Raw genomic sequence first — 144,179 nt, 5'->3', positions numbered from 1 at the left:
CAAAGTATAAAGTGGGACATAAAAATGATCTTCCTATATCCTCTCATGTCGCACCCCTTTCGGTGAAAACTAGACTCATAAAACCTTTTGTTTGAGTCCTGGACTGAGTTTAGGTCAATTCTTCTTTTTAACTGAATCCATTCCATTTTCTCTAATCATCCTCAAAAGATGGTCCCTTCACTGCTTTTCACATTCTTTCATGAAATGTTTGTCCTAAATCTCTTTTATTTTGAGTGACACTTATAAACTACAGTCTAGCATGGAGCAGATGTACTCATTTAATAGTTCGCTTTGATGGCTCCTTTAAGAGGCTTTATAATCTTTATATTTTACCTTTGGGTTTGGAATTTTATGCTCCTTTAACAGGTGTATTACCGTCATCAGATGTTTTCATTTTAAGCTGTTGACTTATAAACACATAGCCTGTGGGGATTGGTGTGCAGAAAATTTATTCACCTACAGAATTATTCTCCTATTCATTTTTGTATTTAGTGCCGGGATATGCAGAGAAGCTTAAATTGATTGATAATGACGGTTCATTGGTAAAAATGACTCTTTTGATGACCAAATTAATTGTTTCTTCCAGTTGACAATGGGTTGGTGAAAGATCACTCCTGTTGAGAGGATTTTTAGAAAGTTAATTAAAAACAAAATGCTTTCAGGCCCATATTTAGTTCTCTGGGTTTTCATTTTAGGAGAAAATTGTGCTTACACATCTCTTCTGAGGACACTTGAAGGCTTGTCTTTTAAGCTATTTAATTGTTCAAGTAGTTCACACTTTTCGAAACATAATGTGTTTTGCTCGACACTGATGTGTTCTGATCTTCTCACCATGAGCCTATCAGGTTTCTATAAAAGAGAGGAAAGGGGGAGAACACTGTCCTTCTTTTGTTTGGTGTGTGAAAGAGATGGAGCAGGAGAGTCTTAAATGAAAACAGCGTGTGTCACCAAAGGGTTAATTAGTTCAGGCGGCCACATCCCTCGTGCCCTTTGGTGATGTGAGTGAAGATGGAATTCAGTGAGCATCTATGGTGAGGAAGTTGGTGCTGCCTGGGCTTGGTGCTTCATGGAAGTTTGTGCCTGCAAAGGCTAAACTGTCCCACAGCCTTGTGATTGGAGTCCTGTCTGAGAAAACAAATGGAATAAAAACTCTTCCTTTACTTTTTGCCTTAGAAATTTGGACATGTCTACTGTGGACATTAATTGAGCAACGCTTCCTCTAGGTAGCACGGATGGCCCCTGAAAATGGGGTAGGGAGTCTCCAAGGAGAGGTAGGGCACTTGTTTACACAGAGAGGGAGGCTAAGAAGTTTAGGACTGGCCCATTCGGTGTCCAACCTATTTTTCAGTATTACAAAATGGAGTTGATGGTCAAGTCGATCTTCTATGCCTAAGCGTCTTCAGCATAAAACCACTGTAAGTGATTCAGCATAGTTTGGTATCACTTCTACCTGTGCCCAGGAGAGTCCAGGACAGAGCCAGCCCTGAAATTGATTTACCCTTGCTTCCCAGACGCAGAAACGGCATCTGTCCTTAGTAAAGAAGGAGAGTGTAGGCCAATCCTGGAAGGAGATTTCATGATTTCTTCTTGAGTTCTGGGTTGTGTCCTCTTGAAGAAAACTATGTGGCTTCAACAAGAGCAAAAAGAATGAAAATATGAAGAAAGTGTTCAGGGTGGGTGTAGAATTAAGGAAAAGGAGGTGGAGAAATTATTTCAAAAGGAACTTTTTTTGGAAATATTTTATCTCAGGGGAAAGGTAGAGGGTGGATTTGATTCCTCTCTCTCTTTTCCATCTCAGGAAGTCAAGTTAAAATTTTGCTTCGGGTATAACTGGAGCATTTTTGGAAACTATTTCTAAATCTATGTTGATCAGGTTATACTCCTTTCTCCCCTTTATATTCTGACAGCTCTTTGATGTACTTCTTTTCTAGTAGTCACTTCTTTTTTTTTCGCCTCAAGAGTATTTGTTGATGATGCATTTTCCCTATGGGACTGTGGATTCCTTGAGAGGAACATCCATATCTTATTCAGTTTTTTGTTTCCATCACTAGCATTTAGTCATTACACAGTAATCTTTCTCATATTAAGATCACTAAGTTCATTTGTTAAGTGAGTAAATAAATGAGTAAATAAATGAGTGATCGAGCAAGTGAAGAAGTTATAAAAGTAACAGATACTGGAATACAGTTGTTTTCAAGGGGGTGAGTCAAGCAAACGGCCACGTTCCTCAGTTGCCTCTTTTGACCTGTATATAATTTCAGGCTCTTGACTTAATTCCATACCTCAGTCTGCCCATTTATCCAGCGTCTTCAGAAATACTTCCCTAATGCTCGAAACCATGGTGAGACTCAGTTGTTAGAAGTAAGGAGCCTCCACATCTTTTTACCAAAAAACCCTGCTGTACTGGAGGTGCTTTTATTTTCAGAAAAAACAACCTGCGGTAGTACGGCACTGGAAGAGTTAACGGCAGCCACCAAAATGAAAACCAGGAGCTCGTGGGGAAAAGTCAAGAACTAGCAAACGCAACAGTTAGCTGATAAAATGTCTGCTTCAGTTTTGGCCACCTTCCTTGAACCTTGCCCCATCGCAGTGGCCCCCAGTTGAAGTGGCGAAGAGGCGTCAGCGATAAATCATCCTGCCAGGAAACAGCACAAACTTTAGTAAGTTACATGTGGAAGCCAAAGCGGGTACAATCATGGTGGAGCATGGACGAGCCAGCAGGCTTCCAGTGGGGTTGAATAGCCACGGGATGCCTTCGATTCATTCATAGATCGAACATGAGTCGGGTGCTTCTCATTGAAGCATTCCACTGTATCTGTCAGGAGTAAACCAGACAAACACATGGCGAGCTAAAATGCTGGCGGACTCCTTCACCTCAGACCCAGAGAGTTAGTGCCTTGCTGGGGATGACTGAAGTCAACTCCTGCTTTTATTCTCGGTTTGTTTTTAACATTAAAGAAAAAAATCAAAGGAAAGGGAACTAACTGCGCTAATAAAGCTAATCCTCTTAAAACATGACAGAGTTAAAAAAAAAATGAAGCCTAGCCATTGTGTGAACACGTCTACTCCCTGCTGTTACTGGGGGCAAGAAGGGAGGGCAAACCCCTGGATGGCTATAGAAATTCAGACCACACATGGGTGTGTACCTGCATATCTTGGCAAGAAAGTGAAGTCGTCTTAGAGATGCTCCTTTCTTTCTTTTTTTTTTTTTTTTGGCTGTACACAGGCCTCTCACTGTTGTGCCTGCAGAGCACAGGCTCTGGACACACAGGCTCAGCGGCCATGGCTCACGGGCCCAGCCGCTCCGCGGCATGTGGGATGTTCGCGGACCGGGGCACGAACCCGTGACCCCTGCATCGGCAGGTGGACTCTCAACCACTGCGCCACCAGGGAAGCCCCAACAGATGCTCCTTTCCTGATGCGATGGGATGTTGAGGGCTCCTCCCTGTCTTGCATTGCAAACCAAAGCTAAGAAATATACTCTGCCCCAGCTAGAATCAATTTCTCTTTAAGTGCCAAACACCCAGTCCATCAGGGGCCAATTTCTCTCATGCCTGATATTTCTTCCTTGCACCGAAGGATCTTTAGCGTTTGTGTATTGTTTCTCCTATCAGACTGCAAATTCCATAAGGTCAAAATCCAGATCTGATTATCTGGGTATCCTTCCGTGCTCTGCCTACCTTCTAGTATGATAAGAATATTTCACAAACATTGTGGATAGTCAATAAATATTTGTGGAATGAATGAATGATATTATTCCCTGTCGATGGGTCATAAGCAAGGCTCACACACTTAGAAAGTGCTCTCTAACATTTCTAGCATCACATTATAATTTGGGGGCTGGCAGAGGCCTTCTGTTTAGGCGAAGGCCGTATTTTCCTTGAAACCACGGAATTATTATGATTGCTTTCAGGATTTGCAGCAACATGGGTGGACCTAGAGATGGTCATACTGAGTGAAGTAAGTCAGACACAGAAAGACAAATATCATAGAATATTGCTTATGTGTGACATCTTTAAAAAAATTTAAAAAAGGGTGCAAATGAACTTATTTACAAAACAGAAATAGAGTCACGGATGTAGAAAACAAATTTATGGCTACCAGGATTGAACTTCCTTTTGAAAGCTGAGTCCAAATAGCGTTTCACCCCAACGAATACGTGAAATGTGCCCCTGTAAAACTGTGCTTGTATTCAGTTGGCTCCACGTTCCTTTGAGAATAAATTCCAGAGAAGCCCCACGCAGAGTGTGCTTATCTTGTTAAACCCTCCCCTCCCACCTGCCGGCCTGATGGGATCTGAGCACTTTCAGACGGTTCCGTGGTCGCCAGTGAAATGTCAAACAAACTGGTGTTCAGGGTGCCCCGGGGGACTTTTCATGAGGTGCTGTCTGGCACCCCGGAGTCGGCCCAGCAGTGTGGTGTTTGTGTTTAATGCAAGGACAGCCAAGTCGGATCCCACGGCCGACCTGGCTCAGGCTGAGAACTGGAGATGCCGGGAGAAACATAGTTTTAAGTTACAAGGTGTTTCACTCTCATGCACTTCTCTGTGTGGAGACCTTCTCAGGAGTCGAAGAATCCCTTCTCATTCATTCAGTGCAAATCCTTACACACTCCACTCCTGTCTCCCCAACACACACACACACACACACACACACACACACACACACACACAGTTGGTTATCTGAGGACAAGCCTTGGGTTGTTTACCGGTTTCCCAGAATACAAAGTCTTGAAGAGTTGAATTGTGAATGTAATCTGATGAATCAAAGTCAGCCCCATTCCTCGGAAGAATGTGATGAGTGGGAGACAGGAATTGTTCCTTTGCCCGAAGCTCAAAGTGGAGTACCCCACTCCCTCCCCTCTGAGACGCAGGGTAGGAGGGGTGTGGGTGGGTGGCGTTCTTTTTATAGATGAACCCCTAGTTCTCCGGGCTGTGCCTTCCTGGTTGTTTACTTGGTGGGCAAGCCCGGGCTGGGTGGTGGAGCTGATGAATCCTCAGCAGAGCGTGAGTTCTGCCTGGGACAGGCTCCCCATTGCTGGGACTGGTTTGAACAACGGGGAGGAACCTCTTTATTGTTTCCAAACAGGAACCTGAGTCTGGTCTGGCTCTGGTCATTTCAATCGCAGGGCAAGCAGGAAGGAGGATTTTCGAGGCCAAGTTGTAGGATACAGAGACTACATAAAAGAATTCCAGCCAAACTTGCCCCAACGTACCCATTTCTGAAGTTGAGGGAAGGTTGCTACTGAGGAGATGGGAAGAGGAGAGTTGGGGTGTAAGAGGAAAAGATTAGAAGAATGATTGCAGCGTCCTTCATTGACAAGTTTAGGGTTTGGGGGAAAATGAAGATTTGGTTTGTCCAAGCGCTACTTAAAACGAAAGGATTATGGTATTTATGCCTGAATCAAATTCCCCGGGGGCAGGGGGCACTGCTTGCTCTCTCATGGCTTCCATTTCCTTAGTGCACTGCCAAGCTGCTGGCTGAGTAGTGTTTTCTGCATTTTGTAGTTTAGTGTTGAGGGATGGCAAATTAAAGTCTTGACCTCAGTATAAACAAATTACCATTATGACGATTAACATCAATATTAACCTTGGTTCCATTTTCATCTTCTAAAATTTAGATAGATCAAGTCATAGTAGCCAGAGGTGCCTTTCTAGGTAAAAGACCTGAGAGATTACTGAGTTAGTTCATCACCTGCCACAGGAGAATACAGTCCCACCGGCAGAAGCTTCTCTGCCCTTGATCTTAACCCATTCCATTACACTTACAAAGCTGCTTTGAACATTTTATGTTTTATCTTTTAAAATCAATAGTTTTTGACAGATTGCGATGGGATTTCTTTATGCATCCCACTCTTCTGGCTGAGTTAAAAATTATGGTCTCGAAATGATTTCATTTACATTTGATCCTATGTGGACCTCAAGGGTCAAAGAGAACAAGTCGGACTCCTGGATCTTCGCTCTTAACCTCTCACCCACCACTGGTGATGCTCGCTTTCCTGTTTCCATTGTCTTGTTGAATACGTTGGCTTCTGTTACGTCCTCTTCTCAGGGTCTCTTATTAGCAAGCACTTTACAGTGCTGACTTGATTCTTCCAATCTGACTCAAATCTCAGGTACTTTTTCTTTGTCCTGCATTTACTCTCTATTCCCTCTGCTAAGCCACTTTATCAGTGCATGAAAAAAGAGAACGTTCTGTCAATAACAATATTTTATCTAAGCTCCTGACCAATTAGTATAAAAGCCATCACTCAAAGCCTATTTTCTATTAGTAAGAGGGTGGACTTTTCTTAAGGGCTGAAGCAAGAGGAGAAAATCACCATTCATTTATTAGGAAGTTAGAATAGAGAGCGAGCGAAGGCTGAGCTGCCTGTCAAGAGGATTCACAATTCACTTCTTTTTCAAAGAAAAAACAATATCTTCCTTTCTTAGAAGAAAAGAGATATTTCAAACAGCAAAAGTTTTCCTTCAAGCCAAATATCCTCTAAGATACGTAGAATCATTGAATGCTAGGGTGATTTGGGAAGTTAGAGATTTTCTCTTGCCACCGCTCTATTTTAGGGATGGAAAAACTGAGGCTTACGATAGTTATATAAATTTATACAAAGTCTTGTATATGGTAAGGGGAGAATTAGGATAGGAAGCCAGGTTTTTAGGGCTCTGAGATTGGTCCTTTCCCCATGCAAGCATACAAAAAAATAATTGTGTACTTTTGACATAGCCAGCAGGGTGCTTAGTGCTGTAGGGCAACAGAGAATGAAGGTAAAAGGTTGCTGCTCTCAGGGAGCTTTATGATTTTAGATAAAAATTAGATATATTCAAATGAAGAAACTGGAGAAGGGTGAAGCTCGGCATAGAAGCAAGTGCTAGATGGTGCAGTGTGGATGGGGGCAGCACTCAATATTAACCATGTTGGGTCATGGTTTATGGAATAGATGAGTCCTCAAATAACTCACAAAGAACCAATAGAATAGTTATCCAGAGAGAACAGCCCAGAACAGAGGAGCAGGGTCAGCATGATATATATGGAATAGGAATGGCAAGTACTTGACACACAGGCCGCTTGTCCCACTCTTTATTCATGGCAGACATTACTCATTGATCGTAGAAATTTTCCCAATGCTTAGACATGGTTGAATTTTTTTAAGCAGTGAATTTCTGGTAGCCGTTATGAAATAGGCAGGAGACAATGAAATCTATTTGTTAATTTCCACGTTAGGATAGAAATATCTTCCTGGTTAGAGTGATGAGCTCCTATTTTAATATTAGGAAATAAAAACACACAATCTCTGTCTTTGACAGTCATGAATAATACTTGTCATGATGACCCATTCATTGTTAAGGGATATGGAATGTTTATGTATAATCTATTTGAATTTAAATCATTTTTTGGTCATGTTGGACCTTTCCAAATCTAGTGCTTACTGCAGTGCCTGGTGTATATTGGGCATGCAGTAAATATTTGTTGAATGAATGAAACTCACAGTGAAGTTAGTTGTAGCCTTGAAGAGGTGAAAGGCCAGAGTTTTATGAGCTGAATCCATCCAACTCTTGCTGGGACCTGAGCTAGGACGTAGAATATTCACAATATATCGCAATGCACAGCCACTTTCTTCTGTAAAATTGGTATAAACACGGCCCTCTGTTTCCTGCCATGCACATTTGCTCTAAGTCACAACATTAATTAGTGGAGAAAATTTATTGTAAAAAAAGAGTAGCAATTCTAAATTACTTGTTTTCGTGCACTTGGATGCCCTATCCAACTCCACTCTACCAGAAATAATTTGGCAGGTTTTATTTTCAGGGAATACATTGGCACTTTTATTTTCATTTCAGTTATTAATCAATGAGATTGTAAAATACATGAGATCAAGGACTTCAGACATTATTTCAACTGCTCACCCACAAGTGAGCAACATTTATTAAGCATCTACTCTTATGAGGCGTTCTTTCAGGCAAAGGTGAGGCTACATAGAAGGACAGGACATAGTTTCTAATCTCAAGGAACTCAGAATATAGGAGGGGCGATGATGTAAATTAACATAGCTACAAAATCTGCCATTTACAACATGGATACTATAAGTTGTAGCTACGCAGTAAATGCTGGTAGATATCACTTTATATCCTCAACTTGGAGTGAACAAATATATTTCATCTCTCTTGTCTGTTCCAATTGTTTCATAATGTTTACTTGGAATTCATTATCAAAAAAGATTCTGAAGCCATGGGAAGATTCTGAAAAGGGTGGCAATCAGTGAGCAGTGTCAGTCTATGAGCAAAGGAGAGTGAGGTGGCAGGTGCCAGGAAAGGACACAGGCTTTGTACTGAGAAGCGGCTCTTTGGGACGTTCATTCCCTAACGTCTCCCCCTACTTCTGATTTAGTAGTTGTTGATTTTCCTGTTCAGACATAGGATCCCTAAATGCCATGCTTTTTTGAATGATGGTGTGAATACAATTTGATCAAAGCATCATTTCCAGGGGGTTAAAGAAATAGTGAAAAAAAAAGACCTTTCAAAAGTTTAATGGTGATGTCTAGGGCTTCCCTGGTGGCACACTGGTTGAGAGTCTGCCCCGGTCCAGGAAGATCCCACATGCCGTGGAGGAGCTGGGCCCGTGAGCCATGGCCGCTGAGCCTGCGCGTCCGGAGCCTCTGCACCGAAACGGGAGAGGTCACAACAGTGAGAGGCCCGCGCAAAAAAAAAAAAAAGTTTAATGGTGATGTCTAGATATTTATTTTAAAAATAATGATAATGATAGCTAACATTTGTATATTACTCTGTAGTTTACCAAGCACTTTCACAAAGTGGAAACAACCTGTCTGTGAATGGAGTGTTGGCTAAAAAAATCAAGGCACTTTCATACAATGGAATACTAGGCAGCTGTTATACAGAATGATGTAGATCTTTATCTGCTGATATGATATAACACCCATGATAAGTTTTAGAAAAGCAGGTCTATTGTGCGTGTCTAATGCTCTTTAAAAATTATATTTGCACAGACATCTATATTTGTATGTAGATGCAGCATTGAAAGCAATCTGGAAATTTATACAAGAAAATGCTAATAGTGGTTGTCACTGTTTACTGGGATATAGAAGACTTTTGCTTTCTCCTTTCCATCTTTGTGCATTTTCTGAAAAACTTACGATGAACATGTGCTACACTCATGAAAATAAACAATAAGTCCTCCATTAAAAAACAAGCACATTACCATATATTAAGGTCACTTGATCCTTACGACCACTCCAAGGATAGTTATTATCCATGCTTTACAAATGAGGGGCACAAGTTCAAATTAACTGCCAGTACTTAGTTTTACTGTGTCAGGCAATATTCTGATTGATTTACACATATAAACTCATTTAATTATCACAGAAATCTTTTGAGGTAGGTCCTATAATTATCTGTATTTTACAGATGAAGAAATTGAGGCACAGAGAGGTTAAGTACATTGTCAAAGGTCACACAGCTTATAAGCTTATAGAGCCAGGATTTCAAACGAGTTTGCTTGACTCCAGAGTCCACGTGTTTCACAGTGATGCTGTGCTGCCTGATAGAAGGTGCAGGGTGGGAGGAGGTAGCCTTGGTAGCTGAAATGAGCTCTTCTGGCTCCAAATTCTGTTCCCTTGTCACTACACGTTTGCATGTGCCTCATTTTATGCTTGCCGTGGACTGTCAGCCCATTATCTCCCCATCCCAACGTGGCCTCATAGCCTGGTATAATTTATTTAGGGGACCTCATGATAAATTTCTGCTGGAATTCAGTATTGAGAAAAAAATCACTCTTGGCTACATGACAACACTTATCCATATATAACCTACTATGTGCCAGGCACTGTTCTGGGAACTGAGATAAAATAGTGAACAAAAAACTCCTGTCCTCATGAACCTTACATTCTAGTGGAAGGGGACAGAAAATAAGCAAAAGATACAAGTTTAGAAAATTGGTAAATGCTATGAAGAAAAATATGGAAGGAATAGGGATAGTAATGGCTGGGCAATGGGAGTAGGGGTGAGGTTACAATTGTACTGGAGAGGTCAGGGAAGTCCTGTTTCCTTTTGTTGAATAATGAATGTTTATCTAACCCAAACACTTTTTGATTTTTGTCCAAATGGCCAGGAAACTCAGAAGTAAATTCAGAACTCAGTTACAAAAAAAGTAGTGCATTCCAAGTATATACCTAATGTTTAACTCCTGACTCCTCTTAACCTGACTTGATGTGGTTTTGATTTTTATAGTCTTGTTTTATGTGTCTAACTTCATATGTAATCCTGAATCCCATTTTTAGAAATAGATAGGATATACATTTTAAATATCAAAGAAATGAATAGAGTCAATGAAAAGTACAAGAGAAACCAAACAACCAATTTTCCTTGAGTTCAAAGGAATCTCCCCTTCTTTTTTCTCATACTGACTGTTGAATAATCTCATTTCTGACTTGATTGGGGACTCTTCGTTTATTACTTTTATTGCTTTCTCCCCAATGCCCATGACCCTCTCTCTCTCTCTCTCTCTCTCTCTCTTTCTCTCTGACTCTGTCTCTATCTCTGTCTCTCTCTCTCTTTCCAAGAAGGTTTAGACTTGTGTTTCTTGGCTAGAATTGGTCTTTTTCTTTTGAGATACAAAAATCTTTCCTCTTTTATTACTATAACCTTTTTAAGTGACTGTGAAACTTCCTAGGACCATGGTGATACTTGGCAGGAGTTGTGGATGCTGGTGGATATTGTAGTTTCCTAGAGTAATTAAAACTACATTTATTTACAAGGCTTCATTTAGGAGCTGTTGCAATCTATAGTTGGTGTTAATTGATGACAAATTCAAGCTATTTATCAATAATGTAAGATATTTATGTCAACATCTTCTGTTGTTATGCTCACACCTTTAACTTTGCGATCTTGAGAAACAAGACTTTATGTTAACATTAGTGCCTGGAAGGTGACTGAAAACACTGGTGTTGACTGACATCCCAGGCGTCTATGTTTGGTTCAGGCAATGTTGACCTGCAGTTAACGTGGTAACTAGTCCTTAGTCACGAAAAAGAGAGAGTTTTGTTTTTAAATATAATTTTGAAGATCTGTCTATCATGCATGTTAACAATATTTTTCTTTGGTTATTTTTCTGGCTTAAGGATAGGATAAAACAACAAAGTGTTTGGGATTAACTGATACACACTACTTAAAGTAGATAAATAGCAAGGACCTACTGTATAGCACAGGGAACTATATTCAATATCTTGTAATAACCTATAATGAAAAAGCATATGACAAAAAATAGATAATGTATAATTGAATCACTTTGCTGTATACCTGAAAATACCACAACATTGTAAACCAACTATACTTCAATTAAAAAAAAGCAAAAACACCCCACTCTCAACACATTTCTGTTGGTTGTGTTCATAATCATATTCCCAAGTTTTTGTGAAGTTTTGGAGGTGGCATCTTTATGCTTATGACAAGGCCTTTGCAAGACTGTGGGTGTCACATAGCCTGATATTGTAGTTGTTTGTGGATACGTCAGTGTCTTCCACTAAATTTAAGGCAGAGATTAGGTGTTAATCACATAAATTGGTGCTTAACAGAGTGCCTTCTAGATGGTCGGTGATCAACAACTCTTTGAAGAGTAAATATGAGAATTTATGCCCATGTGATTGTCTTATAGGAAAGATATGGAAAACACATACCTGATTCCCTACTGGTATAAGGAGAATCTGTAAATAAAGTAAAAGGCTTAGAACATGCCTGAAATACAGTAAGTGATCAATATAATTTACCCATTATTAGTATTATTTATTATACTATCTGAGTATTCCCAGGGCATAGCAGAATGTATAGCACAGAGTTCACCTTAATAAAGATTCATTTAAGAAAGAACACATGAATGAATGAATGAATGAATGAATTCCAGAAGAGGTTTGGTATCCATTCTGTGAGCTTGCCCAGCACCTCCTGCATGGCTTAACTCCAATATATTTTACTAACATATTACACTTGTTTATTCATCGGCTCACTTACCAGCCTGTGGTGCTCCAAAGGGAAGATATCTTCTTTATCTCACAGTCTGAAGGCCAGCACAGCCTGTGGCATGTGGCAGGTTCTCAGTGCCTGCTTTATGAACGGATGCGTGTGAGGATGGGTGCTTGAATACATACCTCCTCCATGATGTTCTGTTAGCTCAGAAGAAAAAGAGTTTGGGTGGATACCAATAGGAAAAAATATCCTACCTTGCTGTACATAGCTATAGAATTCTAGCATTCATTCCTTTCCAACACATGTTTTTTAAGTTGTTTAGTTACCGTTTTAGACCTATGGACATAATGTGAACAATTGTCTTCATGGAGAGTGTGTTCTAAATATCTCTGTGCTTCGGTCCTAATTTACTTTTGAAATTACATTAAAAATTATATTCCTGAGCTTTTAGACATTTCTCCGGTTGGTCTCCTACTGTTGAAGGGCCTACATTCTATATGCTCATTTATTACATGGCAGAGGGGAGAGAGAGGTTGAGAGAGATAGAGACAGAGATAGGGGGTGGGGGGAAAGGGAAGTCATTGACTATTAGTCATTGACTAATTATAGTTTAACATGTGTTTCTTGATTAAATTAGGAGGGGAGGGGGACGGAAAGAGAAAGGCATTTGAAGAAATTGCTACACACGATCGGGAAGGTTGTCAGCCTAAAATCTACAGATCTGTTGGGCAGGCTAGCAGGATGGAAACTGAGGCAGGAGTTTTTAGGTTACAGCCTTGAGGCAGAATTCCTTCTTCGTAGGGCAACCTCAGTTTTTGGTCTTATAGCTTTCAATTTATTGGATGAGGCCCACCCACATTATGGAGGGTCATCTGCTTTATTTAAAGTCAACTGATTGTAGACATTAGTTACGTCTACAAAAGAACTTCACAGCGACACCTAGATTAGTGTTTGAGCAACTAGGCACCATAGTCCAGCCGAGTTGACACACAGACAATCAGAATATTATCTTTTATGATCCTTATAGAATCCTCCTCAAGAGCCTAGGCACAGTGAGCCCTGTTTTACAGAAGGCACAGAGAGCCTTCAGACCTTTCCTCAGGCCATGTGGCTCTGAGCCAAGGTCAGTGTCAGAGTGGAGGGTGTGAGGTTCTGTCTGTACCATGTTGCCTCTCAGCCTGGCCTAGCAACCGAGAACCCACTTTTGAAAATGCCATCTCTTCACCTGGAATTCCCTCTCCCTCTCTTTGTTTAAATCTTTTCTAAGACATTTTTCTACTTTAAAAAGTAGTTCTGGGGCTTCCCTGGTGGTGCAGTGGTTGAGAGTCCGCCTGCCGATGCAGGGGACGCGGGTTCGTGCCCCGGTCCGGGAAGATCGCACATGCCGCGGAGCGGCTGGGCCCGTGAGCCGTGGCCGCTGAGCCTGCGCGTCCGGAGCCTGTGCTCCGCAACGGGAGAGGCCACAACAGTGAGAGGCCCGCGTACGGCAAAAAAAAAAAAAAAGTAGTTCTGCATACTGGGTATCTTTTCAAATGAATCCTGATGTTCTCTTTGTGGTTTAGTCTTTCCATTTTGTGATTATGCAGTTTGTGATTGTGTACATTTGGGGACAGGCAGTTCCTGAACAGCCCCTAGGATTGCACATCTTTAAAAATACATGCTTTCCAGAATCCATTCCTATGCATTTTAGTATATATTTCTTTCTTTTTTTTTTTTTTAATTTTATTTATTTATTTTATTTAGTTATTTTTGGCTGTGTTGGGTCTTTGTTTCCATGTGTGGGCTTTCTCTAGTTGTGGCGAGCGGGGACCACTCCTCATTGCGGTGCGCGGGCCTCTCACTGTCGCGGCCTCTCCCGTTGCGGAGCACAAGCTCCAGACACGCAGGCTCAATAATTGTGGCTCATGGGCCTAGCTGCTCCGCGGCATATGGGATCCCCCCAGACCAGGGCTCGAGCACGTCCCCTGCATTGGCAGGCAGACTCTCAACCACTGAGCCACCAAGGAAGCCAAGTATATATTTCTTGATGAAATAATTTGTATTCATGTATCATAATTTTTCTAGTCCACGGTGGACATTGTCAATCTTTTGTCCAATTGGAAAATCATTGATTAATTATAGTTTAACATGTGTTTATTGGTTAAATACATGATCATTTATCCCAGTTTATCAACAGTTAACAGCAGATTTTGTCAGACTGATGGCCCGTTAGGAAGATCATCAGGTAACTATCAGAACTTGTTGGTGTCATTATTTATATCAGGACTCTAATTGTATATCATGTCTGTCATTTCAAGATTTCACCACAAAACATGTGAACCCATATTAGAATTATTTAAGTTCACATCTCTATCCCCACAAGATCATAAACTCCTTGTGAGAGTATAGATTGTATTTTATTCATAATTGTGAGTAAGATCAGTAGAAAATATTATCTTGATAATCAGAAGAGGACAAAGGCGATGATTTCCACTGGGTGTGCCCCACACTGCGCTAGGCACACAGAGAATGATTTCACAGAAGGGAAGATGGGAGAAAGGCTCCTGATGACGCCTGCTTCTCCTTCCCCACTCTCTTCCAGGCAGCCTGGCTTGCCCTGTTCTTTGTCCAACAGATTCCTCTTGTACAGCTGCTCCAGACTCAGAGATTCCATCATCCCTATTAAACTGTGGGCTCTGTGAGGCCAGCAGCCAGATCTAATTCAACTATGTAGCTGTAGCGCATCACACAGCTTTAGTTAGCAAAGATTAAAAACTTTGTCAGGCAGCAGAGGGAGGCAATTTAGTGTAGAGGTTAACAGGCTGCCCAGGTTCAAGTTCCAACCTTACCATTTGTTAGATGTGTAGATGTATTAACTTTTTGTGTCTCTTTCTCCATCTGAAAAAAAAAGGATAAGAATAGTTCCTATTTCATAAGATAATATGTATAAAGCACTTAGAATGGTAGTGGGTACGTGATGGACCTTATACATTCAATTGTATTTTTTTAAGAAAACCACTTATTTCCGTTTTAAACTACTTTTGATTTTCTATCTCTGGTCTAGTTACTTCCTAGAATGTTGTGGGTTAAAGACTGATTTCCAATAATATCACATAAGCAGCTGTGTCCTACCACCTGCTTGAGAGCCAGATCTTGGCTCTCACCGCCTTTCGTATTTCTTTGTATTTCCCTTAGCAGTTAACACTGGACTTTGTATGATTTATCATTTGTCACCAGGACTTTTTATTTTCTAGTCCCCTTAGTTTTGGGGAAAACTAAAATTTAACCAAATATCTACAGATGCCACTCCAGGTATCTGATCCTTACATTCTCCATGAGGGCATTGGTGTCATCCTTATTTTATAGAGACCCAGGGAGATTAAATATCAATATCTTGACTCATTTCAAAGAGTCTGGAAGTATCAGAGCCTGGTTCTGTCCTCAGGTCGGCCTTCATTTAAATCTCTCCTTCATTATCCTTCCTCCTTCTGCCTTTCACCCTTCTGGGGTCTCAGCAGGTACCCCCACCATCCCAGAGCTAGAGGAATCCACATGCTCTTTTCCGGTCACGTATGCCTCTTGCAATCATTTATTCGGGATCCCAGAACTTTTATTGGAGGGCCCACGAATGGACGGGCAAGGTCCTGGCAAACCACATCTCTGTTTTCCTTTATTTGCATGTTGGCAAGCATACAGGATTACCCAATACTACACTAAGCTAGTGAGTAGGGCACTCAGCAAAGCAGGGCACACATGCAAGGGCATCAAAATGTCTCCTTTGAAAGATGATTACGTTTGTTTAAAAGAATGAAATAGTGCCATTTGCATCCAACATGGATGGGCCTAGAGATGATCATATTAAGTGAAATAAGTCAGACAGAGAAAGACAAATATTGTATGATATCACTTATATGCGGCATCTAAAGAAATGATATAAATGAACTTATTTACAAAATAGAAATACACTCACAGACACAGAAGACAAACTTATGGTTACCAAAGGGGATAGTGGAGGTTGGAGGTGGAAAGGGGGAGGTAAATTAGGAGTTTGGGATTAACAGATACACACTACTATATGTAAAACAGACAAACAACAAAGACCTACTGTACAGCACAGGGAACTATATTTGATATCTTGTAATAACCTATAATGGAAAAGAATCTGAAATCACTTTGCTGTACACCTGAAACTAACACAACATTGTAAATTAACTATACTTCAATTTTAAAAAATGGTTAAAAAAGTGATCATTGGAAACAGCTATTGTGACAAAGGTTAGAACCCTACTAGGCTTCTCTATACATATGTAATTTAGTAATTAGTCTACTTTTTATTTTGAATTACATGTGGGGCAGGAGCCTCTAAGGTCTTCACAGTCTGGATGTTTATAAAGTGAAATAGATCTGTTTTCAAGTCCCTAACTGATCACTATCTCTTCTCCCTCAACACACTTTCTATTGTTCTGTTCACATGTGAGTGTATTAATTGATTGTGAGTCTGACCTTCCACTCACTCTTGGACTATAAGAAGTTTCAGGGCAGAGAGTTATACAGTCTTATACAAGTTAAGTACCTGGCATGTTGCTGGACCATCTTTTGGATAGTAGTGGATACTTACTGATTTGTTGACTTGTAACACCTGGCTGTTTCCCCTTTAATCTTGCATTCTACATGTTTACAGATATGTATTTTCCCAGACAGGTGGCTAGGTGTAGAGAGATTGGTGATGTGTGTCTTCCTCTTTGCCTCGGCATCATGACACTGACATTGTCCTTTGACCCCAAGTCTTTGAGCAAGGATTTTAAGTTTTTTAATTTTTTTGCGATACGCGGGCCTCTCACTGTTGTGGCCTCTCCCATTGCGGAGCACAGGCTCCGGACGCGCAGGCTCAGCGGCCATGGCTCGCGGGCCCAGCCGCTCCGCGGCATGTGCGATCTTCCCGGACCGGGGCACGAACCCGCGTCCCCTGCATCAGCAGGCGGACTCGCAACCACTGCGACACCAGGGAAGCCCAGGACTTTCAGTTTTAACTGTAGCCTTTAGGATCGACTTTATCTACCTTTACAAGGTGGGAAGATTGTGAACAGTTAGTATTTAGTAGGCAGAATTCCTGTGGAGGAGAAGGAAGTCCATCTCACACCCTTTGACAAGTCTTAAGTTACTGTCTGAGACTATAAATAACGACTATGGACATGAATCGCAGAGACGAATCCTTTGTGGATAATTTTCCAAGCAGTAAGGTGTTTTCTTTCCACTTCCCTCTTCCCCTTTCAAGTGGTGATGGTTACTGATAATATTTAGAAAAACAATATATAGATTCTGAGAATACATTTCTTCTCTGCTATATCACCAGTTTAATTTATTTTACTTATTTTAACCTCTGGGCATTTCTACGGTAACTTTATGATGCAGATATTCAGAGAGGGCTTTGGTGCATATGAGTAATCCAACTTTCACGTTTTCCTTGTTTTTGTTTGTTTGTTTGTTAGTTTTTATTTTCCGCACTTCACCTATTTCTGCATTTTCAAAATTTTGATTTTTCATATTTAGTCCTTAATAATTTTGCCTATAAATAACAAAAGAGATGCTTGGAGTTGGAAGATGTAGACATTGTCTGCCACTCGTTCTTTTATTGCAAGTGACATTTGGTAGCAATTTGTACTATCTCTTTCCTCATACATTTACCCAAACTGGCAATGACTAAAGCATCGGCGATAAATCCAAATATCAAATTTTTTTCCATTTAAAAGTTTTCAAGATTTTTCTTTCACAGGAATCTTTGATCTTTAAAAATGCCTCTCTTTTATACATTGAGTTGGGACTTACTTTATCCTGCAAGCAGAGTTGTCATTTCTTCTCTCCCTTCAGTAAGTGGGCAAGGCACCCCAGAGAAGGAAGCATGAGTCCTGGTTCTTATACACCTTTGTGTATTCATAAATCTCAATCTCTACTCCATGGACTAAAAGGTACAAAAACTTTATTGCATATAATTTACTTTAAAATGCTTTAGGAAAGGAGGGAGAAGGAGTGAGAGGACAGAGAAATAGCTGAATCTGAGAAATCTGAAAAGTGAGGCAAGTGGGCATTTGTGTAGCTCCCCCTGTAGGTGAGGCATTCATTTTGTATGCCCCTTACTTACACCCCTTCAGCTTTTCCTGTTGAATCCCTGTGATAAGCCTGGGAGGTAGGCATTATGTCCATTTTCTAGATGGGAAAATGAAGGCACAGCGAAAATAAGTAGTTCGGCTCTTGGGATTGAGATGAAATGTTCTGAAGTGGCTTCGTACTCATGTCTGTGTCTGGTGCGCCTTGCTGAGGGCACAGCCTTCACAGCCAATGTATTCTGCGTCCATCGGAATTAGATTTTGCTTCCAAGTGTTTGTTCTTAGCAGCATAACTTGCATGCCTAGAAAGGGATCACGAATGTGAACTTGGCTTAATGCTCTTTTAGAAAGTGAGTTTCTCCTTTTTAAATCATCGCATTCAGACCAGACCTCAAAATATTACAAAACCAAAACATGCAACTTTCATTCCTACTCAGTTATAATCAGTGTGGTTTTGATATTTTTTTAGGCGTGGTGGTGACGGTAGCCATGGGGATTTCAGAATTAATAACACATGCCTACCTCCCCAAGTGGCCATAGGCCATCCCTGTTTGCCTCTGTTCTTCTAGGCTCCAAGAGGTGTGAGCGTATCAAAGGATACAGTCTCATTCTGGCTTTGAATTCTGGGCTATTTACTTGGGAACCTGCCCCATTGAATGATGGCCCTCTAGTCCACCAGGTGACCCAGGTACTTTGGGTCTTAGTTATAATTGTTTTAAGACCAGAGCTGCAAGGTTCTGCAAGCTTACATTTTTTGGGGGTAAATGCATTCAGTGGAGTTTGTTTTATTTCTTTTTCATAAATCAGAGGAGATTAGAAAACCATATTTTTTAGCTCCCGTTTCTGAAGACTAGTACCATGATGAGTTTTGAATGGCCCTGACTCATGCTACCTTTCTGTATTTGGCTGCACTTCCAAGCAAAGGCTATAAAATTATAAGTTTATTCAATTATTGGTATGAAGAGTCAAGCTTAAGGTGTATTTACTGAGTCCTGTTCTAGAGTGAGATAAGCATATTGTTTGTACTTCATGGGATAGATTTGTATAGGAACAGATATGTGGCATGGAAAACATTTTTGTAATATGGTTTGCCATGTGGTCCTAAGATGTGTTCCAATCTGACTTTCGTTTGCAATCGCCATCTTCAGAAGGAGTCTAAATTTCATTTAGGGAGAAGAGTGGCATTATAATAAGGGCTCCTTTTTCTCTGGGGGTGCTGTCAGTGATCTGAATCAGACATCTCAAGTTAACTTTAGAGGTTAATCCACAGAGAAAGGGACGTTCTTTTAAATGATTTGTCAAATCACATTCAAAGAGACCTGTCGTGTGCCTACTTTTGACCAGAGCAGGGTGCCATGTGTTGGCTGTGATCCTGTTTGAGTTCTGCCTTTTCTTAATTTCCCTGGCAGTTTTAGCTAGATGTGTGTGGTGTTTTTACTTTCATTCTGAATGGGAAGCTATGGTTCCCTTCTGATTCGTGGAGAGATTCCTAGATGTCTAACTTACGTGACTTTGGGGCACAAGCAAAAATGCCATTTTTCTGCACAGTCTGCAGAATGTCTGGAGTCAGACAAGACTGACTTTAGGTCCCAGGTCTCCTACATACCAGCTTTTTGTCTTTAGAAAAGTTACTTAAACTTTAAGATTCAGTTCCTAGAACTGACATAATAATAGTACCTGCTTCTCCTGTTGGTGCAAGAACTAAGTGAGATGATCCACAAAGCTTCTCAGCACAGTGCTTGGCATGATAGCAAATATCACCAAATGTTGGCCATCGTTTTTTTTTTTTTATTGCTGCTATTTTGACTGTAGCTCAGAGAGGTATGGACTGTGAATGTTAGAAGTAGAACGTTCTCTAGAAGCAGAAAAGAGTCTGTTCTTTGAAAGCTGAAGAAGGAGAGGGGGAGAAAGGAGCCCCGTGCTTCATTTCCCATCCTTCAGACTTGTTTATTACAGTGGTAGGTTACCATGGAAACTTTTGGGATTAAGATGGCATTATTGAGTTAAGCATTCAATAAACACCTCAGGAAAGCAAAGCTAAGACATGTATGCCCGCCATAAGTAGTTTTCAAATAAAAGGGTTATTTGGGGGCAAAGACGGGATGGCAGCTTACTGACTTTCTTATCTCATGGAGTTTCCTGAGAGAATGATGATCAAGAGTTGAAACTGTGATTGTCACCTTGCTTCTGCCCCTTTGAGGCCATTCCGTCAAGTTGTCAGTAGTTACAGCCAGAATTTCAAAATGGGAAGCTGCTCTTTACGTACCAGGGAGTGTGGCTTTCCAAAATAGATTCCAAAGTCGAAAAGAACTCTGAGTGTTTTTCGAGAAGGGTTGACCTCCTTTCATGCCACTTACTGTGAATTAAAGCTGCGAGGGAGAACTAGTTTGGGCATGTGGTACAGCACTTAGAGCCGCCGCTGCCAGGGAACAAGATTTGTGTTTCTAAGGAGATACAACAAAAAGGAGAATGCTTCAAGAGCCAGAGGCTGTCAGAGTGTAAAAGTATCTATGTTCAGAAAGGGAAACAGAAATTGAATTAAGTAATTTTATACACAAGTTACAGGGTGCCCTTCTGCTAATAATTCTTAAATGCAAAAGCAAATAGTTGTGGTCACAAAGGGCTTAGTACATCTCAGCTGATTTGAGTTCTCAGACTTGAACTGGATGTAATTGGTATTAACCTGCTCTGTGCATGTGATTTTCAGATGGTCTGACTCTTGTCTGTCATTTTGTTGGGCTGTATTAGTAACAGGGACATATTCCAGCAGAGGTTTAGGCAGCCACTTGACAACGAGAGGAGGGGAACTCTCCAACCAGAGCAGCAAAACAGAATCCTCAACCAGTGTCTCGAATGCCAATTTCAGCCCGTTTGCCAATGTTTAATCAGTGTTTAGCATGGAAGGATGCCCTGGATGGGTTCCTTCGATAAAGTATCATCACAGGACAGAAATCACAGGGAGAGTGCACCAAAGAAAAATTACAGTACAGCTATATTTACTTAGTGCCTCTGCAATGGGGTTTTATTTTCCACAGTTGGAAAGGGAACCACCTGTCTCAACTGCTGATGTCAGAGAGCTCCCTCGAGACACAGGGCTGTTGGAAAGCACATGATACTGTATATATTTGCTCTTACGTCCGTATCAGGCTAAGGTTGGGTTTCAGATTTGTGCCCTATTGTGGAGTTCATTGAGCAGTGACTCTGAGGTGCCCTCCCACGTCATCATGCCCTTGTGAATTAAAAAGTAGCGTGTGTGAGCCCCCGTCGTGAGTGTTCCCTCAACTTGCCATGCAAGTATTTACACTGCAGTAAAATGAATGACACGCATCTTGGGGGTTCACATTTATGGACTCGGTTCTGAAAGTGAGTATCAAGAGGCATGATCTCTGTCCCCAGACTCCTTCTGGTGTCTTGGCTTTTGTTTTCTTTCTACTTATCAGGATTTAAAAAATACATATATAGATATCTGTCTATCTATATCTATCTGTCTGTCTCAGATTTGGAGGTTTTATGTGTAGATTGTTAAAGAGGCAAAAAAAAAAAAAAGAATAGGATGTGCCTGTCTTTTTCATTTTTATTTATTTATTTAACTTTATTTTTTGCTTAGAGCATGTCAGTGTGGGGAAATTGTTATAGAATGAATGAATGCCTAATGCCTGATTTGGAAAGGCTGGATAGTATGACCGTACAATTTCAAGGCATCTATTGAATTATTATTATTGTTTTTTAAGATGTTCAAGAGTTGTATAACCACTGCTCCAGTCCTTTGTACCTAGGGGATAATCAGGCCTTTTAAACATGGTTCCTTAAGGCAATGGAGGGCCATCATATTGCACAACTCCAGGGGGCACCATTTCTGTCGTAGTCATGGACTCACGCTTGTACTATCCTGATGACTATATGTCCAGTCCCAGAAAATATGATGCTATTAACATTACTCAGACATTCCATAAAAATAGAATTGTTACCAACAATTGCAGAAGGCATGCTATTAGTGAAGTTCATTATTTTATTAGTGTCACGCATCTGAATTTGACTGTCTTTACCAACTTGCAAATTATATGGTTGTTACACAAAATAGATGGAAAACAGAATTTCTGAGAGTGTAAATTACATTCTTGGACCACATCAAATCAATGTCCTATTAGGGATAAGAACGAGGTTTCTTAATTCCCAGACTTCCCATGATGCACATCTTCAATTAAATTAATATTTTAAGTGATGCTTGGTACCTTTTGCTCAAATTCTAGAATAGAGTAATAGGATGGGCTAAGACCCCCGGTTCATCTAATCTTTCCCCTAGTGTAAGATTTTCCTCTGAACCATTAAAAATGTTATAATATATGATTGATATTAATTAGTTTTCTGTAAAGTACTGCACTCCTTAATATGAACTGAACTAGAAATAAATATATTACCATGAATTAAGATTTTATTAGTTGCGAAGAAGAATTGGATGAAGGCACCTATGTGAAATCCGAAGTACAGGCATCACATTGAATTCATGCCAGCACTGCCTTGAGATTAATTTGAGCACTGAATAAGAATAGTATACCATAACATAACTGTGTTTACTGAATCATTTTTGGCACCGAAAACTAAAGCTACATTATAGATGCAACAACGGGCTTTTCTCCCTTGGAAGAGAGAGGCGGGTGCATTTGTAATTCAAGTGAATGTTACCCTCTGAAAAATGCCTCTAGTCCCCAGGAAGAGAACAGTCTTCTTGAGAACCTTGCATACTCATCCCTCAGACCTTGCATACTTTGTGCTGCTCTGGCCTTCTCCTGCAGCCTGTTCGAGTTCTATAATATGATCAGCTCTATTTTCTATCCACACCCCCCGCCCCCAGTCTGGAGTACCGGTTAGACCTCACTTTAAAAATTTCCATCGCGTTATTATGTATATGTTTTGAAAAGGTGTGGAAGGTGTTGAAAAGATAATATGGGGTTGCCTCGAGGATATTCTAGAAGGACTTCCTGATTATGTAAGGAGGTGGATTATACAACATTTAATACAGGGCTGTGTGAGAATACGGTAAAGATCCAAGGATCACTGTTCACTGACGGGGATGGGAGTGATGCCCCTAGAGTTGTGTACTGCTGGGGCCCTGCTCTAATACCCCTTTTCTTCTGAAATTCCCTGATTCTGTGTTCATTCATTTAATTTGCATCTATGATATCATTTACTCGAGAGTGAGTGCAAAATTTCAGGCCACCACTGTCAAATAGGAACATTATGTACATCACATATATAATTTGGAATTTTCTAGTAGCCACATTTAGAAAAGGTAAGTTTAATTTTAATAAAATCTTTTATTTTTCCCAATATGTCCAAAGTATTATATCAACATGTCATCACTATAAATTATTAATATCTTCCATTCAATTTTTCACACTTAAGACTTTGAAATCCTCTGTATATTTTGCATTGACAGCATGTCTCAAGTTTGACTAGACACATTTCAAGTGCCCAGTAGCCATAGGTGGGTAGTGGCTACTGCATTGGACAACACAGTTTTTTAATGTATATGCCAAGGTATGTACTTTAATATATACAATATATACTTTAACATATAATAAATATACTAAATATATAAATAAATATATATAACTATATTAAATATAAATATTTAATATAGTTATATATATAAATATATTAAATATATATTTAATATATAAGTATATGCCAACTTTTTAAATGTATATGCTAACATAGTTTTTTAACGTATATGGATATCCTTACACAGAAAAATTACTTGAAATAAAAAAAAGCCTCAACTATCTAAAACAAAACATAACATACCCTTTATGTCACTTTATCAATTTAAAAAGTAATTGTATGATTGATCACAAATTCGAGAAGAGTATGAATGCTAAGACAATTTAGTTAATGGGCCACTGGTGGCAAAATTGACTTTATATTGAATTGTTTTGCTCCTGCGGCTTTGTTTTCCACTTTTACCCCATAGATATCATCATTTTAAAACATGATTTGCTACTTGGCGGATCTTCTCGAATTTGCAAACTCATGGTGTCTTGTCAGTTTTCAGGCACCATATGGATGTCTTGTTTCTTAACAGAGAAACTCTTGAAAGACTTTTGGCTCAGATCACTTTTGTGGACAGCAACATGGAAACAAAAAACTGTTCTCTGCACTTACTCCTTCTGGTCTCTTTAGAGGTAGAGCCAGGTCGAGGCTGGTCTGAGACTGCTTTTCCCTTCCTCAGGTACAGGCACTTGGCATCCCCATAGTGTGTACACTCGTAGAGAGTTGGCTTAATGTAAGACTTCGAAAGAAAGTCTGCTCTGCTTTGCTTTCAGGACTTATTTTAGATGGGGGAGCCAGGCAAAAAGCAAACCTATGTATTTATTCTACTGGTGTTTGATGTTCAATGAGTTTTAAGTATTGGTATGTGAATGACAGGTATCATTACTGTGTACTTATTATATGCTAAGCACTGGGCTTGTATACATCTCATTGAACCCTAACACCGATCATGTAAAGTAGGTATTTACGTTGCCATTTTCACAGCTGAGAATGAGAGGTCTGATAGTTTAGGTCACTTGCTTGGGCTCACACAGGAAGATACCCAGTGGCACATCTGCGCTGACTGATCCCAAAGCTTATGTTCTCACAGAAGGGGACCATTGTTTTCACACCAAGTCAGTGACCCCCTTCAATAACAAATTTTAAACCAATGGCAAAATACTAAAGGTATAGGGTTGGAAGTTTCCTTCACTTCATTCATTTAGGAAATACATTCAGAGATACCTAATCCTATCCCACCTTTTGATAGAAGATAGATCTAGAAAGGTGAAATGGCTTTGTCCAAGGTCAACAAACAAACCTGCACATCGGATCCCTTGATTCCTACTCCACTCTGATTGTCTATGTGATTTACTGGATTTTTGAGATAAATTGAACATTCAGATTTTTTTTTTTTTTAACAGAAAGGTAGCAAGCTTTAAAACTTGGGAGTATAGAAAGACTTCTTTCTCTTTCTTCTCTATGCTTTTTAGACTTTTTATTGACATATAATATGAATACCAAAAAGTGCATATATCATGAGGGTTCAGTTCCATGAACTTTTACTAACTGAACAGACCCATGGAACTAGCACTGCCAACAAGAAATAAACCATAACTAGCTTTCTGGAGCCCCTTCCAGCCTCCAACCACCACCAAAGGCAACCTCTATCCTGACTTCTGGCTGCATAAATTAGGTATATCTGTTTCTGTACTTATTTGTATAATGACTAGCGTAAGTACGTATGTACGTTTTTGGTGTGTCTGGCTTCTTTTGCTTCACATTATGTTTGTGGAAATTATGTACATTTTGATGTGTACTAGAAGTTTATTCATTCTCATTGATATACTTGGCTATACTTTTGAAGTGGAAGGACCTCAACAACCATAATATTGTCAGTGGAATAAATAAGTTTATTGAACATTAATTATTATTTAAATTGCTTTTTAAAGAATATTATTAACCACAGTTTCATTTGATTCAGTCTAAAACAAAATCACAAAGCTCAAATATGGAGCCTTAACGGTTGCAGTGTAAGGTACCTCCCAGCAAACCTCTCTTGTTCTGTGTTTTTACGCAATATTCAACATAGGGTAATACAATAGGGAAGGCAAGGAGGGCACAGTCTGAAAATACCCACAGGAGATTGAATAGTTGGAGTTCCCACTAAGGAGCTTTGTACGACTGTGCAAAAGGTTAGGTGTGGCCTATTTTTAGGTACCCTACATGGAAATGGATGTACTAAGATGGATGGTAGGAACTTACACCTCAGGAGTTGTCAGAGATTTTTGTTTTGAAAAGAGGTAGGAAAAGAATCCTTTCTGATCGTCTGCTTGGGGCAAAGTACAACCTGGGCTCTTTAAAGAATAATCAAGCTTTTGGACTGTTGAAGAGGGAAACTTGTAAACTGCCTTTTGGAGACTGTTTCACAGGCTCAGAAATCAAGCTTTCTTATGTTAGTTTTCTTGTTGTTTCTTTTTTCTGGGTGCAAGAAAACAGGAAGTTAAATCTGTCCTGCTGGAGTGTCCAGCACTGTTTGAGCTGGTGGTCTGTCAAGGCTTTGTCCTTACTGAGGTTTATCATTCACCTGGTCTTACTTTGCTTACTCCATTGTTACCAGGGCTCCCTCTCCAAATGTCCTATTAGGGAATCTAGTGTGGCTGCAGCTGGGCTATTCATTCAGCGCTAAAGGAAGGTCTCTAAGTTGGTGATATTATTTGGCTCTGAAGCACAGATCTTCCTCCTGATAAATAGGGTCATATGTACAAAGAACAGAGCTAAACAGGAAAACTCGATAACTCCCAGTGATGCATCAACTGTATACCTTGTGATACAGAGTTGGTTTAATATATTTGCTAATAATGCCAGGATAACCTATGTTAGGCTTTTGTCCTTCTTTTCTGCCTCCATACCCTAAAGTAATATCTCAGATGATCCTTCTCAAATTACAAAAAAAAAAAGGTAAGGTCTTCTTTTACCCAGTACCATGAGCTGTTTATTTAACGGGGGGAGTGCTCTGGTATTAGGAGGCAAAAGTGTTACTTTAAGCTCGTATTTCCCTAGACCTTATTCCTAGTTACAAAACCCTGAATTTCGGATCCATCCTCTTTTCTATCTTCTCTCTCTGGGTAACATCATTTCTTACCTGTTGTAAAACCAAATCACATGTTAGTGTGTAAAATTGCATCTATATGCAGGCAGAAGTGAATAGTCACTATCATATCAGCTGTGTGTTTTTCATCCTTACTATGCAAGCAGGGACTTGATCTTCTACGTAACTTGTACCATTTAATAGAATTAATGATAAACAAGATGAAAGCTTGCTGTTTCTCTGGGGCAATGACCTGGGCTTTGTAAGAAATCCAGGTCTGTAGAAGCTGGTCTTCTTACAGCCAGTATTCATGAAAGTATTATGTTTCACCAGTTCTCCTCTATTCTTTTTCTGGAATGGTTAGGAAGTTAAATATCCATATTGCTATGAAAGTGATGAAGCTGTGGTTTTTCAGCAAAGTTGAGCACCGGATACCTTTCCTGTACACCCTCCCTGATTTCTAGTGCCTTTGTACAATGAGACATTTGGATTCACCCCGTGCAGAGAAGTCTTCCCAGGTTGCCTGTGTCTGTCAAGGCAGATACAGCATTGAGTTTGAGAGTTGACAGGGATCTTAGATATAATTGAATCCGGCCATCTTTGTTGATAGGTAAGGAAACTGAGGCGCAGAATCATTAAGTGAACCGCCCAAAGTTGAATTGCAGGACCCATGTCCTTCCTACCATCCTTGTCCTTCTCTTTTGGGCTAAATCAAGATCCACAAAGTCACTCTACTTATCAGGAAGACTTGAGCCTCATGTAATCACTTGATATCTCATGAACTTGAACTTGGTTCCAGCCCCGTCAACCATCTTCTCATGAGAATTCTTAATGGTCAAAATAATGATCACCCAAGTGTAGGAAGAGTGATTTGCAGGAAAGGCCCATGAAACTGCAAGGATGCTAAGTCGAAGAGGCTCATAATACAGCTTCCATTCCTGTGGAGATAGTCAGCCTTCCAGGGGGAAGGAGATGGGTCAAGGTCTCATGTGACATTTGGAGAACCCAGAATGAGCTTCTTGCCCAAGAACAGGGCTGCAACATGACAGCATTTATACAGGTGGCTCCCCGTTTTGGAACAGATTGTGGTCCAGAAGTTCACTTGCAAGTCATTGGTTTGAAACGTGGACTGCATTTTCCCCATCCAGTCAATTTCCGTGGTCTCCAGTAGAAGCCACATCTCCAGCACCTCTTCCCTTCTTCCTTCTAGAACTGCCCCTTCCTATTCCCTAGTCAGTAACAATCCCTTCTTGAGAAATTTTCTTAATACTTTAGTCATAACATTCTGAAAGCATTTACTATTTTTTTTCTTGGTATGTGCTTCTGAGCTCCACTAGATGCTAGAAGGGAATAAAAAATATGATTAACAAATAGCTGCTTTTGTAAAAATAACTGAAATCCCCTTAACCCTACCAAGGATAATTGCAGTTTAGAATGGAATGTTTGTTTCACTTAATTGATGAAATTTCAACTTGAGAAACAAAGTGAAGATGGCTGTGGCATCTGGGTGTCAGTGGTCTGGGCCCACCTCCGAGGCAAGCTAATAGTGGATAGCTTTCCTCTCCCTATAATTCGGAACTCAGAGGTTTCTCAGGGTGCGAGGTAGTGACTTCTCTCAGCTTTGCATCCTGAGGGGAGTGGCTGTTAGACTCGATTTGATAGACAGAAATGGCTTTCTTTTAAATATGTGATAAATCTTGAGGCTTATATTGGATGTCAGGGGCTATTTCTATTTGCTACATTCCCTGTATATTAAGAAGGCACAGTTATAAGTCTGAATCTCTGTGTTTCTTTTTAAAATGAATAGTTTTTATTCTTCTTCTGAATATAAAAGTTATACACATTTAGCATAGAAAATTAAAAAAATTACAGAAAGGCACATATACCCCCCCCACACACAAATTTAATAGAACTTATGTCATCGGCCACTATTAACACCTTATTATATTTTCTCCTTATCCTCTTAGCTCTTCTGTCTTTCTGAGCCTATATTTATATGTAAATTTGTTGTGATTAGAGTTTTTTCAAACATAATTTTAAACCTTAATATATTTTGAACATTTTCTCATTATGCCACTAATGTATTTCACAACAGTTTTTAATGATAGCATTGAATATATACATAATGAATATATGTGTATGAATATATATGAGTTTATATATATATAGTGTTCCATTATTTATTTTGCTAGGCCATTATTGTTGGACATTTACACTGCTTTCAAGTTTTCAATAGTGTAAATTATGTAGCATTGACTATCTTCACACTAAAAATCTTTGCACATATCCCCCTGTTATTTCCTTAAGATGAACTTCTAGAAGTAGAATTTCTGGATCTGTGGGGATGCCCATTTTTAACGTTTTTAACACATACTGCCCGATTGTCCTCTAGAAAAATTTGTACTCATTTATAATCTGACCAGTAGTATTTGACATCTGTTTTTGATTGAACTGCTAAATGTGGAGGTCAGTCTTAGAAGTGGTCTTCTTGATTAAGAATATTTCCTCAAAAATCCCGTGTTTACTTGGGCTAGCAAAAAAATAAGATTTTATATAAGGTATCACAAAATTTAGCTAGACCTTAAGCTAATTGCTTCCTAAGATGAAAATTTATTTCCTTTCTACATCCCCACATTTTTAGGATATATATTCACTCCGCTAGAGTAAAATTCAAATACCAAAGCACTGGAGAAATCCACAACAGAAACAAAAGCAAAATAACTAAAACCCTTCTGAATCTTACCTGGTGGGATTGAAAAAAAGAAAAAAAAAAAAAACTTCACTTATTTAATTCTTCCATTTCAACAGTAGTTGAAAATACAATTTTTTCTCTACAATCAAAAAAAGTTAGGCTCATTAAGACCCCAGCTCTAGAAATAAGTACCAAACAGGGGGAACTGTTTGACTAACAGTTTTATTCCAATTTAATAATTTGTGTTTCTACCTGAGGTTACTCTGGCCTTCAGTAACTTCAGTTAGGGGATAAAATATCTCTCTTACCAAGTGAATTATGTTATTGAGTTTCGATAGGACTTTAAATTTTAAATAATAACAAATTTAATAAGATATGATGTGCTTTATTTTCAGTTTCAGTAAAAGAAAATGCTAAATAATCCTATTGAACATTTCTTGTTTAAATAGTCAGTAACTCGCTGCATTATAAATGAATTAACCTGAAATAATTAAGGTAAATGAAAATGTCTATAAATGCACAAATACAACAGAGTTAAGCATCAGACGAAATCAGATTTTAACCATCCTTTTATTATCTCTTATCTGTGGGCCTAATAAGCATACTTCTTGCCTTATGTTTAGATTAGTCCAGTTGATTGCAATTTGGATTAATTTGCACATTATTTTTTACTTTAATGTGAAAAATGCCAAGAGCAGATTTTGAGATCCACGTTAAAATACAGGCTCAGTTGCATAGAGCTGGTCAGCAGAAGGTTTCGCTGGAGATGAGACAGAGGTTGCCGAAGTTGTCTAGTTTATTAGAAGATAAAATAAACAAATGCTAGGAGGCATTAAAGCCGACTACTGATTTTCCTCTGTTTCCCAAATATGCTTAGTTCACAGTGCCATCACCATGGTGATTTTGTGTAAAATAAGACTTCATTTTAGAGTGGGTATAGGCTAGAGGCCTTTGTTATACCCTGCCCTGCTACCACCTTCTGTGCCCTGCACAGCAGCCGCTTCAAACACGTCCCAGGGGCTCAGAGCACGTGCTCAGACTGATGCGGGGTTTCAGGATCAGTTAGCCCCTCTAGGAATTTAAAGCCAGCAATTGAATGCCCGTTATCAATGATTAACTTTAAAAATATTAGGCATTCTGGGCAGATCCCTTTCCTTTCTATGCAGGCAGCATTCCCAAGAATGTTGGTTTCCAGCTACGTAGACAGTCTCTAGGTTATTAAGTTGCCTCGGGGGACTTTGCTGTGCTTTTGATTTGGGAATGAATATTATTCTTATTATGAAACTTTAGTTCTTCCTAGAAGGGTTTTCAGAGATCTGTATGCTCTTTTCAGCTGTTATCTAAATCCTGGCTCTGTCTTATTTTTCTCAGTTATAAAATGGGTACACAGATCATCTTTATTGGGTAATTTTGAGGACTAAATTGATTGAAGTGTGGTATCTAAAATGCTAATCTCAGTGTCTAGCCCTTGTAAGCTCTGCTGTATATTTTCCTCCCCATTTTTCTTCCTTATAAACTTTTCGCCTTAAATTTATTCTTATGTAGTTTATTGTAAGCTTAGAAAAACACATGAGCAAAGATATTTATACTAGTAGCTCTTCACTTCTGAGTTCTCACCTATGTTCAATAATGAGATCAAAACCGATTGTCTCTGCTGTTGTCTACTTGGGTATTTGGGTTTGATGGTGTTTATTTTTTATAAGTGGCAGATGTCTGAAATAGGCAGGGCAGCAAAAGCCTTGTAATCTGGGGCAGGAGAGGGGAAGGAAACTCAAACATCATGTACTTTGTCAAATTTTTTTCATAGAATTGAATTCTTCTCTTGAAGGTTTAATTTCTCTCTCGTTATCGACTTTAAGGATAGATACTCTTGCCTCCACCAATGTTGGAGTCTTGGGGAACAATGACAGAACTACTGAAGGGAGAAATTCCATTGGGGTGGAGTCCAGGCTCTGTGTAGATACGGAAAATTATGAGCACTCAACAGATGTTAATAAATACCTCCTTCTATTGTTGAGACAAAATGGGGTTGATTGGGTGTGAATTTAATGGTTAGTGAAAGGACCTTGTACATAGAAAGGGTGTATTTTAAGGAAGACAGGAATCGGATATTGACCAAAATAGCATTGTGTTTTTCATATCAGATTATTCTGTGTTTTTAAGGTCTGTCATCCCCCCAAATTGTAAGTTCCCTTGTGTTCATGACATTTGCCTTCTTAGCAGCCCTTGCAGTACATTGCTGTGGACACAGTAAGGTTTCAATAGATCCTTGTTGATTGGAACCAAACATTTGGAAATCTTGGAGGCAGAGTTGATGAAGGGGTGAAAAGAGGGCTGCAGGGAGAAAGGAAGAGAAACAGTCAAGGCCTGAGGGAGAATCAAATATAGAAACATCCTGGGAAACCAGGAAAGACCAAGGTTGGTGAGCAACTAACACTTTATGTTCTCCTGAGAAAAGAAAAACTGGACAGAAGAGAAACTTTAATCTGAAGAGCTAATTAACCAAGTTATAAGACCTCTAGAGTATCCCTCTCATTAGAGTTGTAATTTTGAGACCAAAAAAACAACAGTGGAAGGTACTCTAATTTTCCCCAAGAATCTATTTAAATTTTTATGTGGACAGTAATAGAAATTTGAGGGAAAAATTGCAGTATGCTGGAGTTTATAAATCATTTCAATGTTTTGACTCCTAACTAACCCTCTTCGTGATGGTAAGAAGAAAAAAAAAATGTATGTATATATAAAACCACCTTTGCTTTCAGAGAATGTGCTGATTTGATTAAGAAAAAGTGGAATTAGGCGGCAAAAAGACAAACAAGAAAACCCCGATAACATAATATGAACAGGTTAAATATTAAAAATAATAATACAGAATGTTCCAGTGTAAAGAACATCTCTAAAAGATAGGATTAAAAATTATATATATATTCACATAAATATAATGGATGCCTGGCATTCAATGAACACAAAAGTATCAGAGAATATCACGACACAGGGATCACCTGATAATAATGAATAAACATCAGTCTTCTCGGTCAAGTGACCAATATTATTTCACAGTTGACTGTGTTGAGCACAGAGCCAATGACCTTTGCCCTGCATTTTAATAATTTACTGTAGTTTTACATTAAATCAGAATATAATTGTGAAGAAAATTAGTGTTTCTTTGTGGGGAGTGCAGAGTAATGCCACTAATTGCATGTATAAAAGCCTTCCTGAGGTTGTATTTTCCTGTTCTTTCTTGATTTGGAAAATTAAAACTATGGTAATTTTCCGCTATTTGTAAGAGGGAAAATGTGCCAGTGAAATGTATTCAGCTAACTTAAAACGTCAAAGCTTTTGGCCATCGTTTTATGTCCAGTAATGACAAACTGTCAATTTCCTCACATTATTCAGGAATATAGTAGCAACTTGTTGCAGATCTCAGAGTAGACAAATTTCTGAAAATAGATGTGATCTGAAAGAAGAAACAGTCTGATGTTTTTTGGTTTGTTTTTTCTTTCACTTTAATATTTGAGCAACTTTATATTTAGAGCAAATCACCATTCTTTTCCTGATAAAGGAATGGACGATAGCGAATTCATTACGTTAAACTTAGTAGAATAGGAGATTAAATGAATAGTGCTTTAGAATCATTTTTAGATACCTGGGGAATTTTTTTTTTCAGATGAGTAATTATCAAGTGAAAGACTGAGTTGGTTTTTAAAATATATGGGGTTTAAAATTTTATAAAAACATGTATATTCACAAATATATGTCCACGTGAACATCACTCTGGAACTTGGAAGGGTGAAATCCGACCTCTGTGGTGTTATGGGAAGTGTTTTCCGGCGTTGTCGAGTACCTTGAGTTTGTTATGGATTCAATATGTAGTGTCATCATAAAACAGTTGAACCTGCATTAGCCCTCATTGTCTCAGGCTGGAAGCTGAAAAATTCAAAGAATGAAAAAGCTCAAGAAATGAATATTTCTGCTAATAGCATGTCGGTATTTTTCCCTTACTCCATGGACATTCTTGATCTCAAAGGTAAACTGCACAACCCAGGGTACTAGGGTTGGAATCCAGTGTTTATTCAAAAAGGCACCCTAAGGCAGTTGCAGAGGAAATGCTACATGTATGAAAAAAAAAAAAGGTAGCCGGGAAACTAAGCTGATCTGGGCAAAGCGGCAGCGACTGTCTTTACTAACACTTGTTTTCTGAGAGCCTATGAGAGAAATGAAAATAATTAGAAGGACCCTGAAAGGGTGGTATTTTGTTGCTTGTTCTCCTTATATGGAGCAAAGTAAACTGCAGTAACACTTCTCGGGAGCTGGTATTCCCTACTGCCACAGGGACAGCAGATTTCTGGGTAGAGGAGTTTGTTTATACCTTAACAAATACAGGCTGTTTTGTTGATTAAATAAGCAAAAAAAAAAAAAAAAGAAAGAAAGAAAGAAAGCATGCCCCATTCTCTGTTTTCAAACACTTCCCCCAATTAGAAAATGTCTCATAAAAATCCATCATGTGATAAGATCTTGCCTTAGTCCCAAACCAAGTCCTCTTGGATGTCTTCAAATCTGAGTTCTGAGGGAGTCCACATTTTAGCTCAGAATGTAGTTACTCTGTCATGAAACAGAGAGCTTTGCCACTTGCTTGTTTTGGAAGGAAAATAAATTAAAAAAAGATTGCAGGGGATTTTAGTTATTATATGGCCAGGGCTCCATTTAGAGTCGGTGGCATTCAAAGCTGGCTTTAGTCACAGCATGATGCTCCAAAAGTCCAAGTGTTTCCTTTCTTTCTTTCTTTCCGTTTTTTTTTTTTTTTTTTTTAAGCGTTACTTCACTGAGGCAGAGGGCTGCCTTTGAGTGACGTCACGAGTTTGAGCAGCTAGCAGCACAGGAGAAGGGAGGCTGGGTGAGTGACAGCCCAGCCTACTTTTTAATAGCTTTGTCATGTGACTGGGGACTGTAGTAAGACAGGTGCCTTCAGTTCACTCTCAGTAAGGGGCTGGTTGCCTGCATGAGTGTGTGCTCTGTGTCACTGTGGATTGGAGTTGAAACAGCTTGACTGGCGTCATTCAGGAGCTGGATGGCGTGGGACATGTGCAACCAGGACTCTGTATGGAGTGACATCGAGGTGAGGTGGGGCTGGGCTCAGCACTGCAGCCAGGACGGAAGCTTCCCTCGCAATGCAATTATTCCTGTAAGAGGGGGAAGGGCTTGGGCTTGGGCGAGGAGAGGAGGCAGCAGAGTAGCCCCGGCAGGAGCTTTGGGAAGGGAATCTCAATCTTATCTTAACTCCAATAAGTTTGCTATTTTAAGGTGGCTCTGAGATACCGTGAACAAATCAAAGCTTAGCTGCTGTCATCAGGATCTGTTGCAGTTAGAAACTCTTTCCATGTGCTTTTGGCTCTGTTTCTACTCATATGCAATATTTATGCCCTAAGATATTGATATGAATCAGAAGCTGAAGTCTTTCCAGTGGTGTTTAGTGGCCTGGTTGGAAAAATGCCATTTCTATTTATAATAAGATGAAGATAAAAATATTAAAATGGATGGGCTCAAATCTAGTCAGTTTTGACTCTAGTCTGGATTTTTTTCTTCTTCCCTCTCTGTTCATCAGAGAACTCACAGAATCCTAAATAATCCTGCTGGGCTATTTTAGATTGCTTTTCCCACAGAACACAAAACAACAAAGCTGGTTCCTTTAAAACTCCTCTATGTGGTTGAAAGCTTTGGCCAGTAAAGAAAAAAAAAAAAAAAAAAAAGCCTTACAGTGCAAGGTTTTCCATCAGCGTCAGTGGCAGGGAAGCCAATGGTTAAATCTCTCTGTACCACGGAGAGCTGCCTGAAGCCGGAGAGAGAATAGAGTTTATGCAGGACTGTGTGTGGAGCTGCTCACTGCTTGTGTAAAAATAGATGGCAATACATCAATTCCACAGTCTCTGCTGGCTACAATTCATACAGGGGGGAAAAAAGCGAGCTGGTTTCCTCGTAATCTCTGGAGTCTAGAGTGACTAGCGGGGGGGACGGAGGACCGCGGCATGTTCGCATTCAACACAATGGAATGTTCTCGGGAAGTTTGGCCAACTTGGGAAACAAGCAAAACTTTCTGTGGACTCTGGTGAGATGGACCCGAATTGAATTGCAGGGAGGATCTGAGCAGCTAACAATGAATCTGGCAAAGGGCTGGGAGAGCTTCCTCTGGGAAGCTGGGGGCACGTAGGGTAAGGGGAGGATCAAGGGCTACACGTGATTTGATTAAATAAGATGTCCATGTGGTGCTGCGATACACATCTAAAGTGAAAATAATTTGGCCAAGGCCGTCTGCGAATGCATTTTTCCTCTCTAGTGAGGCATGCCCTGGATCCTTAACTCTTCGCTGGGCTGGCAAATGCTGGCTCCGTTTGCCCTCTCTTGCCTTGGCAGATATATATTTTCAGATTGTAACTGTTCTTCTCTTGTTGTGATTTCTTGGTAAGGTGGAAGAGTTATGGATAATTCGTACGTCCTGCAGCTCTTACGACTCAGGGTTCTAAGTGGCTTCAAAGTTCTAATTGTCTTCGAGTAGCTGGAGTATCCTGCGGGCGGTTGTCTGGCTGGCACTGTGGGTCTCAGCTGCTGCAGTTTCATTTTTCCATCATGTATTCTTCCTGATGCTGCTAGGAGTTGATTGAAGAACTAGATCATATGGAAATAGGGAAGATTTCCTTTCCTCGTCGGCATTCCTGCGGTCATTTTCAAATAAGCGTCAGAACCGTTTAGGACACCGGCTTTTTAATTTTGCTCTTAAGGAGGTGAGGTCTCGGGCTAATTGTCCAGCCGTGGATTGAGTTGTCGGTCAGCTGAGACGGGCCAGTCGCTTCTCTATTGCGCTGGAGGCAGCAGGCTGCTAGCAGCCCAGCCTTCGTGGTGGCAGCCCTGGGAATCACCTCCGCCAGGCTCAGATATTATGAGCAGCAGGTAGCGTAGGCCGCTTTCATTTTTTGAATCATTAATGTTTGCTGTCATCCTAAAACATATTATGCCCTTTTGCACATAATGACGGGACAGTACGTTGGTTAATAAAGGCCTCTATCACTATAGCTACTCAGAGTGCCCCGTGTTTCACAGTTTAATGAAGGTGATGTCCAGTAAGCTTACCAAGATTGATAGAGACAGTTCCGATGACATACACTCTACTAAGACTGTCATTCTTTACTGACCCCTGCCCTGCCCCTTATCCCCTGTCCTAATTTTTTTTTTAAGAAGTCAGGTTCTTTTTTCATTAATGTAATTAATGTGGCCAAGTCCACTCTTTCTGCTCTCTCTCTCTTTAAAATTTACCATCAATGGCACAAAAACCTCCAAAAGGTTAATGGAGAATTATACTTAATTATAATGTTTCATTATCGTCAGTGCAGTTAAGCTAATTTATTGTCTGCTCTTTAACTAAGAGAAAAGTCTGTTGGGGTGAAATAACGTACAATAATTAGCCTTTTGTGTTTAGTGACTGCTTTATCCTCTTAAATCTTATTATAAAATTAAGGCTGTGGTTGTGAAATAGCTGTCATAGCTGCGAAGAGGCAGTAGAATGTGTCTCTGTAATTGCAGTAAAGCACACCTGTTACAGATGTATAGGGAAGCAGTAAATATCAGAGTGTCAGATGAGGACAGTTACAGGGCTCGGACTGTTAAGTCTGGCATCATCCAAAGGCCAAATATAAATTAATAACAGGAACACTTGCTGCCACTAATGTGTTTTAGATTATCAGGATAATGCCACGTTCAGAAGCCCTGATTTCATTAGCACGTCAGCATTGGCAAGAGCACATGCACATTTTTCAATGATAACAGAAAAGCAAAAATGAGAGAGGCAGACAGAGAGAGGAAAGGAAAGAAATATGTGAATTACGGCAGAGTAAAATACAAAAAAATTGATCTGATCTTTTGAATGGTTTTCAAAAGTTACTGAAAAATACATATTTCTGAAAGGTTAAAGGGTTTTGGAGAAGGCATGCCTCGAGAGGGCTGTTAAAGAGGGAGACAGCAAGAAGTTGTCCACCAGTTGGTATCAACATTCCCGAACACGGGTTCTAGAGTATGCCGTCCACAAAAGGAATTTAAGCCAGATGTAGAGATCCTACGTTGTCTAACTTATTCTTTTTTGTCGTCATTTTTGTTGTTTAGGCTTTTTATTTTAAGGACTCTCCCCTAATCCTAGTGGGTTTTGCACCAGTGAAAAAGTTCCCCCCTTGTCTCTGAATTGGTCGTGTTGTGGAAGAGTTAACTGTGTGTGGGGGTGTGTGTGTTTGTGTTTGGAGGACAAGCAGTGGGCAAGTGTGGAGACTGGGAAGTGTTATGCCTGTAACAAAATCCAAACACTGTCCCAGAACAAAATCTTCTCTTCAGCCCAGCCTCCGCTCACTTATCAATCTAGTCAAGTATACGGATCTGTAACTTTGGGCTAACTCCAATAATAAAAGAGAAAGACCGATAAAATGATAAGGGAAGAGTTGAGATGAAGGGGGTTGCCCTTTCTTGGCATTACCTTTGTGCCTGCAGTTTGGGATCTCAGTGGGGCCCAGTGGTCTTAGGGAGGAAGTGCAGGAGTTTTCAGCCTTCTCCCAGCCTCCCCTTACCAACTGCTGGCTCCATTCCCCAGTATCTACTTCTCAGCGTGCTGCTTACAAACATGCTGCTGCGTATGACCCGTGTAATGTAGCCTGCCAGGGATGACAGGGGTGCTTGAGAAAAAAAATCTGCGTAGAACTTATTTTATTCAAAATCGAAATGTCAAGCAGTATCTTTAGCTTCATGCCCAACTGCTGCCTGGATGGGAAGAACTCCCCAGCATCTCTCCTGGCCTTGGAAGGGAGGGCCGTGAGGGTACCACCTCAGAGAGTGTGCCTTTCAATTGAGACCCCTCGGCTTGCAGATAGATAAAGTCCTTATGGCTCTGGCGTCACCAGATCCCTTCCAAAGGAAGTTTCTGCAGGGTTCTTCACGATGGGCAGTGATGAAACAGCAGTCAGATAGCCAATTCGAGGTTAGAAGCCCACCTTAGGAAGCGGGTCCACTTTCCTCAGAAACCCACAGTGCAGGAGAGTTAACAGACCACTTACTCTGTGCAAGGAGGTGACAAGCAGCCCAGTCCCGGTAGAGGGTATTTTAAGCCTCTCAGTATATTGAAACCATTTTTAAAACTCCAAATAAAAAATTGTTCTTTTGAATTCACTTAGAGCATAGTTTAGGAATATATAAATGATGAACAAAAACATAGTTGTGGTGTGCTAGAGTGGTTTTTCTTTTCAGACTTCAGGTGATCCCAACGGTATACACAGACGCACACACCAACACAGAAGACTTGCAAGTTACACATAGTGGAAGATAACAAAGATCATAAAAAATATGATTTTTGTCCTTCATCTCAATGGATTTATTTTTGACCTGTTTGAGAAGTTCAGAATCTCATGAAAAGTCAAGTAAAAGATTTAAATAACAATTCAAGAGAACCATAGACATGTTAAAGGACGTTGCATCATTAGTTGCTAAATGAATTTTATGGATTATAATGGTTAAAGAGAGAGTAAATGGAGAAAGTTTTCCTGGTATAGTTCTTATGGGGTTTTTTTCCTCTCATTTAGTCATCGTTTGTGTCTCGTACGTGTGATGTAATTCCAAGGTGAAATCAAATCTGTATCCTTCCCTCAAGGGGCTTATACTCTAAGAGTAGAGTGAAATTTTGCATATAGTTAACCAGAAAACAATTTGAAACTTGGTAAGTGCTAACTATCAAAGAGGTACCAACAAATCTAAGTTGATTTCTAACTGGACGAATCAGAGAAGGCTTCATGGAAGCATGGCATTTACTGTGGATTTGGAGGTAGAATTTGGGATGGAAGGGTTCTGGCAAAGTATCCTTTGGGAGCAAAGTGAGTTAAAGAATTTAGGATGTTTATTCTGGGGACTAAAACCCTGGAAACCAGCTTTGGTGGTGTCGTTGAATTAACCAGGCTTAATTCCTATCACATGCTATTGCAGTTTAATAAATTCCTGCAGTTAATGAAAGCTTTTTTCTTTCCTCCCCTGCCCCCTGCAGTGTGCTGCTCTGGTTGGTGAAGACCAGCCTCTTTGCCCAGATCTTCCTGAACTTGACCTTTCTGAACTAGACGTGAACGACTTGGATACAGACAGCTTTCTGGGTGGACTCAAGTGGTGCAGTGACCAGTCAGAAATAATATCCAATCAGTACAACAATGAGCCTTCAAACATATTTGAGGTAAGGACAGCCCTTGGTGAAAATTAATTTCTCATTGAACTTGGCTTATGCCACACTAAAATATTATTGGCCTGAAAGCATAATAAGTTCTTACTTTGCTGTCACCAAAAGACTTTTTATCATACTTAGGCACTTCCTATTGTGTGGAAAAACGATTTTGGAAAACAAATTTTTTTTTTTTTTTTGAGAATTAAGGCCCTAAGGACCCACAACAGAGTGCATCAAACTCTGTTGAAATACTAAGGGACTGTGAAAGAATAAATGACAAAGAAGAACAAACGTCTACACCTGTTTATCCCTGTCTATGTCCCACAGTAAATGGTGCCTACCGTAAACTAACGTAGAATGTAAAAGAACACATTTCTTTTTAACCAAGGCATGAGGTCTACCTTTAATTATTTTACAAAGTAGGTGAGCAGTTTTTTTTTTACTGTCATTGTCATATGTATAATCGTACCTCTGATTTCTTTATATTATGGGAACTTCTAAGCCCAACTACTCTGATATTTACTTATAAATTAGTCAAAATTAATTTACTTTTGAGTAGTGAGAATTACCTCCCAGGCTCTAGACTCTTTATTATAAGCCTACCCTGTAATAAAGAATGTTAATCTGCACCTATTAAACAGTTACTTTGAGAAAAGAAGTTCTTTCTTACAAGATCAGTCCTCATTTACTTGAAAATAAATGGTTTCTTAGAGGGACAAACTCTGGCAAGTGAATTGAGTAAAGATTATCAAATCAACTAGTTTTCAATATCACCAGCACCAGCACCACCATTATCATGTAACATTTTCTATCTACCATGTGCCAGCCTCCAAACAAAGCACTTTAAATGTATTTTTTTATCCACCAGGAGAGACATTTCTTATACTTCAATGTTGTTTGGTTGAAATCTCAAGTCATTAAGAAAGCCAATTTTACAATATTTATTGAGTTTTTCCAGCACCCAGCACATAAAAGGCACTGAATAAATGTTTATTGAGTCATTAAGAAAACCCATTTTACAATATTTACTGAGTTTTTCCAGCACACAGAAGGTGTTGAATAAGTGCTTTGTGAATAGTGAGTGAGTGATGAATATGGTATGTTCATAAGAGTAATAGTAATAGCAAAATGGCCAACATTTGGGCACACTTTTGCTTTATGTATGTCATCGCACTCATCCCTCAAAACAACCTATTGTTTAGGTACTATTATTATCATTCCCACTTTACATATGCAGACAGTGAGTTTCAGAGAGGCTAAGTGATTTTCCCAAAATCACACAGTTGACAAAGACGTGGGATTTGAACCCCAGATGTATCTGACTTCGAAGTCTATTATCCTTGATTAAAAATAGAATAACAGTGAATTTGGGTGACAGCCATCCTTTACATACCAAGCTGCTTCTTTGCTCAATATATTTAAAAATAGAACAGAATCTTTCCTTTCAGTGTTGGTTGACATGGAAGCAGGTATATAGCTGGTGAGCTGAGATGGCTGTAGATTCTGTTGACCACTAAGGTTTTATAATATGCCTGGAGCATTAAGTGGGTCTTAGAAGAGTGCTTAAGGTAATGGAGTGAAAGCTGGGGAGAAGGAATCAGGTGGAGGAAACACTGAGGGTTTGTGGTTAGTTATACTTTCCCAGGCTTCTCAGCCGGGTCTCAGAAAGTTCATGTGAGGACTTGGCTGGTTCGAACTGGTAAATTGAACATTCCTCATTCAGTACACTTGTCAGGTTACAGGCCCATTTTAAGTCATGCTGCATTAAGTAAACAGTACTTTTAAAAATGTCCATCTCCATAGACCTCTTATCTAAAAATCGACTATTTCATATTGGGTGAATGCCATGCATTTTGTAGAAGATGGTTAGGGAAAAACTAAAAGGTGGTTGGGGCGATGGCGTGGTGGTCAAGGCCTCCCTTGTGGGCTGGTTGCAAAAAATACACCTTTTTTTCATGGCTGGTGTCCCTGTATTTCATGTCGTGGCAACTGCATGAGGTACTTCTCATTTACACTTCCGGGAGACTGGGTTTGGCAACCAGTTATATATCTATAGATGCTTAATCTACACAAAGACACCCCTTTTGTTTTCCTATATAACTTTATACTACTGGTGGAATTGTTTTCAACACTCTAAACACAAGGTTTATTTCATTTAATCTCTCATCAGTTCATTTTAAACCAGTGGTTCTCAACTGAAGGCAACTTTGCCTGCCTGGGGATATTTCTCATTGTTTGGAGGGATGTTTGATTTTTGGGACAGGAGGCAGAGAGATGCTGCTGGTATTTAGTAGGTAGAGACCAGAGATGCTGCTTAACATCCTATAATGCACAGGACAGCTCCCCACAGCAAATAATCACTTGACCCCAAGTGACCATTACCATAGTGCTGAGGTGAAGAAACCCTGTTTAAAAAAAAAGTCGCCGCAATTTTTAGAAAACACTAAAGATGAATCCGTCAGATTTCTGAGAGAGAAAATAGAGTTAAGATACAGGATATGAAGACTTAGAAGCCATATAAAATTATCGAGATGCCCAGGGTCCCAGGACTGATATGTCAGGACTTCTCTTAGTGGCAGACAGCAAAAGTGACTGTATCAATAAGTCCCCATAACAGTTTTCTCTGATGTCACAAAGCCCATTCTTCTCTGTTGAGGCCAAGGGTAAGGCCAAATGTGGCCATATTGTTACACACAGCCGTGGCTTCCTCAGCACTTGCATACAGAAAGATGCCTCTGCTCTTTTCCCTCTAGCGTTAAACTCAGACATCTTTTCTATAACGAAAAAAAAAGTGTGTTTTGAGCATAGGTGGAATTCTAAAATTGTGTCCTCCCCTGTAAAGAAACTCCATAGGCAACAGAATAACCCTTGAATGGCTACAGCCTTGCACGTTGCTTCTACCAAAGCTGCATTACCCCAAAGGCATTTCCCAGCGCCTGTGACTTTAAACCTCTCACAGCGGACTTTCACCTGTGCTCCCTTGTTCTCCTCCAGTTCTCAAAACCCTGCCTCATCACATTTGTGAAGGCCTTGTACTTGAGCAAGCCCAACAGTCACGGTCTCTGCCACCTCTGATCTGCCAATAACAAGCATTATCTACCTCGGATTCCCAGAATAAAATAAGGCACCGAGCAGTTCAACACTTTTCCCTGACTCAAGTATCACATTGATGACACTGCTGGAAACTGGCCACGGGATTTCTGAATTCTCATCAAAGCGGGAAGAAAGCGGGTATTTAGAGTTCCATTTAGTATTGCAGAATGTTTAAACGTTGGGAATAAATAGAAATTTCTTCCTTTGACCTCTTCCATAATTTGAATCTTAGTTTGATTTTTATGTATTGAATAACTTAAGAAGAAGAAGAAAAAAAAGAATGGAATTGAATGTCCCAACTGGGGAGACAGTGAATTCCTGAGTGGGAGAAGAGTGAGCTGACACGTAATTGTGCATGTTGGTTGAGTAACTGGGCACACAAACAGCGCTCTCTGCTTGCACAACCTATGTTTGGATGTGTAAATGCAGGTGACCACGTATGATTCAGAAGCCACTTAGCAAAACAGGACACAAGGCCTATAGGTGCAGCACCCAGTTTATCTTATCCATGTGTCAGGAAAACAGGATGCTGTCCCTGGACCGGCTGGTAGCAAGATTTATGTTTCAGAATATTGCAACACAACTTCCTTCTCTCTGTTGCTTTGTGCATTGTTTGAAGGAGGAGAATAAAGAAGTACTTTTAAAGCATGGCAGTGTGTAAAGATGGGTGGCATGGGTTAGGTTAAATAGCACATTGGCTCTTCTGGGACATTGTGGGCCACCTTGTCTCTGCTTTATTTTAACCTCTGCTTTGATGCCTCCTTGATTCCACTGAATGGGCATCTTTCATTTGTTGGTCTGGTAACTTCTGAATGCAGCTACTTGGGGTTCTTTAGTGCGTGGAGAGTGAGGATGTAGCTGCCTCTAGGTCGTTGCTCAGAATACGTACTGAAGGGTGCCTTTGCTAATGGGGAGGGAAGGTCTCTAAGCTGTGGCCAGTATTCATGTTGGGTAATTACTGAAACTTGCAGGAAGGTCTGATACTGTGAACTTTTGTAAAAGAAAAAGGGTGGTTTCCTGCTGTCTGTAAGGTGTCCTGCTATATGCCACCGGGGAATGGCGGATGGAAACTTTCAAGAATATTCGATCATTATGGTGGGACTATAGATGACTTTACATTTTTTCCTTCGACTTTCAGTTGTATTCTAATTTTTTTCTACAATGGGCATATATTATATACTTATGAAAAAGTTAAAAACAACAGATCCTGGCTATTCAAGAGACTGAGCATTTTGGGAGCAGGGAACCAGCTTGTCTTGTTCACTGAAGTTTTTCTAGATGTTTTCTTAGAAAGCAGGAGAAAGTGTACTCAGTAAATAGTCGCAACCTCATGAATGAGTGAGTTAACCATCATATATTTATTGATGGCGTGAACTGCGTTAGTTAATGTGAAAATTCAATATAAAGCTCCAATAGATCTATTTCCTAAAGGACCTGAAATCTAGTTGGGGAGGGTGAAATCGGAAACCATTAGCAAATAATGGAAGACTGTGTATACAAATATACGTATATATGTACATGTTCACATATATCAGTAATTGGAGAACAATGTAACACTATATACATCCATGTATATGTGCACATGTATATTTATATGCATGGGGTTATATATTATATATATATTAGCAAGTGGCAAATATGGCAAGACTGTGTGTATTCATATATACATGTATACATGTAGGGGTGTGTGTGTGTGTGTGTGTGTGTATGTATCCTAGCTAAGGAGGGAATCAGCAAGAATAACATCACCAAGGTTAATAAGAGAATAAGAGTGAAGTCTTTCCATAGACAGATTATGAAGGTGAAGAGTTTGGTTTACTCAAAGTGAAAAATGTATTAATGGGAGCACAGGAGTAAGATAGGTAAGTCTGGATTTAGGGTGGGTACAAAATTATGCCAGGCCCTGAGGACCCAGTTGCAAGTGTTTAGAGTTTCCACGATAGGAATTAGGGTGCCGCTGAAGATTTTTAACAGGAGAGCAACGTGACGGGGATGGTATTTAAGGGTGATCGTTCTGATCGTTTTAAGAGCTATGGACAAGCAGAAAGTAGAGGAAATCCGACAGCAGGCTCTGCTGCATTCCAAACCCCATGCGATGCAGGTGCAGGGAAGGGACAAGGTGACAGCAGAGGGGATGGCGTCCAGGGAACAAAATTTAAGCACCTCAAAGGAAAATTCCATCAGTCCTGATAAATATGGGTTAGGTTAGGGAGGGAGGTGGCGAAGCAGACTAACTCGAAAATATTCCAAAGGGAATTGGAACTTCACGGGTATCTATCTGGTTAAGTTTCTGCTCACCCTTAGGAGCTGAAGCACTTTCTTGGACTGTGAGTCATTTTACAAAGGGGCTGCCATCTCCCTGCTGCATCAGGGGCAGAACCTATTTAACCCAATCCACAAATTCATGTGGTGTCTGCTTTTTCTCACTTGTCTCCTTGGAGGAAATTCTGTAGCCTTCCATGGTAATGAATTCCTGCTTCTGCCTGTGCCTGAGGTCAGGCAGACTTTTCTATGAATGGCAAACCTCTTGGAATTTTAATAAAACAAACAGAGAAAAAAATGTGTGTCCAAACCACCTCCGCTTAATTTAATCATCAGGAGAATAAATTCTCCTTTTTTATGTGGAGAGACCGAATTCATTTACAATAATCACTTCTTGAAGATTTCTGGAATTTCCAATTTGCAATCAATAAAAGTTTGTCATTTAAATTCAATTTACGGCCCACAACCAGATTTTTGCCACACTTGGTAATGACGCTTAGGGAGAATATAGACTTCAAGTAAGAAAATAATAGCCATTTAAGTGGGGAGATAATTGGCTGTAACATAAGAACATTGAAGAATGTTGAAACTCCTGGAGACTTATGGAGTATTTTAAAAATTTATGTTGTACTTCTCTTTGCATTTGTAGTCTACCGCAAAATTTCAAATTCTGGGTATAAATCAGTTAGATGTTCATCTCGGAGAGTCACAAATCAGGAAGCAACCATCTGACCCAGCCTGTGTGCTGCTTTATTTTCAACCTCTACTGTGGGCTTATCCAGCTGGGAGACTGAATAGTGTTCACGTGTGTGTGTGTGTGTGTGTGTGTTTCTCTACACACCTCAGTTAAAGACTGTTTAGACTTCTTGTCTTGATAACATCTGCCTTATCTTGGGAACATCTGGTTTATCACCCTGTTTCTTCCTCGCCATTGTGCTGACCACTGGGAAAATGTGGCTCAGGAGCTCTGACCCATGGGGCTATGTCTATTGGCATCGATCCCTACTAATAAATAGTAAGTCAAAGGATGCCAGTTAAATGACATCCTTCGCCACTAACTTTCCTGATGGTTGCTTTTGTTAGTGTAAGTTGTGGTTACAAAAGATGAGGTCAGCTGCTGTTTTTCAGGGAAGTCAATCCAGTTCTTAGCCATTTGCAATTTGGAAAGTGAGGATCCATATGTGTAATTGGGCACAATGATTGTAGAAGGTGCTAGTTTGTGTTTTGGGGATAGAGACCAACTATTTCGATACTGTTGGCACTCCAAGAAGGAGGTGAGACATTTCTTGGGCTTTTCCTACCTCCTGGACTCTCCAGTGGGTCATTGAACTAAACATTACTCCCCCTGGATATCTTGGGAGCCAGGAAAGTGGAGACCCACATTCACAAGGAGGAAAACTTGGGGAGGAATCAGGAAGAAGTGGCGCACTGCCTCTTAGATTTACTTCAGAGATATTAGTCGAGGTTAAAGTCATTAAGATTCAGGATGCTGCAGTGGACAAACTGTCTCTTTGTATAGCAACGATGTGTGCTTGCTTGCATGGTAAGCTTATACATAGTGTCTGTTTGTCCTCCTCCCCCCATCTATATGAAATGTCCTGGAAACACAGCCCAGCAGATGGCTCACCTCTGAACGAGATCAACACACAAAGCAGATAAAAAGATGAACATTAAAGACCGACAGCCAAATTGTTCTTCCACTGTTCTCTACCCCAGACTTCACATTTTTAACAAGGTTTATCTGTCCCGATAATTATGTGCCTATTCTTTTAACAATGAAAACTTTTATTGTGTGTTTTATAAAATGAATTGCCTGTGATGTAAAACAATTTTGTAAGGACCCTTTTTTTTTCTTCTTCTTTAACCTCTCAGGTTACTTTCAAGATTGTGTGCTCTGAGGTATAGTTTGAAAGCAAAGCAGGGTACTGTGTTTTACTGTAGCCTGCCAAAGATGCTGAATTACAAGCAGCTAGAATGAGAGCAAGGGAAAAGGGGAGAGAGATACACAGGAAATACACACTCTTACTCTTGGCAAGGGCAAATTTTTACAAAGATAAATGACTTCTTATCCATTACGCAATTTACCCCAAAATGATAATAGGAGATACTTTCGTGCCTTTTCTCTTCCAAAATGATAGAATAATTTGCATAGTTTCAGATCCTAAACACTGATGCTGTGTAGACCTGCCCATCTCCATTACTAGAGCAAGTTATTCATTCAAGGTTTGCAGCCGGATAGATTAATGAATTACCAGATCTTGCGTAAAATGACTTGGCTTGACTTTTAAACAAGTAGGCTTTTTTTTTCTGTTTTTTTTTTTTTTTTCTGTTTTTTTTTGGCCAGTCTTGTGATTGGTGTTAATGGGCTCTTTCAAGCCCCCTCTAGAGTTGTGTTTTTGGTTTTTTTGGTTTTTTTTTTTTTTTTTTAGAAGTCTCTTTGTTAACTATTTCCCCCACTTTTTCATTCTCTCCCAAACTGCTGCTCAGAAGCAGTTAGTTCAAGGAGGTAAAAGCAGGCCGGTCGGGCAGGGAGGAGGGAGGAGACTTAACAGCCAAATTCTTGGTGGCCTATGCCCTGCCCTGTGCCACATCAGCATGATTTATTGGAGCCTTGTCTTCGGCACAACCAAGTTTAGTGTGAGATCCTTGGTGTTTCTCACACAATGTGCAGGGCTGGAGCTCTGAACTTTGAAGGAAAGCCTCAGAGCTATTTGCAAAGTGCTGGTGCTTCGTGAATACTAAATTACATTTAGGAAATAGTCTATTGCTACCAGTTATACTTCATTTTTATTCTTGACACAGACACCTAAATCAGAGAATAGTAACATTTCAGAGATTATGGAAGCAGTTTGGGTATGTTCCAACGCTATAATAGGATCAGAATTTTAAGGCCTTTGTACTATTACCAATAGTCACTTAGTTTCTACTGCAGTGTACTTTGTAGGGAATTACAGCTTTTACTAAAAAGATTAAAATGCTATTATGCAAATGATTGCAGTATGTTATTATGTTTACAAATTAACATCCATGGCTCAACACACAAATTAACTAACTATTCTATCTATGTTATTAAGGATTTAATAAAGTAACTTAATAAAAATGGGGAGCTTGGAACACTTAATAGGAAACAATTGTGATTTAACACAGAACTCAAGCCTTGTGTTTAAGGTTCTAGATGATATAGTGGTAAAATAAAGTTGAGCAAAGCACAAAGAAGAACTGGGACCATGAGAGCCACGGCACTGCTTGTCTGAGACGCTGATGACCATGAACTAAATAGCATCAGGCTACAATATACAGTGGGCAGCATATCAATAAATCTAAGCAAAGCACACACACCACCTTCTATTAATAAATAGTTCATTGAAATGATAATCGCCCTACACTGCATGTTTGATATATTCCATACACACAGAGAATACTTAAATTATTCGAAAATGGAGCTCAGAGCAAATTTTGCTATGGCGAGTGGGATTTAGCTGCAGAATATCGCCGTGTGATAAAAGAGGGGAAGGCTAGGTTCAGACTAAGATGGCTTTACAAACAGCCTGCAAATTGCTATTCCTGGCTGTTCATAAGAGATCATAAAAGCAAGGAGATAAGAACCACCAAGGTCTCTGAGAAATGAATGTATGTGATTATGTTATCTTGTGGGTTGGATTTACTAGACAGACTGACAACACCTTCACTTCAGTCCAACAGGAGAAGTAGAAAGAGATGTAGATTCTGAATAACAAACTTTGTTGGAGCGGGGAAGTTCCGAAACACTAGAATTAAAATCTTTCAAAAAAGATCCACGATTCCGGTCACTGACTGCATTGCTAGATCTCAAAATGAGAGCTAAGGGTGTTACTTACTTTTAAGCAAACAAACAAAAAGGAAACAGAAGAATTACTAGAAAATCCTGCAGCAACGTAATTCATATTTCAAATATTTTTTATTTATTTTTCTTAATAGTCACATACAGATGTTGAAGACTTCTAGATAAACAGTAAGATTTTTAGGTCTACCTGAAAACAAATAATTAAATGAAATAATAAATAAACTATTATCCTTTTAGATCTACCTACAGAGGGCCACCAACTTGGGCTTCTTAGCAGGAATATCAGGGTGTACTTAAAGAAACATAGGAGCAGGGAAGCAACCACAAACTTGGTCAAGGTTTGTGCCCTTGCATACAATACAAGCAATTTATTTTGTTCCAAATAGCACTTCTGTCGTTGGGAAACTACTTATGCAAATTTGTGATATCTAGCTTTAGCAAGGCACCTGGTTCCCTCATTTCCTTCCACATTTGGATAAACTGTGTTGTTCTTCACTCTTCCAAATTTGTCCTTGTGGAAGTGAACACTTGCAAATTGGTTGAAGCTTGCTAAGAGAAAGAAAGAAAGCGGGGAAAGAAAGGAGGAAATGATTTGACCAAAAACAGTGTCTGGGACAGCTTATGATTTGATGGTTTGTGGCCTTGTCCCGTTCCCAGGCACCTGCTCGAGAACGTGGTACGATTCTGTTATGCAGACGTTCCAGAACTCTTGCCAACATTCACCTGACATGACCAAGGTTTAAAGTACTGACTGTAACTTTACACAGCATAGTGGAACTGTGTGCCTGTGTGTGTGTGCATACACATTCACATTCTTTCTTTTTTTAAGGAGAAGAATGGGATACTTGCCAGGGCTGGGTGGTAAAATAATTAGTCCAGCAGACAAATGTCTTGGCCCATGTTTAAACAGAGCTTTAAGAACACAGTGTTCTCACCAGTCACATATCTAAATACAAACCAGTGTCAGCTGCCATGCAGACCAAAATGTAATAGCCTGCTTTCACATAGGTCATCGTCAGTCCATTTTGGTCAGAGTCACACTTCACATCTGTTTCTGTGCGCTGCAGCGCCTTAAGGTGGCAGTGGGCTTCGTAGGAGCACAAACAACCCAGTTATAAATTGCCACTGCTGGAGTTACTTTGAATAAGTGTATACTGTTTCATATTTATAACAGTGAGCCTTCGTAATATGCACAGTGAATATATAACACCGATCAGTTCAACAAGCATGAAATTGTATGTTGTCAACTTGTCACATAAATAGAGTCATATTCTGGCTTGCGATAATGTTGAACTAACACTTTTTCCCCCAGAATTGTCAAGAGGGTCACAAAAAAAATTGGGAGGTAGCACTTCCTTTGGGTAGATAAACAGTCAGGGCTATTGTAAAGTTGATATTACCGTTGATGGGTTCCTTTTCTCCCTTCTCTCCAAAGTGCTTACTTTTCTTGGGTGAATGCTAATTGGCTAATCTGGTGTGTTTCTTCTGTCATCCAATGGTATCATTTTCAGTCAGTGCTAGAAGGCTTTTTTTGGGTTATGTATGTGTGAGAAGCTGTTTTTGTTCTCCTTTGAAACAATTTTTTTTTTTGTATTCTTGTAGCGCAGATCAGTGCTAATTGTCATGAAATTCTCTAACCGTCTTCTGGCAAGCTCTCTGTTTCATGTGCACTCCAGTTAACTCTTAATTCATTACCAGAGCCCTGGGTCATAGTGAAGCCTGGACATTTTGATCAGACTTTCCCACGATAGAGAATTTAGAGAGATGCAGCAGAGAAATGATTGAGGCAAATGTGCAACTTACTGAAAGGAGAAGGGGACAAATGAAGCATACTCACCAGTCGCTGGGGAGCAACTGCAGAGACCAGTTTCCACGGTGGCTGATATTTCGGCACCAGAGGCATGAGTAGAAACTGATGCCAAGTACTTTTGAACTTTGGAGAAATTCTTAGAGTGTGTTCAACACTCCCCATCTTCCTTCAAATGGTCTGGAAACAGAAGACGTTGCCGGCTATCTCTGCCGTCATGTGGATTTTCCTGGTTAAGATGCCAACTTTAAAACCTCAGGACTGTGCTTTAGAATGCGTGTATTACCGAGGGGGTATGACTAACACTGATCTTTCATCCCATATCACTTGTGGTGTGGATGGGTCACATTTTCTCATGGAAGAAACCACTTGCCAGCTGAAGCTACTGGTCTCCAACTTGTGCGTAGTTTCACATTTCTTCATGCTTCTGGATTTTAACAGTTTCTCTATTCTCTCACTGATTTATTTATCCCTTCATTAAAAAAAAAATTACTGTCAACCATTAGCATGCCCGTCTCCTTGCCACTTTCTGAAGATACAGTGATTACGTGTAGACAAGTCCATGGTACTATGAAGCTCATGGTTAGTGATGAAGACAGGGCTTTAAAATCAAGTGAGATAAGCTCTCTGATAGAGAAAGCAAAGCGGGGACTTCCCCCACCTGCCTGTTATCCTGGTTATCTCTCACAGATAATTTCTGCCCTTCTCTGGGTTGGTACACTTATCATCTTCAGAAATGCCTTCACCTCGACATGGAACTTTGCTGGAGAGCATTTCTCCTGGCTAATGGGACCTTCTGTTCCAAACCAAGAGCCCAGGCATAGGGTCCATCAAAAGCAGGGCAGTGGGACAGAATATTTGAAATTAGAGAACCTGGGATTTATGGTGTCCTACCCACTGTGTGTTGAGAAAAACAGCAGTTTGCTCATTGGAATGGCTGAGAGAAGAGGAGAGGTAGTCAACCTAACGGAAGAGGGCAAGGCTGTCAGCAGCAAGTTCTCTCACCAGTGTACAATGCTGCCGTGAGTGGAACACTGAGCCCCTGGCAATGCATTTGGGGCTCCTTTGGATGAATACCGTTTTGCATCTTTTAGGCCTGTTGACATTTCTCTGTGAGAATGATATTTCAGTCCAGCTGGAAAGCCTGACACACTTTTTGTCTATATGCGACACCTTGAATATGTGGCTGTTCTACGTCTTGGAGCTTTCTTTGCACTGTTTCATGAATGGTCCTACCTGCTTCCGTGAATGAGGCAGGCACAGGAAGAATGCTCACTACCTCTTTCCTCTTCTCTCTGGAGGTACCAAGCATTACATCTCTACTGGGCCTGATTCAATTAGATCTCTTTCACTTCCCTGTAATTCTCCAGCTTAAACTTTTTCTCCCCAGTCCTTTCCGAGAAGTTTATTTCTGATTTGAATGATGCTTGTATAGGGAAAAAAGTCCCTCTATTATAGGAATGCCCTTGGTTTTTACAGGGACTCTTGGCCTAAGGACATTAGCTTCGCCGGGTGCCATCACATTTGTTCAGAGGTGAAGTTGGGGCTTCTGTATTCCAGACATAGTTCTCCCAGGTGTCCAGGGATCCTCGCCAACTCAGATCCTGTCCAGAAATGTTCTCATGTCAGGATCCTCTTGTGTCTTGCCAGCGCATGTTTAGCAGGGACACCCTGCTCTCCTCTGAGCCACCGATATCAGCTTGCCTTTTCTTTTAGGCAGTGCTGCCTGATGGCCAGGCTCGCCTCCTGTTCCCACTGGAGAAGGGTCTAGTCAAATACCTGAGCATCTGAACGCCGTGATGCTGCATGGGTTAAGTGACTTCTTACCCCGCTGGTCCACAGTTCTAGGACTCTGTGTGCAGTAGATTTGAGAGTTATATTAGGTCACGATGCCACTTTCTAGCTCCTTTAATCCTATCACCTGGCAATCCCAGCAGTGTAGCTGAGGTAGCTTCCTCTGTCCTAAAGGAATTTGTGTCAATTTCTCCTGGGACAAATCTCATCTGGACTGCTTTGCAATATTTGTTCCAACTGAAAATTTTGACAAAGGCATTCTGTCCACACACAGCCAAAGAATTTTCTGTGTTTAGATGCCTTTGGAGGTAACTGAATGTTGCCTGGTCTTGGCAGATAACTGAGTCTGGCAATCCACGTAGCATGATCCATGCCCTGTTTAATTTGTCTTTGAATGGCAAATGTGTTTCTTCTCTGAGTCAGCAAAAGGCATGATACCCTCCAACGGTACTGTGTGACCTCCCTCCTGCTTTTGTGATATGGAAAAACAAAACAGCGATCCCACTTTTTTTCCTTTAGTTGCTGGTTCGTTTTTATTTCCAGCGACATGTTTCATAGCTGAAAGGGAAGATGTATGTTCCATAGATGGGATGCACTTTTACTTAATCACAGTGGTTATTTTTATAATTCATAGTAGGAGACCTCATTTCTCTGGCCATTATTAACTTAGTATTATTAATTGTCTGAAACATAGCTGAGAAACATACCATTTGTATAAATGTCTCTGAGAAGCCAAGCCAGATGAAAAAAAAAATCATACCCTCAAACTCAATGCATTTTATTCCCCGATAAGCTTCTCCAGCTCTCACTTACCACTTGCTTCCTTTTGTTTTACTTGCAATTTACACCAATCTAGTTATCTTTGTTCTGAGCACATGGGAGATGAGAAGAAATGATTTAGAAAGTTAATGAGCTTGTAGAGGCGAGGGGTGGGAAGTAGGAACTGGCCAAAACAGATGAGACTAAAAACTACAAAAAATAGACACTTCCTCAAAATATGACTGTCTGGGGCCATTTCAGTTGAGGGCAAAGCGCCCTATATTTCTCAGGACTATATTTCTAAATAGCTCCCTGTGGTCATTTTACAATATCACATAATGTTACAAAAATCAGTTCTCATAATTTTTAAGATGAGGGAAATATGTAAATGATTTTGAAATCTTCCCATTAAATGCTTTAATAAAAACTCGGGTGGTTAACCATTCAGCTTCTTGATTCAGCTGCACAGGTGCCCATGTGGATTAATGCCTGATCATGAGAAATAAATGAGGCATATATGCAAACACACACACATATTTTTACATCTAAAAGATTTTCCTGGGGTCTGGATATCATCCTGTTTTTCCCACGTAGTAGTACCTAATAGGAGAACATTCCATGTAATGTTAAACTTCATTGTATAATCTGTCAGATCACTTTCTCCCTTAAAAAAACACAACTGGTGGGATTTCCCTGGTGGTGCAGTGGTTAAGAATCCTCCTGCCAATGCAGGGGACGCGGGTTCGATCCCTGGTCCGGGAAGATCCCACATGCTGCAGAGCAACTAAGCCTGTGTGCCATAACCACTGAGCGTGCGCGCCTAGAGCCCATGCTCCACAACAAGAGAAGCCACCGCAATGAGAAGCCCGCGCCCCGCAATGAAGAGTAGCCCCCGCTCGCCGCAACCAGAGAAAGCCCGCACGCAGCAACGAAGACCCAACGTAGCCAAAAGTAAAACAAGACAAAAAGAACACAACTGGAAAAAATTTCCTCCAATAAAAAGATCACTGAGGGCTTCCCTGGTGGCACAGTGGTTAAGAATCCGCCTGCAAGTACAGGGGACACGGGTTCGTGCCCCAGTCGGGGAAGATCCCACATGCCTCGGAGCGGCTGGACCCGTGAGCCACAACTACTGAGCCTGCGCGTCTGGAGCCTGTGCTCCACAACGGGAGAGGCCACAACAGTGAGAGGCCTGTGCACCGTGATGAAGAGTGGCCCCCGCTCGCCGCAACTGGAGAAAGCCCACGCACAGAAACGAGGACCCAACATAGCCAAAAGTAAATAAATAAATTTATAAAACAAAAAGATCACTGTTTTTTTTTTTCTTGTCAGGAGTAAAGCTCTTTAGCTATAAGGCCATTGGTCAAGACAAATACAGCTCAGCAGAGTTATCCTTAAATAAGTAATTCCCCGCATTACCTTAGAAGGAAATTACTGATACTTTTCGCCTTTGTTGCTTTTCTACCCGGTCCCCAAATAAACCGCCACTCCAACAATGCATAATTTATGTGTCTATATTCTTTGAGAACACACTCAATTGTATTACCAGTACTATGAGTAATTTCCCCCCTTTTTTCCCAGTTTGTTTGGAGATCCTTATAAATAGAGGCTGTAGGGCTTACAAGACAATCACGAAACGCGCTGCTTGGTTTGGGTACAGGATTTCAGATAACGTGCAACACTGAGTTCTCTAAATCTCATTTCTCTCTCGAAACCCAAGGGAAGCTATAACTGTGTCTTCTTTATCCAAACTCTCTGGCCCAGCTCTGTCACCTTTCACCAGAGGGGAGAGAACGGACAGCGTGGGTTTCTCTATATGGACCCTGAGCTTTGGTTGGGGCATGACCCCTCATTAATATTCAAACCTTGGCAATTTCAAAGAATGTCGTCCACCCTGACTCCTGTAAGCAGCCCGGCTCCCCTGGTACTTCTCACGCTTCTCCCTTGTATGAAGACATTTGTGCCTCTCTTCATGTCCCCTTCAGGAGCCATTCTTCCGTTGTTCAATTTTTCCCTTTCTCTTTCTGGCTGTCCTAATAGCTCCTGATACAGTCGGGCAGTGGTGACCCTGTCCATCACTCACCTGCAAGCTATTCTTGAACCAGTGGCTGGTCCCTGAGGGACCAGATCCATTGTGTCGATGGTGGGCCTTTCCACCCGACCTTTCATCCAGGAGCATAAAAGCCCATCCCAGGCTGCGTGCAAGCTGGCTGCCCTGCCATCTCAGTGTCCTCCGTGGAGCTGAGCAGTGGAACAGAAAGAATCAATGCAAATGAAGTGCGGAGGCACGGACAGAAAAAGATGTGCAGTTGGGGGTTCTCAGAAATTAAATCTGTCCTCCTTTGAGTGTCAGTGGAAATAAGTCTTAAGAAATGAGAGTCCAAAGGAAATTTGCCATACACCGAATGTCCATAAACTGTATTATAACCATGTGCTACACTAAAGGCCAGTGGTTGGTTGGGTCTGTGTTCAGTGGGAACCTTCACCAGGCAAAGGATAAACTATTAAATCTCTAAACTTAAGAAGCTATGAGTGGCCCCTCTTAGGCAAAATGAGTATTATTATCACATGTGCCAAAGAGCATCTTTTCGTTTTGTGAAGGTCTTTGCACTGTGGCCATAGGGGTCTGTCCTTCCGGCAGTATCCCTCAAGCTACATTATGAACTGCATGAGGGCGTTCCCTCGTATCCTTTGTAAGTGTGCCTTAACTTGTTACCTCGTCACCTTCTCTGCGCCGAGCACAAAACTGTGCATATTTGGAATTCTATCTCTGCTGTCTGTTAGCGGGTGGATTTACAGTGTTTCTGTCAGATTCAGGGAGAGGAAGAGAGAGAGAATAAAATGACCTTCCCAGCCATTTAGACCAATCCTGCTAAAAATAAGACATCTCAAAGATCTGAGAGCATGCTCTCCAAGAGATGGTTTGTAAACAGAGCCAACTGTGACAGCAGTGTGTGTGCACCTGCCAGACTAGCTGTGAACTTACCTTCTAATTCACTGAAACTTGCTCCTCAGATTAAGATAGATGGGTGGTTATAATGGCAGTTGCAAGACATGTGTTAAGCTGGTGTGTGTTGGCACAAAAAGACACTGTTGTATGTCTGCTTTGGACGTCGAGTATTCACTCCTCTCTCCTACGGAAGAGGGAATATTTCTCACACTCAGTGAAGAGCTGAAGAATTGGTACCTTTATGGCGTTCCAGAGCATCGGATTAACTCTGCCTCTGTCCAAGGGATCAGCTGTTACCTGGGAGCTTATAAAAATGCATGGCCCCAGCTTCCCATGGCCCACATTGTTCCCACACTGTGCCCATTTTTCCTGGTCTGTTTTGCCTCTCTCAACAGATCCAGACTTCAAACATTTGCAGATATTTTGTTTCTGTTGTCATTTCCTTGTCAGAAATTGCAATGAAAAGAATTTATCTCATGAGGAAAAGTGATTGCCTAATCGCACAAGTTTACAGTACCATAGCTCTATGACAGTTATCCTATTTCCTGGAAGAATCAAGCACAGAGGCTAGAAAGAAATGGTGGGATGGCAAAGGATGGCTAATCTCCCAAGGCGTTCAGGCTCTTCAGAAGTTGTGAATGTCTTGGCCTTGCTTTGGTGTATAGGCTGGAAACCTGGGTGCAAAAATAGCAAAGCAAAAGGATCCCCTTAACCTGAATTTCTTACCAGTTTCCGTAGAACAGTTGAATTCTTGGTCATCTTTGCTATTTTAGCAAAGACCCCAGTGAACTGTCTTTGTTTCAAAGGGAACAGTTTACCCAGCCCATGTGGGTACCTGTTTAGGCTGACTCATGGGTTAAAATTTAGTATGCTATTATATAGGATGCTCTGATACAGGAATTTATTTCAGTCCTTCTTAAGTTGACCCATTTATTGACCATTTAAAGAGCATCCACTATGTGTAAGGCACTAATTTAGGTGCTCAGAATACAAGGACGTATTATGTATGTAATACTTAGGACACAGAGTTGGTTGTCTAGTGAAAAGACACTCAACAAATTACAAGATATTGGCATGGATTTTGTGGCAAAATTAGAGATGAAGACACAAACAGAGGAGTAAAATTGTCTGCTGAAAGGGTGAAAAGGGAGGAAAGTTTGTAAGTGTTGGTAGGTTATTTATTTGAGACTTCATCGCATCAGGGGTTAAACACACTCCTATTTGCTTAGAAAATACAGTAAACTGCATTTCCCATCTCTTAGCAGGAAAACGGAATAGCCAAGAAAAAGGATGCACACATTAGGCCCTTAATAACATTTTTTTTAAATGAATCTGCCTTCTAACAAGGCCGTTCTACGTCACGCTTGGCAGTCCAGTAGCTCATTAGATTTTAACAAAAGCAGCAGAGCTAAATGAGAAGAATTCCTCAGTCAGGTACTCTTGGCAGTATCCCTGGGAGCAAATGTGACAAATAGAATCAGAAATGACTTAAATAGTCAGCTACCACAAGCCAAACTTAAAAAAAAGCCCTGAAAAGACCAAAAATGGAAACATATTACAGTTATCTGCATTCACAGTGCAGAACAAGTTTGGTCGTATTTAAGATAATTCTCTAGTGCGTGCTATTTTTAGCCCAAGGGTAAGCTCCCTTAAGAGTCTTTGGCGTTGCATCCCTTTAACCTGGCCTAACAAACTAAGCCAATAAGCTGTCTGATTTTCCTTGTCCATCCAGGAGGAAGAGAGATAGCTAAAACAAACCATTTTCGGGGAAAATGTTCAGCCTATCTTGTATTAGGAGCTTTTTTCGTATAGATTTTTTAAACATGCCAATATTAAGTGTTGCCTGTCAGAGACCAAAATGTCAAACTTTGCTGTTTTGAAATTGTAGGCTCACGGTTATAAAAAGAGGATTTTATAGGCGTAGCCTAATGGAAATAAACATTACTCCATTACCTTCAGTAAAACCAAATCTTTACAGTTCAGGCTATCATTATTAATGTCGATGAGAAGAAAGAAACGTTTCCAGGGGGTTTATTTATTTATTTTTTTAGGCAAAGAAAGACTGGTGAGCTGTACCATAGCAAATGAAAGTTTTCTTAAAGCTTTCTCCTCAGTGACTTTGCAGTGTGTAATTTAAAAGCAGAAAGCAAAGAAAATGCCGTCTTAAAACACTAGGCTGGCTATTCCTAGTATCTTTCTTTCTTACATATTAACAACTCTTTGTGAGACAATTGCTCTGTCAATTCTTGTCTGTCTGTCTCTATATAGTATATACAGACAACTCTATCAGCTTTCTATTGTTCACAGCCCTGTGTGTTTTTTGAGGGTGTGGGTTGGTGGGTGTTGGGTGTATGTCTGGAGGCATACGTGTGAGCTATCTCAGTTTAAATCATATAACCATATAAGGTGTGGATTACAACACTTAACAATGCATTAATTTCTACTTAGTTCATCAAAAACAATGCTGTTAACCGTCCGAGTTTAAGGTTGTTCCCAGATTGACTGGGTTATTGAAATTCAGAAGACAATTTGCCAATCGAGTATTGGGTAGATTTCAGCAATCAGTAGCCAAAAGTCTCTTGAGCTCATAGTATAAGCAAGATGGTACACCAGGTGAGGTGGCGGTTAGAAAGGTGATGAAGGCAGGCCTTCAGTTCTCAAGGAGGCTTGTCACCGAATGGCAGAAGGAAGTTGCCCACGCCCACACGGTGGCAGTCAGAAAAGTTTAGGACATTTATAGAGATCCAGACACCATGCCTGGGCTTCCTCTCTTCCAGAGTGATCCTACCTCAATTAACAGCCTTCTCATAAACATGTCATTAGGCCCCTTATAAATGAATGCCCCACCACTCCTCTTGGTTATGCATGATTTCTATCTTCCCACAGATTAGGGATTTAGGAGTTAGTATTTAACCAGAACTCAAATTCCCTGGTTCCCATTGCTTGCCCTCAGTGTCAGTAGGATGGAATTGCTGTTTTCTATCAGGAAGCTTCAGAAACACTGGCCAGTCGCATGACCATCTCCAAGGATATATTTGCTTCCTTGAGCTGCTCTATTGCCTGTTAAATGAACAAATGGTGCCTATTTCTGCAGAGCACTGGTGGGGTCTGGGCATTCTTTGTCCTGCCATTGCAGTCTGCTGCCAGGGAGGTGTTTTGTGCTTTACAAGCTCGCTCTTGATCTTTAGTCCCCTTTAAGACCGGCTGTTAATCTTTAGCACAGGCTGACTCTGCAACCCAGCGCACACCAGGTTGCCTAACTTCTTGTTTGTGTGCTCCCAGGGATCAGAAACCAGTTTGCTGTTTTTCCCCCAAACCACAAGCCTTAGGGTCACTGCCTCCGTCTCCCCGTCCTTTGTTCTCCATGTTCGGTCTGTTGCTGAGAACTTCCTGTTCTTAGGTGAATGATCACATCTTCCTCGTCATTTCTTTTTAACTCTTATCAACTTGTACTTAGTGATCACAGCCCCCTTTAGTGCTTCCCTGGTGGTGTTGTTCCCAGCTACTTCAGAAGGTATCATATCCCACACACTCCATACTTGATGATGAAACCAACCATTATTTTTCAGCTTCTTCTGTGTGTCTAGAGCTTTGCCAGAAACTATGGTACCTATAGAAGAAATATGTGGACTTTAGGGATAACCTTTTTTGGGATACACAGCTTTGTGAGGAAACAAGACCTACTCATGGGACACAACTGGACAGTGGATGAAATGTGGATGGACATTCAACAAAGCCCTATTCTAGGCACAACGTAAAATATACGAGTCAGTGATCTAGTCCCTGTGTTCAGTTTCCATTAGAAATTCATTGTCCCATAAGGAAACATGTGCTCATCGGCATGATATTAGCAAACTCCTCTAAGAGTTTTAGAATTGGGAAGAGATCCGTAAGGCCTGTGCGGGAACACAGAAGCCAGATCTTCTGAAATAGATCTTCAGAATGGAGAGAGATTTCCATCGGCAGAGAGGAAAGGCAAGTATTTCAGACATCAGTTTTCATCCCTACTACATACTTATTGCCCACCTGCTATGTACCAGGATTTATGCTAGCTGTTGGCATAGCAAACTGGATGAGACAGGGACCATGTTAAATGCAAAATCATGGTGCTGGAGAGAGCCCAAGGGATGACTGGGAAATAAGAACGAATCTGATTGGGCAAGAGGGAAAGTAGATACAAGTGAATAGAATCTTAGCATTGGACTAAATTAATATGAGGAGAGATTAGTCCAGCAATAGGGAAACTGAGGCCCAGGTACCTTATGTGACTTGTATGATAGATAACAGCTTGAGGTCAGGACAAGCAGGGGGAAGACAGAAGACAGGGCTTGTTATCATGGAAGAAGTGTTACCTTGCACAGAGGCTGCAGGCAGAGGCCCAGTGAGGAGGCTGTTGTGGTTTTCAAGCTTGAGGTAATAGGACTGGAATTAGGAGATGATGGTGACAATGAAAGGAAGGGGTGGATGTGGGAGACGTTGTGAAGAAAGAATCGATGAAGATCTTGATCCCATCCAGTGAGAGGTTCGATGCTGTGGTGGGAGAAAAAGGAGTAAAAATGGCTGTGGTTTCAAGCCTGGGTGATTTGGAGACTTTGGGATCAGTTAAGGAAAATAAGAGAATCAGAGGAGGGTATGTGGATCACGGCAGGAACTGAGAAGAAGGGTCTAGAATGTAATGTGCTTCGATTGTAAAGAGGCTGGGGTGGCTGCTATTGGAAGTCTGTGAAAAAAAATATAATAATTGAGCTTGGGCGCAGCCATGGAGGTCTTTATGAGGATGGGTGTCTTAAAGGAAATATTTATTTGGCAGACGCTGTGGAGGAGGGATATCAAGGTTCCCCTTTGTCTGACAGATTAAAGATTTTTCACTTTTGCTTTGAGGTCAATAATTCGCCAGGCTTTTTCTTGCCAATAGTAACAGTAACTTTCGGTATTTTTATGTGCTAGACACTAGGACTACACTTTCAAACAGCATTTTCATATAAAAAAAAAGTTTAATTTTGGATATACAATGGAGAAAAGACAGTCTCTTCAATAAGTGTGGTTGGGAAAACTGGACAGCCACATGTAAAAGAATGAAGTTAGAACACTCCCTAACACCATACACAAAAATAAACTCAGAGTGGATTAAAGACCTAAATGTAAGGCCAGACACTATAAAACTCTCAGAGGAAAACATAGGAAGAACATTCTTTGACATAAATCACAGCAAGATATTTTTTGACCCATCTCCTAGAGTAATGGAAATAAAAACAAATTAAACAAATGGGACCTAATGAAACTTAAAAGCTTTTGCACAACAAAGGAAACTATAAACAAGACGAAAAGACAAGCCTCAGAATGAGAGAAAATATTTGCAAATGAATCAACAGACAAAGGATTAATCTCCAAAATATATAAACAGCTCATGCAGCTCAATATCAAAAAAACAAACAACCCAATCAAAAAATGGGCAGAAGACCTAAATAGACATGTCTCCAAAGAAGATATACAGATGGCCAAGAAGCACATGACAAGCTGCTCAACATCACTAATTATTAGAAAAATGCAAATCAAAACTACGATGAGGTATCACCTCACACTTGTTAGAATGGCCATCATCAAAAAATCTAGAAACAATAAATGCTGGAGAGGGTGTGGAGAAAAGGGAACCCTCTTGCACTGTTGGTGGGAATGTAAATTGATGCAGCCACTATGGAGAACAGTATGGAGGTTCCTTAAAAAACTAAAAATAGAATTAACCATATGACCCAGCAATCTCACTACCGGGCATATACCCAGAGAAAACCATAATTCAAAAAGACACATGCACTCCAATGTTCATTGCTGCGCCATTTACAGTAGCCAGGTCATGGAAGCAACCTAAATGCCCATGGACAGACGAATGGATAAAGAAGTTGTGGTACATATATACAGTGGAATATTACGCAGCCTTAAAAAGGAATGAAATTGGGTCATTTGTAAAGACATGGATGGACCTAGAGACTGTCATACAGAGTGAAGTAAGTCAGAAAGAAAAAAACAAATATCGTATATTAACACATATATGTGGAATCTAGAAAAATGGTACAGATGGACTGGTTTGCAAGGCAGAAATAGAGACACAGATGTAGAGAACAAACGTATGGGTACCAAGGGGGAAAGCAGGGGGTGGGGTGGTGGTGGTGGGATGAATTGGGAGATTGGGATTCACATATATACACTAATATGTATAAAATAGATAACTAATAAGAACCTGCTGTATATTAAAAAAATAATAAAATAAGTATTTTTTTAAAAGTTTAACTTAATATATTAAAAATAAATGATCTCGTTTGATTCACCTAATTGCCATGACGGGTTGGAGGTGTTGCCTCTTTACTGTTCAGACAATGAGGCTTAGATAAGTAACTTGTCCAGGGCCAAGTTACAAAAAGTAACCAGAAGAACTAAGACGGCCCAACTCCCAAACCTGAATTTTTAACCAAACCTTTTGACTTAATACTGCTATTGCCGTGCTCTAAGCTTCTCATCCCCTCCTACTCCCAGCCTTTTTAAAATTTTCCAAATGCCTGGAATTATTTCTGTCCCCTTGTTTTCAATTCTCCTGAATTTGAAAATCACAGGAACCTCTCAGATTCAGGAAGTGTTCCCTGATTAATTCCACCTCTACCCCAACAGCTAGCAGAGCCCAGATCTGATCTTGTTAGAGTAGATTTCATGTTATTTAGTGGAGAGACTGCATGAATCCATCCTGCCACAGCCTGGTCAACAGATCAGAGTTTATGCCTTATTGCACATGGATCTGTAGATGTTTTCATTTGCAGAGGATTGTCCTTGGAAGCATATATTAAAATTGTAAGGCCAGGAACTGTTTGTGATAATTCTTCATGCCCCCAGTGTGTATATTCCTGATGCGTGTTGACTGATGGACCAATACTTTTGTTGGTATTTGGTTGAGAAGGAGGGCAGTTGCAAAGTATTGATAAAGCATCCTAAACTTGGCTTTAAAGTCCTTTATTGAACTCATGGGCATGTCTTCATAAACTAGATTTGGTAGAATATGCCTGTGAGATAAGTCTCCCAGAAGACAAGTTTAGTGGTAATATAACTCTTTTAAAATGCAATTGAAAACAGGCATATTTCCCCCAATAAACCATTTCTTACAATTTCACTCAGCTCTGACAATTCTCCTTCCCTTAGTGAACATCAAATCATTTTGCATTGTGGCCGTGCATTTTTTCTTAATATTCTGTTTTTCTGTTGCTCCTGGGTTAAGAAGTCACACTATGCCTTATTCATCTTTTTCTTATATACAATGCCTTGCGTATAATAGGAACTCAATAAATACATGTCATAAGACTGTGTATTATTCCCTCAGCTAATTTATAAGTAGGGATGTTGATTTTTATTTATTTTGGTTCCTGTGTTATCTTAGCAGTTCTTTAGTTCCTAGTTCAAAATTCTGTGAACAAAAGGTACTCAGTGCTGCCTAATGAATGAATTAATGACATTTTACTTGTGATCTTCTAAACCATCCTGGAAGTATTTTTAGGGGACTGGGAAAATTACCTGGGTAACAAGATCTCTTGAGTAGCTGCCAGGCTGCGTCTGGTGACTGCATCAAAATCTTTGGTTAAGCCAATGATTCCATTTCAGCTAGTTCATTCTTTGCTTCAAATAATACAGGTTTTTGTGCACTGATGTTTAAGATAAAGTGGTGCCCATTTTGCATTTCTGGTTACATTTACAAAACAGTGTTTTATTGCTGTCTAAACACAAGACTGCTCGCAACCACTCCTGCTGCAGCACACGGAGAAAGGACTGTCATGTGGACTTGCCCTTCATTTGAAATATGTTGTATTTAAAGGTCATCGTATTCTGGTTTGGGTAGAAGAGTATTGATCAGAGTATTATGGTAACAGTTATACTGCTGATTGAATGAAGATAAATATCCAAGAATGCAGCTGTTATTACCAGGCACTATGGTTGTTCCTGGGAGCCTGGTCATCCCAGGAAGGCTAAGAATGGTCAGTAGGTGAATATTATCAAGCAGGCAGCAAGCCAATGCCCTCTGAGAACCACTATTTAGATTTTGGCCCTTATATTGTCCTGCTCCCACCTTTTTACTCTTTATTTAGAATTCCTCGACTTTTTAGAATTCTTCTGTTACTCCTTTTTCCTTCTCACCTTAATACTCATATTTTCATCCATTTTTTGAAGGATTATGGGGAGACAGTATCATTGCATCTAATTTCCCCCTCTTGAATGTAACGGCGCTTCCTCTGATATCATCAGGGAATTCTTAATTGTCTAATATAAAAGCCCTTGATCAGGTCCCCCTTCTTCTGGAATTTCCTGTGCTATTTGATTATTCCCCATTGACCGGGAGGTAGTAAAACTCTTTGCTCCCTTGGTATTTTATTTTAAATGTTTTAGTTGTTGTTAATTTCCCTTTTTGTAGTCTCCTAATTTTCTTCCTACTTCTCTGAGCACATCTCTTCTCTTTCCTTTGCTTAGAAGATCCTTACATTACCTGTCCCTTACACTTTCGGGATGCAGGCACACCGGAGCTAATTGTTCAAGCCAAAGCTCACATCTGAACTGGCTCTGTTGATCGTGTTGCCATCATCTCTGCGTTGAGCCTTGTGTTGGTCTGACGTTGGGACTAGCATTTTAGGCAGTATCACTCTTCCCTAGTTAACAGAGGCAAGGAAGAATGGTTTATGAAATGATGCTTGAGAACCCTCCTAGTATAACTTTATTTCCTGGGGAAGAGCACAGAGTGGATAATTGCTTTGAAGAGTGTACTGGAGTGGGCTGGTATTAAAAGTTATCATAATAATAGTCTAATTTATATTTAAAACTAGATTTATGTTATATAAATTTATATTTATGTGTTACCTTAATTTCTATTTATAAGTTATCTTATAAAATATAAATTTATACCTTAAACTTATATAATTATATGTTTATATACCTTAATTTCTATTTCTATTTCCACTCAGAGTCAGTCCATACGACTTGCACTAATTCTGCCTGCCTTCCTAAAGGGACTAGAAAGCAAATGTTTGGCAGAGTGGGGCTCAGTCTCAGAATTAAAGCCTGCCTCTCTATGAGCTAGCAATGGCAAAGGTGACATTTGACTCTCAATCCTCTCTCTCAATTTTAGCATATTATCTCTACAAATGACATTTTCCCATGTGTACGAAGGGATTATGGAAAATCTACAAAAAACAAATGAGGGCCATATCTCCTCTTCACAAGAGGACACCGAGACTCAGAGGGCCTTTCCCAAGTTCCTAGACATCGGTGACCTCCTTCTTCTCTGCATCCCAAGAATCCAAAGGCATAGCAGGATGGTTAGGAGATTGGATCCTAGAGTCAGATAGGCCTGGGTTTGAAATCCTGGTTCCACCACTTACTTGCAGTAGGGCCATGGATACATTTACATAACTCCTCTGAGTCTCAGTTTCCTCTTTCATATACTAGTGCCTGCCTCGTCAAATTATTAATTCATTCAGCAAACATTTACTGATAACTTATTACATGTGAAAAGTCTGCTGGACACTGGGGATTCAGTAGTAAACGAGGGAATTAAAAGCCCTGCCCTCCTAGAGCTTATGTTCTAGTGGGTTGTTGTTAGGATTAAATGAGATAATGCAATGAAAGTGCTTTGCACAGTGCCTGGACACAGTGGATATGCAAGAAATGATTTTTAACAAATAAAAAATCTGTAAACAGCTGGAGGTGATGCTATTTGTCCTTCATCCTTAAGGGTATCCGTAAAGATAATAAATGTAATATGAACAAAGCCTTAAATTTTCCAAGAATCAGTCTATTCCATGAAAACCATTTACAGTTTAGCTGTAATAGTTGGAATTTAGAATTTTTGAGTTCTTTGGTTGTAAACAACAGGATGAAAAAGAAAAACATAGAGTCTACTCCCAAGCAGAGGAGCAAAAGGACATCAGTGGCTGATGGAACTGATGCGAGAGGTTGAAGTGGGCTTACAAGCCTTGGAACAGAACTGCCAGATGGCTCTGATCACAGTTCAAATCTTAATAGCTTTTGCTTGGGTTCTATGCCAGCTCCTGGGTGGTGAGCAGAGAGTGGGGCTTTGGCTTTCTGGCTCTCAGTGTGTATCTAATGGAGAAGGGATCATTTTGTAAGAGGAAATTGTGGTGCTACTACAAAATACAGGGAAGTCAAGAAACAAGACGTGAAAGCTATAGGGTCCTAAGGTGGTTGGAGGATCTTGTCAGCATAAAATGCTTGACATTGAGGAAAGGAACAGGGCTCTTGCTCCTAAATAAACAGTGGAAATCTGACCACACAGTGTCTCTCCTCTGAAATTCCATGAATTAAAAATAGCACTGATATTTTAATTACTTGTGCCTTCGAAATATAAATATACATTTGTATATATACACACAATAAATTACGCTTTATGAAACCTTGTTTCTGACGTTATTTGCCAAAGTTGAGCTCTCCATCCTGTGGTCTGTATATCTCATTGGCATTTGGCAGTATGCACTCATAGCCTTTATAGTGATCCAACAATCCCAGAAACACATATAGAACATCAGTGATGAGCATCTTCTGTGAGCCCAGTGGTATGCTGGCTCTGGGGATACACTCCATAATCACATGTATTTGCTATCCCTGAGAAATCACTTGTGTTTCTCTGCCAAGAAACATTAGTCTTCTCATTGAAAAAAAACAATCTCAAATAATATATGTAGAAATAATGTAAGGGAAGTGCATAGTTTAATGCTTGGACCTAATTGGTAGTCAGTAAATGGCCATTTGTAGGAAAATTCGATACCTCAGATTTCCTGGATAACTCTGTAAAGCCCAAAGTGTCCTTGGGAACAAAAACTGCAAGAGAATTCTGGGCAAGATTCAAATTCCGGGGAAGGAGTGTCCAGCAGCCCGCCCCTGGGCTCTGTGCCAGCCCGTCATTGATGAAGGGGAAGTGGGGTTTCTGCTTAGTGACTTCCTAGTGTGTATCCAATGCGTACCTTGAATCTAAGGTAAATTCCAGGAGGGAGGGGCCGTGTCTCTTTTATTCACCTCAGACCCTGCACTTAGCATGGGTCCCAGCGCATGGTAGGCACCTAAGAAATATTTGTTGAAAAAATGACCAAACTGGGAAGCTCTAGACAGAGGCCAAAGGGAAATGACTAAGCTACTTGCTTGAGTGGCTAACATTAGTGCTTAATCTCCAAAAGCGATCCTAGAACGGGCGAGGTGTTTAATCTCTGTCATGAAATGGAACCTTTGGAGGGAAGACAAGCAAGCACAGTGTGATTTCTTAGCGTGTCCAGCAGCTTTGAGCATGGCCCGGACCTCTCTCTGATGTGGCTGAGGAGAGCCAACAAGCAAAGGCATTTTATATGTTAAAGTGGACCCCATTTAGTCAATGATGTTTGCGATGACTAATGAGTCCATGGTAAGGGGAAACCAGGAAGCAGTGGCCTACACTGCAGAAAACATCGACACAGGGAACCTTTGCTCGGAATACTGCTTGCAAAAGTTCAGAATTTGGCATTTGCAACAACTGCTGTTTGATTTTCTTTATGGTTGTAGGGGCACATTCTAGAAAGGCAGTAAGCTCTAATCTATGTTGTGTGAGCAATTTGGTGTGGGATTAGGGCATATAAATATTTTTTTGTTTTACAACTATGTAACACATTTGTATTATGACTGTATAACAAATGCCCAACCACCACTTTATTTTGGTTCAGGGTGGGAGAACCTGGTGGTAGTTTAATGTTGAATGGGTCCCGTAATGTAACATTTGTGTAATCATTCACTTATTCCGTGGTTATTTATTGAACATCTACTAGATGCTAGGTCTGGTGACACTTTGGGTTTTTCTATGTGTAAGTTATATCGTTTTGTTTAGATGTAGCACATCTCTTTGTCCATCTCTTTGCTGCTTGCCTAATTTCTTACTATCATCCAGACTTCCCCTTCTACATCACCTCCCCTAGACTATCTCCCTCTGGTCCCCAAGACATCCAGGCATCTCTACTATGTGCCCCATAGAGGGTCTGAACTGTGATTTTCTCTAACGTAGTCCCATTACCTAACTCAGTGTCTGAAATATAGTCAGGTCTTGTTATGCATATGTTGAATGAGTAAGACATTAAAAAATCTGAAATTATTTTTGGAGTACATTATGAAAAGTACAATGCTTGCTGTTTGGAGAACCATCAAGCATAAGTAGGTACTTCCTTGTCCTAAAGGAGCTTACAGTTAACTCAACCATTCTCATTTTTTGACAAGTGCTTTTTGGATGCCTGCTATGTTCCAGGTCATTGTCTATCTAGAAGTAAAGACGGGTATTTTATCTTATTTATTTATTTATTCTTTGGGCTGCGCCGCTCAGCTTACAGGGTCTCAGTTCCCCAACCAGGGATTGAACCCAGGCCACGGCAGTAAAAGCACTGAATCCTAACCTCTAGACCACCAGGGAACTCCCAAGATGGGTATTTTAAAAGATAATTAATATTAAGTGCTATTTGCCTCGAGTGATGGTAGGTTCAAATAAGACAAAGAGAAATGAAGAGTGGCGTCATGGGAGGATCACTTAAAGAGAAAGGTAAAACATTTGAACCTATTTTATTTTGAAGTAAGTCCTTTCTTTCTCTTCTTTCCCCTTTTTTTCTTCACATTCATTCATTCATCCATCTGGGATTTGCACAGCATCTGCTGTATCAGAGACTCAGCATACAAAAATAAATGGTACATCCCTCCCTAGGAAATACACACAAGTAAACAGTTTTTAAGGTGAGCCCTGCCTTTGAGCCAAACATTTTAGTGCAGTGAGTATTATCGGTATTAAAACGCATCTTTATTATTTGACATTCAGATGATGAACTAAAGGATATAAATGATAACGAACCTATGTATCGCCATTTTTTGTTGTTGGTAAATGCCAATATGTGAAGCTTTTTATATGGAGTTGATAGGCTTCTATTAAATGATTAATATCAAATAAAGCATACTTTTTTACATCATTTTTCCTTTATTTAACTTAACTACCTTCTATCTAGTTATGTCGCATTTATTTTTTTAATTTTAATTTTGTTGGAGTATAGTTGACTTACAATGTGTGTTAGTTTCAAGTGAACAGCAAAGTGATTCAGTTATATATATACACATATATCCACTCTTTTTTAGATTATTTTCTCATGTAGGTTATCACAGAATATTGAGTAGAGTTCCCTGTGCTATACAGTAGGTCCTTGTTGGTTATCTATCTTATATATAGTAGTGTGGGTATGTTCATCCCAAGCTCCTGATTTATCCCCCCTGCCCATCATGTTTCCCCTTTGGTAACCATAAGTTTGTTTTCGATATCTGTAAGTCTGTTTCTGTTTTTTTAAATAAGTTAATTTGTATCCGTTTTTTAAAATTAGATTCCACATATGAGTGATATCATATGATATTTGTCTTTCTCTGTCTGATTTACTTCACTTTGTATGATAATCTCCAGGTCCATTCATGTTGCTGCAAATGACATTATTTCATTCTTTTTTATGGCTGAGTAATATTCCATTGTATATATGTACCACATCTTCTTTATCCATTCCTTTGTTGATGGACATTTAGGTTGTTTCCATGTCTTTGTTATTGTAACACTGGGTTGCATGTATCCTTTCAGATTATGGTTTTCTCCAGATATATGCATAGGAGTGGGATTGCTGGATCATATGGTAGTTATATTTTTAGTTTTTTAAGGACCCTCTGTACTGTTCTCCATAGTGGCTGTACCAATTTACATTCCCACCAACAGTGCAGGAGGGTTCCCTTTTCTCCACACCCTCTCCAGCATTTATTGTTTGCAAAGAAAGCATACTTTTTTTTTCCCCAATTGTGGCTTTCCATATTAATGTTACATCATTCCTAATTTGTATACATGCTCTGACTTTACTGGATTTATAATGGCAAAGTATGTAAATAAAATAAAACTCTACTCCTACATTTGTATAAAAGGTAATAGATTGTTTAAAAAAATAAAATAAAAATAAAACTCATCTTTGTGGGGCAAGGGTATCTTCATTTATAGAGGTTTTAATTTTTTTCTCTCAAGCTAGGCTTCTTTGCTAAGCCTGTGAAATTATTTGGCTGTATGGCCTCTCAGGCCAGACAAGTTGCAAGGCCATCGGAAACTTGTACGTGTTTCTGGTAATTGGATAGGTTCATAATCAACGCGAGTGTGAGGTCTAGATGTGCTCACCATGAGCCTTCATTCACAGGTCAGAGGGAAAACCTAGATGTCTCAGCATACCCAGACATTAGGAGAGGGCTGTTCTGTAATTGTTGTTGAAGGGATTTCCATGACCAAAATAATGTAACTATGCTAAAAATGCTATGACTTCTATAAGAAATCCCTTGCCTGGATTCCTGGCAACGTTATATAAAACTAAAAATAATGCTCCCTTCTCAGAACTAACCTTCAGTCTCTGAATGACTTATCTGACACATGTCATATGTCCGTGGCCTTGTGGAGTTAGTTATATTTTCATTGTTCCCGTCACACTTCCTTGACTAGATCATAAACTCACTCATTCAGGATAACAAAGAAAACTTTTAACTATTGAAGGCCTCTATGTGCCAGCAGTATTCTAAGCACTTTACATGTTTTAATTCATTTAATCTTTACAACAACCTTGAGGCAGATATTTTATAATTGTCTTCACTATATATGGGGAACCAAGTCATAGAGAAGTTCAGCAGCTCACCCTCTGTCCTCAGCCCTAGTGTCAGAGCTAGGATTTGTGCCCATACAGTCTGACGCCAGCTCCTGTATCCTTAGATCCTTCACTCTACGACCTCTCCAGCTATCTCATGCGTTACTGAATGATGACTCATACATGGAAGGGGCTCCAAAAAAAATGAAGTGATTGATTTATCAAATAGCTTTCCAAATGTTTTCATAATTTTATCATGTTTTGATATATCCTTCTGGATAGAAGATATAAGGCAGTTACTACCTTAATATTCTGCGGAGTTTGACTAAGGAGCAGGGATTATTTCAGCATAAGAATTTTCTGCAGAAATCCCTCTTCATTTTCACCACTGAAAATTCATAGTGGCTCAGTGTTGATCAAGTTCAGATATGGAAACATGTCTGACTCCCCAGTTTGAGATTCATCTAGTATACTTACCCTCCTCAAAATGTAGCTCATTTTTTTCTGAGGCAACATAGTAGCTATAACTTAGGAAATCTTTCCTTTCATCTATTTAATAAATAATAATACTTTGGCCCACTCTAATAGTGCATATAAAGTATCACCACCCTGATGTAGATATTGCTTTTATGCTGAATTTTCTGTTCTACCTGTGTTTCTTACACATCTCTCACACTCCCCATTCAAAGAGATGTTTCAGAGTGTGTCTTCCACTAAAGATGATGCCCTCTTTCTGTACTTACCTTTAATCAAGCTATGATGTTTTAAGTAGTTAAAAGTTTTGACTATGTCTTTGCTTTCTGTAACCCAGATCTTCTAATATAGAAAACCAATATCCTAAGCGCTAAATGCTTAAAAAAAAACAACTTTACAAATCCCTTATACAAAAAGGAAAACCTGTGAAAGGAGATCTATCATAGCTCCAGCATAAAATTAGCAAATAATTTTGCTTATAATTACTTCCTGTGGATCATCCTGTTAATATGCAAACACCACTGCGCATTGTTAATTCCTTGAAGACAGTGACAATCTAGTTAAAAGCTGAAGTAACTGGTATACAAATGCGCACACACACACACACACACACACACACACACACACACACACTCTCTCTCTCTCTCTCTCTCTCATATGCTTATCTGAGTCATGTTTCTTGCATCTGTCTATCACTACATAGATGAAGACTGATAAAAATGTGCTAATGAAAAGATAAAAACTAGGCTTTACACGATAAGCTTAAAGTATAGTAGGATGTGCTAAAACACTTTAAAAGAGTTATATTGGTGTGCTTAAGTAATATTTAATGGGATAGGAAAAATCAAACTGGATCTTAAGCCATACTTAGGATTTCTATGAGGAAAAAAATTGGGAAAAGCACTTTATATTAGAGATACCATAATGAATAGGGAGGTAAATGGGAAAAAAAGGAAGATCGGAGGAGAGAGAGACTTTAATGCCAGTGGGCAACACAGTAAAAAAGGCCATGGAAACTCAATGGCAGAGCTATAAGGGGAGAGAGTGGAGAATTGGTGAGGACATCCCTTGTGTAAAGTGATCAGCTGCTCCTTGAATCTTCTGATTTCTTTGGAAAAACAAAAGTTTCAGATGAAATCTCCAGTTTAGTAAATATTATTACCCAACCTAATAATGTTTAAAACCTTTTGTAGGTAAACACTATGTTATCTAAACAAAACATATGTCTGGGCTAGTTCTGGCCCAAAGACCTCCAGTTTGGAACCTGAGCTAGGATGAGTGAAATGACATAAAAATCTTAAGTCTTCATCCAAAATGTTATGGCGTGTCTTTCTAGTGGGGATTAACTGTAATAAACAGAATCTTTCTGTCCTGTGTGATGGGGCAAGTATTAGAGAAAATGTGCTGAGTTTATGAAGAAAACTTGAGACTTGCTACTCAAACTGTGGTCTGTGAGCCAGCCGCATCCGTACCATCCAAGAGATTATTCGAAACTCAGAATCTCAGGCCGAACCCCAGGGTAAGAATCTGCATTTTACCAACATCATCCAGCGATGCGAAGCACCTGAGTTAGTATGCTTAATGTTCTTATTTTAAAATGGCCTCTGTAAGGCAAATCGTACAGCCAAAATTCGAGCAGATAGCAACATTTCCAAGAACCTTTAGTGTTACTAGTGGAACATGGAACTGAAAATGTTTGCTCTTACTGAAGCTTGAACAGAGCAGTTAATATGGTAATGTTGACATATGTAACAATGCTTTCACACTGTTAAGTTCTATACAAGAATTTGGTGAGCCAGATGCAAGGCTCCACACACAGGTAAGATGTTTATTTGGTAATCAGTAAATTACCTTATATAGTCAGTAAATGTTGCATCCTGGACAACTGATAAGGTCGTTGGCTTTCACGTGGTTTTTTCAATATCGTGCTCAGCCTCAAGTATGAATTGAATAGGGTGACCTTTTGATACTCTATGAAATTGACTGCATTTCCTAAGATTCTGTGGTTTCAATTACCATAAATTTTTTTATATTGGGTCCTCAGTCGTTGCATTGGTCCCAGCATAACAATATCTTATCATTCTTATAATGCAGTTGGCAGCAGTGAGGCATGTTGTCACTAATATGTGACAAGGTGCTGGTGTGTGTTCCCAGTCAGAACTTCATGTCAAATACGGGAACCATATGAAATTTACTCAGATCAAATCTACTCACTAAGTGGATTGCAAAATGTGAGGGATTTTTGGTTCAGTGATGGGAATTGTGTTGTAGGGTACTAGCTGGATCTTGAATGTGTGAGATAGGTAAGTCAATTAGGGGTTCCTCAGTTTATTAGCAACGTAATTGTCAGAATATTATGGAAACTTCTGAGCTGCAACAACTCATTAGAAGCCATGAAACATGTGACTTTTATTTCTAGAAGAATATTCAGTGAGCTGTGTTTTTTCCCCAAAGAGATCTTGAAAATAAAATTAAGTTGAAATTCACACCTGTGAAGGTATAAGAGTTTTGAATTCTGCCACTGGAAAAATGCTCTAGAAATGTTAGGGACACTGAAGAGAGGGGGACCCTGGGTTCAAATTTCCACTCAGTCCCATGTTTGCAATGTAAACTTAGGCAAGTTTCTTAACCTCCTTAAGCCTCGGTCTCTTTATCTGTAAAATGGTGAAGTGATAGCTGTTTCAAAGGATTGTTTACAGATAAAAAGACATAGCAGGTACAATATCCCTAGCACATAGCAAGAACTCAGAGACTACTATTCTCTTTTATTTGTCAACGTAGATATTTTTCTTCACGTGCCCTTTATCTTGAAATAACTTTGGTCTTAGAGCAACCTTATTTTTTTCAAGATTAAATATGTAATCATTAAAAAGCATGCAGCCATTGTATTATCTACTAGAAAGAGAGTTGTATCTTACTGTCATACTTGTACTTTACAGAAATGGACAGTTTCTGCCACTCTGCCAAAAAGAGTTTACTTTTTAGTTCCCTGGTAGATTGTGGTTTGATTTTATTTGGCTTTATGGCAATAATACTCTGATCACTGTCACAGAATCTCAAGGAAAAATCTTGCTTCTCCTCTAATGTTTTATTATAGCTATAGCTCCCAAAGAAGATCTTGGCAATGTTTAAGAATAAAGAGCAGTTGAAGAGTTGTGTGTGGTGATTAAAACTTTAATTCACATTTCAAAGACAGTAATTATTTTCTGAAGCCCACAGCCCAAACAAAGAGTATAATATGAAAAGAGTATTTCATTTCTAACTAAAAGTGATGATAAAATTATGAATTATTCCATTCTCCTAATTTCCTTTTCTTTGATTTTCAGTTTTCTTTTTCTCCATCTTTTCATTTTTTAGTCTATTTTTCCTTCATTTTTTGTTTAAATAATTATGTTAGATTCTACACCAATGACTGCTGAGCAGCTGGGATGCTGTAAACATCATGAGAACAGGGACTGTGTCTGTTAGAGCCATGGCTGTGTGTCTTAGACACTTGCCATTCAAAAAGTATTTTCTAAATATACAAATGAATAAAAGGAGGAATGAATGAATAAAGCCACATAAAACATGGCTATGGACTTCAAAATGCTTAAATATGTATTGAGGCGTTTTTCCCATTTTTTAACGATATAAAAAATGAAAGTACAATATCTGCTATATTTACTGAAGACTCTATTTTACCTAGTCTTATTTTTAGATAAGATGAATCAATTATTTCTTCCCATTATCATCTTCAACCACCATAACCTTTTCTTTTCCTATATCTGCTGTTTATATTTCCTTCGACTCAATTGTATTTGATTTTTTAAAATGATACTTTTGTCCTAGTTTAGCTATTCCAAATTGAAGGCAATATCTATAAGGTTTTATCAGTTACTAAACCCAATTTATTGTATAAGTAGAAAGGCTATTTAATCAGGGGTAAAGATTGTGAAATGGCTCATCTTAGGTAATAGATTAAGTTCTTATTACATAGGATTTCTTAGGACATTCTCCTAAGTTTTGCTCTTTTATTGACAGGGTAACATTTTGAAATGCGTTTTTAAAAGGAGCATCACTAGAGAAATAGTAGGAACTAGTTACATAGTGTATTATGGTACTCTTTTGTCCAATATCTCATTTAATCCTTACCTCAATGTTGTGAAGCAGCTACCTCTATATACAGTTGATAGAACTGGGGCCACAGGGCCCAAATGCCTTCTCTAAGGATACAGGCTAGTGTGTGACAGAATCAGAACTTGAACCCTATTCTTCTTAGGCCAAATCTCATAAGATTTTGACTATTACTTTAAAAGTATTCACAGTGGACATGATATCAATAGGAACAGAAGCAAAATGAGGGACCTTGGGTTAATGTTTCAGGAATATTGAACTACTGAATGCTCTGCCAGGGACAAAGTGAGCAGCAATTGATGCTGTGATGGCTCAGAACTATTTTGCTGTCAATTGCTAAAGCTGTATGTTTTCATATTGTGCCCAGAGGTGAAAGGATTTACTCCAGGGCCACCCTTAGCTGATAGCATCAGATCTTTCACCCCTGAACAGATTACAGCAAGCTGACATCATCCCAACAAACATACCTGGAAAGTCTGTCTACAACCGTTGATGTCAGCTGGGGCAACAAGGGTGTCAGAGTCGTTTCTCAATCCCCTTCCATGGCTTTGCTATAGAGTCTTCCAACACAATAACCTTTTCTTTTCCTATATACCCCCTGTTTATATTGCCTATGACTCAGTGGTACTTTATTTTTTTTAATGATACTTTTGTCCTGGTTCAGCCAATTCTGTCATTGTTCTTATACAGGTTGCTATAGTTTGCTTGATATTGTGGGGGTGCTGTGAGGAAGAACTAAATTTAAGTAAAGTATTCAACTATGGAAGTATATTGCAAATTCAGTAAATATTGTTTGAATGATTTTATCTGACACACATGTACCTTTAGCACTACATTTTTGTGTATTGCTTCTCAACTCTTCCTCAAAACACATAGGTATAACGATGTTTCCACTTCCAGTAACCTTCAGGAATAACCAGGGCGTATTTCACTGCTGCCATTTACAGTTGAGAAAATTAAGGTCCAAGGAAGGCAGATTCTAAGCCAGAGCCACAAAGCTGAGTAGACCTGGACTGATCTGGATTAACTCTTCAATCACACTTAAGCTTTTTCTCTTGTCCCTTTTATCACATTACTACACATGCTTTTTGTTTTTATGTTTTATAAATACAAAAGTGATCATTACAGAATGATTAGAGAAAAGACAACTTGAGCTAAAGTCATCGGAAGTCTCACTTCCTTGTAATTTTTGGCGTTTATTCCTTCAGATGTTTCCCCCATATACATGCATAGATCATGGGCTGAACAAGTGCTATTTGCTAAATTTCTTTATTGATTTAATAGTATTTAATGGGTACATTTCATTTTAATGATATACATCTGTATCATCATTTTCATGGATGTAGCATGTCACTGTGTGTGTTCTCCTGGACATCTTTTTACTTGAAACCCAAGCTTTCATCTCCTGCCCAGCCTATAGCCAGAGGCCACTCTAACATGATCTGTGATGATTTTTTTTTGAAAAGAAGGGATCCAGTATGACGGCAGCAGTCATAGCAACAAGGCTCTTGGCTGGTGGTTGTCCCTGCCATATGCCAAAAAGATCTATCTGATGGACTTACGAGTACTAAGGAAGGATCCAGTGCTGGAGATACTGACAGAACTAACCCAGGGATTCAAAGGTCAAACTCTCAGCTCCTAGTCTGAGTGGGAAATTGAAATGAGAACAGGACCCAGGAAAGAAAGCCTCACCTAGCAAAGGGGCCAGATTTGATGTGCACTGGATGAAGGTGAAGCATCCACATTCTGTGGAACATGTGAGAATTCAGGGCGACTCACTGTGGGACACTGGCCTGCACTGATGGAAAAGCCCATGAAATATAGATCATAGCAAGCATTTTCACCTTCCCTCAAAGACTCTACCATTAAGTCCTGGCTCCCAAATCCTGCCAGCGGAGCTTTATAAAAATACTAATTCCTACTTCCAAAGATACTGATTTAGTTGCTCTGGGGGTGGGGATAGTGGGGTGTCAAGCATAAATATTTTTTTTAAATGCTCATGTGATTCTAATATGTAGCCAAAGTTGAGACTCACAGATGCCTTTTACTTTGTGTGGAAGACAGCAGGAAACTTTTCTTTGAGTCAAGTTTTTGTACTAAGAATTATATTTTCAATAGTTTAAGTGTTTCTGTGTTATCCCAGTATGAAATATTTTCTAAGGAAAAGTCATGCCCTGTTTTGTAAATAAATCTGATTTTTAAAAATATTTGGCTTTTCTTGAATAAAAGTGGAATTCTTATTATTTTATCTAGTCATTTATTCCTCACAATTGCTTACTTCATTTACAGTAATTTATTTTTTTAATCATCTGTCTTCCCTTGCTAGAATAAGCTCTGTGAGGGGAGGGACATTTAATTACTTTGTTCATTTTTAATTATTTTGTTCATATTCCCACTGTCAAGAATGCCTGGCACATAGTAGATACTCAATAAATATTCGTTAACATTGTTTGACACTCAGTTTGACACGCACATCATGATTCCTATTCCCAAGAAGCTTATGGTCTATTGAAAAGCACAGACATGGAACTTAATTGTAGTCCAGCATTTCTATAGAGGACTGAAACGGGAACTTTCCATTTACAATATTTTATTTTTATTTTTTAAACTTTTTATTTTATATTGGGGTATAGCTGATTAACAATGTTGTGATAGTTTCAGGTGCACAGCGAAGCGACTCGGCCATACGTATACACGTATCCATTCTCCCCCAAACTCCTCTCCCATCCAGCCTGCCACATAACATTGAGCAGAGTTGCCTGTGCTATATAGTAGGTCCTTGTTGGTTATCCATCTTAAATATAGCAGTGTGTACAGAGAAAGAGAAATATGTATGATATCCCTTACATGTGGAATCTAAAAAGAAAGGATACAGATGAACTCATTTACAAAACAGAAATAGACTCAGAGAAGGAGCTTATGGTTACCAGGGGGGAAGGGTGGGGAGGGGAGGGATAGTTAGGGAGTTTGGGATTGACACGTACACACTGCCATTTACAATATTTTAAACAATGTTGAGGCCTAAAGAATAAAGTGGCAAGTGCATGAGAAAGATTCTTTGCTATTATTTCCTTTAATTCTCCTGGGAAACAACATAGTGTAGTAGAAAAAATAAGGAAACCATAGGCCACAAACAAGTATAGATTTAGATCAGTTACTAATTGGCCTTGAGAAAGTCTGTTTAACCCTTTGGGGGTCAGTCGTCTAATCTCCAAAATCATGTGACTGGATGAGTTGACTCTTTTAGCTCTTACTGTTTGGCATTTCTGCTACTATGTTCTATCATTATATGAGGCTTGTTTTCTCCTTTCTGTAACTCTCGAATTTTTATCCAGTTTGGTTTGTACTTCTCTTGTCATTTCCCATGTTGTTAAAGGCACATACACTTAAAAATACAGCTATCAAGGCCACTTTTGAATATGTTACCTTTGGTGTTATTAGCCACTTTGTCTAACTGGATGTCCTAGGCTACATTGCTGTGCGTGCTAACTGTGTATGCATATAAATTACTGACCGTCATGAATGATTCTGTATCCAGAAGGAATTCAGTATAAAGTATTTAAAGATTTTTCGGGAGGGTTGCACTCAGTCTGGCATTAAGAGAAGCTCAATCTCTAAATCCTAGGAGATTGCAGACTTACTCAGCTGCTTTGGAAACCCAAACCTATGTGAAATACTTAGTTAACTACAAAGTAATTGAAAAGATGAACTTCTCATATTGTATTTATTGGGCAAGTATTTATTGACAACGCACTGCTCTGTGCAGGAACGCTTTAATGGAAAATGAAAGGTGCTCAAGGAGTCTAAGGTCCAATCCCAGGATGTGAATGGCTCCTCTTCTCTTGGGGACAGGCCAGGAGTGGCACAGAGGATTCTCAGGATGTACACGCTGATTTCCTTCACCCTAGATGGCCCCATAGAGAGGACAGCCTTGCCTCTGATGAGCTTCTAACTACCTTGAGACAATTTTCTCTCATTTTAATGCTATTGCCAGAATATTGCAGTAATCGGAACATTTGACATCGCCTGCATCTTGGCGTCCCCAGCCTTGATATGCCATCTAGATCCAGGTGCCAGGCATCTGCAGCTGCACGTTTTGCACACATAGCTTGTGGTGCTAAGTCTTTAGGAACAAATAGCTTTGCATTGGCCTCTGCAATGGTGCCTTCTAAGCAGTTCTTTGGGGCAGAAAATGTACTATCTTAGAGAGAATTTATTAGTTGTAATGGAAAATTGTTATAAATGTTTCTTACAGAGTCAATCTAAAAAACATTGCTTATGGCCAGGGTTAGTATAATCTGCTAATTTAAAAAATAAAACTTTATGAGTCATTTAGAGTTAAGCCTCCTCTCTGAAGTCCTAGTGCTGCTGTTCTGATTGATCAATGCTCTTGTGGAATGTTTGTTAAATATTTTCAATATTACCTCCCTCACCCTTCTACCAATATGTAAACCGTGGAAAAATTAATATCTTACTCATTGCAAGTTTGTACCTCAGGACCTTTGTACTTACTCTGTCCTCTGCCTAAAATATTTCTTTCTCAGGTATTATGACTTGCTACCTCAAATGCTTTCTCTCTGTCTCCCGCTCTCTCTCTCTCTCTGTCTCTCACACACACACACACACACACACACACACACACAGTAAGGTATATATATGCGTTTACACTATAAATATACATACACACATATATTCCATTTTTGTCTATCTATATACTCCAAATATTTTGTCTCCTTCTCTCTCTCTATGTATGTATATATTACATATATGTATATATATAAATGAACCAAATATATTCTCTCTCTATATATGTACTCTGTGTAATATGTATATATACTCTATATTATTTATATATTATATATGTATATATATTTATACATATATGTATATATTAGTCTAATCTTTGGAAGGTCTGCCATCTTCTGTCTACCAAACTAAAATGTAAGTTTCTAGAAAAACGATTATAGCATGTAGTAGTCCCTCAATAAATATGTGTAAGTAGGGCTTCCCTGGTGGCACAGTGGTTGAGAGTCCACCTGCCGATGCAGGGGACACGGGTTCGTGCCCCGGTCTGGGAAGATCCCACATGCTGCGGAGCGGCTGGGCCCGTGAGCCATGGCCGCTGAGCCTGCGCGTCCGGAGCCTGTGCTCCACAACGGGAGAGGCCACAGCAGTGAGAGGCCCGCGTACCGCAAAAAAAAAAAAAAGTGTAAGTAATAAAAACATACATTTATAAACATGCACATAAATATGGTATTTATGCCTGTGTGTGCACAAGTGTATGTCCAGTGTAGATATCAAAGTTCAGCTTGATATGGATTTCAAGTGATCACTTCATGTAATAAACATGCAAGCATCCAGGGATTATATCAAACCATGCCTATTAACTCGGACAGATCAGCCTTAACAAGTAACAGGTAGGCAATGACCTTTATACAAATTGTAAGGATTTCTGAGCATTCGTGTATTTAATAATTTTGATGGCACATTTCGAATCTCTATATTGTGTCAGTTTATTGAGTAGAATGTTCTTTCCTTTTCCCTTCATTTGTTTATACTCTGTCCCTACCTCAAAGTCTACTCTGTGTTCCTTCATATTATTTTTTCAACAAATTTATATTTGGTCTCGGTTACTTTGAACTCAATCTAGTGCATGAGGACAATAATAGTGATAATACTATTAATAGCAAACATAAGTCGTTACTATATATCAGACACTGTTCTACATGTATGCATGGATTAGCACAACTGAGTCTCAAAATAACCCTACAATGTAAGTCTTATTATTTTTTTTAAATTAAGCTCAGAGTTTTATTTATTTTTTTAATTAAAAATTTTTTTTTAATATTTATTTATTTGGTTGTGCCGGGTGGCTCCTTAGTTGTGGCATGCGAACTCTTAGTTGCAGCATACATGTGGGATTTAGTTCCCTGACCAGGGATTGAACCCGGGCCCCCTGAATTGGGGGTGCAGAATCTTAACCACTGCGCCACCAGGGAAGTCCCTTTAAGTCATTATTATAACACACTTCTCAGACATGAAATCGGAGACATGGAGAGGTTAAGTAACTTGCTGAAGGTTACATACCTTGTAAGGATGAATTCAGGATCCCGACTCAGGCAATCTAACTTCAGAATCTATATTTTGCCTCACTGCCTCTTTCATAAGAACATGAAAATCTTATAAGGCTTTTATGTGCTTTTGATCTTTAAAAAAAATCTTAAGAAGTCTAGAAATATTTAAGAACTCTGTGAAAGTATATAGAAGAAAATCCTCAAGAATCGTTTGGCATCTAGTCTATGTAATCAAATAGGCTACAAAACGAAAATGAACTTTACGATAATGATGATGGTCAGAAAATGCTGAAGAGAGAGGAGAGTGATTTGTAATAAAAAGAGTAAAATGCCGTAGAACTAATCCAAAAGAAATTCGGGGAGTAAGCTGTAAAACACCTAGGCACATTAATTATTAGAATGCTTATTAGAACTAAGCATTCACATAGAATAAATCAAAAATGTTATTAATAACTATTAGGCACTACTAGAATTGCATGTGTGAGAAGAGATAAATCTAGCATACGTGGAATCGTATATTCTAACTTTATTTATACATTTCTCAACAGGCACAAAATAGCAACTTACCCAAACTTGCATGATTATCAGAATCACTTGGTGTGCTTATCAAAACTACAGAATCCTGGACTGTTTCTCTAGGGAAATTGTTCTCAAATGGGAGAAGTTTTGCCTCCTGGCAAATATTTGGCAATATCTGGAGACAATTTTGGTTGTCACAACTGGAGAGGTGCTGTAGGCATCTAAATAGGTAGTGGTCAGGGAAGCTGTGAAACAACCTACAGGGCACAGGGCAGCTTCCCCTAGAGCAAAGAATGATCTGATCCAAAATGTCAATTGTGCCAAAGCTGAGAAACACTGATCTAGATATTTTGATTTCGTGGTATGTGGTGGGATCCAGAAAACTGTATTTCTAGCCAGGGATCCAGGTTACTCTTATAAAGGCTTGAAGACACCAGTACGGGTTGGATTTGTTGAAAACCTTTTCATTAAAGAAGGACCACTAATAATAGGCTTTGAGGTGGGAGTCAGAGATATGAAAAAAAATGAAGGGGAAAGGGGAAATCATTCTAATCAAAGAGAAAATCACACCCGGTAGGACTAAAGATAGGCAGTAACACTGGGCCAGCGGTAGATAGTAAGAAGCAATCTCAGAGAAACCGCCTCTTTCTACATGGAAGGCCAACTCTGCTTCATGGGATGTAACTATATTTCTTCACCTTAGTCCCTACCTGTTGATAGTGAACTGACATGTCTTTCCAACTCATTTTGTACCCTCCAAATGTGAATATAGATTAGACTAGCCCATGCCCACTTTCATTTTTGTTCTAATAATTTCTTCCATAAAATCCTAACATATAAAAAAAGGGAGGGAGAACAAGTTTTTATCAGAGGTGTCTGTTTTGATATCCAACTCTGCTTCTTATTAGCCACATGAGTTTCGGGCTACTACTAGGGTTAATGGTGGTTTAAATGAAATAATATGCATAAAGAAATTAACTCAGCACCATGTACCTGAGAAGCACTCAGTAAAGGTCAGCTGCTGTTTACTAGTTTTTATATCAAAATAACATTTATATGTCATAATATTTCTGACACTATTTAAATGAACATAAAAAAGTGAAGTTGGGTTATAAGATAATGATTGGTATGTTATAGCAATCTTAGCAACTGATTATTTTGTACTTTGTTTTGATTGAAGAGGATGGAGAAAACCCTGCTTCATAGGAAGGAGTATCTGTAAATGGCTTCAGGTTTTAAACTGCTCATGTGCACATCTCAAGATATTTTTAAATCTTGAGACCAATGCCAAATGATTCAACTTGGCAGGTTAAGGCAGTGGTGATCTCCACTGTGTTTATGATAAGATAAATAATGCAATTGAATGTACATTTTGCTTTCTAAAAGCAAATTATTTATATTTGTATATGAATTCAATTATATAAAATATATTATATACTAAAATATTTACAATCAATCCTTGTAGTAACTGTACTGATGTCCAAGGTTCCATGGAACACAGTTTGAAAAACCCTCTGGCTAAGAGTAATATATATACCCAGCTTGTAGACGAGTATGTTATAAGGTATGAACTAAAGAAGCTCACTCTAATCCAGATAGATTGTATCAGTTGTTTTCTCTTGATTAGTGAGCTGATACTCCTGCACGGACAGATAGTTAGCTGGTCTGGCATGTTTTTTCTCTTGGCTCTTTTGAGATATTTGCGAATTAATTGCTTAATAATGCATTCCAGTACCTTTCCAGACACCAGGATTGGTGAGAGTAAATCTCTCCATTTACAAGACCCATCCCAAACCCTTCCTTTACAAAAGATGGATTTACAAAAACTGCATGAGAAATGAATGGAAGCTCTTTTAAATCAGAGCCTAAGATAAACATTATTATCAAGACAAATCTGCTGGGGGTGAGAAGAGGTGGGAATTACAGAGGATACAACAGTGGCAATAACAAAAGGAGGATGAAAAGTCACATTATATTCTTAGAACTGATTAGACTTGTTAGTTATTACTGATTCATTTTAATTAAGCTGCTACTATACGTCACATGTTTTAACCAGCGATCAGATGGACCTTGCAGGGCTTCTATTTTACACAGACCATGAACAATTGTCATTAAAATATATACTGAGTTAAGTTTCAGTTAAGCAGTAAGTTCAAAGGGAAAAATAAACCAGGAAGGTGGATAGACTGTGTTTGGAGTAGTTAGGAGGGTCTCACTGAGAAGGTAACATCTGAGTAAATAAGGGGATAAAGGGGGCAAGCCATGTGGCCTTCTGGCAGAAGCTCCTTCTAGAAAGGGGAAATGGCAGGTGCAGAGCCTTGGGGCAGAGGAATGCCTGGCATTTTTGTGATCTAGTAAGGAGCTCAGAGTGTTTGGAAAGGATTCAGCCTGATAAATGGGGGTGTTGAGAGCATCAGAGGATATAGGTCTAATATAGAGCAACCAACAATGCATCTCAGTTAGCCTGCAGCAGTCTGGGTTAAGCCCCCAGTGGTTGATTGTTGATGATTCCCAGTCACTCTCAAAAGTGTTCTGGCTTGGATGATAAATTATATGGTGATCCTAGGCTAGTAGGTCACTCTTAGAACTTTGACTCTTACTCTTAGAGACATGGGAAGCCATGGAGGGTGTGGTCAAAATTGAGGCAAGATAAGACTCAAGTTTTATCAGGATCACTGTCTTCTGGGTTGAGAATGGACTATTGGGATGGGGTGGCAAGTGGCAAGAGTGAAAACAGGAAGCCAGTTGGGAGCCTATAGAATGATCATTCTAGCATGTGCAGGGCAGCCGGAATTGAGTTGACTTAAGCCATACAGATAGCTGGTGGTCCACATGGGACTAGGATCCATTCTCTTGACTTCCAGTCTGGTGTTCTTATAACCTGCCCAGTTTCTCTCTTGGTTTAAACTTGGCTCTTTTCAGGTCTATTAAGCCTCCTGTTTGATGGCACAACCCAGTTGCTTCCTCTATATAGTGTGAGGAATAGACGTGAAACATCTCCCCCACCCACCCCCTAACTAGCTCATTTTGAGTGCATCAACCAGGATTTTCTTAGGCCTTTCTCTTGAACTTCTGTATTTACACTTTTGGCTCATGTGACCTTTTCAGAATAATGGACTCCATATGTTCAGGACATGCTTATTAACTCATGAGTGTGTGATATAAGCTAATAAGTTAGTATAGAGCCTAAGTACAGATGTGAACCTAAATTTTATGCCCGCTTAAATAGGAGCGTTAAGTGTTAACGGGAATGAAATGGACTCCCACAGGTAAATATATCTATGGAGGGAATCCTTCAGTTTTGCTTGTATTTATTTCCACTTGATCCTTATTTTATTTTATTTTTGCAGGAGTTATCTTCAGTTTTTCTTCATTGCTTTCTTCAGTTAGAGTGGATAACTGGGAGGAAAAATACATGCACTGATTATACACTTACACAGTCAATGACAATTGAATATGTAGAATACACTCAAGAGATTGAGAGGCACATATACATAGATTCTGTTTTAAATATGTCCTTGAAATGCACACTTATATGTGTTGAGGGGTGTGATGTGTGTAGACACATTTACGTACACGATATTTTAAGTAGCCTGTAGTTTCATGGGGAGTTGCCTAGAGCGTGAAATTTAAATTTGTGTTCTTTCTGTTAGCCACTATATCATACAACCAGCAACTCTGGAATCTGATAGGGCAAATACAGTGGCGCCTAATGTACTCATTGTATCTCTCCTGGGAATAAAATAGAGGACTAAGCTAACTTTGGGGGTATTTGTAAGAAATGAATCGATGAAAAAGTATTTTTTATAAGAAATATGTGATATGAGGTAAGGTGGTCTTTACTGTCTTGATTATTTTTCTGCTGGACATATATGCTTGAGATTTCTTAAGTTGTTTTTTTTTCTGCCTTCAAGTGACCATCCCATTTTCAAAGCCCTTTATCCCATATGCTAAGCAAAAAGTTAGTGGAGTGTTTTAGAGGCTCTTCCTATGGAATGGGGTAGGAGTTAGCAACCTATAAGTGCCATGTGGGGATTCTGCCCGATTTGGAGTGTGAGAAGGTGGACAGACGTGCTGTTGTTACCCATGCCTGGGTGTAAGTAAAACAAGAAAAACCACAGTGGATTGTAGAGCATTCAAGGAGAGAAAGAGAAGAAAGAAGGAGAAAGAATTGTTTGAAAATAGTATTCAAAATATTTAACAACGTCTTCAGCAAAGACTCAGACTACTCAGAGCAGACATGTGCAATAAACAATTAGTGAAGTGTTATCTGTCCTCATTAAAATGGTTTTTAAAAAAACTTAAAACCTCAAATTCTATTTCAGGGGTTTAATCCAAATTGTTATTTTTTATTTCATTTCAGAAGAAAAATTTTTTCTTTATTTTGAATTCAGCTTCTTGAAAATCTTGAATCAAACTTTATACATCAAAACCAACCTTGATACATGCAAACATTTTTTGCCTTTTCGTGCATGAAACGGTGGTACAGCACTTTATATGTGGTGATTCGGGAAAGGGATGCCTATGATCAGTTGTATTCCTTATCTGAGCCCCTGAATCTATCATAAAATTCACTTTCTTATTTATTTATTTCAACTCCTGGTGGGATCTATTGGAACAAATAATCCAATATAGTGGATAATCCAAAAATGTCATTTATATTTGGCTTCAGAATACATTACCAGATGTTACTCTAGCAGAATTCCCTTCTTAATTAGGCCTCACTTAAAGTAGGAGTTAATTTTGTCTTCATGAGCTGCTTCCAAATCAGCAGGATGGGGCAAGAAGGAAGCCCAAGGCATGCTGGGAAGTTGGGAGGAAGCTGGCCCAGTGCTAAGAGTCAGCGGTAGAACGTGCTCAAAGAATGAAGTTCAAATACAGGTAATCAAGATGATGGGCATATACAGGAGATGTTTATTGAGCACCTTCTTTAAGAATTCTCAGGCGTTTATCAACTCCTTTTTTTTCCTCCTTATTACTCATGAGTGCAGAAAAATTCTGTAATAGGAATTCGGGAGATAACTCGAAATTTTACATAGTAAAACAATAGAGGCTCAGAGAGGTTAAGGGACCTCTCACACAGGTTGATCTCAGAGTAAACAGCCCCTAAGGTATTGAAACTGATTAATGAATGATAGGAAGACCCCACTGTTTCCTTCTTATTGATGATTTGACTAATGAGGAGGCACGAATTCTCCTGGCCTAATTCGCATTAAGAGAGCTAAGATAATGAAGCTGTGATTAAATGGCTATTAAACTATTTTTATCAAACAGAGATCAAGCAGGTGTAAGAACCTAGGGATGCAGAGTATAATTGCAATTCTACAAGATGTGGAAAAAATGACTATCATAAGCAGGGCATGGTCCTTCCAGACAGTCTGCATTAAAAATCTTTGGGATACCTCATGCAGTTTTGCACTCTGTGTTTCTCCTTTCAGGCGTCAGCATCTCAGAGTCCCTCACCTCCTCCTTAATTTAGTGGATTTATTCACTCTGTGTGCATTTGGGTGAGTTGAATGCATCGTCTACCCCACCATGTGTAACTGGTTGGAAGATCCTTTTGCCAACTGCTCACAAAGGAGCAAGGCCCAGATATTATACACTGGATCCCAAATTTCAATCTTGAGGTGACTTGGGGCGTGTGAAGGCGCTGAATCTACCTTCCTTCAGCTGTACCTTTTGAATTATATCACACTTAGTGCAATTCATATAGGGACCCGGCAGTTCCAAAGAGAGGTAATGAATCTTCTGGTTTTATTGACTGTTCTGAACTATCGTTTATTAAGGACACAATACGGCTTCTGATTTGTTGCACATTCTAAATTGTAGTTTGTTAGTATACACGTATGTGTATGTGTATCTGTCACTGGAAATTCTTTACACCTTGAGTGAGTTTTTGTTGCTATGCCTTCTTTATTCCTGGAGAGCCCTTAGAGATTGAAGTGTTAGAGTCACAAGGACCTTTATTTAGGTCAGAAGAATAGCAGTGGACTTCCTTTATGTAAGGAGAGGCCAAGGTTGAAACCCATCGTGGGAAATGCAGCTTGATAGCCACAGAGCTCCACATGGAAATGTTCCTTGTCTGCTTCCCAAGCTTACTTCTGCCTTTCTGCCCCCAGAGGAGACTGAGCTGTTTGTGTAGCTGTAGATCACCACCCAACTGGTGATCTGCTCTCTCTTTTTCACCGCTCTGCTTTTCTTTTCCTAACTTACATGGAGCTAATTAGTATATTTTTATAAAAACAGTTATTTTGAACAATTAGAAAGCAGTATCAGAGCCGAGTCTTGGAAAGGTTGTCTTGCAATGGCATTTTTCCTGACTCATGTATTTCCATGCCCTGTGAACAGACACGTGTTAGTAGGCCAGTGGGCTTTGTCTGCAGCGACTTTCATTTATTTGCTCTGTAAATTGGGACCGAAGCAATAATGGAAAGTGACATTAATTGTTTGAGTTCTTTTGGTCACATGCGTTGCCTTCTCTGGGGTGTTCGATTGTTGAAACTCATGCCAAATTAATTGAAATTGTCAGAATGAGGGACAGTGTTCACTCAACTTTACACGTACGAATATCTGTTGAGCTTCAACACAGAAGTGTCATCAAACTTTCTTCCCAGTATGCTATGACGAAAGAAAACAGAGATTTTGAAATCATAGCATTCGTTTCTACCTTAATTCAAGAGCAACTTTATTAAAACAAATGGTCTTGGAGCACCTCTCTGAGTCACACATACACAAGGATGATAATAAAAAGGTTTAATAATTATTTCTAACGGACACTGCCTGTAAATAATGATTACAGTCCCACTGTTCCATACTGATTTAAGACCAGCCTGCCCTTCCCCCTCCCCCTCCCCTTCCCCTCCCGCTCCCCCTCCCCTCCTCTCTCCCCCTTCCCTCCCTCTCCCCCTCCCCCCCCCACAATGCCAGTCTTCCATTCCACAAACCCTCCCCTCCCATGGTGGTTTCAGGAGAGAGGAGACTTTAAATAGTTGGTGGTTTAATCAGGTCTTGTAAATTAATTATGACATTATCAAGCTCCAGTATTTCTGCCATTGTATTTGGTGTACACTCACCCAGGCTTATTAAAGGAACTGAAGAAAACTAGTTAATTTAAGTGTTCTTTGTCATTTTCACTTGATTGGAATTATCGTCATTTGTTTACACTAGGGATAGAACTAAGACACTATTGTATTATGTGATTGAAAGCAAATAGGGGCTTGTAGTATTGCTGGGAAGCCAAATGCAAAATTTAAATCAGAGTAAACAAAATTACTCATTTACTGGTAAACATGCTTAACTATTTTTCCTGAGCTCTTTTTGAACTTCAGTGAAGTAAGCCTTTCTGAAAACTGGGATACCAGGAAAAGATGTCCAACTTATTGAAAGTGCTTGTGCGTGTGCTTGTGTGTGTTGTGTGCATGTGCGTGTGTGTGTGTAAGCATGCATGTGTGTGCTTGAGACATTTTCAAAGATTATATTTATTAGGCAATATGGGGATACTTATATTAGTGTAAATCTGATTTTGAGATTTTGAGATGATTTTGAAATGATTTAAAATAATATATGTTTCATTTAAATATAACTTTTATTCAGAATAGTTTAATAACCTGAATTTGGTTTTTGGTACGTGGGAGAATTGAAATCAAAATTAAAAGGGAGAGATTGGCATCTTTGGATACCAGATTATGATCCGCTGCAGAAAATAGGAGCAAATTATTTCAGTATCTTTATTACTAAGGTTACATGGACAGAGTCCAGAAGAGTTGAGGGTGATGGGGATGCTCAATAAAGTCTTGTTATTGAATTGAGCAATTTGGATTTTAAAGGATTGACCAATTTATGGAAGGAAGTGGTGCAATTTTGAAGTTAACATTTCACCCCTTCTGATTAGGGTTTACTGCCTGCACTAGAGTCTAAAAACTCCTAGAATTGTTACTCCACACTGTGTTCCCCAAACCACTTGACTCACAAGGTCAAGTACAGGGCCATTAGGAGATGGAAACAAATGTTAAAAGTGCCAAATAAAGTTTACCATGAGTATCTATGGCTCTTCTTGCCTTCTTGAATCCAAAACAGAAAGACGTTCATAGTTTTACTCCTGGATGGAGAATCATCAGTAAGGAGGGAAAGCAATTTTTATGTGAAAATAGAATGTATACGTGATAAACGCCTGCCTAATTTTTCTAGTAATACAATTTGATTTTCTGATTAGCTGTCTTATTCTGTGATTCTTGTAATTTTGTCAGGTCAATTAACTGGAGTTCAGCGCTAGAGAGAAAGGAAGTGTGGCACTGCTGCTGACTTTGTTAGATGTCAGCAGTTTAGGTGTATTTTGTAATAGAATCTGTGTGGGATAATTTAGCTGATATTGTTAATGTCATAGCGTACAGAACTTAAAAAAATGACTTATGAAGCAGGTCAGATTGGACAACGTGAAGTGCTAAAAGAAGGAAAAGAAAGTGATCTACACAACATATATTTTAGGTAAAAAAAATGCAGATCAATGAATTATTCAGCAAGTAATCAATGACCGTCTACTGTATGCCCAGCATTGGCATTGGTTGCCCACGTACATAAGAATATAGCGCATTGACCTATAGACAAGGGGTATAAGCTCCAGTTTGGAAGATCTTGAGTTTTTTTTTTACAGAGTGCTGAAATAAATGAATATTCTCTTTTATAATAAATTGTTTACAGATTCTTTCCTTCCCCTGGTGGTTTCTCAGAGGGGCAGAGTTTTGTCTTGTTTCTCCTTGTGTCTCCAACACTTAACATGGCCCTGACATACAGTAGGTGTTCAAAAATATTTGTGCAATGAATAACTGAAGATGAGCTTTCCAAGGATGTGTTGGTGGAAGTGAGTGTGGCAGGTAGGAAAATGAGTTAAACCGTGTTTGCAAGAGCCCCCGTTAGAGGCGACGTTGCCCTAGAAAGTACCCCTGGTCACAAGAAGTGAATGCATTCAAGAGATGTTACAAAGTAAGGCTCTACCTAGTGACTGGCCAGGTACAGAGGACTCAAGGTGGTTCCAGAGTTTAGGGTCTGAAGAATTGTTATCCAAACCCAGAAAGTCAAGAGAAACAGCAAGTTTTTTGGTTTTGTTTTTGTTTTCTTGGGGTTTTTTCCACGAAAGGTCCTAAGTTTGGATTTTGAGATGAGGGAGCTCTTATCAGGTAGAAATGTCCAGTAGGCAGTTATAGATTTATGACTAAAGTTGGGAGAGATGTCAGGGAGAGAAATAAATGACTGTGGAGTGTTCAGTGGTGAGATTATAATTGAAACCATGGAAGTGTATAGTTTTTCTTGGTATAGTTTCAGTTTGTAGTGGTGTTCAAACAGAGGGTTATCTAAACGTTTTGGTGGGTATGCTGTACAGGAGATTGAAACACTATATCTGAAGATGCAATAGATGATAATTAAAATGCTCTCAAGCCCTGAGATTCTCTAAATCTTCTCTTTTAGTTAAGGAAACAAGACATAAATATATGGAAAATGACTGTGAACAAGACAGAATCGTATTTAGCAGTGTTAACACCGACACAATAAATAGCTAAATTGGACAGCTCAACAATCAGAGATTGGTACACTAAAGGTATTCATTGATTGCGTGATTCAGACCAAAAGGGCTTTGGAATTTAAGGAAGACGTGATCTTGTGTTCTGGCACGGATGTTCCAAATTTCATGTATCACGTACTCATTTGGGTAAACATATTCAGCCTATGTTGATTAATAGATTACTCATCTCCCAATGTGAACTAACTCATGACTTCTGTTTTACTGTTTTTTGCAGAAGATAGATGAAGAGAATGAGGCAAACTTGCTAGCAGTCCTCACAGAGACACTGGACAGTCTCCCTGTGGATGAAGACGGATTACCCTCATTTGATGCACTGACAGATGGAGATGTGACCACCGAGAATGAGGCTAGTCCTTCCTCCATGCCTGATGGCACCCCTCCGCCTCAGGAGACAGAAGAGCCGTCTCTGGTAAGAACCCTTCCTACTGTTTAACAGGAATTGGAGTTGCCTCTGGCTACCCGCTGCGTGGGTATGATGTAGTAACAATAAGGTTTGGATTTTTCATTTAGACTGATGCCAAAATAATCCCCAAGCACACTCGGAGTTGCAAATTCTGTGATTCTGTGTTGAAAAATGTTGATAATACAGTCTTCATGTGGTCTCACTGCAGTTTTTTAAAGCTACCTTTTGTAGGTTTTTATATCTTAGTATTATTGATGTGTGTGGTTAGAAACTTAGAAAATACAGACAACTAAAGAGAATAGACAAAAAATTCACCTGTAATTTCAAATAATCTCTAGTATCGAAAATTATTGAAATCTCTTGTTTTAAGATATATCATGAACATGTTCATGAATTTTAAATAGATGCATAATTTTGAATGGTTGCATAGTATTTTATTGTTTGGAGATGAACTAATTTATTAAGCAATCCCTTATGGTGGGGATATTTAGTCTTTTTCCTGTTTTTTTTTCACCATCATAAATTGTATGATAATTGACGTATTTGTAGTTTTATTCTCATGCATATTATTTTAGAAATAGAAGGTAGATCAAAGAGTATGCAGTATTTCAAGGCTTTGGATCCATAATTCTTATGAAGACTGGAAAATAATAGCACATTTGCCACCTAAGTTACCTAAATTTATGGTAGGCAATGAAGAGTAGATTTATTGGCAATGAAGAGTGAATTTTCTTTTCAGTGCAGTACTCGACCAGGATTTTATTAGTTCTAAGACACAGTTTACCTTCTCAGCTATGGTAGCCATTTGTCATTTGCCATAAATCTGATGTACAGCATGCAATGTAAATTATGGAATGCCATCCTGCAAACTTTAATAGCGTGCTTTGGCCTGCCGTTTAGGTGTTGTTTCTCTCCCGTCTCTAAGTTTCTACATGTTAAAAGCATTCCATGTAAACCTACGGAGACCCTACTTATATGCCTTTGCGGTTTGAGATTTCTGGTTTAGAGGAGAATATCTCATAAGCAGTGGTAACATATGTATTCCCCAATTTTTCCATGTGCCAGTGTCATTGGCTTTGCTGCCTAAGACTCTGATTTCTTTACGTGGATACCCAATGATGTTCATCCACACAGTGGTTTCAGTTGGGAGGGGCTGTTGACTCAGAGTCATACTACATATCCCATCAGGGAGGTCCTGGAAGGCCAGCAAGTCAAATGAAGAGAAAGACGTCAAAAGAGAGGAAATGCTTCGCCAAAGCCAGAACCCAGATCTCTTGATCTACGGGCCAGGACTCTACCTACTTAAAAATTCTTTTTAGTCAAAGCCACTCTTCTATCCGAAATATTATTTGAATCAGTAGTGTTTTACACTTGATTGTGAAACATGATTCAAAACATCACAGAATCTTTTCTTTATTGCCCCTTGATTCATTTGGGTTATTGAGGGGGAAATGTACACCCCACCCCACCCCCACCCCCAAATCCCCTAGTCTTCATTTAGTAAAGCAGCTTTTCTCACCTCATAGGTATTTGGAAATCCTTTTAGGAAGATTCTTCTGGCTTACTTTATCTAAAAGGAAAATTAAGGTAGATACTACTAAGTCTCAAATGTAGGAGAAGGTAACACTTCCACAGTTTGTAGTGTAATGCCAAACTTTTTCTTACTTTTTAAAAATGTTTCCTTAGTGCTATTGTGCTAAGGTGTGCTATGATTAGAGTGAATTCATTTTTGTAATTAAAATTAACTAATTTTAAGTTTAAAATTTCAGCAGCTTATTCTAATGCTGAAAAGATGCCTAACGTTTCTTGCTTTCTCTCTTCCTTGATATGTTTCCAGCTTAAGAAGCTCTTACTGGCACCAGCCAACACTCAGCTAAGTTATAATGAATGCAGTGGCCTCAGTACCCACAACCATGCAAACCATAATCACAGGATCAGAACAAACCCTGCAGTTGTTAAGGTACAAATGTAAAGTTTTTTTAATACAGGAGGGGAAGTCACAAGGGACTTTGGCTTAAAGCTATAAAATAAACAATAGGTTTCTATGTGTTAATTCAGCTGGAATCCTGCAGCGGCTTCCTAATGGTGAAACAGATTACGAAATGGGTTTCCAAAAGCAATACTCTAGCTATTTTAAACTAGGAAGAGTTCATCAACGCTTTGTCTTTGGACGATTGAAATGACAGTTCTTACTTCTTGCCTACTTTATGAATACACGCAGCAGCGTGGGCAAATAAAATTTGCTGATAGTCCAGTATCATCTATGAGTGACTTTAAGATGCTGGATTGCCATTTTGCCAGCTGTCTAACCTCAGAAAGATTGCTCTGGAATCACCACAAAAGATCCATCTCTGCCATTAATTGCATGGAATGCTGGAATGACATAATTCGGTTAGCGGGCTGTATTAAACAATGTTTGTCTTGCCATTCACTGTGAGTGAAAACGGAGCGTTAAGGGGTACTTAAGAGAATTGTGAATACTGGGCTCTGGCAATCAGTGGCAAATTAAGGTTTAAACCGGCTTTTTTTTTTTTTTTTTTTTTTACTCACAGTAAAGGCTCTGTAGGGTCTTGTTAGTTACATGTTGCTGAGTAGGAACACTGAAATGTAGGAGAAATGAAATAAAAAGCTGCATAAATGTCATTTAGGAATTTTAAATGTAATTTTCTTTCCTTGTTCTGCAAACAATTATTCACAGCTCATAGATCTAGTACACTTAGACTGAACACTTCATTGAAAATCTCATCTCTTCAGAAAACCTATATCCATTCTGATAAGGTTCAGTTCACCAACTTTAGCTTTCTTTATGCCTTGTTTTTAAGACCGAGAATTCATGGAGCAATAAAGCGAAGAGCATTTGTCAACAGCAAAAGCCACAAAGGCGTCCCTGCTCGGAGCTTCTCAAGTATCTGACCACAAATGATGACCCTCCTCACACCAAACCCACAGAGACCCGGAACAGCAGCAGAGACAAATGCACCTCCAAAAAGAAGGTCCACACACAATCTCAGTCACAACATTTACAAGGTAGGCTGTGGACCCAAACACAAGCTGCTGGAGAGGGCACAGAGGGCAGGGCAAGCCTACACTGGGCTGAGGATACCCAACCTTCGGGCTTCTGTTCCATCGGTGTCTCTCTTGAAAGAGAACTCAGCACTTTATGATAACTGGGGGAAAAAAAATCCTTCCTTGGACACAGGTTGAACATACCCTATTTAGCTGAAATGCAGCCTAATTCACAATCACCGGAAGGTACCTGAAATGTTAGCCGGGTGGGGAGCCAGGGGTGGTGGAGAGGGAATTGCAACATCCGATGAGGTTTGTAGGAATCTCTGAATTGCTGAGATAACTGAAGTTCTGAGCAAGCTGGGCTAGCCAATTCATGAAAGAGCTTTTATTTTTTCCCTTCCAATAATGGGGAAAAAAATGAGGCAATGTTGATTTGCTTGCTGTCTATCCCTTATGAAATAGTAACTAGTATTTATGCAGTCTCTCATTTATCATGTGCATTCTTCTTGTTTTAGACTACGTGGTATACTCACAAATTTTATTTTGTAAATAAGGATTTGGAAATTCCTGGATATTTTAAAAATTTGCTTTCTATTTAAAAAATATAAGCTTATATTACACTAAACATCTGGGGTGATTTTTATTGTCCCCGTACGTTACTAGAAGGCTGATACTTCTGAGCAGATCAGGGTGATTTGGGGAAAGTCTGTCTTAGCAAAGATAAATTTTCTTTCTTTCTTTCCTTTCTTTGTTTCTTTCTTTCTTTCGTCCTTTCTTCCTTCCTTCCTTCCTTTCTTTCTTTCTTTCTTTGTCTTCCTTCAAAATATTCTAATTGTAGAGGCCCAACGAGAGCCCATAGAAAGTTGCCGTTGCTTTAAAATATTTAACTTCCACATTATCTGTACCTCTGACTTTGTAGTGGAAGTAGACACATTCTAAAATAGCAGTTATAAACATCCACCTCTTTTTTTTTTCCCTTTTGTTTCCCCAATTCCCCTTCCAGCTGCAGAGTGGTAGCCCCTGATCCCTGTTTTGAACCATGATTATTTCATACAGGTATGCTGTTGCTGCTGCTTTTAATACATCTTTTCTTTTCCAGTGTTTTGAATTTCCCTCTCTCATCCCTACCTCACCATAAACCCGGGATTTTCATATTCCTTTAATATTTTTAATTGGCTCTCAATTAGATTTTCCCTGGTGGATATCTCAAAAATCACTGTCCATCCCTTTCTGTCAGTTCAAGGAAATATATTTATCAAAATGGGCCACAGTCTCTCAGTTTGCTGCACCCTGATTGGCCTCTCACATGCATGCGCTGGAACAGTTTTCTCAGTGCAGAACCAGACATGCTGTGGGATTCTAGTGGGTGACCTGAAATGAAGAATTCACTGGGCTCCTCCCCACATGGTCCTGGTCATATGTTCATTTTCTGGAGCTGAATTTGAAGCCCCAAACTTGCTGGAACCCTGTAGTCAGTAAACATAGTCCAGCAGCACATGTTTTAAAGTGGGGGGTTTTTTGTCTTTTTTTTTTTTTTTAATTTTACTTGGTCCTTTTGGATTTTGAGGGTTTATTAATTTTGTCAATCCATGTACCACTAAATATTATTTTAATTTGTTACAAACCATGGCAGTGAAGAACTAAATTGGCCTATGAAGGACATACACTTTAGATAAAACCTGCTGTATGTAGGGTTTTTTTTTTTTAAGGTATATATCTGTGGTGAGGCATCAGAAGTATATCCCAGAATAGAACAAAGCTTGTTAAACAACAACAACCAAAAAAAAAAAAAATTCCTGTAGTTACTAGAGGTCTAAAAGAAAATAAACATGCAAACATGGCTGGCTGTTAATAACCAACAGGAAATAAATGCTGAGTTTCAGGGATTATTTAAATTATTATTCAAAATTTTAATGTAGAAAATATATGAACAATTAGAAACAATAACTAAGAGGACTTTCTGAGGTTACCTTATTGAACATATTGTCATTTTTTTGCACGGAGCTTCACGTGTGCTCTCTGTACCATTGTAGGGTCCAGTTCTTTTCACTTCCCTAGGATAATGGTCTGGACTTTGGCGATTGTATGGTCCCATTTATTCATTTATTGATTCATTCATCAAAGATATCAGTCATTCATCAAAGATATCATGATCTTCATGAAAAAGATTCATTCCTGTCCTCAAGGATCTTAGAGCCTCTGGTCTACTAGTCATTGGAACAGTGTGGATTAAACTTCCAGTAAACCAAATCAAAGCTCCTCTAGTGGTAGTTTTTGTGAACGTGGAATTATTTTGGGATTAGATTCTGGATGTGCTTTGAAGCTGTACCCTTCCTGTGACCCTCATTTCCTGTTTGCATTTTGTCCCACGAAATATGACCACTGCCTGTTCCTTTCCTTCCATTGCCATGGGCCTTACTTTTACCCAACGATCAGAATTTGGGGGAATCTTCCTTTGAGCATTCCAGATAGGCTACCCCACACCTTGAAAACTGGAATTTCAGTGACCGATTTTCAATGTACATTATTGTGTGACATAGCACATATTCATACTTGGTGATATTTTGTATAGAACCTGTGTGTGTTATCTTAATTATTAGTTGAGCACCATAGAAGTTGGTAAAGTTCCTTCATAAGTGTGTTCTTTTTGAAAGGCTCATTATGTCAGACATATTAGAAAGTTAATGTCAAATCAGTTCATTTATTGGTATATCTGAAAAAGCCAATCAGTCAATGTACCTAATTTGCACAAGACAGCATGAGCTTCGTATTTCTGGATGCATATTGGATAGATGATAAACCATTCAATTGTTTAAAAACGAAATCTAAATCTACAAATTAAATGCTATGTAAATACTACTTGTATATGTAAATACTATTTGTCCAAGTAAAGTACCTAATTTCAACCTAATTTGGACATAAATAGTATTTTCACATTTCAAAGGGCCTTAATTACTGGTGTTGATTAATTTCCTTTAATATCTATTGAATGCAATTCCTTTTGATAATAGGGGAAAGAAAACATATTCAGAGCCCGACTCTGCCAGTAACTAGTTTTATGGTCCTGGAAATATCATGCAGCATCTTAGGTCTCAGGTTTTTCATCCATAAAATAAGAAAGTTTATACTAAAGACCTTTTTGGTTTCAAGTCCATGATTTTCATTACATAAATGACTACCTCTTGACCTTTTGAAAGTAGTTATTTTAATGAGAAAAAATTGACAAAATCTATATACATATAAAAATATCTTTATAGATAAGCATATATATACATAATATGTGGACGTATATCCCAAGTACGTTTCTCATCATGTTTTCCCCTCCTTCTGTTCAAAAGACAAGACTGCCAAGGAGAAGCAATTGAAATTTTGGAGTGAGAAGAAGATTCTTACTCCACCCTTCATAACTGGGAAATGCCTCCTGTAGGAGGGTAAGATTTAGGAAGCAGAAGAAGAAGTAGATGAGCTCTCTTTGCAAGTCTATAGGTCTCTCAACTGATAAACAGTAGTTTTCCTTTAGTTGTCTATCAGATTTGGGGATCTGAAGGCCTTTTAAACTATCTGGGTCAGTGTCCACAATTTGCCATAATCTCTCACTTAATTTTCAGTGAATAGAATAGTTCTTGAGTGAGCTTTGGCCCATAGAAATAACCTATTCTCAGGGCTAGATATAAAATTATACATTTTAGGAGAAAAATCAGCTGAATATTCATAACGTTCTGTCGTCTTGTAGTTACTCTGCTGTTTTCTTGCCTAAACAAACCGTGTACTATATTCCAAATTAAAATAGAAAACATTATTTCTCTCTGATGGTCTGATGCAAATTTTGTATCCTTAACAGGGATGCTACATTTTGGGGAAAATTCTGTTTTCGTATGTGTTTTCAAATGATAGTTTACTGATGCAAATGTTGTTTGGAATTTGTTTTAGCATAATGGACTGTTGTCTGAGTTTGGTCCAATATTCAGGGACTTCCTTACTTTAGCTTTCCAGTTTCCAGTTCCCAACTTGACTTGTAGAAAGAAAACAAATCTGAAAACTCTCAATATTTCATAATTAGTTTCCTTTTTTTTCCTTTAGCCAAACCAACAACTTTATCTCTTCCTCTGACCCCAGAGTCACCAAAGTAAGTATTATGAAATGTAACCATTTTCAGAAAGGGAAGGGGGTTCTAATACATTTGGCTACAGCAACTCCATTTCAGTTTGTTTTTATAAATGTGCCATATCTTCCAGTGACCCCAAGGGTTCCCCATTTGAGAACAAGACTATTGAACGAACCTTAAGTGTGGAACTCTCTGGAACTGCAGGTAAGCCTTACATTTCACTTGAATCTTTTTGTGTGGGTGAGTCTGTATGTGAAATATATATTAGAGTATATTCTCTATGTGATTAATGAAATTCACACAGTACAAACAACATTGGATAAGAAGTTATCTATAAATATTTTCAGTTGTTTATTTTTTTAGGAGGAGACATTTATTGTGTGTCACACCTGGGCCAGACCCTCTGATATATATCATTGATTTGGATCCACAAATAAACCTATTTCCGATTAAGACACTAAAACTTGAGTAGGAGGAGAAATTAACATTTATTGGTCTTCCACTCAATAGATATGCCAAGCGTATAAGTGGTTTTAGCTAATTTCATAATGACCTCATGAAGATGGTGGTAGTATTTTTCATTTTTAAGATGAGAAAATAAGGTTCAGAGACGTTAAGTAACTTGCCCAAGATTGCAGAGCTAGAAAACAAAGAGCAAAGGTTTGAACTCAGGTTTACTAATTATCAATACTTCACCTGAAATATTTTCTTAATCACCATTGTACTCAACAGTGTAATGCTCTCCTATATATGTTACCATCTTTATATCTTTCCAGTAAAGGAAAAAAATGAAAATATGTCCATTCACCAAAACAAAATGTTCTTATATATTTTAAACAAGAGCAATTTCCTTCACCGTTTGGACTTCTTAATTTATTTGGCCAGTCTTACTTCACATTCTGAAGAGGAAGAAGCTTTAAAAACTTGAACTAACCCCTGAGAAACTTACAAATCCAGAGTTCCTAGGCAGACTTCTGAGTTGGCTGCAAATGGTGCCTTTGCAGTAAGTGCCTAGGTTTAGGCACTTGAACCCCACCAGAAAGTGAATCTGAGGATGTCTGTACAAGAAGTTCCTAGGCTTTGGCCATTGCTGATAAGGGTAAAGGAACAGTAAGTTAAACAAATGCTTTCAACCAGAACTACGGTGCCTACACACACCGTGGACACTGTTACTAAGTTTAATTTCACCCTTTGAGTTTGCTAACTTACTTCCTTATGAAAGGTCTGTTGCATGATTGCATGATTTGGTCAAGCAGTAGAGCAGTTAATTTCATGGTATTTATATATATTTTATATGTGCGTATACAAGTACAAATATATCGTTATATAATAATAGATGTACACACATGTATTCACATATAAAGAATATATATAACATCATTTCTTAAATAAATTACAATTACACGTGTGATCATAAGTAACTTTTGTGTGCGTGTATTATGTGCAGTAGAGGCCTTCTTGTCCGACCAATGAGTGAGTATTTGGTGGTTTTATCTAAAAAGTTGATTGAAGTGTACACAGTTTAATCATTTTACTTTTGCTTAAAACATACAAATTACACATTCAAATATAAAATTTTTGGTATAAGACAGAGAGACCTTTGCACTGAACTTAAATGTACTAACTAGGGATCCGTTCATCTTTCTGGCACAAACTTCACTAATAATGCATCAAAGATGGTATTCGCGTTTCGTTTCTTGGTTTTTGAAGGAAAATAATTAAGGGTATTTGTGTGGGAGTCTGAGTGCAGAATCATTCTAGGTTTTTATGATTTTTTTAACATAAGTCATAATAATTCCTTATGTTTTCCCATACCATCCACCGACAACTAAGTTGACAGCCCTTCTTTTAGTAATATACCTTTATCGGGTCTTTTAATAGAAAAAACTTTTCTTACTAACATTTCATTCAGTTATATAATATTTTATTATCTGACATAATTTCAGTCACCAGTACGATGGACATTAGTGGATTTGGGAAAATACATTACCTTGGCCATAGTAACAACCAGCTGAAAGGAATCTATTAACTAGGAGTGTTTAGGATGGCTGTAGGTGTAAGTTGCTTTGGTTTAGAGAGGTTTGAGAAAGCTTCCACTGTATATACTGATACCAAGCTTTCCATTAAAGAAACATTTTTTTAATTTTTCTCTGATTATAAATAATATAAGCTTACTATAAAAAATGTCAAAAATACAAACTAGTGGAAAAATTGTGTATAGTTCTAAATTGTTTTCTATGGATATTTTTACATCTGTGATCATTTTGTATATACATAATTTTGCAATCTGATTTTTCAGTTAACATTTTAATAAGGAAGTTTTATATCATCACAGACCCTTTATTATGAGGCTTTTCTTAGTGTGCTGTATAACATTAGCTTGAGTAGGTGCATCAAACTGTATCAAAATTTAATTATACTTCTTTGTTACACATTTGGGTTGTTTTAAAGTGTTACCATTTTGAAATAGCACTACAGTGGAAATCTTTGTTCATAAATTTTTTAAATCTTATTTTTCTCAAAATGAATTACTAGTAGTTATTAATACGAATATAAGGATATAAATATCTTGGGGGCTTCTGATACATATTGCCCCATTGCTTTCCAAAAGAGGTGTTTCCACTTATAGTCCTATTATCACTATGTGGATATATTTGCTTTATTACATCCTTGCTAGCATTGGGTATCTTCGTTTTTAAAATATTTTGCTCATTTATGTGTATAACATCATTTAAATTACATTCCTTGTACTCATAAGATTATGGTGTTACAAAAAAGCACTTATTTTTATTTTCTTCTTGTCAGAAGTTTTATTATTTCTCTTACTGACCTAATTTTAAATAATTTAGTTATACATTTGAAAGGTTAGTAGGCTACACTGTTGAGAATTTATAGAAGATACTTTTTAAAAAAATACTTAGCATCCTAAAAATATATACAGTGGATTTATTTCTGTTGGTGAACCAGAATTCATCTTACTAGTTTAAACCCCTTTTTATTAGTGCTTTGAAAGATTATTGAGTACAATGGAAATCAATTTACCAACATATATAACATATATAATACCTGCTCTATGCTTGCAACACTGTAGATCTTGGGGAATATTTATCAAGCATAAGACATAGAGACTGGGCTTCCCTGGTGGCACAGTGGTTAAGAGTCCACCTGCCGATGCAGGGGACACAGGTTCGTGCCCCGGTCCGGGAAGATCCCACATGCCGCGGAGCAGCTGGGCCCGTGAGCCATGGCCGCTGAGCCTGTACATCCGGAGCCTGTGCTCCACAACGGGAGAGACCACAACAGTGAGAGGCCCGCGTACCGCAAAAAAAAAAAAAACAAAAAGACATAGAGACTAATCCATGCGAACCATGGACTATTGTACTCGGCTCATAGTAGGTGCTAAATAAATATTCTTGTTTTTAAGATGTGGGCTTATAGTCAGTTGGGAAAATAACACATATTGTCCAAGTAGCATGAAGGGAAAATATTATTTACTGTTTATAATGTTTTGCTACTTTCAAAAGAAGGTGGGCCCAGAGGTTGTTTTTCATTTGTTGAGCACATGGTGGTAATGAGTGCAGATACACATTACACAAGCTGATGTATGGCCAAATTGCATTACATGCAAGAAGGGAATTCGAGCTACAGGAAAATCAAGGGATGAAGAAGAACTTGGAGGCTGTAGAAGGTGGCTAGAAGGAGAAGTTTGAAACCTGCTCGGAGGATGGTATAGGGAGGAGGAGATTGGGGGAGAAGAGGGTTATTTTTTTTTGATAAAGCTATTGTGTATTTGAAGTGCTAGACAATGTGTAATGTTCATGACCTCCATCCCCACTAAACGTCTTCAGTAAAATTTGTTGTGTAGTAGCATTTGGAGGATATGACAAACACTGATTGTACCTCAGGAGAATCACCAAAGGGAGAAAATAAGCTTTCATAGGGAACCCTGTAACATGGCTTCAAGTTAAATACCATGATTGTGCAAAAGATTGAAAAGAATTGTAGAGACAGTTCAGGACTGAAGGAAGCATTAAGGCAATACCATTAGGCAGTGAGTGACAGAGTTGATCTGTGGAAAGGAGTTTGGAGGAAATTGAGCGCTCCACTGACTTGGGGTGCCTTAAGGGAGAAAAATATTTGCATCTGATTTTTAAGTGTGTGGGTGGAAAGGAGAGAAGATATTGATGGAGCAGAAGATACTGTATTGTAAATTGAAACATAAAATTGCCAGTATTCAACATTTTTGACATACCAAAAAAATTGGCAATTTCGTGTGATACTACCTGAACTAAGATACTTTACAAGCTGCAAATCTCCAAATGAAAGTAGTCTATTATGATTTTTTAAAAAACAGACAGCACAGTTTAGTGAAGCTGTGCAAACCCTTGGCTCTGATATCGGACAAACCCAAGTTTAAATTCTGGGTCAGCCCCCATCTAGCTGTAAGGCCTTTGGTCAGTTTAATTAAATTCTGTAAGACTCAGGAAGCTTATGTATCAAATGAAGCTGATCACAGTACCTGCATCTCACTGAGTCACTGTGAGGATAAATGATATAAAACATGAAAAAAGCTTAGTCCAGTGACAGCATATGTGTCCAATAACTATTAGCTATTTAATTACTAATTCTACATTAAGTTCATTTCTGGAAGTCATTGTACCTTCCTGCTCACCTTTTCAACTTTTGACTACCTTTTACCTGGTTCCTTTTATTGGCCTTTGTACTAGCTCTTCTTTAGCACTCTCATATGTGAAGTTATGTATTCTCTTTTGTGGTAAAATTCCCCTAATTCCCCATGAAATTGAACATATACTGCTTTTGGTGTGGGGCTGGGATTTACCAAATCAAGGTAGAAAAATCTCCCCTTGGGCATTCATTCTCTCAACAACAGGTACTTCTGCTGTTACTACAAATCCTAGAGGCTAGACATTCACTAATAGGCACTTCACATGTATTATTTTTATTTAATTTTAATTTTATTTTTATTTTTTTTTGCGGTACGCGGGCCTCAGGCTCCGGACGCGCAGGCTCAGCGGCCATGGCTCCCGTGCGCAGCCGTTCTGCGGCATGTGGGATCTTCCCGGACGGGGGCATGAACCCGCGTCCCCTGCATCGGCAGGCGAACTCTCAACCACTGCGCCACCAGGGAAGCCCCACATGTATTATTTTTTGACTGTCTATTTAATTGTGAAGGAAAAAGCTATATGTCGATTCTAGGTCTGTGGTGGACCCTGGGTTCAAAGCAAGTCTGTCTAACTAGAGATTATGTCTCTTTCCTGATGCCTGAATTTTAAAGATAGTAGTGGACATCTGTTATGTTAAATAGGTTTTATTTCACTTGCCAAGTGTCATTGATTGGTATTGGCTGCCAGAAGCATTGTGTTGAGAAGGATGCTAAGGCCAAGTCTGTACTCAGTGGGAATGTCATGATCAGTTAGTAATGTCTGCCGTCAGTGCAGCAGAAGGGTGGACAGGGTGCGAACAGCATTCAGCTTGTTGATTTGTTGATCCTTCGTATACATGCTTAATGCCTTTGGCTGCAACAGAGGACATGGATCAAGCTGTTGCCCAGGATTTTCTGGTGTCTTCTTATTTAATTTTACAAAGTTTAGTGAAAATTTCCAAACATTGAAGTGAAAACGTAAAGAGTCAACAAAATTCTAAGACCTCAAGAATAATCCCTCTGCCCCATCTGCAGAGTCTTTGGGAAACAGGAGGGATGAGATAGGAAGTTTGCTTTATTAAGTATCACCAGCTGGTCTGACTTTGTGATTGTCCTAAAGTAGCTCATTTTGGCTGATAAAAAAAAAAAAATGCTTCTCTTTTACAGGTGTAAAAACTAATTTGATTTCAAAATAGCTGTTAGTAAAGCAAGATGAGAGAAAAGAGAATGCTCTTTTGGCAGAAGGCATTTAAATCCATTGCATATGGAGATGTTCAGAGTGCTAGACTTTTTGCTTCTGAAGTGGGAATGGCAAAGCAATGTCAGCTCAACAAGGTTATGGTTTTAACCACAGGACATGAAGGAATTTGATTAGGAACCCCCAAACTTTTATTTATATATATTTATTTACATGTACATACATATATATCTATATGTGTGTGTATATATATATATACACACATACATGTATATGTATATATAAATGTTTTATTTTTATTACTGTAAAAGTAATAAGAATAAATATAACTAATTAGGAAAATAAGGACAAAATCATCAGCACTCTCATCACCCTTAGCAATGCTTTCCTCCATCAATATGTATATTTTCCCCATGGTTTTCATGATGGTGGATTTGGTTTAAATCGGCAGTTATTGAAATTGCACTTCAGTAGACTTGCACTTAAAAAACTCAGCTCGTTAACCCATCACTGAGTAATTTCTTATTCTTTTATGTGGAGTCTTGTATTGTCATTTTTGGACTTCCCATTTCAAAGCTGATTTCGCTGGATGGTATATGGACAAACAGCATAAATTTGCTGTACCCTTTTGGTGTATACATCTTTTGTATGTGACTTACCCGTGGGGAAATAGACCAAAGCAAAATAGGAATAGTAGTTGGTCGTTTTAACAGAAAGCCACAGTGACAGAGAACTAGAAAGTGATTTTGACAGGTCATATAATCCATTCCTGTGGCTGAAGAAGCCAAGAAAGGGAGACCCAGCAAATTCTCTTTACAGCCCACTCCAGTGTTTTGCAACTCGTCCTGACAGGAATTTCTTCCATATTTCTTCCATATTTCATATCCCTCATTTTCTATTTTTAATCTCATTCTTCTTGACTCAGCGTCTGAAAAACACCTCAGTTTTCTTTTCTGGAAATGGTACTATCCAATGTCTTGCAAGCCAAGGATAGCAAAGCAATTTTCTCTCCCGTATCAACTTCAGGGGTTTGGTGGGAGACACCTGGAAAGCCAGACTCCTCCCTCCCTGCCCCGGACCCCCTCTCCTGCCCCAGCTCTGTGGGAAAGTGCCCGAGGGCCAGTGAATAACAGCTTCATCTTCCATGAGCAAGAGTTGGGGCACTAGACACATGTCATAGGAATGTTCTGAAGCTTTTCTGTGTGGTGAGTTTGTTCCCCAGTTCTCAGAGCTGATACAGGAAATCCTTAAAAAGCAGGAAAGGCGGGGGCTCCATCAGTCAGAGGGGACATGCCAGCCTGGGTACCAGAGCGAGGTGTGGGAGGCCCTTCTGTGTCAGGGGTTAACACTTTGGTTGCTGCCTTTTGTGGAGATCCAGTGAGTCCTGGGGAAGTTAGGGGTGAAGAGAGAGCACTGGAGGAGCTTTTATCAACAAAATATTTTAACAATGATAGCAGTAACAGTTCATACTGATTGAGTATCAGTCCTTCCTATGCTCCCTTGACACCCACTCCAAGTTCTTGAGGCCAAAAATATGTGAGTAGAACTCAAGTTACTCTCCTCTCTTTGCCCAGTCCTCCTTCTTTGGTGAGTTTTTAAGCAAATTAGAAAATCATCTTCTTGGTGTCTTTCCTTGAGAAATCTTAGAACTGGCATTTGACATAAGAAAAATCCCACTGTCAAACTCCAAAGCGAGTCACAGATTTAGCAGGAGGTTGTGTGAAATGTAAACTGTAAAACTGTGTAAACTATTAAGAAAGATCTTGCTGAAGTCATTGGCTGGATAGTGGAGCACAGAATACAGAGCAGAAGACTTGCCATTTATCAGTCATTCAATTAAACCCACCAACCCAAAAGAGAACTCCTCAAAGGAGATCATTTTAGAGCACATAATGAAACACAAAACCAAACCAAACTTGTCTCTGACTTTTTTTTTTTAAAGGGCTGTTTAAAAAGATAACTGGAGAGTGTGGGAGAGTGTGTACCACTTCCCCCAGATTTGCTGTGCAGAAGTGCAGAAGTGTGAGTGATGTAGAGGTACTTGTTTATTATAGAGCACATTTCAATGCAGTAATCATAAATATTGCTAAGGTTGTGCTCCGTTGAAATATGACCTACATACTCTTGATTGTTTGTGTTACGTGATTTGTCTGACACCCATTACATTCTGGGTAATAGCAGCCATTTGTTGCTCTGCACAGCAGGCTCTTCTGACAAAAGAAAATAGGCAGCAATAAAAAAGCTATAGTCTGAATTACATTCTGCACAGTGCTGCACTGCTGAGAGTTTGTGCAAGTGTGTTAACAATGTTCTGAACTGCCTCTTGTCAGCCTTCAGCCTGTAATGGCCATCTGTCCTCACATAAATCTGTCAAAACCTGCTAAGTTCAAGAGAGAGCATGGAATATACCTTGTACTGTCAACACCAAAATGTACACATTCCCCAGAAAATCAACACACAGGAAATAATCCGGAGGTTATGGGAGGCATTAGCCCGGTTGATTTAGGCTTGTGGGCTGAAATTGAGAGTCCGGCAATTAGTGGGAAGATGACAAAGGTAGTGGGGTTGAGGAATTGATTATTGACTGCCCTTCTACCGCAGGGGAAAACATTCTGGGTGGAGGAGATGGGGTTAGAGAAATCTAATTAGTTCAGGTGCAGCAAAGGGTTCCCTGTCCCGGGCACAACTCCTAAAAGCTGGACATCACGTTAAAAGAAAAGGAAAAAAAAAAAAGCTTCTTACACTTTTATTTATTTATTTATTATTTTATTTTTTTGCGGTACGCGGGCCTCTCAATGTTTTGGCCTCTCCCGTTGCGGGGCACAGGCTCCGGACGCACAGGCTCAGCGGCCATGGCTCACGGGCCCAGCCGCTCCGCGGCATGTGGGATCTTCCCGGACCGGGGCACGAACCCGTGTCCCCTGCATCAGCAGGCGGACTCTCAACCACTGCGCCACCAGGGAAGCCCCGCTTCTTATACTTTTGTTTTGCTTTGTTTTGTTTTACTCTGGATCTCAACCCTATCTGGAAATAGATTTTCAATGAGGCACTGGTGACACGCAGTCTCGTGCTCCTTAAGATGTCTCAGTCTTGCTCTGGGGTATTCTCCTCAGATTGAAGAAGTTTCAGCAAATAGTCAAAAGGTTAGGGAATGATCTGAATTATTTTTCCCTGCCCACCGACTCACTAATCCTAAAATAACTTCCATCTACTAAGAGAGTATTATTTAATGAGCAGGGCCGTCCGAAATTTCTAGCCCCGATATTTTCACTCACAGGGTATATCTGGTTATCTCAGGGTGTTTCTGTAAGTTTTAAGCAGATACACAAGAAAATCTGTACTCACTGCAGATTTTAAAGAATGATCTCTTTATGAAGTCCTGGGGGCTGAATCCCTGAAATGCCAGCATTTGGTGGAATATTCAGCACACAGTAGGTGCTGAGTGAAAGTCTGTTTAATTGCCACAGGCCATCTAAAATGAAAAGGAAGTAAAAGGCTTTGTTTTCAACGCCAAGAAACTCTAATCATGTGTTAGCGCTCCCAAGAGCAACTTGAGAATCGGTTATTTAAGCGATAATGAGCTTAGGTACTAGGACAAGGGTTTCAAATGTTCAAGACGAAAAAGAATTTCTATATTTAAAATCCCTAGATAGCTGAGCTATTTTTAGAACTAGTCTCTCTTTAATAGTGGCCTAATTTGGTGTTTCTGAAGTTTAGGGTTTCTTTTTATAAGTCTAGAATGTCAGTCAAAATATATCTACCTGAGATCAAGGCAAGGTGCCACATAGACGCGGCGGGATAGTGGCTCTCCATAAGTGGTCTATGAACCGTGTCATTAAAAATATTTGACCAGCTTCCCAAGTGATCCGTGGGCCACTGAAATGGGACACCTACTAGTAAAGGAGGATCTAGAAAAATAAAAATGAGTGTAACATTTTGCAAAAATAAGCCCGAGCAATATTCCACTGAGAGCTTCTCATCTGTCTGGAGAGACAAGATGTAATTCACATTCAAAAAGATAAGCGTGAAAATATAGCAATATCTGGTAAGTGAGTGATCCTGGCAGTGAATTATTGGAAAAGTAAAAATTACCCCCATTCAGAGTATCATGAAAAGATCTATGAAGTTGTATTTGAGGATGTTGAATGTCATTTCCCCCAATTCAAGGGCTATCTCATTTGGAATATTTGACTGTTATTTACTCAGCAAAGAGAGATTATTCATCATTATTTCTTTGAGCATCTTAGCTTCCTGTGAGAAATATTTGAGATCTTGTCATTTCTTTGCTGGGAGTTGGTATCTTTACATTTGTTGTAGCAGTAATTGAAGGTAGCATGTGGTTGAAATCAGTGTGTATGAATGGGGCAGTGCAAAGGGTAGAGGAAACAAGCAGAGAGAGAGATGGACAAACAGAAAGATAGACAGGGTAAGAAAGAAAGCACGAAAAGGAAGGGGAGAAGGAGATGGAGGGGGAAATGGGAGGAATAGGAAGAGACGGAGGAGGGGAAGGAGGGGAAGGAGGGGAAGGAGGGAAGGAGGAGAGAAAATTGGCCATATAGGAATTTCTTAGAGTGAGTAAAAGATATACTTGTCTATGAAAGAGGGAACACAAGGAGAGTGAACTTCAGTGACATAGATGATTCCTTCAGTAATGTCACCTCCCTATTATCTTCAAGCAAAGAATGGAGGGCAGGCGTACAGTAGGCTGCTGATAAAGGGAAGCTTTTCTGAGACTCAGATGTGTCACGAAGGGAGAGCAGTGTCTCCTTCTCTTTGTGTTTGCATTTCCCTGTCTTTCTGAACTTTTCTGGGAGAGATGTCCAAAGTCAAACCTTTTTGCATTCTTGTACGTTTCCTTCCCTCCTTTAGGGAGAATTAGCTACGTATAATAAAAGTTGCCAAATATTGGTGCAAAATATTTCATTTTAAGGAAAATATTAATTTCTTCTATCTCTTTATTGTCAAGTAGGGGAGAGAGGGAGTGTCTTCCTGTTCATACCAAAACTTCATGTAGCGTTCTGTGCCCTACTTGGTTATGTGTGTGTATGTATGTGTGTGTGTCAAGGTAGAATTTTCCTTGAAGCCTGCAGTCGCCTTAAGTCCAACCCCAGGCTTCTTGTGGACTTAAGTTCTTTTTTGCTGAATAGCATCCTCCCGTCCTCCTAAATAAAAAGTGTATTGTAAACTAAAATGTTCCCTTGTAAGCATAAAGTCATTTGAACTCCAGCCTGCCCTTCTTCAAAGTTCCGTCGACTCTGGAGCTTTTCCACAATTCTTCTTCCTTGGCATAAAGGGCTGAGGAGGACTTAGGGGTGAAACTGAACAGAGATAACTAGCCTTCACACGCTCTCCCACAATGACTTGTGATGGAATTTTCTGCCCTCTGTAGAAAAGCACAAAAGGCAACAACTGACAGATTCCCCCTCTTCTTCCTTTCTTTTTTTTTTCATTTTTTCAATTAGTTAGTTGCCGAAGCTTGGATTCGTTTCAATCCTTCAGCCTCCTAACCCGCCCTGATGTGGTGCTCCAGATAAAATGGTGTACTGGTACCGCAATATTTAGTGTTACTGTTCACTTAAGTTTCTGTTGCAGAACCATATTTTTGACAGAATGTATTAGTTATGCTTACAAGAATGTACTATACCTACATTAGCCATGGTTTACAAAGTTAATGAACTGTGGAGACAGAGAATCATTGCCGTCATGTTGTAGAGTTGTCTGGTACCCTGCGTTAGCCGGCTGCATTTTACTGAACTTACTTTGATGTTGCCAATGTCATTCCCACCCTCCCCCCCAGTTGCTGTCATCCCATCTTTTCTTTTCTTTCCTTTTCTTTTTTTTTAAAGTTGCCTAATTCTTTGGCTCCGTGGGTAGATATCCTTGATTTTACAAAAATTCCTGACCTACATGCATCCTCCCCAGCATTCTTTGCAGACAAATGCCACCAAAGGTCTTCTATGATTTCCCTGTGTCCCTACCGTGTTAATTTTCCACAACCAAGACTGTGAGAAGCCCCTGTAAATCTGAGCTTTTGTAATGCCTGGTGGTGACGTGCTCATGTTTCCTGGGAAGCAGGATCGGTTAGCATTGGCGTTTGAAATACAAAATATCATGGCTTTCACCACAGCCTCATATCGTAGATCCATCTTTTCTTGGTGACAGAGGCTTCGGGAGACAGAGTCACTTTTTCCGGTCTTATCATGAATTTAGTTTCCTTCCTTTTCACTGAGTTTTAACCATTGTCTGAAATCTTGGAAAAGTTAGGAAAGCATATCCTGGCATTTAACAACGTATCTCTGTCTCTTTTCTTTCTCTCTCTCCCCTCCCCGTTTTTTTTTCTTTTATTATCTTAGGCCTAACTCCACCCACAACTCCTCCTCATAAAGGCAACCAAGATAACCCTTTTAGGGCTTCTCCAAAGCTGAAGCCCTCTTGCAAGACTGTGGTACCTCCGCCATCAAAGAAGGCCCGGTACAGTGAGTCTTCCGGTATCCAAGACAATAACTCCACCAGGAAAGGGCCCGAGCAGTCTGAGTTGTACGCACAGCTCAGCAAGACCTCCGTGCTCACCAGTGGACACGAGGAAAGGAAGGCCAAGCGGCCCAGTCTGCGGCTGTTTGGTGACCATGACTATTGTCAGTCAATTAATTCCAAAACGGAAATACTCATTAATATATCACAGGAGCTCCACGACTCCAGACAACTAGAATATAAAGATGCCTCCTCCAACTGGCAGGGGCAGATGCGCTCTTCCACAGATTCAGACCAGTGCTACCCGAGAGAGGCCTCGGGGGTGAGCAGGCAGGTCTCTCCCGGCAGCACCAGAAAACAGCTCCAAGACCAGGAAATCCGAGCTGAGCTGAACAAGCACTTCGGTCATCCCAGTCAAGCTGTTTTTGACGACGAAGCAGACAAGACCAGTGAACTGAGGGACAGTGATTTCAGTAATGAACAATTCTCCAAACTACCTATGTTTATAAATTCAGGACTAGCCATGGATGGCCTGTTTGATGACAGCGAGGATGAAAGTGATAAACTGAAGTCCCCTTGGGATGGCACGCAGTCCTATTCATTGTTCCATGTGTCGCCTTCTTGTTCTTCTTTTAACTCTCCATGTAGAGATTCCGTGTCACCACCCAAATCCTTATTTTCTCAAAGACCCCAAAGGATGCGCTCTCGTTCACGGTCCTTTTCTCGACATAGGTCGTGTTCTCGATCACCATATTCCAGGTCAAGATCAAGGTCCCCAGGCAGTAGATCCTCTTCAAGGTAAACCTTGTCAAAACCCACCCAAAGCCTAAGGCGTCCCCAGGAAGTGAAAAAAAAAACAAAGGCAAAAAAATGCATTCAAAACCCACAGGCAGCCCAGCCCCTCACCATCCATTCCCAGTGCCACAGGAACTAAGGAGATTGTCGTTACCCATACATTCCTCCCCATCTTCTCTTAAATCTGTCATTCTTGAACACAGTGCCTTGAGCCAGTCAGATCTGAGAGAGCAATTTGTAAGAAACTTGCTCATCTACCTTTTTCCATTACCTGGAGAGCTGCCTTGTGCCAGGATAGGTGAGATCCATGCAAGATAAAGCTGACAGTGTACCAGGCCGGCGTTCGGCATTCACATCAATAAGAGACGCTGCAAGAGAACACGTCACTCCAGACCTCTAAGCTGACTAGATGATCACAAACTGTCACTGGGAAATCTCACAAGTAGCTGGGAACTGAAAGCCGGTTTATGTAATGCGGAATTCCAGGGGCTGTTCAGTCATGCCGATAAACTGGGGTTCACTGGCAGTTGCAAATGCCCTTCTGTTTTTCCTCCTCTCTCCCAGATCTTGCTACTACTATGAGTCAGGCCACTGCAGACACCGCGCGCACCGAAATTCTCCCCTGTGCGCGAGATCACGTTCAAGATCGCCCTACGGCCGGCGGCCCAGGTAATGACACACGTCCTTTTCCCTCCGCGCCTCTCATCTCCTCCCGTAGATGACAAGATGTTTTCTAAAACCCCGCCCCCTCCCCAATTTCCGATTAATTTTGCTCATGTGTTTGGAGGTGGTTGCCTTAATGATGAAGTTATGTTTCTCAGGTATGACAGCTACGAAGAGTATCAGCACGAGAGGCTGAAGAGGGAAGAATACCGCAGAGAGTATGAGAAACGGGAGTCTGAAAGGGCCAAACAGAGAGAGAGGCAAAGGCAGAAGGCAATTGTAAGCAGCTTGGAGCTTACTTTCATTTTACAGGAGGGTTTCTTTTCTTTTTTTCTCCTGTCTTTTCTTTTCGTGGGGGTGGGCATAGATTAGAAAATAAGGGAAAGACTCTTGTTAGAATATGCAATACTCAGCCTTTTGGCTTTAAAGCATCAGTGAGTCCTCAGTCCCTCTTAACACAGACTATTGGAAAGCAAAACGTTAGGTCAGTGTATTTCTCCTCCATACTACCTGTTTCTCATTCATCTTGAAGCTCATTACTGTTTTCGACCTTTGTTTCTAAAAATGGAGGAAGGAGAGATTTGTCCAGTCAGATACTGGTCGCATCAAGCCAGAGGATGAGTTCTTTGTATTGTTCTCTGCTGCTTTTTTTTCTCTGAGTGGAAAATGAAGAGATATCACTATTTGGTTTCAGTTTTCGTCTTTTTGGCAGACGTGAGAGTTGGATTGAGTTAGATTTAAAGGCAGTGGTAGAGAAAGATTTGCTAAGAAAGTCATCATTTCTTCCTTGTGCCAGGTCAACAACTAACACATCCATATTTCTTATGAACTGCTTTTCAATAACCTATTATGGATTTCAGCACCACGTACTGCAGGGTATTACATTCGCTTGACATATACACAGTACTGACCCTTTGGGGTTAGGGTCTAGGTTATGTGCATCTAGTTTGTTCTCCGTTGGTCAGACCTTAGAAGGCAAAAAGGAGGTCCTCCAATTGTCAGCATCCAGTACTTGTTCAAGGCAGATATTCCTAATTGATTAAGGAAATCTTTCCCACTGAGCCCCAATAGAGCCTTGAGGGCTTTCCCAACATGGTGCTTTAGGGAGCCATGGCATATCCATTGGAAATGGCACTGTTTTCATTCATTGCAGCTGCTGTCTGTTAGCTGCTAAACGTCATTTCAATGAAGATCAACCTTTGACACATCTTGCATACAAGCTAACCAGGGCTTAGGGAAATGGTTTTTAGCTGGAAATGTTAGATGGATATGGTACCTTTAAAACAACCCACAACCATCAACAAAATCTTGAAAAACCTACCTGGAAGAGCTGACTAATAGAGTCCAAATCGAGCATTGGCCAACAGTTATCAACTGGAGGAAAAAGGTTAACTGAGAGGTTTGTTAAGTCAGGCACTCAAGGAAAAAGGAGGGAGAAGTAATTGAATACGTAGGCTAACGATCTAGGGCTTTGCTGCCATTTAACTTCGAATCTACCTAAGACCAAATTAAAGGCCTTGTGAAAATTATAACACTTTCCCTCATTTTTCTCAACTTTCAAATGAGCTGTGATATTAACATCTGCCAGAGTATCATTAGTTAACACTTAAGAAGACTAATGAAAATTAAAAATTCAATTTTCTAATTTAGATGTTTTTAATTAATAGCCTGTTCAATAATTATAATAATTCACATTTATAGAGTGCCATATAGTTTACAAAGCCTTGTAGCGTGGCACGGTACAGTTAATATATACCAAAGAGAGTCATGTTGAGTAAGCATGAAGGTAAATAGTTATTTCAATGTTTTCATATTCGTATTTGATAAAACTCTTCATGTTTCTTCCCAAAAGAATGACACTAAAGAGAGAAATTGTTTTATCATATATTTGCTCATTTGTGCAAAATATAACACAGCTGTAACCAAAGCTATGTAGATAGATGTAGATAAATGACATGTGCTTATTCTATTCTTCCCAAGAAAATTTAGTGCCAGATACTTACTAGGGTGAAGAAAGGGAGGGAGGGGTCATTTTTGCTAGTTTGGTTCTTTACAAATAGATCAAAGAGTGTGATGGTCTATATTCCATAGATGCCTGAGCCAAAAGCACTCTTGAGGCCACTAGCCTCAGTCTGGAAGCAGATACCACCCTACCACCCTGCCTTTCCCTGTGTCACAAATATTGACCAGTTCCTTGGTTAATTCTTCGACTAAGACAGTCTGTATCAGTTCCCTTTGAAAGACAGCAATTATAGTGCAAATGTCAACTTGGCTTATATTAAGTCATCATAATTAACTAGACGTTTGTGAGAATTTTGGCTTTGAGATGTTTATTTTTTTTAAAAAAGCAGATTAAAAAAGAAAACTAGGACATAGAGATTGTTTACTAACACAGTGACCCATAGGTAGTAAGAGCTTAGTATAAAGATTTGGGACTTAACTATTAAACCAATTCCCACTTGGACTATTAGATGCTATTTTTGCTTAAAATAAGTGAAAACACATGAGTGTATGAGAGACATTTGTTAGGTGCCTGGGTTCTAAAATTAGGTAAGACCTAGTCCCCACATCCAGGGAGTTCAAGTCTACTGGCTGGTAAAGATACATGAAGAGGCAATAGGGTGTGTTAATTGCTATTGCAGAGGATGCGCCTAAGGTACTGCAGTGGCAAATGGGTCGGCAACCAGCCCTGGGAACGAGGGAGGGTATCCCTGGAGGGTGAGATTGATTTGAAACCTAAAGGGAGGAAAGGGCAAAGGTTTTTTCACCTGTGTTGTCCAGTGTGGGAGCCATTAGCCATGAGGCTAATTCAGCTAGTCCCAAATTTAGATGCACTATGAGTGTGATTGAATTTTGAAGACAGTACAAAAAAAAAAAGAGTGTAAAATACTTCATTAATATTTTTTACATCAATGACAAGTTGAAACAATAATATTTTGGCTATGCTGAGCCAAGTAAAATATATTATTAAAATTAAATTTGTTTTTTTTACTTTTTAAAATGTGCCTCAGAAAATTTAAAAGTTACATATGGTGCATTATATTTTTATTGGAAATTACTATTCTAGGCAGAGACTTTAGCTTATACTAAGTCTCTGGAAAAGAACAAGCTATATTGGGAAACTGCTAGTCATTTAATTAGAACACCAGGGTACAGGAGAGGCAAGAAATAAGTCTGGAGGGCTCCATGGTCACCAGATCCTTGAAGGGTCCTTTAAGTCATAATAAAGATTTTGAAGAATATCTTGAAGGCGTAGTGGAACTATTTAATGAGATTACCCGCAGGAAGTTTTTCTGATTGATTTCCTTCCTCAAAATGGTCTGCTTTCTTGTGCCATAATGCATTTGCAAAATATATTTTTACGGACTTGGAGATACAAGCAATGATTTTTGACTCATTTGACTAGATTAGCTTGATAAGTCATTCATGAAACAGCTAAAGGAACTAGGACAGTTTGCCGAAGTTGGTCGGGTAGGTGATTTCCATTCAGATTTCTGAGACACCCTTAAAGTAATGAATAAATAACAAATTATATCTGGAATATCTTGGGTGCAGTGCTGGATTATTCATTAATTCAGATCAATTTTATAATCAGGGGAGCAGCAAAACAGAAGCTCCAAAAGGAAATGAAAAAAATAATGTTACAATCATGTAATAGATACTTTACAAAATTAACCTTTGCTACCTTGTCTTGTGGTCTATAATATTGACTTATTTTTGAGTTCCGTAAGAAGGAGATGGTGGTTTAGGTCATCTATAAACTTTTTAATATGTATGTGTCCAAAAGTCTTTATTCAGACCGACTTCAGTGTACCAAATCAGACAGCTAAGAAAAGACTAATAATTAGTAATTACACAGAATCATATGTTGTGATTGAATATTGCCATCGTTTAAGTTGCTGTTTTCCTCCAATTTCCATCTAAATGCTCTCAAAACCCAATTTATCCTCTGCTTTTCTCAGTCTCATAGGCTTGAAATAATTCAGGATATTGGAACTCTGGAAGCCAGAGTATAGTACTTAATGTCTAATTATATTAGCTCTTAAGTAAACTAACCTGGATGTATTCACATCCATCCAACCTAAGACACTAAGGAGGAGTATTCCTGGACCATACTTGGATGGAAGTAACTTTGGTAAACTGAAAGCTATAGTTTTGTTTCTCCCCTGAAAGTGTCTCCTAGTCACGGTCACTTACTGAATGCCTACTGAATCAGATGAGTGTTATCCATGTTAAGAACAAGAGAAAAAACAACAAAAAAGGAAACTTGTTTTGGCATTATGTCAGAGTTTTGGCCTTTGTTTCTATCCATTCACACCTCTTCATGGTCATTCACCCCTCTCACTTTCTCTTTTAGATAGAGGACCTAGCTATACCATTCACTGTAGAAGTGGCATGAATTTTATCCACTCATCTCATCTATAGTGTTTGTAATATCCTTGGAATTTTTGAGGAAGTTAGGTTGTAACTAATCTGGAGGTGAACATAAATCTTTCACTGTCAAAGTTGACATGCAGTTTCCTTAGCATAGGAAGAGGGATGTTTAAATTATCCTGACTTGGAAATGTAGAAGAAAAGTTCTGAGAACTAAAATCCAAATGATATCAGGCTGCTCCTTATTGTTCCCTAACACTGCAGAGCATTTTAGTGAGATAACCCACAGAAAAGCATCAAGCACAGCACTTGGCATCTACTAGAATTTAGTAAATGTTAATCTCACTACTAATTTCCTTTTCTTCTTAGTCAAACCCCTATTACCAGGAGCTACTTATTTTTTGATGAGAAACAACCATTGTATATTTCCCCCAGCTAACTGGGAGGCTCTACCCACTTTCTGATAAAGATTTTGATAATGCAAAGTCAGTTTAATTCAGTCGGATTTTTTTTCTCTGTTCATCCCCTGTGTTTTGATATAATGAGGATTTACCATACCTGTTAATGCAACATAAATCTTCACTTCTATTATCCACCCCATCAGCAAACTAGCTTTTGTGAAAATTGAAGCTAAAATATACTTGATAAATGTTCCTTCCTCCTCGATAGGGAAAACTGGTCTGAAAATCATTTTTCAAGGAGCTTTTTCCAAAGGTTTAGAGTTCCTCCAAGCCTTTAAGAAGTTGGAAATGTTATTAAGCATTTTGATTTCTTTTCCTTTCATCTCATGTTTAGAAATTAATGTCTTGAAAAATTGGCTGCAAATGTTAAGGTTTTTTAAAGATATGGAATCTATTCATCTGTCTAATAAAACTGCAACATGTTAAAAATAATCAGTTCTTCACTAGACATTTTGGTCAATCTTGGAAAGATTTTTGTCTTTGCTTTTTAGACCTTCAGATGCCTTTTAATTTCATTTTTATCACTAGGAAAACCAAACACTAATCATTTTCTCAAATGAGAATTTCAACATGTATTCAATCTCTGATCTTTGTAAGATAGCAAGATGTGGTCGCATTCTTATGTTGCATAAAAGAAGATTGACAGTCAAATAGGTAATTTAAGTGATTGCGGAACAGCCCTTTGGATTTCTGTCTTTCCTATCTAGGTTGTGTCTTCTTTTTAGTGCAGAATGTATCAGTATCCAATATAAAAGGTCCTCTGGTTTATCCTTTTTTGGGATTATTGTTGCATAGAGTTTCGTATAAAGAAGCAATTCAGAGACTATCCCAATATGTCTGCATATGGATGTGCATATGGTCGATTTTCACTTTTACTGTGAATTTCCTTGAAGATGAACATAGGCTGTGTATATTCCCTTAATGGTAGATGAGCAATTTCTTTGTGATGGTTCAATTTCTTTCTCTCTCTTCTGCATTTCTGCCTCCTTTTCCTCTGTACAGTAGTAACCTTCCTAAAGACATTCATTAAAATAAATAAATAAATAACACTCATGCAAGCAGGCGCCAGGAAGTTTAGATAACAGTCCCATCAAATTCTGCTGTTTGGCTGGAGCTGGCTGCATAAATAGAATGGAATGTGATGTGATGATTCCCTTGCTCAAGTGTACAGCACTGCTCCGGGACGAGCCTCGCTCTCCATTTATATTTATTGACCTACAGGATGTGCTGGGGGCTCTGGAACAACACAATTACAGCCTTCAGTTGAGACATACAATCTACATGGAAGCGAATCAGGCAGCCCGCTCTGCTTGCTGTACTTCGTCTGGTCAGTTATGTAGGCTCAGTGGTTGCTGTCAAAGAATTGTGTTTTACCAACTGTTTCAGTGGAGTGAGACAAGTGAGAGCACTTACCCTTAAACCATAAAAGCAAATCATGGAAACCTTTGTTAGTACACTCAGCTGAGCTACTTGGGTAAGGTTTTTCCTATGATAAAGCACCAAACCTGGTTTTCATTCTCCACTGTCTTAGAGAGTCTCAGAGTAAGGACCACACTTAGTCACCTTTGATGTAATGAAGGGTATGGAACTAGGTGTCAAAAGTGATTAATTGATTGATTTTTCTACAAATATTCATTAAGAAGACTCTTATGTTTGGGTACCCTTAAAATATAGTGGTCGATAAGACTGGTATGGTCGGTGCTTTCATGAAGCTTTCATTGTTGGGGGAGATGGACATTAAACACCGAATAAACTATTAATTATTTAATTACAATTGGACACAGAACTACAAAGGAGAAGTAGAGTGTTCTATCAGAGCAACTTGTAATAGAAAGCCGAACCTCACCTCAAGTCTCAGAGAGGAAAATGATTGTTGATGTTAACTTCACTGATACAAGAAAGACCCACTGGGAAGAGGCTGAACTACAGAGTTTGGTTTGGGTAATGTTGGTCTAGTTTGAGGTGCCTATGGGACATCCAACCTGAGATGTCAAATAGATAGTTGTTTATTTGAACCTGAAGCTCAGAGGAACTTTCCTGATGAAAACGGAAATATGAGTGTTGCATATGGTAAAAGAAGAAACATGGATGATCAAATCACCTAGGAGGATACGTATTATAGGGTCTGTGAATTGTTCAGTTAAGTTTCTCAAACATTTATTGAGAGTCCACTCTTTACCAAGTTCTTTGCTAAATACTGGGCACATGAAATGGACATATGTTCAGTAAATAACATAGGACATCTCTTTGCTTTAAGCCTAAATGACTTTTTACATCATCCAAGATGTAAAAAGATATTCTCAGCACATCCAGAGAAAACTCTTAGGCAGGCTAAATCTGTACCTTTGCCCTGTGTTTCCTAGTCTCTGCCTCCGTCTAACTTAAATCTCTCCAACCTTAAATTCATTTCATTCTTGTTTGCCATTGATAGACATACAAGCTAACTGGTAAGCACTTCATTATACTAACTTCTTGCACCTTTTCTCAGCTTGAGAAACATCATCATCTTTGGCCTTGTCTTCTTGGAATAAGAGATATACGATTACTTCTTACACTAAGAATGCATTCTTGTTCTGTAAAAGTGATCCATCTTCAGGCTATAAAATATTCTTCCCATATTTTGTAGGTTATAAATTGCTGTTGACTTTCAGATTATGATGATATTGACTCCACTTGTGAAAATTAGGCCACACCCTTCTCGTCTGTTCCTAAAATAAGATTCATTGGCAAAGTGAAATTTATAGCCTCTTTTATAGCTCTTATTCTTTGGAGACCCATGGCTTAAAATGGCCAGTATTTTAAGACTGTATTTTTTAAATTATTGTCTTTGGACCACCTGTATCAGAATCACTGGGGTGTGCTTGTTAAAAATAAAGATCATTGAAGCTTACTTTCCAAATTTTTTTAATACAGCTGGAATAAACCCAATCATTTGCATTTTTAATAAGCACCCCAGGTAATTTGTATTTATACTAGAGTTTAAGAATCAATATTTTGAGGGGTGTCAAAATTTGTATGTCAAACTATCATGCTGTACATCTTAAAATTATATAGTAACGGATGTCAATGATTTGTCAATAGAACTAAAAAATGTGTATATTTTATTATTGCAATTCTGAGTTAAGGAGAAATTAAAGAGTTTTGCAAGCCAGGTCAGTTTCCTACCAATTTTGAAGATTAATAATCGAGTCACAAGTGTTAAAATATTTAATAGATATTATTCAGCTATTCAGTGATAAAAAAGATTGCATTACACACATTTCTTCTATAATACATTAAATTTCATGTGACAAAGAAACAGAGATGGATAGAAAAAGTAGAAGAGAGTGAGAGGCAGAAGAGAGTGATACTGAAGAAATGGAAAGTAAAACTTGGTTGACGTGTAGTCTTTTGTTCAGGTTTAGTGTGTGTTTTGCTTTAATTGGCATGCTCGGGGGGGGGTTCTTATTATGCATGATTGCACATTTATAAATGTTTCTAGCATTCAACTTCTTTCCTATCTTCAGAAGTAGCAAGTGTCTTCTCACTTTCCCCCCCTAGGAAGAACGCCGTGTGATTTATGTTGGTAAAATCAGACCTGACACAACACGGACAGAACTGAGGGACCGTTTTGAAGTTTTTGGTGAAATTGAGGAGTGCACAGTAAATCTGCGGGATGATGGGTGAGAATCTTCAAGATTATTTCTTGTTCAGAAGCTGACATATGTAAAAAATTATGGCCATAAGATTACTAGAGTGGGAATGCTTTGACAGATGACATGTTGAGTTCAGAACCTTATTTATTTTCTTTCATCCCTATTTATTAATCTTTCTAGTTGAGATTTCCTATCCCAGAAATAAGTATTTAGCTGCTTGACAGGACAATCACACTGATAAATGGATGCAGTGGTTCAGACGTTGGCACCAGCGAAGTCTCCAAAGTAGAAAGGGTTACAGTCATATATGCTAATCCTTCCTCACTAGCTTTGAACTTCTCTTCTTTGTCCATTGCAGAGACAGCTATGGTTTCATTACCTACCGTTATACCTGTGATGCTTTTGCTGCTCTTGAAAATGGATATACTTTGCGCAGGTCGAATGAAACTGACTTCGAGCTGTACTTTTGTGGACGCAAGCAGTTTTTCAAGTCTAACTATGCAGACCTAGGTATGGATTTTACTGTACATAGAATGAGGAATCCATAATGTAGAGCTCAAAATGGAAGCATATGTAAACTGTAGGCACATTGGGTTGGACCATCGCTTTATTTTACTAGAGGGAATATTTGAATACAGATTTTATCTTATTTTTTATTTTTTAACACACGAGACAGTTTCAGAAGCAAGGGGCTTAAGTTTTGGCAACAAAGAGAAGAAGCAAATTGTTTCTACTGTCTGCCCATATGCTGAAATTCTGCACTATTTGTATGTGTGTGTGTGTGTGTGTGTGTGTGTGTGTGGTATGTTTTGAGTGTGCAAGTGTTGTATTCGTTTGTAATCTGTTACTGCTTTCCGTGCCTACCCTGAATCCTTTTGTACAAGCTATAGCATTGGCATCATTGCTTTGCAGAACAGAATATGCAAAAGTCTTATTCTTTTTTCCTTATTATCTCACAAACTCTTAGAAATGTCAACATTTTCTACAAATTACACCCAGAGAGAGGAGAAAGTAAAATTTCGTGTGCTAAATCACACTGTAGTCTCTTTAAAACAAAAGAAGAAAAAAAAACCCTGTTTTTTTTTAGTGCTTCCATATGCTAGGCACTGTGCCAAGGCTTTGTAAGCGTTTTCTCATTTAATTACCAGAACAATCCTAGGAAGTGGATATTATCATCCCCATTTTACAGGTAAGGAAGCTGAAAAATAGATAAGTATTCCTTTTTGCCTGTTATAAAAGTTGTACAGACTCAAGGGGTGACATTTGGAAAATATAAAAAGGTATTAAGAAAAATAGCCTATCACCTAGAGATAACCACTGTTACCTAGTATGGGATTTGCTGTTCAGTATTTTGTGTCAGACCGTCAAATTTCTTGTAGTTGAGGTCATATTATACATATATATACACTTTTAAGTTCTACTTTTCTCGATTAATATTATATAAGTTCATTTTCCACTGTGATTCAAAGGATGAAAAATAATTTACCAGTACACTTTAATGGTTGTATAGTATCCTGTCTGGCAAATAGTGCCATTATACTTAATCGTTCCCTTATAGCTAAACACATTTTCAGTTTTTGATATTATAAATAATGCCACGATGGACATCTTGATTTCCTTTCCAATTTTAATTTTGTTCCTTTCCATGTTATTCCCTAACTAATGTGTGTGTTGTAAGCCTTTAAATTCCTTCATGAAATAATGAAGGAAGGAAAATGGCAAATGTCTTGTGCATATGACATAATTATTGAAATCAATTTATAATAATCATCATGAAATTAACATATCAATCTGCTCCTAAGCATTATTATATGTCTATCTGCACTTGCTTTGGCTTTGGTATAAAGAAAAAAATGAATACCAAATACAGGGCTTTTTTCTTCCTTCAGCTGAACTGATGTCTTCCTAGAGTAATTGATACAGGTGGGGTGCATTGTTCAGGAGGAATATGCTATAATTCACTTCACAAGCTAAATAGATAGTATGAAGCAGGGGAGAGACAGTTGACTGTTAGAGAGATAGACGCCTAGGGATGAAAATATAAAAGGTGGCAAGTCATTTGTTCAAATGTTGGCTGATAAAAACAGTCCAGACAGATTGAAGTCTTGAGTTGATTTGACTTATTTTCTTCGGTGATGAAGGCCAGGGTGTTTTCTAGTCTCTCAAAACATCTAGAGTTTAGAATAAGCTACCTAGAGGGGCCTTTAGATCGTGATTCATCACTGGTAAAGGGAGCATGGGATAGTATTTCCAAATTGCACTGGAGCCTCCCTGAAATATTTCTAAGAAGAATGCTTCTCCTCTAGTTATCTCTCTGCCTTGCCAGCAGCAATAGAAACTGTGCCATTGCTAAGCTAGCTCTGATTTCCTGAAAGGTGTGTTTGATGTGTATTGTAATAGCATGGATTTTTCCGTTTCCCTCCAGCCTTACAAATGCAGGAAGTGGAGTCGATCTGAGTGTAGGCCTGGTGTAGTTGAAAGCGCCTTGGCTTTGGAATTTCGCAGGCCTGGTTTTGAAACCTGAGTTAGCTTTTTGACCTTGAGCAATTAAACTCCCTCTGCTTCTGGTTCTTCATTTGTAAAATACATTATAATGTTGTTGTGAAGATTAAATTTGTGTCTGTGAAGCCCTTAGCATAGTGTCAGTGTCTGGCACAAAATAGATTCTCAATGAATAGTAGCTATAATTATAATAAAAATGATTGTTATGAGAAGTTATAAATTTGAAAAGTTATTTTAAAATGAAAGAATCAACACCAGGGGCCAGCTTTGGAACCAAACAACATCATGTATGTCTTGTCTTTATTCCCTGAATAGTTGAAGTTAAGTGCCTCGGGCCATGAATGCTGAATAAGGTGCATATAAGCATATCCTGGACTCTTAGAGGGGTTGGGAGCTTACGTATATGTCAAGAGTAAAGTGAAAATGATGTGATACTGATGAATTTTACCAAAAGTAAAGCAACCTATCATTTTAGATAGATTACCAATTTTTAAAATTTTTATTTGCTCTCCTAAATTAAGTTAGCTCATGTATCCCATTTCTCTGCTATTTTTAAATTATAGTTAATTTACAGTGTTGTGTTAGTTTCAAGCGTACAGCAAAGTGATTCAGTTATACATGTATATATATATTCTTTTTCAGATTCTTTTCCACTACAGATTATTATAAGATATTGAGTAGAGTTCCCTGTGCTATCCAGTAGGTCCTTGTTGTTTATCTATTTTATATATAGTCGTGTGTGCCTGTTCATCCCAGTCACCTAATTTATCTCCCCCACCCCCCTCACCCCTCATCCCCTTTGGTAACCATAAGTTTGTTTTCTATGTCTGTGAGTCTATTTCTGTTTTGTAAGTAAGTTCATTTGTATAATTTTTTTTAGATTCAACATTTAAGTGATATATGATATTTGTCTTTCTCTGTCTGACTTCTTCACTTGGTATGATAAATTCTAAGTCCACCCATGTTGCTGCAAATGGCATTATTTCATTCTTTTTTAGGGCTGAGTAATATTCCATTGTATATATGTACCACATCTTCTTTGTCCATTCCTCTGTCAGTGGACGTTTAGGTTGCTTCCATGTCTTGGTTACTGTAACACTGGGGTACATGTATCCTTTCAGATTATGGTTTTCTCCAGATATATGCCCAGGAGTGGGATTGATGGATCATATGGTAATTCTATTTTTAGTTTTTTAAGGACTCTCCATACTGTTCTCCATAGCGGTTGTACCAATTTACATTCCCACCAACAGTGTAGGGGGGTTCCTTTTTCCTCCACACCCTCTTCAGCATCTGTTATTTGTAGACTTTTAAATGATGGCCATTCTGACTGGTGTGAAGTGACACCTCATCATAGTTTTGATTTGCATCTCCCCAATAATTAGCGATATTGAGCAGCTTTTCAGGTCCCTGTTGGCCATCTGTATGTCTTCTTTGGAGAAATGTCTATTTAGGCCTCCATTTTTCTGCTGTTAAGGCCACTTAATGGTTACTTACAATACTGTTAGTGCAAAACACAATGATTCTAGTTACTATTTATGAGCCAGATTTATAAATGAGACTCAGAATTTAAAGGGATGATCAGCTTATCATGATGAAGCCAATATTTAAGTCTGGTTTCTATGAATCTGTAATCTGTGTGTCTTTCTGTTTACTGTTCTATAAACAAATAGATCTTTCCATTTGAAAGAGCTTGATGAAAAATCTCAAAGAGGAAAGACAGAAATTAAATTAGGACTATAGGGTCAAAACAGAAGGATGGGTCATGATTAAGAATATGATCATTTTGATCAGGAATTAGTTTTGGCTTAGAATTTGTAAATAATAAAAAGTAAACAAATAACATTGGTCACAAACTCTTTATTAACTCAAAGAAATGTAGTATATTATCAACATCTTGAATACATATGTAACTTTACATATACCCTTGCCATTCATTGGTAAGTCAATCCCAGATCTAAACACAAATATTTTCAATCACGTTTTTAATAATATGTGGGTGTTCAAGACTAATACATTCATTAGACAAATACTGAGGGCCCACTTTGTGCCAACAGTTTTCTAGGTGCTCGGAATACAGTTGTGATGTGATTTGTTTCTATTAATACAGTATTATTAATTATAAAATTTTATTTTTTTAATTTGTTAGCATGGCTTTCAGGTTCTTCCTATAAAAATTTCATTATCTCTTACTTGTGTTGCAATATCCTTCCTTTAGTGGAGGGAGAGGGGTGGAGTGGATGTTATTGCCACAGGAGTTGCATATAAACACATTGTCTCTTCAAGAAATGAGAAAGATTTTGTGGGTGCCGACTGACATAGTATGCCCATGAAAGTTGGTATATACGTAAGCACCAACCACTGTATTTCACAGCGTAGAAACCCTTGAAATCCACTGTATCAACGTGCTTTTAGTATTTACTGATGAAAACCCAGAAAATTCTGGGTTTCATGAATAATCCCAAATTAAGACATTTTAAATATTCTCAAAATCTCCTCCAAGGAAAGATACACATATATATTCTCGACGGTTCTATGCTGACTTTATGTCACACAGACTGCCATCACTGGACAGCTCTTCCGTCTTCATCTACAGTGCAAGTGGAATTCTGATTTCAGGCTAATCTCTGACAATGAGCAGAACTTTTTTGTGTGTCTACAGAAGAGATTTTGATTTGAACAACAGCTGCTCATGAGGCTTTGGTTATACAAGCAAATTATTCATTAGGCTATGAAGAGAAGAGTGTAAGCCAGTGTAATTTAAGATTGACCATATAAAATTTTAGTGAGGAAAGATGGGCCATTTTTGTCCTGTTTTTATGTCTGAGGCTGACTATAATTGTTCATCTTACCTGGAAAAAGAAATGCAGTAAAGACAAGGGATGGTGAGAATGAGAAAAAAAAAAAGAAGTGAAGGAATTTCCTTGTCTTTAAAGTAGATTGAAGCTGGTGGGGAAGGGGAATCAGCCTGGTTCTGGAGAGCTTAAGGGATTTGCAACCTTTTCAGAAGAACACCTTGTGAGGTCGGTGATTAGCCCCCATATTATCTAATATTACCTTTTTCTGTCACCGAGCATTTCTATTTTGTAATTTAATCTGGGTAAAACACAAATATTTATATTTTAGTAAGATTGTTAACGTTTCCCAGAAAGGTTTAGTCTTCTAGTAAGTGCTTTCCAAGGAATGAATGTGTTTGCCAGAGGCTTTCTATTGTATTTCCAAGATACCTTTTCTCAAGCTGAGAGACCAGAAGAAATAGTTGACTTTTCCATAGATGTCAAAGGAGAAAAATCAGAAATATTTGACAGAATTTTACCTTGCGTCCAGCGTGGCTGGCATACCTCCATTTTGTTCAGGGCTTCTTAAAGTGGCATGTGGGGCTTTGCACAAAAGCTTACTTGGACTAGTTTAAAGATCTAAGAAAGACCATGGCTTTATTTATACGGGTATATTTTTCCTCTCCCATTAGTGAGTAAAGAGGCTGCATTTGCCCTCTCTGGACATGAAGCATTTTCCTAAACCTTCTAATCTGGGGAGAGTTTGTGCCACTGTTGCTGGGGTCCCTCAAGGTACTGGAGATCGTATGTCCCTCCCTCCTGAAAGGGGAGCAGCAGGGTGATGAGTGGGTGAAGTTCTGACAATTATCTCTCTCCCACTCAACTGGCTTTCATGCTCAATGAAATCAATCCCACTGAATAGGAAAATTAGTTCCAGCTTCTACTTTTAACCTCTCCAACTAAGTGGTTGAGGAACCTTGGGTAAGTCATTTAACATGCCAGGAAGGGAGAGGGGGCTTATTTTTAAAGCATATTGATTGACTAAGTTACTATTGAAAAGAAATATTAAAGTCTGTTCTGATTACCTCCAGGAGTGTTTAAATCTAAAATGAGTCAATAGATGACTGTTTTGAATGCTCATCACTCCTTACCCTCTGCAAATATATACATGTGCTATAAATAAATAAATATACAATTAATTAACTATAATATTGGTGTGTATATATACCAGTACCATATACTGTAAAAATACCTTCTGCAAATATATATACACATATTAATATTCATACATATAAATACCTTCTGAAAAAATATATATGTAAATATATGCATATATATATGTGTACACCAACATCAATATCATATACTAATAAAAGCTGGGCATATTTTTTAAAGTATATCGATTGGATAAGTTGCTCTTGAATCAGGTAATCTTAGAATAGATGATTGAGTTAATGACCATCAGCAGAGGGTACATCTAAATCTGGCTTGGGTTTCTTTCAGATTCAAACTCAGATGACTTTGACCCTGCTTCCACCAAGAGCAAGTATGACTCTCTGGATTTCGATAGTTTACTGAAAGAAGCCCAGAGAAGCTTGCGCAGGTAACATGTTCCCTGGCTGAGGATGACAGAGGGACGGTGAATACCTCACGGGACAGCGCGTCCTTCCCTAACAGACTGTTGCAAGTCATACTTAGGAATTTCTCCTACTTTACACTCTCTATACAAAAACAAAACAAAACAACAACAGTACAACAAGAACAACAACAATGGTTTACATGAACACAGCTGCTGAAGAGGCAAGAGACAGAATGGAAACCCAGTAAGCACATGTTTATTTATGGGTGTCAGCTTTGCTTTCCCTGAGTCTCTTGGTGATGGAGTGTGTGTGTGTGTGTGTGTGTGTTGCGCGCGCGCGTGTGCTTGCCTGGTTTGGGGGAAGTGTGTATGTACAGGTGGGGACTGGGGGCACCTGACCAGAGCGTGCAAGGGCAAACCACTTCAAATGGCAGCAGTTCCATGAAGACACACTTAAAACCTAGAACTTCAAAATGTTCATATTCTATTCAAAAGGAAAAAAAAAAATATGTACATCCAAAAGGAAAGAAAACCAACCAACCACAAGCCACCCTAAAATGACAGCCACTGATGTCTGGGCATCAGCCTCCGTACTCTGTTTTTTTTAAGAAAGTGCAAAATCAACTTGAAGCAAGCTTTCTCTCATAACGTAACGGTTATATGACAATCCCGAAGAAACTGCAGGTTCCGTAGAACTCATATCCTTTCTCTCTCTCTCCCTTTTTTTCTTTCTTTTTCTCCTTTTTCCTTTTGCCATGGAATCTGGGTGGGAGAGGATACTTCGGGCACCGAGCTCAACTTTCCTAACATTTTGAAGTTTCTGTAGTTCGTCCTTTCTCATGACACCCATGTAAATGTCCAAAATGTTGATCTTCCACAGCGAATTTCAAAAGCCTTGTCAATGGTCAAGCTTGCAGCTTGTTCAGTAGTTCTTTCTGAGGAGCGAGCACGGTGTTACATTACTAATGGGAGTTGGGTAGAACTCTCTGGGATGCGTTCAGATAGTATAATTGCTACATTCTCTGATGTAGTTAAGTATTTACAGATGTTAAATGGAGTATTTTTATTTTGTGTACATATGATACAATGATGTTCTTTTTTTGTTACAGCTATGCACTGTAAATGCAGCCTTCTTTTCAAAACTGCTAAATTTTTCTTAATCGAGAATATTCAAATGTAATTATGAGGTGAAACAATTATTGTACACTAACATATTTAGAAGCTGAACTTACCGCTTATATATATTTGATTGTAAAACAAAACAAACAAAAAAGGACAGTGTGTGTGTCCGTTGAGTGCAACACAACAAATCGATGCTTTACGCACAACCATCCCTTCTTAGGTGAGCTTCGATCCAAGCATCTTGTCAAGAAATCTCCTAGCCCCCTAAAGGTATTAACCACTTCTGCGATATTTTTCCACATTTTCTTGTTGCTTGTTTTTCTTTGAAGTTTTATACACTGGATTTGTTAGGGGAATGAAATTTTCTCATCTAAAATTTTTCTAGAAGATATCATGATTTTATGTAAAGTCTCTCAATGGGTAACCATTAAGAAATGTTTTTATTTTCTCTATCAACAGTAGTTTTGAAACTAGAGGTCAAAAATCTTTTTAAAATGCTGTTTTGTTTTAATTTTTGTGATTTTAATTTGATACAAAATGCTGAGGTAATAATTACAGTATGATTTTTACAATAATTAATGTGTGTCTGAAGACTATCTTTGAAGCCAGTATCTCTTTCCCTTGGCAGAGTATGATGATGGTATTTATCTGTATTTTTTACAGTTATGCATCCTGTATAAATACTGATATTTCATTCCTTTGTTTACTAAAGAGACATATTTATCAGTTGCAGATAGCCTATTTATTATAAATTATGAGATGATGAAAATAATAAAGCCAGTGGAAATTTTCTACCTAGGATGCATGGCAATTGTCAGGTTGGAGTTTAAGTGTTTCATTTGGGAAATTCCGCTTTTGCAGAAGCAGTGTTTCTACTTGCACTAGCATGGCCTCTGACGTGACCATGAAGTTGTTCTTGATGACATTGCTTCTGCTAAATTCAATAAAAACTTCAGAAAAACCTCCATTTTTGAGCATCAGGATTTCCTCTGAGTGTGGAGCCCTGGAATGGAAGTCAGTAAAGTTTGGCGTGTACATTCAAGTTTTTAAATTGAGATCCGATTACAGTTTGGCCGACATGACTTTTCTGGAAGACATGATATACCTACTACGTAATCGTTCTTTTCCTTTCTCTCGCCCAACACGATCTTATAAAATGGATTTCACCCCCAGGCCAATGCAGCTAATTTTGAAAGCTGCATTCATTTATCACCAGCATATTGTGTTCTGAGTGAATCCACTGTCTGTCCTGTCGGATGCTTGCTTGAGTTTTTGGCTTCTTATTTCTTAGTAGATAGAAAGCAATAAAAATACTATGAAATAAAAGAACTTGTTCACAGGTCCTGCGTTACGACCGTAACACATCTTTAATCCGCCTAATTCTTGTTGTTCCGTAGGTTAAATGCAGGTATTTTAACTCTGTGTGGACGCCAAACTAAAGTTTACAGTCTTTCTTTCTGAATTTTGAGTATCTTCTGTTGTAGAATAAGAATAAAAAAAGACTATTAAGAGCAATAAATTATTTTTAAGAAATCAATATTTAGTAAATCATATTATGTGTTCAAGGACCAGATGCTTTCTCTATTTTGCCTTTAAATTTTTTGTGATCCAATTTTCAATACATTCTCCTTTTTGCCCTGGATTGTTGACATGAGTAAAAATCTTGGTTTCTTTTCTTACTTATGAAAAGACAACACTACAGATTTCATGTTGAGGATTCATTTATCCCCCCTTCTGGCCTGAGAAATATTGTTACCATGAAGATAGTTTTCTTCCATGGACTTCAAATTGCATCTAAAATTAGTGCAAAGAGAGACTCACTAGACCATCCAAATAGAGCTTTTGTATCTTATGCAGACACTGTGGGTAGCCCATCAAAATGTAAACTGTGTTCCTTTTATTTTTATTTTTAAAATTTTTTTTGGAGAGAATATTTCCAATGAACACATGCACCCCATCATCACTGGAGGCAAATTTCAGCATAGATCTGTAGGATTTTTAGATGACCCCGGGCCATTGCCTTCATGCTGTGGTAAGTACCACATCTACAATTTTGGTAACTGAACTGGTGCTTTAGAAATGTGGGTTGTTTTTTGTTTTTCAAGAGATGTAGCAGAATAATTCTTCCAGTGCAACAAAATCAATTTTTGCTAAACGACTCTGAGAGCAACGGTTGGGCTGTCAACATTCAAAGCAGCAGAGAGGGAACTTTGCACTATTGGGGTATGATGGTTGGGTCAGTTGAAAAAAAGGAAACCTTTTCATGCCTTTAGATGTGAACTTACAGTAGGTAATGATTATGTGTCCTTTTTCGATGGCTGTAACGAGAACTTCAATCACTGTAGTCTAAGACCTGATCTATAGATGACCTAGAATAGCCATGTAATATAATGTGATGATTCTAAATTTGTACCTATGTGACAGACATTTTCAATAATATGAACTGCTGATTTGATGGAGCTACTATAAGATTTGTAGGTGAAAGTGTAATACTGTTGGTTGAACTATGCTGAAGAGGGAAAGTGAGCGATTAGTTGAGCCCTTGTCGGGCTTTTTTTTTTTTCCCACCTGCCAACTCTACATGTATTGTTGTGGTTTTATTCATTGTATGAAAATTCCTGTGATTTTTTTTTTTAAATGTGCAGTACACATCAGCCTCACTGAGCTAATAAAGGGAAACGAATGTTTCAAATCTACTTCTGCTTTTCTTATTTATCATAACCAAACTCCTGGCATATTCCTCAGATCAGTACACATTACTCGCTTATCGTTATTCTGTTTCCTCTCTGGATCTCCCCCCTCCCCCTGCTTTTCCATATTCATGGATGGATTTCAGCTCTAAGGTAACATGCACCTTCTGTATTTTACCTTGTCTCCTTTCAAATGGCAAAGGCAGAAGTGGTGATTTCTATAATGAGAAGTGATGTGGGACTTTATCAAACGGATTAGCTCTGTTTTGGTACTTAACCCTGGAAAGTGTGAATTTTAAGTACGAGCCACTGCCCCTAGTGAGAAACCTGCTAAATAGTTCAGCTTAGGAAGCAATTGTACTCTAATGGGCTGAATTTTTTTTTTTATTGACAGTTGATTTACAATGTTATGTTAGTTTCTGGTGTATTGCATGGACTGAATATTTTTTGAAGACTTGTAACAGAATGCATCTCCCTGTCCCCCCGTCATATGTAAGTCATCAGGTTAAATATGGGACAAGCTGATAGATTGCTGCCGGTACGGCTCGCTGTCAGGATGTCCACTGTGCCTTGTAGGTGATTGGTGATCTTCGTGACAGAGATTGCAGAGAATGTGTTATTATGTCCAGATTTCAGATGTGGTCCTCACTCCCAGCCACTTGCACTGCAAGATTCAGCATAAGCCTAGCCATGGGGAAAGGTGGTTAAATGTATTCCAGTTCCTAGCCCCCCCCTTTCTCCTACAGAAAAATGTATTCGTAATTATTGGAAATGTGATAGAGCTATCAATAGTACATTGAAATCTGCTAAATAACACAAGAAGCACCTCCCATGGCTCTCTGTCTATTTTATAGCACTGTAAGATTTGCCAATTATTTTATCAAAATAGAAAATAAAAACTTCCTGTTATCTTACCCAAATACTGCATTCATCTACAACTGTGATTCAGTGGGTAGGCCTCACATTGTGACTTGTCTCCACTGGTGTTTAAATTGTATAGGGCATTTTGAATCTTCTGGCTGGAATTAGCAAGGGCAATAGAATAATGACAGCCTTCCTTTTGAAGGGTTAACTTTTTACCCTTAAAAACCTTTTGAGGGTAAAGAGGGATTTTTAAGAGGAAAAAAAAAGGAGTAGCCACTAGTCTTGTACAGGGACAAGACTAGATTAGAGATAAAGGATTCATTTGATGTTGTCCTCAAACATTAAATCGCTTCCATCCTTAATGACACTCATGGCAAAATAATTATTGAATCCAAAATTAGGCTGACAAAAATAAATGAACACTGGATATGAATAGTTTATTTAAAAGGAGCTTGTTTCCATTCAAAAGTCCTCCAAACTAATCTGTTTAAAGTATACAATGTGATATTGGTTCAAAATCCTTTTTCAGCATTGCCAGTTTTCTCTTAATTGTAGCCTTATTTAGCTAATCATTGGATATAATTTACAGCTCTGAGAGCACTGTTATACTCATTTGACACTGGTGTTACTAGCTACACAGTTGTAACTCAGTATTAATTATAGCGTATTATAACCAAGACGTACTTTTTGCAATGTTTACTTTATATTAATCTTGTATTTTGCAATTCTCTTTACCATGCCTTGTTTTCAAACACAGTATACACTATTATAAATCAATCTTCACACTTTATCAAACAGCAGAGAGCAATAAATAAGGTCACAACTCATAGAGGAGCTCCTCGGAGGTTTGTAACATCATGATTTAAATCTCAGAAAGATTTAATCAAAAGCTGAATTAATCCCTGGGGAAAAAGATGCTGTATAGATTCTATTGATGGGAACAAAGCAGCCTATTTCTTTTCACTGGTCTCTGTTAACATGTTGGGGAAAAGGAACAAAGTTTCTTCTATGAGAAAGAAAATAAGATTTCCTTGGTGGGGGAAAGATAATATGCAGTGACCTTTGTGTCATGTTTCTTCCCTTTCAATCAACATGGTCCTTTTTATTCTACTTACCGTGACGTTATCTACTCTTCTAGTTCGTGGTTTAAGTTAAATGTCCTCTACCCTCCTGCTCCCCTCGGTATATCCCATGTGATTCCAGTAATTCTGCAAAGTCCCACAAGCTCCACTCCAGTCAAGCATGTGGAATGTGTGGGTCACATGAGCTTGTTTCCTGGGCTTCTGTTGTAACCAGGTGACTGCCCCCGGGGCAAATTCTCAGCATTCAGGGAACGCTGGAAACTTGCAGGAAGAAATGATCAGAAAATTTGGATATTTCTAGGACCAGGTTCCCACTGAAAAGCCTAACACTTTTCCTTGATTAGGATGTATGATAAGGAGAAGAGGCCACCCCCTTCCCCTATGCCTCCTTTCTGTCCATCATTCTTACAGGAATGTGACCATATTCCTTTTAACCCTAAAACCATTACTTACCATCGGCTGACTTATAAAAGGGGCAGAGTGGAATTAATTAATTGAATAAAGTGAGAGAACTTTTAGAGGAGAAAACCAAATGATCCTATAATATTTTCCTGATTAAATTAAATGAGCAGAATTATACATGCACATATGCACACCAAGGCATATTATCATCAAGAACCTTAAAATATTGTATTGCTCCAAATGTATGCATATAACACTTACTGAAGGTGAGTAGCCAGTGTGATATTTAAATTTGCATATTGACCATTTTCATATATTAATTTCCAGTAGGAAGAAGCTGAATTTTTAGGCAAAGTCCTGGGTTGATTTAGAAAAAAATGTGCTTCTGCTCATTTTGGAATATTGGGAGCACTTAGCAACATTATCTTTTCTTCCATGTAGTTTTCTGTGATAGATTTTCAACCAGATGACATCCAAGTGAAAGCTGAAATTAAATGGGAAGGAAAGAATGTTAAGTGGTAAAATCCTAAGTAGCTTATTAGACTACTTAATTGGAGAGAATTTGTTTTTGCTGTTGTTAGGAACTCTATCGTCAAGCTTCTCTTTAACATTACTAATTGATGAGAAAAAGGGGGACTATAGTAATATAGCTACCACACAATACTCTCCAGCAGGTCATTTAAGGGAATTCACAGGTACTTTGATTGACTTTGGTGGTGTTGAAAATCATTCATATCAATGAATGATTTCTTATACTTATTTCCTCTTATACTTCATTTCCAACCAGGTCTTATACTTCATTGGGCAAAGATTCCCCTTGGTTTCTTATTTGCCTTTTATGCCAACTCAGTCTATGGGATTATATAAACAAAAGGGGCAATTGTACTGCGAGGGCAGTGGAGCTGTGAATAAGAGAATGGACCTTAAAAGCCGGTTCCATATGTGTGTGTGGTTCTGTGTCAGCTAGACAGCAGTCGGCCTTTACCGACCTGGTGTTTGCTTGGAGGAGCTATTAAAATCCTGTTTAGTGCCTGGGCTGTTAACATTGGTGGGAGGCTCTTAGAGGTTTCCCGAATGAGGTTTTTGGAGAGAAATTTTCAACTTTATTTTGGGGGAATGTTAAAATGATACCACATGTGCGTACAATAAACAGGACTCTTCACCTTCCGATGATGCATTGCAGAAGATCCCATTTTTTCCTTCTAATTGGTCCAGTTTTACCATCCCCAGAGTCACCACCTGCAGCAAGGGAGCGTCAGAGACTTGCAGCATTTTGAAGGTTAAATTTGAACCCCCTCAAAAGTCATATCTGTTAGATACCATGGAGGCATTTAAGTTCATGGCAATGGGATGATTTAAAGGCATCATTTGCTTTTTTTTTTGCATGCTCTTAAAAACTTAGCCTTACCTTCTCCATTTGGAAACTTGATCAACTTGGAGGCTTCTGTTCTCGGAATCTGGTCTTAGTGACACACCTGGCTGTTCGGTTGCTCAGCAATTCCACCTCAGATAACGATGTTACTTAATCTGAGACTCTTCCTCTAACATCTTAATTTTCAAATTAGATGCATCTTTCTGCTGCAGTAAGAAGGCTAATATGAAAATCTATCTTCCATTCGAAAGTCCAGCAAATTCAGGCTGTGATTAAAACAGTGAGGTTAATGATAATGACTATGGTGGTATCAACTAACATTTATTGTGGGCTTACAATCTTCTAGTCACTTTGCTTGACTCTTTATGTGAATTTTCTTGATAAATCCTCCTAAGTAAAGAATGAGGTAGTGTACCATTATTCTCACCTTATAGATGAGAAAATGGAGGTGTAGAGAAGCTGCCAACATTTGGGTAAAGTCCAGTTGACCCTAAAACTTATTTAATTGACTATTTCATATATATAATGGCTCCAATAAAATATTAACGCCCCAAATAAAATATTTTTCTGTTGGAGGTGATTGAAAAGTTTGTGTGGTTTTGTTGTTATCACCTTGTTAGAATGAATGAATGTTATGTAATGCATTCATTCATTCCATATTCACTGAACACTTCCAATGGGCCAGAAACCATACTAGGTACTAGGAGCAGAAGGGACTAGTTGACAATATAGTAAGAAAAAATTAAACTGTGTGTTTACTAATAACAACAGCAGGGCACTCTTAGCAGGAGTGTGAGAGAGAAAGTGTGTGTGTGTGTGTGTGTGTGTGTGTGTGTACACATACACAAGTGTATATGTATATATGTACAGTTGATCCTTGAACAACATGGGGAGTTAGGAGTGCCTACAACTTGTGTAGTCAAAAATCCAAGAATAACTTTACAGTCAGCCCTCCATATCCATGGTTCCACATCGCATCATATTTAAAAATCCACGTATAAGTGGACCCCAGCTGTTCAAACCCATGTTGTCCAAGGGTCAACTGTATATGTATACATGTATATGTGTGTATGTACATATGTGTGTATACATGTGAATACATATATGTATATGTGTGTGTGCGTGTGTATTTGTGTTTTCTGGAAGGTATATTGCGGTATTACTAATGTCTATGAGGTTGAGGCCAGAGATTCTCATACTTAATGGGCAGGAATGGCAAAGTGCTGTGATCCCATGATAACCAATTTGACTTAAAAGGACTGCCAATCAACTTTAAAAAAAGTAGACCTCCTCCCTGCATTAAAATTAAATTGGAGTTGGTACACCATTACCACTTAGGTATTCAATAACAAAAATAATCAATATTTGATAGCTCTTTACGGTTTTCCCAACACTATTTAAAAGTTTCTCGGTTAAAGCTAAGCTATGTGACAAGCTGAAGGCGTGATCACTAGCCCCCTTTTGACTGAGTGCTTTCTCTTTCCTGTGTGTATAGTCATTTTTATCTTGAATATCAGCTGTTCATGATAGAGGACCTTCTTAAAATTTCTCAGGTGTATTTTGTCTGGATTTCTCTCTCCAATGCTAACATTTCTACAGTAAGGTCTTAGGATTACTGTGGAAAGCAATCAATCACTAGACACTCACAGTTTGAGTTTATGGATGGCCTTTTGGGGGTAGTGTCCATGTTGCACCTGGAATCAATAGTAGAGAAAAGAGGGCTCAGTTTCTAAGACTGCAATATTTGGGCTACATTTCCAATCCCGTGTCCAAGCTCAACGAGGTCAGTTAAAATGATAAAGAGGGCAAAAATAACGAAATAATGCCATTTGCAGCAACATGGATGCAAGTAGCAATTATCATACTGAGTGAAGTAAGTCAGAAAGAGAAAAATACCAGATGATATCATTTACATGTGGAATCTAAAATATGACACAAATGAACCTATCTATGAAACAGAAACAGAATTACAGACATAAAGAATTAACTGGGGATGGCCAAGGGGGCTTAGGGGAGGGCTGGAGTGGGAGGTCGGGGTTAGCAGATGTAAGCTGTTATATATAGGCTGGAAAAACAAGGTCCTACTGTATAGCACAGAGAACGATATTCAATATCCTATGATAAACCACAATGAAAAGAATATAAAAAGGAATGTGTGTGTGTGTGTGTATATATATATATATATGTATGTATAACTGAATCACTTTGCTGTACAGCAGTAACTAACACAACATTGTAAATCAACTATACTCCAATAAAAAATAAATAACTAAAAAGAAAAAAATTCTGAAGAGGGAAAGAGGGGTAGTTCATCACAGACTTTGGTCTTTGACATTCTATGAACCTTAAAAAAATAGTCTAGGGCTATCAGTCTCCAGGGTAAGAGAAAACATTCCAGCAACGACTGGCTTAACAGTGGCTGCAAAATGGATATTGTCACAGACTCTTTTAAAAATGTTTTTAAGGTTTAATTAGAAAACATACCAAACAGACACGTAAGTGCATAAAATAATCGAATAGAGCCTCATGTATAAGATCTTAACATTTTACCCTCTATGCTTAAGATCGCTCTGAAAAAAACCACATACCCATCTCTTTTTTTCTCCTTCCCTCCTCAGTAGTGACCTGTCTCCTGTAGTTTGCGTGTTGCTATTCCCATCCATTTCTTTTTCTCCTAACTACCTTTCCATGTCTCCAAAAGCAAGATGGAGTATTATGTTGTGCCTTTTGAAAATTTACATAATGTTTTCCCACCGTACGGTATCCTTTTTGCAATTTGCCAGTGGTGCCTTTTAATGCAAATGCAATTAAAACAATTCAGCCTCGCTGTAAGCCAGAAGGAAATCCTTCTTTCCAGGTGTTTGGAGTTGCCTTAGCAGCTGCTCAACTGTCCCAGCTAATCATTCTTCACAGCATTCCTGACATTCATCTTGGTTTCCTATTTATCACTTTGGCTCATGGTTAAGTGCATTTATGCAATATCTTTAAAAGTCTTCGACCCTTGATCCACACCCTCATCTTGCTTATTGAGTGGTTATAAGTTATTCCAAGGGAACAGGGGGTCATAAAATCACAGGAGAAGTTGGAAACCCATACCTACGTTTTTGGTTTTTTGTTTTTTAAATAATAGAATGGGTTCTGATTTTTCTTCTCCGTTAAATCAGAGATTTTTGCCAGAGTCCTAACCTTCCCATTCCCACATACCTGTGAATGGCCGTGCCCTCTCCAAAGAGGACATTGGGAAGCCCCAGCACTGAAGAAATTATTTCTTGTAATAGTAACCGATTAAACTAGTTACCAGCTGGGGAGCATGTTTCAGCACTTAAGTTAATTGAACTGTTGCAAACTAAATATGATTCTAAATTGTTTCAGTATTCTAAAGCACTTCATGCGTGCAGACAAAAATGAAAAAAAATTACCAAATCGGTTTGAAATGTGCAAATCGGGCATATAGCGCTGACATTTAGATCTATGACCTGATAACTCTGCAGTAGGTACATTGAAAAACTTTGTGGGCTTATTTGTTTTTCTTCTTTTGCTGAGCTCTCCTTTGAAACCCCTGAACCAATACTTGATGTGATATTCAATACGTGGAAGTCAGACTGCAATCAGAAGGGAAACTGTCTGCATCAGGGTTTTTCTACTAATTTTCCCAGAAAATAATCTCTTCATGATTCGTTTCATGGACCAAGGAAGAAAGGAATTGATGAAAGGAGGTTGAGCTTAATAGAGGAAATGCAGGGGCTTTTTGTTTTTGTTTTTTTTTTCTGGGAGAATCTTGCTAGAATGTGGTTTGTGTATCTGTTTGGAGGGCATGGTTTTCCTTGAGGGGGTGGCCTTTCTGTATTGAGGACCATTGTACACAATCAGTGAATATTTAAATTGAAGTGGGAGGTGGTACTAAAGTAAATCTGGATGCCAGAAGATGCTACTCCCCCATTCCCCCATCGGATATGTCTCTTTTTCTTCTTCATGTCTCCCCCATCACCCAACATATATACAGATGCTATTCCATTTCCAGAGCTTTCTGTGGCTGTGAATTTTCCAACCCTCTACATGATCAGGCCAGGGGCTGGGACTGGATGGGTTGTTTAAGAAGCTTGGATGGGCTGTGAACCTCTCTGCAGCTTAATGAATCACCATGAGTAACAAGTTACACAATTCTTACATCCCTCCAAGGTCATCCCTCCCTCTCCCAAATGAAACTTACGAATAAGATGAAGTGAAATACCATATCCACTGACTTCATGGACTCTATCTGAGAAGATAAATAAAACTCAAAGAATGATAGAATTAACATCAGGAGGAGAGTCTTAGGGGGACACAGTCAAGGACGCTCAGGGTCATAGTGGATAAGTCCCTGGCTTCAGGTCGCACGATGACCTGAAGAATACAGGCTGTCGTTATTTCAGTGACATCACAAGTTGCTGGGCACCATACAATATCAGAACATGAACCAGCAACACATTGACAAGAACAAACTCATGCAGAACAATTAACTACTAATTAGGCAGCTGCATCCACAGTATGAGTTGAGAGGTTCACGGCAGATGCCTTTCTCCAAAATATCTCTTCTACGGCTGACCAATCATATTGGAAATTCAACACTTGGTGATTCATATAGGTTTTAATTAAACTGAAAGTACTCTTGGGAAAGATGAAAAACTATGGCCATTACCAGTCCTAACTCACTGTTGCTCAGATCATTTCAAGATAATTGGTGGTTGTGTTAGACCCAAAGTGAGAGAAATTGGAAAACCCAAGTCCTCCCTCCCTGAAGGAAGACAGGAAGGACAGTGACACTGGGTGGTCAGAAGAAGGACATACAGTGAGTGTGTCCTTGCCACCATTATCATGCTGAAGTTTGAGTGAGTTCCTATAAGAAGATGTAATACTCACTTGTATTCTCAATATCTAAGGACTTTCTTTCTCACTTATTTAGACATTCATTAAATATTTATTTAATATGTACTTTGAGCTAGACCTGGAAGGTATGAATAATGTAGTTTCTACGTTTAAGAAACTCCCAATCAAGTGTGGAGACATACAGAGTACTTGACAAACGTTACGGAAACACCTGCTATGTCGCAGACACTGTTGTCATCACCAGAGGTAGCAAAAACCAATGAATGAGATACCCTGTCCTCAAGGAATTTGCAGCCTAGTGAATGCATATACAATGTAATGAGTGAACAATTCAGAAATGTCCCAATACCTACAGGAACAAATTTATTTCTCATAAGGGAGAATGGACAGTGAAAGCTCCATGGGATTTGTTTTTAATATTTATTGATTTATTTGGCTGTGCTGGGTCTTAGTTGCGGCACGTGGATCTTTGTTGCAACATTCCAACTCTTAGATGCGGCATGTGGGGTCTAGTTCCCAGACCAGGGATCAAACCCGGGCCCCCTGCATTGGGAGTGCAGAGTCTTAACCACTGGGCCACCAGGGAAGTCCCTCCGTGGGATCTTTAGTAACAGAACTGACCTTGAAATGTGGAACTGGGCAGTGGGAGAAGCAGAAGCAGTAAAACTCTCTCTTTCCCCAGAATCTCTCCTCAAATCGGGAACATTCAAGATTTCCCTGATCTGTCTGCCTGTGAATACTTGCCATCTTTCATTGACTTAGCTCAAGTGTTGCCTTTTCTAGAAAAACTTTCCATACCTTTCTCTCCCCACTTTCTGCCCCAGATTTGCAGAACTAACTTCATTTTTACATCTTCTATGTATACACCTGACTGGATAGATGAATGAAAAGTTGACAGAATTTTCAGTTTTCGCTAAACGAATCCCCAAATGCCCTGGCTCTGAATCGTTTCTGGAAGATCATTCGTCTCAAGCTCCTATAAAAAGGGCAATTTATGATTCTTGATATGGAAAAAATGATCCCTCAAGACTTCTCTGAGAAATTGGGTGTAAGGAAGACTCAGATGGTGGCATTTTCCCTCTTCTGCCTCTTTCAAAGAACCACTCCCTGAAACTAGAGCCTGCTACGACAGAATGTGATTTCCTCATTTGAGGGCAGTCATGACGAGCTGGTTCTACGGGGTCCATGAGAAACATGGGCTCTTTCCTCAGAGCTTTACAACTCATCCTCCCCCACCCCTCCCCTGGCCACCACAGGCTAGTTCTGGGGAGGAATCTGTTTATTGCTTCTAAACGTACTTTGTTTTTCCTTGCTAGCAGCATAGCTCTGATGGAATCCTTGGATTACACATCACCCAGGCCATCCTTTATGGTTCTTTGGCCAAGTGGGAACTTAGTTCAGGCAAGGGGGCTGCTGATGACTGGGGTGCAAAAAGAGCTTTCCCAGGAGTTGGTCATTATTTTCACATTCTGGTTATAGCTTTAGGGAAACTTCTCTGGGGGCATAGAGATTTCTGCTGACCCAAACAACTTAGGGAATGTTGAAACTTAGCACAAAAGGCCCACCTGAGCAGAAATGGCAAAAGCTGGGGAGGTTTGCCTCCCCGTGCCTTCCAAATATCTATCCAAAAAGTCTCATTTCTGCTATTTCTACGGCCAAATGAATTGTCACATCCATGTGCATCCCTTACCCAGCAATCTGTTTATCAAGAAAGAGAAGCCTGTTGTCTCCCAATTTCTACTTTCCAGGTGACTGATATTAATTAGTCTGCAGCAAGCACAATTTATCTCTAGCTGAAACCAAAGCAGATGAAAATGCTGCCATGCAGTAAGATTTCTTTTCTTGAAACGATGAATGGGATGAAGATACTTATCTGGGAGAACAGGTTTCAGGTAGAGCTTCCATCAGCCTTACTTTGGAAATGCGTTGTTAAACTATGGCTGATCTGGGTGAGGAATAAAAATAGCTTGTCATATTTTGACGACATTAACTCATTTCCAACACAAGAGGCCAAGGCCCCAGCACAATGATAGACTCTTTCTGAAAGTAGAAAGTGCCGACTCCGTTAATAACTCTGGAGCTAGTTCTCAATTATTGGCATTTTTTGAAAGATATCACTAATTTCCTCAAAGCTCTGGTACCACTTTGGAATTCATCTCAGTGTCCCAATGCAGAGAACAAAGCTTTTAAATCAATCTACCCTTTTATTATTATTATTAAGATAACCCCTAGAATTGTCCCTTCTGGCTAGTTTGCACATGGAGTCAGCACCGAATCCCCGAGAAACTGACAGACAGAAATAATTAGGGCAATCTGACCATGAAATAACTGTCTACCGTAGCTGTGTGATCCCAGCAAATTTATTTCTTAGCCTCAGTTTCTTCAAGAGAAAATGGGAAAACAAAGCCCATTCTGTGGGGTTGATATGACGTTTCCCGGGCTAATCTCTGTAAAACCACTGGGGAAATGATGAGCATACTCCCTTTTCTTCTTAGTGGTCCAAATGGGCACTTGAAATGCCTTTGAAAAATTGGAAAGCTGTGATGAAATCTGATGTCAAAAGGACACTGCTTTTTTGTATATATATATATATTTTCAGTTCCTATACACTATGCTAGACAGTGAGACTAAAGGAAATACAAACAAAAACACAAAACCGTGGTCGGCTCTGGGCTTCAGTTCTGGTCACCAGCTGTATCCCAAGCACTACTTTTCACATCTTTAAAGTGAAAGGGGCAGATAGCTCCCAATTCTAACCTGCTATGGAAATAGGAAAATACTCTTAGTGCATTATCCTCTCATCTTTCTCTTTCCATTCTAGCCACCCCTTTGTAGTCTCCTTCATTAGTTTTTTTTTTTTTTCCTCTACTTATCTCTCTCATGTTGATATTCCCCTGGATTTTTTCTTTAATCATCTTTCTCTTCTTGATGCACGTTCTCGAGATGTATCCTTGACCACGATAACAGTGAATGCCATGGAAGATGAATTCTAAATCAATTTCTCTCACCCAAGTCACTCTCCCAAGCTTCAGAGTCATAGACCTACTGGACATTTCCTTTTGAGTTTCTCCTAGAAGTTTAAACACAGTATGTCCCAAACTGAACACAACATCTTACTCCTTAAAAAAATAGACTTATATTCTCCTTTTCAGAGATTATCATCAACTCGAAATTCCCTGGCAAAAACATGGGAGTCATCATAAATCCTCCCTCTCTTTCATTACCATATCTAATTTCACCAAATCTAAGCTCACCAAGTCTTATTTATTCTACTTCTTTTTTTTTGCGGTACGCGGGCCTCTCACTGTTGTGGCCTCTCCCGTTGCGGAGCGCAGGCTCTGGACGTGCAGGCTCAGCAGCCATGGCTCATGGGCCCAGCCGCTCCGCGGCATGTGGGATCTTCCCGGACCGGGTACGAACCGGCGTCCCCTGCATCGGCAGGCGAACTGTCAACCACTGCGCCACCAGGGAAGCCCTCTACTTCTATTAAAGCTCTCAAATTTTTCATCTTCATTATTCCAGTTATAACCAATTCCACTATAGCTTCCATTTAGCAGTCAAAATAGTGCTTTGAAAACTCTAAATTTATCCCACCCTGTTCTTAAACCCACTGATGGTTTCACGTG

The 144,179-nt window shown here is 39.1% G+C and overlaps 1 protein-coding gene across 1 annotated transcript; it reads left to right on the top strand.

Moving 5' to 3' along the window:
- Positions 1–34,115: 34,115 nt before the first annotated feature.
- Positions 34,116–132,645, top strand: PPARGC1A (PPARG coactivator 1 alpha). Its single transcript, XM_073805123.1, has 13 exons — positions 34,116–34,479; positions 39,424–39,603; positions 91,735–91,929; positions 93,761–93,883; positions 94,746–94,950; positions 99,013–99,058; positions 99,168–99,241; positions 111,252–112,167; positions 112,729–112,833; positions 112,986–113,106; positions 121,203–121,324; positions 121,656–121,807; positions 128,080–132,645. Exons 1-13 carry the CDS (start codon positions 34,432–34,434, stop codon positions 128,181–128,183), a joined length of 2,391 nt encoding a protein of 796 aa, XP_073661224.1. The 5' UTR covers positions 34,116–34,431; the 3' UTR covers positions 128,184–132,645.
- Positions 132,646–144,179: the final 11,534 nt, after the last annotated feature.

This window comes from Tursiops truncatus, chromosome 5 (genome assembly GCF_011762595.2).
Source record: "Tursiops truncatus isolate mTurTru1 chromosome 5, mTurTru1.mat.Y, whole genome shotgun sequence".
NCBI classification, from domain to species: domain Eukaryota; kingdom Metazoa; phylum Chordata; class Mammalia; order Artiodactyla; family Delphinidae; genus Tursiops; species Tursiops truncatus.
This window is presented reverse-complemented; position numbering and strand designations above follow the sequence as displayed.

Excerpts from the sequence above, each read along its gene's own strand:
- PPARGC1A (XM_073805123.1), top strand. The coding sequence starts at position 34,432 with ATGGCGTGGGACATGTGCAACCAGGACTCTGTATGGAGTGACATCGAG. Across the intron at positions 39,604-91,734 it reads AGCCTTCAAACATATTTGAG|AAGATAGATGAAGAGAATGA; the intron begins GTAAGGACAGCC and ends TGTTTTTTGCAG. Across the intron at positions 99,242-111,251 it reads GGAACTCTCTGGAACTGCAG|GCCTAACTCCACCCACAACT; the intron begins GTAAGCCTTACA and ends TTATTATCTTAG.